The sequence below is a fragment of the Dendropsophus ebraccatus genome, chromosome 13 (genome assembly GCF_027789765.1).
Source record: "Dendropsophus ebraccatus isolate aDenEbr1 chromosome 13, aDenEbr1.pat, whole genome shotgun sequence".
Classification (NCBI taxonomy): Eukaryota; Metazoa; Chordata; class Amphibia; order Anura; family Hylidae; genus Dendropsophus; species Dendropsophus ebraccatus.
The window spans coordinates 32,455,063-32,599,241 of NC_091466.1; positions in this window are offsets into that span (position 1 = coordinate 32,455,063).

Below are 144,179 nucleotides of genomic sequence, written 5' to 3' on the forward strand. Positions count from 1 at the left end.
CAGAGGATCTGGAGGATCGGTCAGCTCTCCTGAACATGTCCTGGTTTAGGAAAAACTCATATTCCCCGAAAGCAATTGTGGAGCGTCTCTTCTGAAGCGCTCTGCATTGTGTCACTCCTTTTATTCCTGCTGGAAATGTATGAATAAATGGTCGACTATTTGCTACAAAAATACATACATTTATTTTAATAAAGTTATCTTACAAAGTAATGTAACTTTATTAAAGCAATGTATTAGTAAATTAAGGGGGGTATTTTGGCGTCTTCCAGAACAACCTTTAGTGGTTTGGCAACTAAAAACCTTAAAGAGGTTATCCAGGATTGGTAAAACATGACCGTATTCCTATAGAACAGCACCACTCCTGTCCTCAGTTTGTTTATGGAATGGCAGCCCAGATCCACTGAAGTCAATGGAACTGAGTTGTAATACCACACACAACCTGAGGACACGTATGTCGCTATTTGTGGAAGAATGTTTTTCCAATCCTAGATAATTCCTTTAAAGCGAATCTGTCATCCATTGAACACCTACAGAACTAAATGACAGTGTATACACTTTGTACTGCAATGTTAAAGGGGAAACTATTACTACTGGTGATATCTCTCACCAGGGGCGTAACTAAAGGCTGATGGGTCCTGGTGCAAAAATGTTAGCTTGGAGCCCCCCATCTCACCCGATCAGGCAAAGTCGATATCTACGGTATATCCAATTACTCTAATGTGCCACCATGTTCTACATGCACTGTCACTGCCTCCACCTCAATGTACTGCACTACTTCCCCTATAAATTAAGGGACTGTACTGTTTCATTGTCTAATCATTGTAGTTCCAATCTTTGACTCTCCAGCTGAAAAAACTACAATCTCTATCATAAACTGCCAGTTTGGAACAATGGGGGTTTTAGTGCTGCAACCTGAAGAGCCACATGCTGCAAAACTACAACTCCCATAATAAACTGTCAGCAGGCACGATGAGTTTGGAACTTCTGCAAACCTGGAGAAGTCACCTGATATCACCTGCAGAGTCCTATGTAACACCACAGATAACAGTGATATCTCTGAGTACAGATAATGTAGTAGCTGTCACCTCGGGGCACCCGTACTAAATGATGTTCTACAAAATAAGAAAAGTGTCATTACAGGGATTCACCAGGTGACGTCTTCTTTGATCTGAGGCGTCACTTTCCTTTTCCTCTCCATTCCGGCCCAGACCTCTCCTGGATGATTCCTTCCAGATACGTTTCATCTTTTCAGAACCTGCGAGACAAGCATTTAGGCTCCGCACATTTATAGCAACTTCCTTCCCTTTCTCTCTCCTGTAGGCTCCCAAGTAACTGCGCTGTTTGGTCTGCCCCTGTATGTAGGATCCCCTGCTGTGCCCCCTGTATGTAGGATTCCCTGCTGTGCCCCCATGAGCTAATAATGCCCCCAGAGGTGCCCCCATGAGCTAATAATAACCCAGAGATGCCCCCATGAGCTAATAATGCCCCCAGAGGTGCCCCCCATGAACTAATAATGCCCCCAGAGGTTCCCCTATATACTAATAATGCCCCAGAGGTGTCCCTATATACTAATAATGCCCCCAGAGGTGCCCCTAGCTACTATATATGCCCCCATATGGTGCCCCGATATACTATTAATACCCCCAGGGTGCCCCGATAACTAATAATGCCCCCAGAGACCCCCGATGACTAACCCCCCAGAGGTGCCCTTATGAGCTAATAAACGCCCCCAGAGGTCCCTTCATATACTAACATTGCCCCCAGAGGGTGCCCCCATATACTAATAATGCCCCCAGAGGTGCCCAAATATACTAATAATAATGCCCAGAGGTGCCCCCATATACTAATATGCCCCCAGAGGTGCCCCCATATACTAAAAATGCCCCCAGAGGTGCCCCCATGAACTAATAATTCCCCCAGAGGTGCCCCCTATGAACTAATAATGCCCCCCGAGGTGCCCCCTATGAACTATATAATGCCCCCAGAGGTGCCCCAAATACTAATAATCCCCAGAGGTGCCCCCATTAACTAAAAATGCCCCAGAGGTGCCCCATGAACTAATAATGCCCCCAGAGGGTGCCCCCTATGAACTAATACATGCCCCCCAGAGGTGCCACCATATACTAATAATGCCCCCAGAGGTGCCCCATATACTAATAATGCCCCCAGAGGTGCCCCCATATACTAATAATGCCCCCAGAGGTGCCCCCATGAACTTATGCCCCCAGAGATGCCCCATATACTAATAAATGCCCCCAGAGGTGCCCTCATGAACTAATAATGCCCCCAGAAGGTGGCCCCCATATACTAATAATGCACCCCAGAGGTGCCCCCATATCTGATAATGCCCCCAGAGGTGCCCCCATGAACTAATAATGCCCCTAGAAAGGTGCCCCCTATGAACTAATAAGCCCCAAGAGGTGCCCCCATATACTAATAATGCCCCCAGAGAGGCCCCCATGAACTAATAATGCCCCCAGAGGTGCCCCCATATACTAATAATGCCCCCAGAGGTGCCCCCATGAGTTAATATTTGCCCCCAGAGGTGCCCCCATGAGCTAATAATGCCCCCAGAGGTGCCCCCATGATGCTAATAATACCCCTAGAGATGCCCCCCATGAGCTAATAATTGCCCCCAGAGGTGCCCCCATGATCTAATAATGCCCCCAGAGGTTCCCCTATATACTAATAATGCCCCCAGAGTGCCCCTATATACTATAATGCCCCCAGAGGTGCCCCCATGAGCTATTTATCCCCCATAGGTGGCCCCGAGTATACTAATAATGCCCCAGAGGTGCCCCCATGAACTAATAATATGCCCCCAGAAGGTGCCCTTATGAGCTAATACGCCCCCAGAGGTCCCTTCATATACTAACAATTTGCCCCCAGAGGTGCCCCCATATACTAATAATGCACCAGAGGTGCCCCCATATACTAATAATGCCCCAGAGATGCCTCCATGAACTAAGAATGCCCCCAGAGGGTGTCCCCATGGAACTAATGCCCCAGAGGTGCCCCATATACTAATATGCCCCCAGATGTGCCCAAATATACTAATAATGGCCCCCAGAGGTGCCCCCATATACTAATAATGCCCCCAGAGGTGCCCCCATAGAACTAATAATTCCCCAGAGGTGCCCCTATGAACTAATAATGCCCCAGAGGTGCCCCCTATGAACTAATAAATGCCCCCAGAGGTGCCCCCAAATACTAATATGCCCCCAGAGGTGCCCCCATGAACTAATAATGCCCCAGGAGGTGCCCCCATGAACTAATAATGCCCCATAGGTGGCCCCCCTATGAACTAATATGGCCCCCAGAGGTGCCCACCTATACTAATAATGCCCCCAGAGGTGCCCCATATACTAATAATGCCCCCAGAGGGGGTGCCCCTATATACTAATAGATGCCCCAGAGAGGTGCCACCATGAGCTATTTTATCCCCCATAGTGCCCCGATATACTATAATGCCCCAGACAGGTGCCCCCATGAACTAATTAAATGCCCACAGAGGGGGCCCTTATGAGCTAATAACGCCCCCAGAGGTCGCCTTCAATATACTAACATTGGCCCCAGAGGTGCCCCCATATACTAATAATTGCCCCCAGAGAGGTGCCCCCATATATTCTAATAATGCCCCCAGAGAGCCTCCATGAACTAAATAATAGCCCCAGAGGTGTCCCCCATGAAGCTAATGCCCCCAGAGTGCCCCCATATACTAATAAATGCCCCCCAGGAGGGTGCCCAAAAAAAAATTATTACTAATAATTGCCCCAGAGGTGCCGCCCAATATACTAATAAGGCCCCCAGAGGCTGGCCCCCATATACTAAAATAACCCCCAGAGGTGCCCCCATGAACGAATAATTCCCCAGAGGTGCCCCCCTATGAACTAATTGCCCCAGAGGTGCCCCCTATGAACTAATAATGCCCCCAGAGGTGCCCCCAATACAAATAATATGCCCCCAGAGGTGCCCCCATGAACTAATAATGCCCCAGAGGTGCCACCATGAACTAATAATGCCCCCAGAGGTGCCCCTATGAACTAATAATGCCCCTAGGAGGTCCCCATATACTACATTGCCCCAGAGGTGCCCCCTATACAATAATGCCCCCAGAGGTGCCCCCATATACTAATAATGCCTCCAGAGGTGCCCCCATGAGCTAATAATGCCCCCAGAGGTGCCCCCATGAACTTATGCCCCCAGAGGTGCCCCATATCTAATAATGCCCCCCAGAGTGCCCCATGAACTAATAATGCCCCCGAGGTGCCCCACATATACTAATAATGCCCCCAGAGGTGCCCCCCATGAACTAATAATGCCCCAGAGGTGCCCCCATATACTAATAATGCCCCCAGAGGTGCCCCCATGAACTATAATGCCCCAGAGGTGCCCCCATGACTAATAATGCCCCAGAGGTGCCCCATATACTAATAATGCCCCCAGAGGTGCCCCCATGAACTAATAATGCCCCAGAGGTGCCCCCATATACTAATAATGCCCCCAGGTGCCCCATATAATATTGCCCCCAGAGGTGCCCCCTATGAACTAAATATGCCCCCAGAGGTGCCCCCATGAACTAATAATGCCCCAGAGGTGCCCCCATGACTAATAATGCCCCCCAGAGGTGCCCCCTATAACTATAATGCCCCCAGAGGTGCCCCCATATAACTAATAATGCCCCCAGAGGTGCCCCCATGAACTAATAATGCCCCAGAGGTGCCCCCATGAACTAATAATGCCCCCAGAGGTGCCCCCTATACTAATAATGCCCCCAGAGGTGCCCCCATGAACTAATAATGCCCCCAGAGGTGCCCCCTATGAACTAATAATGCCCCCAGAGGTGCCCCCCATATACTAATAATGCCCCCAGAGGTGCCCCCTATACTAATAATGCCCCCGAGGTGCCCCCATGAACTAATAATGCCCCCAGAGTGCCCCCATATGAACTAATAATGCCCCCAGAGGTGCCCCCATATCTATATGCCCCCAGAAAGCCCCCAAGAACTAATAATGCCCCCAGAGGTGCCCCATATACTAATAATGCCCCCAGAGGTGCCCCAAATATTCTAATAATGCCCCCAGAGGTGCCCCCATATACTAATAATGCCCCCAGAGGTGCCCCCATATACTAATAATGCCCCCAGAGGTGCCCCCATGAACTAATAATGCCCCCAGAGGTGCCCCCTATGAACTAATAATGCCCCCAGAGGTGCCCCCATATACTAATAATGCCCCCAGAGGTGCCCCCATGAACTAATAATAATGCCCCCAGAGGTGCCCCCTATGAACTATATGTCCCCAGAGATGCCCCATATACTAATAATGCCCCCAGAGGTGCCCTCATGACTAATAATGCCCCCAGAGGTGCCCCCATATACTGATAATGCCCCCAGAGGTGCCCCCATGAACTAATAATGCCCCCCAGAGGTGCCCCCTATAAACTAATAATGCCCCCAGAGGTGCCCCCATATACTAATAATGCCCCCAGAGGTGCCCCCATGAGTTAATAATGCCCCTAGAGGTCCCCCATATACTAATAATGCCCCCAGAGGTGCCCCCGTATACTAATAATGCCCCCAGAGGTGCCCCATGAACTAATATTGCCCCCGCGGTGGCCCCCTATGAACTAATAATGCCCCCAGAGGTGCCCCCATATACTAATAATGCCCCAGAGGTGCCCCCATAATACTAATTGCCCCCAGAGAAGCCCCCTATGGAACTAATAATGCCCCCAGAGGGTGCCCCCTATGAACTAATAATGCCCCCAGAGGTGCCCCCACATACTAATAATGCACCCAGAGAAGCCCCCATGAACTAATAATGCCCCCAGAGGTGCCCCATATACTAATAATGCCCCCAGAGGTGCCCAAATATTCTAATAATGCCCCCAGAGGTGCCCCCATATACTAATAATGCCCCAGAGGTGCCCCCATATAGTAATAATGCCCCCAGAGGTGCCCCATAAACTAATAATTCCCCCAGAGGTGCCCCCTATGAACTAATAATGCCCCCAAGAGGTGCCCCCTATGAACTAATAATGCCCCCAGAGGTTGCCCCCAAATACTAATAATTGCCCCCAGAGGTGCCCCCATGAACTAATAATGCCCCAGAGGTGCCCCAATGAACTAATAATTCCCCCAGAGGTGCCCCCTATGAACTAATAATGCCCCAGAGGTGCCCCAATATACTAATAATGCCCCCAGAGGTGCCCCATATACTATAATGCCCCCAGAGGTGCCCCCATATACTAATAATGCCTCCAGAGGTGCCTCCATGAAACTAATAATGCCCCCAGAGGGTGCCCCCATGAACTTATGTCCCCAGAGATGCCCCATATACTAATAATGCCCCCAGAGGTGCCCTCATGAACTAATAATGCCCCCAGAGGTGCCCCCCATATACTGATAATGCCCCCAGAGGTGCCCCCATGAACTAATAATGCCCCTAGAGGTGCCCCCTATGAACTAATAATGCCCCAAGAGGTGCCCCCATATACTAATTATGCCCCCCAGAGAAGCCCCCATGAACTAATAATGCCCCCCAGAGGTGCCCCCATATACTAATAATGCCCCCAGAGGTGCCCCCATGAGTTAATATTGCCCCTAGAGGTGCCCCCTATGAACTAATAATGCCCCCAGAGGTGCCCCCCATGAACTAATAATGCCCCCAGAGGTGCCCCCATGAACTAATAATGCCCCCAGAGGTGCCCCCATGAACTAATAATGCCCCCAGAGGTGCCCCCAAATACTAATAATGCCCCCAGAGGTGCCCCTAAAAAAACAAACATCATACTCACCTCTGTGGCTGCAGGCAGCAGCTCTTCCTCTTCTTCTGGCTCCATCTTGCGAGCCACAGGGACGGGACTTCCGGCAGGCGTGATGACGTCACATCATCACGCCTGCCGGAGAGGTCACGTCCCGGCGTCCCATAGGCTGCTGGTATGAAGTGCCGGCAGCCTATGGGAGGGAATACAGGAGTAGGACGCTGACAGGTCCTGCTCATGTATTCTGATCGCTTTAATGTTCCGCCCGCTCACTGTGCGGGCGGAACATCAAAGCGATCTGTGCATCCCGAGAAGCTGCGCGGCCGCAGCTTCTCGGAATGCTCAGAGACAAGTGGCAAGGGGGGCCTAGCGTAGGGGCCCTGTCGCCATGGTGACCGCTGAGACCCCCTATAGCTACGCCACTGTCTCTCACACAGGGCGCTGAGGATGAAGTTACGTTTCTTCCATTCATCCTCAGCACAATTTCTTTGATATTAGGAGTTAAATCCCTATGTTATAAGTTGTTTTTGGTGCACTGGGGGTGGGGCTACAGCTCCAACATGTACTGATCTGCACCCTGGCCGCTCCCCCCCCCCCCCCCTAATGAATATCAGCAGAGCGGGCTGGACAGTGCACCAAAACAACTTATTAGCATACGGATTAATCTCCTCATATCCCGGAAACGGTGCTGAGGATGAAAACAAGAATCCTTCTCATCCTCAGCGCTCCGTGCACTATAGGAACATATAGTTCCTCATAAGGTTTAATAAATCTCCCCCAATATCTTTATTTACCATCTTCGTATCTTTTTTTTTTTCAAAAAATTTTTTGCAGCACTACAGTCAAGGAGGGATTAAGTGCAGCAGAAATCTTGTGGGATTATTTGTCAAAGGGAAAATCTGTGCCATTTCCACACCAATAACCACAGTGGAAATCTAATGTGGGTCTATGTATGAGGTGATACCTGCGGCTCAGCCATCTCTGTCCCCACCTGATCCTCAGGGGCGTCACGCCCGCTCCTCATCTGCCGGACGTTCTCCAGTTGTTGAGCTTTTTGTCAGTCTCCTCTATCGCTTCATATTCTACCTGTATCCTTCTCCTGCTGCTCCAGGGGATGAGGCCTTCACAGCCTGGCCTGACAACCAGTCAACAAAGAGGGGAATTTAGTAGAAGAATGACCAAGAAGTTCCCCTATTTAGTGTCACGTGTGCGTCCAGCTACCCTCTTCTCAGCACGATCTATCATCCATTTTTATAGCCACGTTCGGACAATCCGTCCAACACTTGGCGTTTTTCTTGTAGCCACATCCCCTCACCAGAGCAATTACGATTTGCTCTTGTGATTTCCCCTAGTGGTTCAGCTTTAATTGTGTGCGGTGGATGGCATGATTGGGCGAACAATAGTATTGCCAGCTATGGGCTTGTGATACGTGTTGGTACTCACTGTCTGTTCGTGTATATTGCCAACTAAAGTTAAGTCTATAAAGGAAATGCTTTAGGTATTCCACTCCAATGTGAACCTCAAGTGTAAGGGGTTGGCATTAAGAGAATTACCAAAGGCAGGTATGGCGATGTAGGGGCCAGTTTTTCTTGTATAGGCAATGAACATGAACACTGGCTTTTCTCCTAGAAGAAGAAAAAACTAACTTAGAGGTAGCTAGTAAAAAATGTGCGGAACAAAAGGAGAGTGTGCTAAAATTTAGTAGTGACCCGGAATTTGCTAACAAGGAGGACCAACTGAAATCATCAGTTGAACACTACCAATACCATCTGAAGGAAAGGAGGCACGCTCAATTCTCCAGGGATCTCCAGGATTTCAGAGAGAACAGAGCCTATACAGTTTTGGAAAAACAAAAGAAGAGTAGGGAGCAGGAAACGGACCTGTCATCATCAGATACAGAGGCCTCTGACACTGACACCCAACCAAGGGAGGGAAACAGGAGAACAGGGAGGACTAGAGACGACCCTAATAGGTCACGTAGTAGACCGCCCGCATCTGGACAATATAACAACAACACATGTGGCGACAGCTCTTCTACATCGTATGCACCTTCCTCAGCCCAACCTTTTTTAGGGAAGAAACAGGGGAGGGGAAAGTATAGACCTCCATCCTGTCAACAACCACCACGAGGCACAAAACACATGGGACGGTAGAACAGACCCAGGTCTTAAACTTGTCCACCGTCCCCGTAACCGATGAACACATAAAAGTACTCTCATATGGCCTTTCTTTTGTACCCACCACTGACTATGACCCATTCATCTGGACGAAGGACATCAATCTGTTTACAAGAAAACTGAAATGGCACAAAACATACAGACAGAAGGACAGAAGGGACTGCCAGGAGCTTGGCATCTGTATAGAAGACCTACCTGCAGTTAGGGAGCTTACGGGACTACTTGAGACTAACACGAGATCTAGGGGAAGCGGCCCCTTCACAGACTGTAAGCCTAAAAGCACCAAGTTCCCACCGGTGGGAGGCATCTCTTGTATTGAGGTATTCCAGGACTTGGTAACTAGGGACCTTCAACAGCTGACACCAACACAGCACTTCCACAACCTCAGCTACAGCCAACGTTCGGCACTTAGAGACCTGCAAAAGAATCCCCAACTTGTAATCAAGTCTGCGGATAAAGGGGGGTAATATCGTGTTGCTGAACAGGAAGGACTATGTAGATATGTGTCTCAGACTTTTGAAGGACCAGAACACCTATGAAATCTTGACTGCTAACCCCACAAAAACCTATACTGATGAGTTAAAAGGGATCCTACGACAAGCCAGAGAGCTAGATCTAATTGATGAGAATGAATTTCTCTTTCTCCTCCCCAGGGCACCCATTACTCCTACATTTTACGCACTGTCAAAGATCCATAAGGGGACAACACCACTAAAGGGTAGACCAATAGTCTCCACTATTGGGAGTATCACGCATAATCTAGGAATATATGTGGATAAAGTCCTTAGAGAATTTGTTGTAGCCCTCCCATCATACACAAGGGACACAATGGATTTACTAAAAAATATTGAACACCTCATAGTTGAACCGAACACTTTACTTGGTAGCATTGATGTGGAGGCCCTTTACTCTTCTATTCCACATGATTGGACACTGAAAGGTCACTTCCTTTCTACAAGGGGCACACATATGCAACGGCATAATGAGTTTTTTCTTTGTCTAGTTAAATTCATCTTAACTAGAAACTTCTTTTTATTTGATGGCTGCTATTACCACCAACTCAGGGGCACCGCGATGGGGAGCCCTTGTGCCCCCACATACGCAAATTTGCTCCTGGGTTGGTGGGAGGCCAACGTTGTTTTTAGCGACGAGAGAGAGAGACGTTTGGAGCCATGCCAACCTATTGGTCACGTTTCATTGATGATATTTTCATCCTGTGGGAAGGGACCAGAGCAGAGTTCTCCCGTTTTATTGATCTACTGAATAATAAGAAGATAGAATTGAGATTCACTTATGAAATCGATGAGCTCTCCCTGACGTTCCTGGACGTTAAGATCACGAAAACCACACAGGGGTATCTTGAGACGACCATCTTTAGGAAAAAGACGGCTACGAATAGCCTTCTAGAGTGGGAAAGTTGTCACCCAGCACCCCTCAAGAGGGGAATCCCTAGGGGACAATACCTCCGTAATAGAAGAAATTGTTCGGCCGAGGATGATTTCCTTAAGCAAGCTAAAGACCTTAGGGACAGATTCAGGGAAAGGGGATACCCGGACTATACATTAAGGGATGCCTTCCATCTAGCCCAAAATAAACAGAGGGAGGAGCTACTGAACCCCAGGAAGAGAGAAGAATCCAAGGGGCTTATGCGTATTATAGAAACTTAGTGAATCTGGACCAATCAGGGAAATCTTTAGAAAACATTGGAACATCCTTAAAATGGATCCGGATTTGAGCGAAGTCATAGGAGATTATCCTTTAATCACCTACCGGAAGGGAGTTTAGGTGATAAGGTGACACAAAGCCATCTATCACCTGTTGAAAAACCCAAAACATGGTTATATACACAAAAGGGTGCAGGTACATACAGCTGTGGACACTGCAGGGCCTGTCCTACTGTGCTCAAAACTAAGACATTCAGAAGTAGCCAAACATCCAAGACCTACAAAATTAGCTCCTTTATTAACTGCAGCTCCAAAGCTGTGATCTATTTGGCTACTTGTTAGTGTGGGAAACAGTATGTGGGCAAAACTATAAGGGAGTGGAGAAAACGTATCTTAGAACATCTAGGGGATATAAGGAACAAACGGGATACTCCTCTAGCTATACACGCCAGCGAACACCATGGAGGTAACAATGATACGTTCAAATTCATAGCCATAGAAAGCCTCAATCCATCCCCTCGAGGGGGAGACATGGATAAAACATTACTCCAGAAGAAACAAGATGGATTTATACCCTGCAGACAATCACACCTCACGGTCTTAATGAGGCCCTTAACTTTGCCTGCTACATCTAGAATTGGCACTCCCACGAGCACCATGTCATCTCTCGGGCGTGCAGGGGGAGGGACGAGTCTCCAGCGCGTGCCTTTGGTACGTGTGACATCAGACGCGCCGGGCCGTGCAGCAGCTACAAGAGTTGGCGGCTGGCGGCACTCCCGGCACTCTGCCAAAGCAGATGTCAGGAGCACACCTCCAAGCTGCACGCATACTGTAAGTAACAGGTTACGGCCTTCCATTTTGTTTCTTGCAAACTTTTAGCTCTGTTCTAGATTTTGGCTCTAGTCTAATGATTTGCTCATAGGTTAAACGGTTACACATACCAACCTGTGTCTCGATAGACCCTAATAGGGGATTTAGTATGACAGTACACATATATTGAGTAACTTGAGGTTACATGACTGCATGCATTGATACTATCCCTCTATATCACACAGTGTCCACATGTGTAGAATTATCACGTGAGACATCATCCCGAGGGTCGCTTATATGGGGGCACAGTGAGTACAGTAGGCGGCAACATTAACAATTAATTGCTGTCACATTACCTATTGGCGTATTAAACATGCCTATGAATATTGTTTTTGTTATGTGACATGATCTATGTACCCTTACTTATACTGACCCTTTACCCTACGGCCCCTGATGACGTAACGTACGGTGGTACTGAAACGCGTTGGGAGAGATGGTTTAATGGGAAATATGGTCTAACAGTCTCCTGGCTCCAACTGGACATTATGGTTTTGGACCACTAAGAGCACGATACATATTGTTGTTCATTGGCATTTATGAATTGGTCGAGAGCTGTCAGAAATTTCTGTGAGTGTTTGAACTTTGGAATTGATATCTGTGGACATTGGACAGATGGTTCCTAGACACGACGAGACAGACTGACTTTTAGCTCTCTGATATGGCCTTATGTTGTTTGGAGAATCTTTCATTGTAAATATTGGTACTAGATGTACTTTTAATGCATACCTAATAAACTTGTAGCCATAGCACACACACACATAATCTGCTGCAGTCATAGCACACAAACACACAGTCTACACTACTTATGGCTTATGGCTTCTCCTCCTCCTTTTCATTACACTGCTGCTCATATACAATCATCCAACATCCAGAAAGAGAACAGCACAGATCTCCCCCCAAACAATGGACTCTTTAAGCTCAGAAACAAACTGCCAAATAGTGACCGACAACTTTTTCACCCTTATCTAATAGGGGCAGTGTCCTATTAGAATGTTGCTCATAAAATATATTGATGAGCAAAACTTATAAAGATTTTTTAAAAGCTGGAGTCAGAGTGGGTAAATTTTTCATGACTCCAACTCCACCCAAAACTAGCTCCGAGTTTACAGCCCTGGTATAAAGTAGGTCAGACAAACAGTGCAGACAAGGTGCCTGTAACTGCACACTCACCTTAGTTGGTTGTGCACTAAGCACAGCTCTATGCAGAGCTATTATATCCAGGGGAATCAGTACAGCTGGCCGGGATGCACTCTAGTCAGCGACTAGGTGTAACAAGGATGAATAGACCCTGGCTTGGATTACGCCAGATAGCGCAATACTTCCTTCGAAATGGCCCTGCAGACAGGGCTGTGGAGTCGGTTAGCCGCAGCTCCGACTCCAACTCCGACTCCTGAATCTTATCAGGACCGACTCCAACTCCGACTCCTGAATTTTATCAGGACCGACTCCGACTCCCGACTCCAACTCCTTCATAAATGGCCGGCCAGATACCAGGAGAGTTATTATCACACTGGCTCAGCAACTTCTCCCTAATGTCCTACATGATCATGGTGCAACTTCTGAGTGAATAAGGGAATACTGGGTATAAAGCAGCTTCTCCTGTGTGTGCAGTGGATGCAGCCAGTCTCCAGCCTCCATGTCCTGAACTACTCACAACTAGACTAGATGGAGCAAGTGGTCTTTTCCTGCTGACAGTCTTCTATGTTTCTAACTAAATATTCACCATACACAAAGAAACACTGCTAACAATGCCAGATACCTGTGATACAGAGGGGTCAGCCATAGTGATATAGAGGGGTCACACATAGCGATGTTGAGGGGCACTGTGGGGGCACGCATGAGCACACACACACAGCCTGCTACAGCCATAGCATACACACATAGCTTTCTGCAGCCATAGCACACACACACACTCATACACACAGCCTGCTGCAGCCATAGCGCACACACACACACACACACACACACACACACACACAGCTGCAGCCATGGAACACTGAAGAAAAACACACAATCTTCTCCAATAGAGAAAACACCACAGGACAGATGTTACTGCTACACTACTTATGTCTTCTCCTCCTCTATATTACACAGGATATCTCCATATTACACGGCTGCTCATATACAGTCATCAAGCATCCAGGAAGAGAACAGCACAGATCTCCCCCCACACAATGGCCTCTTCCAGCTCAGAAACAATAGCTCAGTGACCTATTAGAATGTTGCTCATAATATATATTGATGAGCAAAACTTATAAAATTTATATCAAAACTCAATTCTAAATTTTTGAAAGATTTTTTTAAAGCTGGAGTCGGAGTCGGAGTCGGTACATTTTTTTCCAACTCCAACTCCGACTCCGACTTCAGCCAAAACTAGCTCCGACTCTGACTCCACAACTCCGACTACACAGCCCTGGTAAAAAGTCTGTGTCTCACTGTATTGTCCAGGCTGCTCTACATCGGCTACTCACAGGTGCAGTCCCACTACTGATCAGCTTGGGGAATGTGACCTGAGCTGTTACCGACCTGGGCTGGTTCATCCCTTCTTAGACAACCTGGTAGCTCTGAGCTTTCCCAGAGTCACCATATTGACACTGATCTTAGTGCGGACACCCGATCAGCATAGCACAGGGAAGAGCAGAACTCCTGGAAACAAGTGATCCAACAGCCTGAGCCTCCCAGGTAGCTGGGATTACAGACACACGCCACTGGGCCCAGCAAGAGGAGCAGCTGCTGTGTAATATAGGAACCTGTGTGATGTAAGGAATACTGCCAGATAGAGCCACCTGCGATGCAATATAGGAACCTGTATGATGTAAGGAATACAGCCAGCTGGCGCCACCTGCTGTCTCTTTCGTATAATTACACCATGTTCAATATCAGTCCAAGAGATGATGATGGTAGTCCCCCTAGTTCTCCCCTGGGGCACCCCTGACTAAAGTGCCTGGCTGATGGTAGAGTGGTGTTCTGCAGGTGTGTGTTATGTCAGGTCACAGGGAGGAAGACAAAGAAAGCAGAGAGGGGTATAATATTATGGTAACTTTGTTTAACAGAAAATCATCCACATGCATGGAAGCACAGTTCTTCAACCAGGTACAGTTTCAAGGAAAACAAGGTAACAGCAGATGGCAAAGGGTTAATCCATGTGGGGACAGTGAGTGTCCTGAGTTAGTTCACCCCCCTGAGGTGACAGAGAGAAATCACATCGGTGGACTCCCAGTGGTAGACGTGGTATGAGCCCGACCAGAGGTCACTAAGCCACAGACGGCTGGGAGGTCCTTGAAAACTGTTACCCTCTGAGATGAGGTAAAGACCTGACACTAGATTAGTTTTTGAAGGCCACAGAAGAGGTGTCCCTCAGGGTAAGGTAGATACTATGGGTGTTACGTATGGTGACTAAGAGGAACTGGCACGGTCCTGAGCCCCCCAGGTTAGACAACTTACTCTGCACCAATGCCTGCTGCTCGCTCTCTTAATTCAACTCACTACTCCTTCTATCCTCTGTACACACTGCGCATCGCTTTACACAATCTTCCTGAATACAAAAGTAAAAAGATGGGAAGTACAGTGGTACCTTCATTTAAGAGTAACTTGCATTGAGAGCATTTTGCAGGAAGAGCTCACAGTTTTTCAAAATTGTGACTTGGTTAAGAGCGACTCTGTACCCACAATCTGCCCCCCACCCCCCCAAATCATGTGTACCTTCAGATAGCTGCTTTTAATCCAAGATCTGTCCCACAATCCATTTGGCAGGTGATGCACTTATTGTGCTACAAAACAAACTGGCAGCCCCGGGCCCTACGGGAGTATCTGTGTCCTAACTTTGCACCACCCCTTCGTCCCTCCTCCCCACCCTCTTCATCATTAGGAATGCCCGAGAACATTTTCTCCATGCTGAACATTTGCACAGGTGTCTTAATGATCCAGCCCATGTGCCGCCCTCTCACAGCTGATGAATAGGAGGCAATCTGCCTGGAGCATTCCTAATGATGAGGAGGGCGGGGAGGAGGGACAGATAGGGTGTGCCAGCCTAATGCATACACAATCTAGGCCACTCCTGTAGGGCAAAGGGCTGCCAGTTTAAAAGTAGTTTTTTAGCACAATAATTGCATCACCTGCCAAACAGACCGCAGGACAGATCTTTGACCTTTGACCTTCAGCTATTTGAAGGTACAAGCGGTTTGGGGGAACACAGAAAACATGTTTTACCATAGGGCAAATGGTGTAATCACAAAACCCCTCAAAATAAAAATAATTGCAAGTTTTTTTCCATTTCACTGCACAGATAATTTTTTTTTGTTTCGCAGCATATTTTATGGAAAACTAAGTCTGTCATTGCAAAGTACAATTAGTGTCACAAAAAAATAAGGGCTCATGTGGGTCTGTAGGTAAAAAAATGCAACGCTAGGAGGACACAAAGAGGACAAAATGATAGCGCAAAAAAGAAAATTGCCTCAGTCCTTAAAGGAGAATTCCGGGTAAAATCAATTTTAACCCCTTAACAACGCATGGCGGGTATACCCGTCATGTGGCCATTAAGGGGGAAGCAGAGAGCCCTACTTGAGACCTCTCTGCAGCCTGCGGTCCCCAGTTGCTATGTGCAGCTGGGGGCCGTGGGTATTAGCCGGTGTGGCCGATCACCACTGCTGGCTAATTAACTATTCAAATGCAGCTGTCAAAGCTAACAGCTGCATTTGAATAGTGCTTGGCCCCTATCCCTGGTGTCTAGTGTCGGGATCTCCCCCCCTATGATGTGATTGCAGAGGGGAGAACTCTCATACTGAGCAGGCCGGGACTCAGCGTCAGAATGACGCCGATCCCGTCTGGGCAATCTATGTATGTGGTCTGCAGCATGCCAGTATAATAGAACACTGATCTGATGGATCTATTATATACACAGCATTGATCTCAATGGGAGATCAGTGCTGTGTATATAGAAGTCCCCCAGGGGGTTTCTGATAAATGTATGTGAAAAAAAACAAAACCTTTTTATTAACCCTTAGAGGACCAGGCCAATTTAAATTTTTGCGTTTTCGTTTTTTCCTCCTTGTGCTTAAAAGGCCATAGCGGGGGGCGTGGCTTAGCCATGGAGCGGTAAGGTCGCACGCTGAGGGAGCTCCGGGCTACGCGGCGCACAGTCTGTTGTTTCTCACCCTGTTCCCGATCTACATCCCCCATGCCATACAAGAAAGACCGAGGCCCGGACACCCCGCACCCGCCGGTGACGAGATCTGCGTGTGGCACGTCCCGCATAGACCGCTTTTTGCAGCCGACGCGGCCGGACTTGCAAGCTGCTGAGGACGGCAAGATGGCGCCTGCCCACACACAGCCATGTCCAGCACGGGTGCCGCGTGGCAGCATGAGGGCGGCGGCGGCCTCCGGTTCATCTGAAGACTCCGGTGCTGCAGGTGAGGAGTTCCCCGAATGGCCCCCCGCTGATCCCCTCACTGACTTACCTACATATGGCACGCCACCATATGATGAATTCCGGCTGCTGCGGGAGCTCATACAGGCTCTCCCCACTAAACGGGACTTGGATGCAGTGGTGGCCCGGATTGAAGCCACCCAGCAGCAAGCCTTAGAGGCAGTGAGGGCGGATGTGGGCGATATAGCGGCCCGCACAACGGCCACTGAGGAGACGGCCGCCATCTTGGCCACTAGGTTGGATACCCTTGAGATACAGATGTCGCAGGCCAGAGCCCATACCCAACGGCTCACACTCCTCCTGGATGACCAGGAGAACCGCGGGCGGAGAAATAACGTCCGTATAAAGGGTCTCCCTGAGCTCCGACCCCATGATGACCTGCCACACAGGGTGACTGAGATTTTCAACCTGGCTACAGGCCGACCACTGGAATCTACTTACAAGGTGGACAGGATGCACCGGGTGGCTCGCTTCCAACAACGTGACACCGCGGCCCCCAGGGATGTTTTATGCCGACTTCACAACTTCTCTGACAAGGAGGCAATCATGGCTGCTGTGAGAAACTCAGGCTCGGTGCAATATGGTGGGTCCACGATCCGCCTCTTCCCTGACATATCAGCGCGCACGCTGTATATGAGGCGTCTACTGCAACCAGCCTTGTCTGCAATCAAGGATGCGGGGGCCACCTACCGTTGGGGACACCCGCTGCAAGTGATTGTCCGGCGCGGCACGGACACCTTCACCCTACGACGCCCAGATGACCTACCACAGCTGTTCGACTTCTTGGAAGCACCCCCCGTTGAGGTTCCTGATTGGCTGGCAGTGGACTTGCCGGACCCGGTTGCAGCATCGCGTCGACGGAGACAGCGGACCCCCCGGTCCCCGGGGCCCATTAGTGCACTTTCCCCCCCGCCATTCCCAGGGAGAGACATGTCACTTGGTCTCCCCACGGAGGCCTGATAGAGGCTGGCTGTCGCTGGTCCCTGGTCCCATGGCCCCACGGTCGATGACTTTAAGTTTTTTTCTGCCATGGTTCCCTTCTCATGCTCTGATCCCGGGACACCGGAGGGGGTGGGTGTTCACCGTATTCGGGCACCGCTGGCCCACTGCCCGCCTTAACAGTCCTCACGGGCTGTAGCAGTGTTCTGTAGCCCCTGACACTATCCGATGCGGACATACCCCACCTTGTCTGATGCCCCTCCTGATTACGATGTCCGGTAGTTCAGCCTCAAGGGGAACTCCTAGTTGGGGATTGTACCTTCACCTTCCATGTGTTTTCACTGTTGGAACAGAATGTTTAAGATTGTTGCCCTGGGGGCCCTGCTCGTCTAGTCCTCTCTTTTGGACGGGCGGGCAGGTCTCTCAGCGTTTTATGTTTGATGTGCCGCTGGCCCGGGGCCTCCCCCGCCCCTGGTTTTCTACGTTCCCATTCTTCTTCTTTCTCTCTGTCCTCTCCACCCCTTCGGAGTGACCATCTCCATTTAGCATTTGTGTGCTTCTCCCTTTCTTTGTGCGCCTTCCTTGGTGCGATCTACCACATTCTTCTCTCTCCACCCTCGTCTCTCTTCCTCCCGTCTTTCCCCCCCAACTTTTTCTTTACCCCTTCCCCCCCCCCCCTCCCCCCCCCCCCCCTTGGTCCCTCACCCTTTGGCCTCCCTCTCCTACCCACCCTTCCCCCTCCCCTCCCTTCTTTTTTCCATTCCCCTGCAGCGATGGCCACACGCCAGCAGACGTCCCTTAAGGTCGGATCACTTAATGTAAAAGGGCTCCATGACTGCGGCAAACGCTCCATTATGCTAAACCTGTTTAAAAAACAGGGGCTGCAGGTCGCGTTTATACAAGAAACTCATTTGATGACCTCTCACAAATTTTCTTTGTCTAACTCCTGGTTTCCCTTTGCTTACCACAGTTTTTCTCCAGTACAGAAGGCCAGGGGCACGGGCATCCTCATAGCCAGATCCCTACCGTGGGAACTGATGGACTCTCGCAGTGATGAGGAGGGCAGGTTCCTCCTGGTGAAGGGACGCATTGCTACGCAGGTATTTACCTTCGCCTCACTTTACCTCCCGAATTCGGGTCAGTCTCAGGCCCTGACCCAATACCTGGACATGATAGATGACTTTGCTGAGGGACTGCTGGTGGTCGGGGGAGACATTAACATTTCCCTTGACCCCACCCTAGACACGTCCAAGGGCTTCTCCCATGTGAACCGTGTCACATTGCGAAGGGTGGACGCCACACTCCACGACCACCAGTTGATTGACACTTGGAGACTATGTCATCCCCGCGATAGGGACTACTCCTTCTTCTCTCCTGTTCATGATATGTACTCCAGATTGGATTACTTCTTCATTAGACACAGGGACTTGCCCCTCTTGGAGGACGCGTACATTGACACCATAACCTTCTCCGATCATGCCATGATCTCCCTGCATATCTCCCTCCCTACACCGTACCCGACACAATGGCAATGGACACTTAACTCTTCATTGTTACAAGATACCGTAGTAGCTGCAGACCTCACAAGGTCATTGACGGAATACTTCAGTCTTAATTCCCCTGACGATACTTCGCCTATGACGGTTTGGGAAGCGCATAAATGTGTGGCCAGAGGGGTGCTGGTGAAACATGGTGCTAGACTAAAAAGAGAGAAGGCTGCCAAGACTCTGCGTCTTCTGACTCACCTGCGAGAGCTGGAGGGCACACATAAGACCTCCCCATCTGCCGATACTAAAAGTCAGCTGGTACAGGCCAGGGAAACTCTCCGCACACATCTCCTGGATAAGGCGAAGGCCCAGCTCTCCAAATGTAGGAGACATTTCTACGAATACGGGAATAAGTGTGGACGAACCCTAGCTCGTGCGCTGCGGTCCCAACGATCCCGGACGTATGTTCCTCATATCACCACCCCTGCACAGACTAGGGAACATCTCCCGGCGGGCATTGCAAAGACATTCCGAGACTTTTATGCCAACCTCTATACTTCAGACGCCACAAACCCACTCTCTCATAGCCCCTCTTTCAGGTCCCGTATCCAAGAGTACATCTCTGAGTCGGGACTCCCGCGTCTTGATGACGAGACGCTGGACTCCCTGGAAACCCCCATTTCAGATGTGGAACTTAAATTGGCCATTAAGGGGTCGCACACAGGTAAAGCACCAGGGCCGGACGGCTTTACCCTGCATTATTATAAACTGCTGGAATCCACGCTGGCGCCCCCCTTTCTCGCTGCCTTTAACTCACTTACGGCGGGTGTTGCCCCCCCTCCGGACCTCAACAGGGCTACGGTCGCGGTGATCCCGAAGGAGGGTAAAGATCACAGTCTCTGTTCTAACTACCGTCCCATTTCGCTCCTCAATGTGGATCTGAAGCTCTTTGCCAAAATACTTGCCACAAGGTTGGCGCCTCATTTAAATGGGGTCGTTCACCTGGACCAGACGGGTTTCATGCCGGGTCGAGAGGCCCGCGATAGTACCATGCGGGCAGTTGACCTGATCCACAGCGCTCAGTCATCCAATCTCCCTCTGATGTTGCTTTCGACTGATGCGGAGAAAGCGTTTGATCGGGTCAACTGGACGTTTATGGAAGAGACACTCCGTGCGCTGGGCCTAGGCCCGCAGTTCTTGTCTTGGGTGTTGGCTCTGTATGCAAGCCCTTCTGCCAGGGTCCGGGTGAACGGTATCCTTTCCGAGAGCTTCACGATCCACAACGGGACCAGACAGGGGTGCCTACTGTCCCCCCTAATATTCATACTTACCTTGGAGCCCTTCCTGCGGGTGGTGCGCGCCGGTGGGGATCTGGGTGGGGTCCGGGTGGGAGACACCACGCACAGGGTCGGCGCATATGCGGACGACCTTTTATTTTTTATTTCCACTCCCCTCGTGACGCTACCGGTCCTCATGAGGGAGTTGGAAACATACTCTTCCTTGTCCAACTTCAGGATTAATTTCTCGAAGTCAGTGGCCTTAAATATTTCCCTCCCGTCTGGTGTGGTGTCTTCCCTCCGGGCCTCCTTTCGGTTCCGCTGGGCCCCCAAATCGATAAAATATCTTGGCATTTACCTGTCTGCTTCCCTCACAGATCTGTTCTCCCTTAACCTTCCACCCATCTTAGCCACAATCCAGTCTTGTTGTGCGTCTTGGAGTAAGGGGACTTTTACGTGGTTTGGCAGATGTGCTATTTTCAAAATGTCCCTCCTGCCTAAGCTACTGTATGTCTTCCAGTGCCTGCCGATCAGGGTCCCTATGTCCTTTTTCAAAGCCGTCGCCTCCACCCAGATTAAGTTCATCTGGGGAGCCAAACCCCCGCGCTTGAAACGGTCACTTTTGTGCAGACCCAAGAATCGGGGGGGAGTCGCCCTGCCTGATCTGCATGCTTATTATTTAGCCTCCCAGCTCTCTAGGGTGATTGACTGGACACGACATGCTGCCATGAAGCAATGGGTGTCTGTTGAACAAGCTGCCTCTAGCATCCCTCTGTGCTGCATTCCTTGGCTCCCAAACTCACAGACGCGAGTGCTCCGCTCACATCCCTTGATTGGCCCAACTCTTCGGGTCTGTAACCACCCATTGGTGCGAGGGCGGCTGCTTCCCCAGTGCTCCCTCATGACGCCGATACTCGGCCACCCGGACTTTATACCAAGTTTCATGGACCCAGTGTTCCGGAGATGGATTTCTCACAAATTTTTCAGGGTTTTGCACTTTGTGACAGGATCCTCCTGGTTGTCTGCGGAAGCACTGGGGACGGTCCCGGACCTCCCTCCGTTAGGGGTATGGAGATGCTCCCAATTACGGCATTATCTCCTCTCTCTACCCCCAGCCGCCCAATTTGCTTCCTCCAAAACCTACTTTGAAGCTCTCTGCGATGGCCCTGATGCTATCCGTCACTCTCTGTCCCTAATCTATGCTGACTTGATGACTCCCCCTGACCAAGACCCACCGACTTTCCTTCTAAAGTGGGAGGAGGATCTACAGCTAGACCTGACCACGCAGCAACGGACTAACATCCTCCTCCTGGCCCACAAGACCTCGGTAAGCTCTCGCCTCCAGGAGGCAGGGTACAAAATCGTGTCCCGCTGGTACCAGGTGCCAGTGAAGTTGCATGCGATCTGGCCTGAGACTGACCCGATGTGCTGGCGTTGTGGGGGGGATCGAGGTACCTTCCTGCATATTTTCTGGTCGTGCCCTCTGCTGAAATCTTTCTGGGATGGTGTGCGAGGGATTGTCCGCCAGGTGACGGGCCTCTCTACGGGTCTCACCCCCGCACTGTTTCTCCTTCATCACTGTGAGATGTCCATCCGGAAGTATACGCGCTCCCTGCTGCGCTTTCTGGTCATGGCGGCCAGGGCCTGTATCCCTCTGTTCTGGAAACGCACTGTTCCCCCGCCGATCTCACTTTGGGTGAGAAAGGTGAATGAACTTATGAGAATGGAGGATCTCACCTCCTCTTTGCGCAATACTAATTCTCGCTTCACCAAGACGTGGTTCAGCTGGCTGGAATTTCAGAGCACGGCTGACTACGCCTCTTTGCTGTCGCAGGTGGCGGAGACTGATTTGCCCTCTTGAGTGGACCCCGAGAGGGTCTGGACTGGTGACTGGCGGTGGCCCTGGCTTCTTCCCCCCCCCCCCCACCCCACCCCTCCTCCCCCCTTCTCCCTCCCCTCCCTCTCTTTCCCGCTCCCTTCCTCCTCCCCTTCTCAGCTACCTTATGTGTCATTATCTTGCCTGTTTGTCCCCCCCCCCTAAACCCCTCCCCTTTGCCCCTCTACATTATATTACTTTGTTTGAGTGGGCTCCTGAGTGATCTCCCTTTTATCTTTTCTTTCTCTTCTTCTTTCTGCAGTATCTCTACTGTTTGTATGTTTATACTTTTTGATTGGAAAAGCGGCAAGGACGGTCGGGGCCTTTGCCCTCTTGGCACCTGTTTTACAATTCACATAGGCTTGTTTGTCTCCTATTGCACGACCTCCTTTTAGGGGTCCTACCTCTCCTTCCCATTTTTGTATTCTCTACTTTAATATCCTTCCTGGAGAGATATCGCTCTGTCTGCATTGTGTGATGTCGCGGGGTGCCGGGAGGGAGGAGGTTTCCTGTTTACTGTCTGTACCTGCAGAAAATTGTGGTTTTGTTCGATTTAAATAAAGAATTTATAAAAGGCCATAGCACTTTTTCACCTAGAAACCCACATGAGCCCTTATTTTTTGCGCCACTAATTGTACTTTGCAAACACAGGCTGAATTTTTTCATAAAGTACACTGCGAAACCAGAAATAAATTCAATGTGTGGTGAAATTGAGAAAAAAAACGCATTTCTTTTATTTGGGAGATTTTCGTTTTTACACCGTTGGTCCTGGGGTAAAACTGACTTGTTATATATGTTCCTCAAGTTGTTACGATTACAACAATAGGTAACATGTATAACTTTCATTGTATCTGATGGCCTGTAAAAAATTCAAACCATTGTATAACAAATATATGTTCCTTAAAATCGCTCCATTCCCATGCTTATAGCGCTTTTATCCTTTGGTCTATGAGGCTGAGGTGTGAGGTGTCATTTGTTGCGCCATGATGTGTTCTTTCTATTAGTACCTTGCTTGCCAATATGCGACTTTTTGATCGCTTTTTATTACAATTTTTCTGGATTTGATGCGACCAATAATGCAGAATTTTGCACTTTACCGTGCAAGATCAGGAATGTGATTAATTAATATTGGGCGATTACGCATGCGGTGATACAAAACATGTTTATTTATTTATTTATTTTTATTTATAACATGGGAAAAGGGGGGTGATTCACACTTTTATTAGGGGAGGGGGCTTTTTATTGACAACATCACTTTTTTTTTTCTTTTACACTTATACTAGAAGCCCCACTGGGGGACTTCTAGTAGAAAAGCACTGATCTCTCATTCAGATCTATGCTGCATAGATATGCTGCATAGATTGATGTGATAGGCACATTGATTGCTTCCGGCTGCTGCAGCCGAAGCAATCGAGTGCCAAGTCGGGATCAGCACTATTACGCCAGTGGATCGCTCCTCCGGCACAAAGCTGACAGCTGCATCCGATTACTTTATTAGCGGGCACGGCGATCGGACCGTCCCCGTTAATAGCCGCGGTCCAGGGTCGCCTAGGGGTTAATAAAAAATCCCCTCCCCTAATAAAAATTAAAATCACCCCCCTTTTCCTATTTTATAAATAAAAATGAATAAATATATTAAAAAAGAAACATATTTGTTATTGCCACGTGTGTAATCGCCCCATCCAATGACATCTCACACAGCCTCGCAGAACAAACAATAAAAGCGTTATAAGGCTGGGAATAGAGCAATTTTAAACACATTCTGTTTTTTTTTAAAGGTTTTAATTTTTTAAAAGCCATCAAATAAAAAACAAGTTATGCAAGTTACATATCGCTGTAATCGTACTGACTTGAGGGACATAGCTAATACGCCAGTTTTGCCATTGGGTGAATGGTGTAAACACAAAAACAGGAATTGTACCTTTTTTTTTAATTTCACTACACATATATTTTTTTTCTGGTATTGTAGCATATTTTATAGGAAAATTAAGTCTGTATTTGCAAAGGAAAATTAGTGTCGCAAAAAATAAGGGCTCATGTGGGTCTGTAGGGGAAAATATGCAAGCGCAGTGGCCTTTTAAACACGAGGAGGAAAAAACGAAAGCACAAAAATGAAAACTGGCTCCGATATCTGTTATTGCCCAACAAAAGTTATAAAAATTACTAATAGACATTTTTTATGGGAAATGCACCTATAGTACTTGGCGTTGTTGTTAGTTCTCTGTAAACTTGGTGACATCACATCACATAGACTGCCGGCTCCTGATAGTCCAGTCTGTCTCGCCGCTGCTGAAGTCCGTCTGCTAAAAAGGGATCACCGCCTCCATCCTCCCCCAGATCCCTGCACCTCCCTCCATGCCGGCAGCTCTTGGCACCTCTAGTGCAGGAGCTGGGGGCTCCCTGCTACCTCTGCCAGCTGGAGGAGGGTGAAGTTAGGTGCCCTAGGCCAGCAGAGGCGATTCCCACAGCAGGGACAGCAGGCAGAAGTTAGTAGGGAGCAGTGAGAGCCGTCGGCTTCCCATTATGTGTGATATTGTCTACTGAATTGGTGTATCTAAGCACATCAGGTCTGACACTGTCTACAGAACAGGTGTATCTAAGCCTATAATGTGTGATACTCTCTACAGAGTAGGTGTTTCCAGTGCCATATGAACAGCTGCTGCTGCCCTGGGCACTAAACTAAGACGCCCCACCACAGAATTGGTAGATAGGTAGGTAATAGCTCCAGGCATCACATATAACACCGCCATACCAGACCTGACCAATACCACCATACTGTGACTGGATAGCACCGACATACCAGTCTCCCTCACTCTACTCCGTAATCACGCCTGTGCTCACTTCCCCTCCACAACCAAAAAAAAAGAAAGACAACTGATTTAGTGGCAAGTTGGAAAGGGAGGTGGGAGACTGCAAGGTGCTGCCCTAGGCACCGGACCATGGGTGCTTAGTGGTAAATACGGCCCTGGGTGTACCTAAGCCTATCAAGTGTGATACTGTCTACTGAACTGGTTGATTTAAGCCTATCATGTGTGATACTGTCTACTGAGATGGTGTATCTAAGACTATCAGGTTTGATACTGTCTATAGAGCAGATGTATCTAAGCCTATCATGTATGGTACTGTGTACTGAACTGGTTTATCTAAGCCTATCGTGTGATACTGTCTACTGAACTGGTGTATCTAACATGATCATGTGTAATTCCTTCTGCTGAGCCTCTGTATCTAATACTGGCCTCACACAAGAGATATAATCCTGCCCTGACCTGTCAATCTTATACGTATGAGGGAAGCCAGGCGGCCTCTGGTGTGATACACTCAGATGAGTTGCTGTGTCTAACTCTCCTATGTAACACACAGCACTACACTATTGTATATTAGTGTGTGGTGTTGGGTTTGGGCACAGTTATTTGGTGTGCGATGATACCAGCAGCCCAGGGGGGTTAGTATATGTGATGTTGGGTATTGTGCACAGATGAGGTTAGGAGGGTTATTAGTGTGGTTGTGGTTTGCACATGTGGCTGTTATTACACTGATGTGTATGGGGAGAATGAGGCTGGAGCAGCTAATACCTGGGTAGACTTGTATATACTGTCTATACACCCTACAGCTATACGGTATTTATATTATTATTATTGTTGTTGTAATAATTTGTTTGTAAATAAAAGATCTACAGAAACACACCCCCAGCCCCCCATCATTGTGTATTTATGAAGAGGGGGTCAGTAATAAGAACAGTCTCAGTAAAATGGGATAAATTGGCAGAAAAAAAAATCTTTATATATCTTAATATAAAATTTCTAACAAAAATTCCTGATTTTAATATTTTTAATAACTTCACAAAATACATGAGAACAGCGGGTAACCAAATTCTATTGACTTATTTCTGCTCTGGTTATTTATATAGTAAGATACACAGATTTTGTAACATGATACGGAGACAGAACTTCTTTATTTTTTTGTAGAACAAATTATTTTTTTTCCTTTTCCAATAGAATATATATATATATATATATATATATATATATATATATATATATATATATGGTATCTATACACATTATCCACATATATGTTGGTTTTCTTCCCTCACTCACAAGACTATGGAACTCTGTTGATCTCTGACATCACAAAGGTAAGCTGATGACATGATGACATCACAAAGGAAAGGCTATGACATCACACAGACATTGTACACTTAGCTGCACAGGTAACATTCCGTCAGTTGCTAACTGCCACTCAGCAGAGATACATGGGAGGGATCGCTCTCACTTACTGCTATCAGCACTTGGATTGGATCATCGATATAGATTTGACTTACAACTTAAAATGAAGGCAAAAAACAAGAGGAATCATCTAGAAGGAGACACAGAAGAGAAGGAGAAGAATAATGGAGAGGACAAGAGGAGAGACAAGGACAGAGGAGATGGGGATGATGGTCAGGAGCAGCCAACTACAACCAAGAAGCCAAGAAAGAACCGCGTCTTAGCCTGCCTGCAAAGTGCCTGGGCCCGGATGACATGTAAGAAGAGGAAATCTTCCAGCCACCTCTCCGGTCACAGCATCGTCCTCCCTCTGATGGACGCCACAGGTAGGACCAACAACTGGAATTGTACATGCATCCTTAGGACTCCATAGAACACACACAGTGGGGCTGATTCATGGGAATAGCGCCCCCACACAGTAGTTACCCCCTCCAGTAGTGGCCTTAAGCTGCATGGTGTCCTGTGAACAACTCACCTTTGTTGTCCCCACCCCATTAGGTAATTTTAGTATTTGGGGCCTTGTTGACCAGTTTTACTCGGCTTCCTAGGGACGCGTGAGGCAGGCAGCCATCTTTTATATCCCAGGAATATAAACTGAAGCTGCAGTCCATGGGAGTTTATCATCTTTTATTGTGGGATGTGTGGATGTTTTTCGTGCCCCACGTTCACCAAACATGGTGGAAAGTGGAACTGTCTCAGTTGCCCCTAGCAACCAATCAGATTCCACTTTCCATTCCCAACAGACTCAGCTAGTACAATATACTGCAATACTATAATAATATATGTATATTAAAAGTAATGTATTGCAGTGTACATTCATTGTGGTTTTCTCGGTCACAAAAGGTCATTAAAGCGGCAGTACATGGCATATGGCCAGAAACTAGGGACTGAATTTCACACCCATTTGCAATGTTTTCCACTTTCCCTCTCTGTAACATCACTAACCCCATCACCCACTTGTAGATGTAGGAACCTCTGAACCACCTGTGTAGTGTTTGGACCCTCTGTGAGCCTTCTGTAGTATTAGGATTCCCTGTGCGCCATCTACAGTTTAGGACACCCTATGTTCCCCCCCTGTACTATGAGGAGCCATTGTGTCTCCTCTGTAACATAAGAACTTTCTGTAGCCCTATACCACTAATATATATCTCTGGGAGGTATAATAACCCCTCTGTACCCCCTTCATAGCACTGGGACCTGTTTTGCCCCCTCTGTGGTATTAGGATGTATCTGTATTATAACAATGCCTCTGTGTCCCCTCTTTAGTACTAGGGCCCCTCTTTGATAATTGGACCCACTATACCTTCTGTGTAGTAGTAAAGCTGTCTCTGCCCCCTCTGTAATAAGAGGATGCTTCGGAGCCCCCTCTGTACTATACAATCTCCTCTGTGCCCCCTTTGTAGTATTATGACATGCTGTGTCCCCTTAGTGGAAATAGGACCCCTCTTTTCCCCCTCTGTAGTATTATTACCTCCTATATGCCCTATATGACCTCTTTCTATTAATTCACACATCTATCCTTTTCCTTTGTAACAGAAAACAGAACATCAAATGAGAAGAAAGGTGAGGTGCCAGCATGCAGGAAGGATTGCCGAATACAGGAAGCCATACTGCAGGAGCACCAACTACTGTGTGACCAGTACCACAACCTGGATGACCTGAGGGCCTTATACTACGCTGCACAAGAAGCCACGTTAGAGGACTACCAACGATGGTGTGACCAAACCTACAACATGGATGACGTATGTGCCTTGCACTATGTGGGCCAAATAGCCATGGAAGAGGAATATCAGAAATTGTGTGACCGGATTCATAGCATGGAGGTCCTGTATGCCCAGCACTATATGGCACGATATAGAGAGAAGCAACAACAGGAGACCGAAGAGGAAGGACCGAAGAAGGACGACGACGGACCGAAGAAGGACAACGACGGACCGAAAAAGGGCGACGACGGACCGAAGAAAGACAACAAAGCCAATAAAAGTGCCAAGATCCTGTTCTTAGCCCAACTGCAAAAATGTTGGGAATGGATCTCTAAGTCAAAATGGAGAGGAACATGTAAACTCAATGAAGAACGTTCCTGTGAAATGCCAGGACCTAGTAACATCAGGAATCCGACATCCAAAGAAGACCCTGACAACTCTACAGAGACCTCACCTGTTACAGTCCCCCTAACATTGGACTGCTTCACCTTCTACCATTCACTGGGAGAAGGAACCTTCGGTAAAGTCCTCTTGGCAAAAGACATCATCCGCAGTGAATGTGTTGCCATTAAAGTGACAGAGAAGAGGCACGTCAGCTTCGGAGAACGCCATGTCCTCCAACTATCTCATGGAAGCCCATACTTGATGCATGGCTTGGCCGCCTTTCACACACCGAACTGTGCCTGTTATGTGATGGAACTGGCCACCGGAGGGGACCTGTTTGAATTTGTCAAAAAGCACTCGCCTCTTGATACCGACACAGTAAAGTTCATCACAGCCGAAGTGGTATGTGGCACAGAGTTCCTGCACAGAAGAAATATTATCCATCGGGACCTGAAGCCAGAAAATATACTTCTCACCAGAGAAGGCCACATAAAAATAACAGATTTCGGCTTTGCTGTGACAAATGTCTATAACCTGACCAGAACTGTGTGCGGAGGTACACCAGGATATGCAGCCCCAGAGATGATAAAACGCCAGCTACATGGGAGAGGAGTCGACTATTTCGCCATTGGCGTCATCCTCTACAATCTCTTGAACTTCAAGCGTCCATTTTATGGAAGAAGCCAGCACGAAACAGAAATCTCTGTCCTCTGTCATACTCCAGACTACCCAAAGTCCCTTACTGATGACGCAGTTAACATCTTAAAAAGCCTGCTGTGTAAAGACCAGTTTGAGCGGCTGGGAGTCAAAGAGGACATCAGGAGCCATCCATTCTTCTCGGATATCAATTGGGAGGACGTGGAAGCCAGGAGAATGTTTCCACCAGCAATCATGATGACATCGTCTGTTGACCTCAATGCTGAAGAACCTATGAAATTTGCTGAACCACCAGACGTCATCAAACCTGAAGATCAGCAAATCTTTAATAAGTTCAGCTTTGTGTGCCCGGAGTGGTCAAATCAATATCATCCTGCCATTACTGACAAAGAAGATGCTGATAATGATGACGACGACGATATCTACATGTAGATCATCACCTCTACTGATCTCTGCTCCAATCTAAATTTTAACTTAACTTAATCTTAACTTAACTTAAGCATCACAATTTAATCTTAACCAGACAAGACTTAAACCAACTAAATCAACTTAGACTTAACTAAAACCACCAGATTCTGGTGAAGCACAAGCTCCGTAAGACTTCGTAGAGCTTTGTGGGAGGGTGGGAGGGCTCCCTCTTTGTGCCTTCACCTTGACGTGGTGAGGGAGCTTGCGTGCCTTAGTGATCCATTGAGCTAAGCTGGCTGGAGTTAATGCTCCTGGTGGGGTCTCCCGTGCCAGAAAGGTCAAAGGGGAGAGGCCAGACTAAGTAAGGCACCCAGTAGAAAGGGCTGGAAATCTACTTCTTTTCTTTCTCATAAAAACGCAATAGATAGATATCAGAATATCCAGACAAGTGCAGCGCTTGAAGGTGAGCGACTCATGTCAGAAGGCGACTAAAGTGTTATCCAGACTTAGAAAAACATGGCCGCTTTCTTCCAGAAACAGCACCTCTCCTGCCCTCAGTTTGGCTGAGGTTTAGCAGCTCGGTTCTATTGAAGTGAATGGAGCTGAATTGTAGTACCACACACAACCTGAGGACAGGACTGGTGCTGTTTTTGCAAGAAAGTAGCTGTGTTTATTCTTATCCTGGATAACCCCTAAGTTAGAATAGGTATGGAACCTAGTGTACGGGACTCATCCAGACCTAGGAGCAGGGCTGGACCAGGGCCGCTTTAACCAGAGGGCACATGGTGCAAGTGCACTGGGCCCACTGGTTAAAGGGGCCCCCCCGAGCAGGCCGGCCGTTGCTATGTGCGACCAATGCGGTCGCACAGGGCTCCGGCCACCAGCCTGTCAGGTGGGAGCGCCATGGACGGGTAATCTACTTACCCCTCCATGGCGCCCCCTGCAGGGCCCCGGCGTTCGCCGCTGCCCCCGCCCGCTGCTGCTGCGGCGCTTCAGCGCTGCAGCAGCAGCGACACTGACAAAGAGAGCCATTGGCTCCCTCCCTGTCAGTCACTCTTGTGGCCGCACTTCCTGTGGTCACAAGAGGCCGCACTCTCCCTCTAGCGCCCGACGTCACTGAAGCGTCGGCGCGAGGGTAAGGGGAGTGCAGCCTCTTGTGACTGCAGGAAGTGCGGCCACAAGAGGGAAGAGAAGAGGAACGCGTGGACCTAGGTGAGTAACAGTGTTTGTTTTTTTCAATGTTATATGGGAGGGGGAGCACATATACTATTGGGGAGCACAGGGAGCTATAAACTATTGGGGAGCACAGGGGGCTATATACTATGGGGAGCACAGGGGGCTATATACTACTGGGGAGCACAGGGGGCTATATACTATGGGGGAGCACAGGGGGCTATATACTACTGGGGAGCACAGGGGAGCTATATACTATGGGGGAGCACAGGGGGCTTTATACTATGGGGGAGCACAGGGGGCTATATACTATGGGGGAGCACAGGGGAGCTATATACTATGGGGGAGCACAGGGGGCTATATACTATGGGGGAGCACAGGGGGCTATATACTACTGGGGAGCACAGGGGGCTATATACTACTGGGGAGCACAGGGAGCTATATACAATAGGGGAGCACAGTGGGCTATATACTATGGGGGAGCACAGGGGAGCTATATACTATGGGGGAGCACAGGGGGCTATATACTATGGGGGAGCACAGGGGAGCTATATACTATGGGGGAGCACAGGGTAGCTATATACTATGGGGGAGCACAGGAGGCTATATACTACTGGGGAGCACAGGGGAGCTATATACTATAAGGGAGCACAGGGGAGCTATATACTATGGAGGAGCACAGGGGAGCTATATACTATGGGGGAGCACAGGGGAGCTATATACTATGGGGGAGCACAGGGGAGCTATATACTATGGGGGAGCACAGGGGAGCTATATACTATGGGGGAGCACAGGGGAGCTATATACTATCGGGGAGCACAGGGGAGCTATATACTATTGGGGAACACAGGGGAGCTATATACTATGGGGGAGCTATATACTATGGGGGAGCACAGGGGAGCTATATACTATGGGGGAGCACAGGGGTGCTATATACTATGGGGGAGCACAGGGGGCTATATACTATTGGGGAGCACAGGGGGCTATATACTATGGGGGAGCACAGGGGGCTATATACTATGGGGGAGCACAGAGGAGCTATATACTATGGGGGAGCACAGGGAGCTATATACTATGGGGGAGCACAGGGGAGTTATATACTATGGGGGAGCACAGGGGGCTATATACTATGAGGGAGCACAGGGGAGCTATATACTATGGGGGAGCACAGGGGACTATATACTACTGGGGAGCACAGGGGTCTTTATACTATGGGGAGCACAGGAGGCTATATACTATGGGGAGCACAAGGGAACTATATACTATGGGGGAGCACAGGGGAGCTATATACTATGGGGGAGCACAGGGAACTATATACTACTGGGGAGCACAGGGGTCTATATACTATGGGGAGCATAGGGAAGCTATATACTATGGGGGAGCACAGGGGAGCTATATACTACTGGGGAGCACAGGGGAGCTATATACTATGGGGAGCACAGGGGGCTATATACTACTGGGGAGCACAGGGGGCTATATACTATGGGGGAGCACAGGGGCTATATACTATGGGGGAGTACAGGGGAGCTATATACTATTGGGGAGCACAGGGGGCTATATACTATTGGGGAGCACAGGGGAGCTATATACTATTGGGGAGCACAGGGAGCTATATACTATTGGGGAGCAAAGGGGTCTATATACTATTGGGGAGCACAGGGGTCTATATACTATGGGGGAGAGCACAGGGGGGCTATATACTATTGGGGAGAGCACAGGGGGCTATATACTATTGGGGAGAGCACAGGGGGCTATATACTATTGGGGGGGAGCACAGGGGGGCTATATACTATTGGGCGAGAGCACAGGGGGGCTATATACTATTGTGGGAGAGCACAGGGGGGCTATATACTATTGGGGGAGAGCACAGGGGGGCTATATACTACTGGGGAGAGTGCACAGGGGGGCTATATACTAATGGGGGAGCGCACAGGAGGGCTGTATATAACTGGAGGAGCACATGAGGGGCTATATACTACAGGGACACCTTAAAACTATGGAGGCACAGAGGGGTGTAACTATGTAGGGGTACAGAGGGGTGTAACTACTGTATAGGGGTACAAGGGACCTAACTACTGTATGTGTTGGAGCCTAAAATATTTGTCTGGCAGATTCTGGAGAGAAGATTCACAGCCAGGGGAAGACTTCAAGGTGGCCCAGGCTGGATGGAGAGAAAAAGAAAAGGTGACAGACTCTGATCGGAGAAGACGCCCCCGGTGAGTCACTGGATGTAACTGCACTCTGTTATAGGGTTGTAGTGTTAGGGGTCATGATGTGGCGGTATTATGTAATGGTATCATTGGTGATATCTTTCTGTTTTGTTTAGTGCAGTTTTTATGTAATATGTAATCACTGTATGGTGGAAATAGTGTTATAAGGTAACTACTGTATGTATTGGGGCTCTTGAAAGGGAAGGGGGGGGCCCACTCTTGAGGGCTGTGCACTGGGACCACCAATGTATTAAAACGGCCCTGGGCTGGACTGGGACTAAATAGCAGTGACATCCCAGCAGCCCTTATTCAATATAATCCCTGCCATATGACAGAAAATACACAATGTCACACAACATCTAGGATGGAGCCATCTATCACTACTCACATTCATTTGTAAATTACACTATGAACAATACAAGAAAAATAAAATAGCTAGGATTTACCTAATGACATGATCATGTGTGTACTACTACTATACAAGCACATATATGACCAATAATACCGCCATATAGTGCTCAGATACAATGTCTACATAGGATCTGTACAACACTACAACAATACAAACACACATATATCCAAAAATATTGCCATACAGTGGTCAGATACCAGCAGGGGCTGGCTGGCAAATTTTAGCTCGGGGGGCAAGCACACAGCACTGGCCCATAAGTAGCAGGCTGGCGGCCCATCCTTTAAGGACCACTCTGGCCCTTACCTATAACATCTTCGTCATTTGTGACCAAATATCCTACTGTGCCCTGTGAAGGGATCAGAAGTCACTTTCCTGTATAAGTCTATGGGGCGGCTCAGCGATGACACGGAACGTACCCATAGACAGATGCAAGGAAAGCTGGGTGACCTCCATCCTACTGAGTATAGGATGGTGAGAAAGCTGGGTGACCTCCATCCTACTGAGTATAGGATGGTGAGAAAGCTGGGTGACCTCCATCCTACTGACTATAAGATGCTGGGAAAGCTGGGTGACCTCCATCATACTGAGTATAAGATGGTGGAAAAGCTGGGTGACCTCCATTATACTGACTACAAATACAAGATGCTGGGAAAGCTGGGGTTTCTGTATTTTTTTTTTACAATAGTTTATATCACTGCTGTGGTCCTGTGGGTATAGGCATTCCTCTTTTTAGAACACCCCCCTCGTGTGTGCACCCCCCATTAGTAAAAATAATAATAAACAAAACAACAAACACACATACTTATATGTATCCTCTATGTACTCCTGTATATATGTATCCTCTATGTACTCCTGTATATGTCTCCTCCTGTATATATGTCCCCTCTATGTACTGATGTGTATGTCTACTCCTGTATATATGTATCCTCTATGTACTGCTGTGTATGTCTACTCCTGTATATATGTATCCTCTATGTACTGCTGTATATATGTATCCTCTATGTACTGCTGTGTAGGTCTCCTCCTGTGTGTGCGTATATACCTATATATATATATATATATATATATATATATATATATATATATATATATATTCACGAGGGAATATGCAATGCAGGAAAATTTGGATCAGTGTAACTATATATATATATATATATATATATATATATACACACACAGGAGGAGACCTACACAGCAGTACATAGAGGATGCATATATACAGGAGTACATAGAGGAGACATATATACAGCAGTACATAGAGGAGACATATATACAGCAGTACAGAGGAGACATATATACAGCAGTACATAGAGGATGCATATATACAGGAGTACATAGAGGATATATGATGTATCCTCTATGTACTCCTGTATATATGTATCATCTATATACTTCTGTATATATGTCTCCTCTATGTACTACTGTATATACTGTATGTATCATCTATATACTTCTGTATATATGTCTTCTCTATGTACTCCTGTATATATGCATACCCCCCAACTTTTGCTGGGGGGAAAGAGGGACATAGCCACGCCCATAACTGCGCTCTATGACCCCATAGCCACATCATCTATTACCATTATATAAGTAACAAATATTATCACCACTCCTTCACCACATAGTTACTTATACCACCATACCACTGGTGCCTCCATCTAGGTAGGGTGTAGTAGTGGAGGTATAGTGAATAAGGGGTGTAGTAGTACAGGTAAAGATGAGGGGTGAGGTAGTACAGGTATAGATATGGGGGGTATTAGTAATACAGATGAGGGGCATTAGTAGTAGTAGTACAGGTAAAGATGAGGGGTATGGTAGTACAGGTATAAATGAGGGGTGTATTAGTAGTACAGATGAGGGGGATTAGTAGTACAGGTACAGATGTGGGCTGTAGTAGTACAGGTAAAGATGAGGGGTGTAGTAGTAATACGGGTATAGCTGAGGGGTCACTGGGGGAAACTGGGGCAGCTGGGGGTGACTGGGAGAGCTGGGGGTGTACGGGGCAAACTGGGGGAGCTGGGGGTGACTGAGAGAGCTGGGGGTGTATGGGGCAAACTGGGGGAGCTGGGGTTGACTGGGAGAGCTGGGGGTGTATGGGGCAAACTGGGGGAGCTGGGGGTGACTGGGAGAGCTGGGGGTGTATGGGGCAAACTGGGGGAGCTGGGGGTGACTGGGAGAGCTGGGGGTGTATGGGGCAAACTGAGGGAGCTGGGGGTGACTGGGAGAGCTGGGGGTGTATGGGGCAAACTGGGGGTGACTGGGAGAGCTGGGGGTGTACGGGGCAAACTGGGGGAGCTGGGGGTGACTGGGAGAGCTGGGGGTGTATGGGGCAAACTGGGGTTGACTAAAGGGGGACTGGGGACAGTTGGAGTTTACTGAAGGGGGACTGGGGCAGACTGGGGATGACGGAGGGGAAATGGGAAAGACTGAGGGTGACTGAGGGGGACTGGGGCAGACTGGGGGTGATTGAGGGGCACTGAGGCAGACTGGGGGTGACTCTAGGGGGACTGGGGCAGCTGGAGGTGATTGGGGCAGGAGTGCACATAGCCCTCCTCCTCTTCCTCTCACCCTGGCACACAAGTTCCCCTCCCCGCCACACATGCAGGTCCCCAGTCTTTGAAGGAGGCCGCAGGGACTGTAGTGGTGATATCACCACTACAGTCCCTGCGGCCTGCTCCAGAGACCGGGGACCTGCACGTGTGGCCAGGAGGGGAGCAGGACGTGATATTTATAGCTCAGGCAGGTCAGTTGCGGCTCTGTTAGGCGGACTGCCCGACCGCCCTGCACCTCACCTCCGGCGCGACACTCCACGCACCGCCATAAGCCCGTCATGCACCTCACCTCCGCGCCGCCCGCTTGACCTGCACCTCTTGCCCGGCCGCCAACCCGACAATCCATGCTGCTCCGCCTGCAATGATTTTTTGTGAAAATTTAATTTAAGATTTTTACAAAAAGCTAATCGATTCTAACCTTCTGGGCGAATTAATTTGTTTACTCACTCAGCCCTAATTCCTCTGTATGTCTCCTCTTGTATATATGTATCCTCCATGTACCCCTGTATATATGTCTCCTCCTGTATATATGTATCCTCTATATACTCCTCTGTATGTCTCCTCCTGTATATATGTATCCTCCTGTGTAGGTCTCCTGTATATATGTATCCTCCTGTGTAGGTCTCCTGTATATATGTATCCTCCTGTGTAGGTCTCCTGTGTATATGTATCCTCTATGTCAGGGATAGGGAACCTTGGCTCTTCAGCTGTTGCAAAACTACAACTCCCATCATGCATGGACAGCCTATGGCTGCCCAGGTATGATGGTAGTAGTAGTTCTGCAACAGCTGGAGGGCCTTGGTTCCCTCCCCCTGCCCTATGGCCTGCTGTGTAGATGTCCTGCTGTGTAGGTACCTGGCTTCCTGCAGACACCATCTTCTCTGTCTTCAGGCTCTTCTAGCCCAGACACAGGAGAACCAGCTGGAAGGAGAGAGCGCACTCTGGGGGCCGGAGGAAGATACTGCGTACAGCAGTTTGCTTTTTACCATAAGCCTCATAGGCAGGGCCGTTTCTGCCATGAGGCGGAATGAGTATTCCGCCTCAGGTGGCAGATTCTGCGCCCCTGCAGGGGGCGGCAGACAGCAGCCCTGCGCCTGCAGCCGCTCACCTGTCCTGCCGCAGCCGTCCGGTCCCGCCGCCAACGCTTACCGCTGTCCCGCGCCGTCAGTCAGCAGCTGTCATCGCCCTCCAGCGAGTCGTGAGTGCCCGTGGTCAGCGGCGGCCGCGATGCCCCCGCTGACCCCAGGCACTCACGACTCTCTGGAGGGCGATGACAGCTGCTGACTGACGGCACTGGAGCGCGGAAAGGAGCAGCGGTGGGACGGGACGGCTGCGGCAGGACAGGTGAGCGGCTGCAGGGTCGGGAGACAGCGGTGAGCGGGCTGGGACGGCTGCTGCAGGACAGGTGAGTGGCTGCAGGGCCGGCCCGGGGGGGGGGGGGGAGGTGCGGGGCGTCCAGGCGCGGGTGATTCGGTTACGGCGGGGGGGGGGAGTTCGGGGGGTGCAGGCGCGGGTGATTCGGTTACGGCGGCGGGGGGGGGGGGGGGGGTTGGTGTTGTCAGGGGGCGGCCGCCTGAGGCAAACCCCAGAATCGGCCCTGCTCATAGGCTTATAGAAAGCATAATGGCCATAAAGGAGGCGGGGCTTACCGTCATGGGGGCGGGGCTTCAGCAGCCGCTTCCAGCACAGACTGGATCCACAGCACAGCCACAGGTAAATATGACTGATGAGGGCCGGGGCTGTAAGCAGGGGAGGCACTGAGGACTCCAGCCAGCTGTCAGCAGCAATGCGGCCCTGACAACTGGGGGAAGAGCAGCCCGGGGGGCATGTGCCCCCCTGCCCCCCGGCCCAGCCCGCCCCTGGATACCAGCTATAGGATCTGTACACTACCACTATACAAGCACTCATATAACCAATAATACCACCATACAGTGGTCAGATACCAGCTCTGTATAGGATCTGTACACTAACATTATAATAGCACTCATATAGTCAATAATAGTTAGTGTATGATATCAATGTGGTGATATATCTAAGCTCAACTAGTTTAAATTCTCCAGAGAAAATGTTTTCTTTCAAATCAACTAGTGTGACAAAGTTATATAGATTTGTAATTTACTTCTATTAAAATATTTCCAGTCTTCCAGTACTTATCAGCTCCTGAATGTCCTGCAACCTCTGTTCATGTCAGGAACTGTCCAAAGCAGTAACAAATCCACATAGAAAACCTCTCCTGCTCTCTAGGCTGGAAAGAATACACCACTTCCTGCAGGTCATACAGCAGAAAGACTTGAGATTTTTTTTAAATAGAAGTAAATTACAAATCTCTGGCACTTTCTTGCACCAGTTGATTTGAAAGATTTTTTTCTTTTTCGCTGGAGTTCCCTTTTAAGCCCTTGCCTCCGCAGCCTATTTTGGCCTTAAAATGTCACTGTCATTAAAAATTTTTTTTCAGAAATCAATAGTACAGGCGATTTTAAGGAACTTTGTAATTGGGTTTATTAGCTGAAAAATTAATTTTTATCATGAAAAAGCAGTTTGAAGCTCTCCTACGGAGAGAGGGAAATGAGACACTAGGACAGGACAACAACGAGTTAATTTACAACTACATGATCTATCTCCTCTGACAGTCAGCACTGACCTCTCTGACCTCTGAATACGCTGTCACCCAGCTCAGTGCCTGTAATCCTTTGTTCTCCCCTCTGGCTGCCGACTCATATCCCTCCTCCCCCTCCCCTCTCTATAGAACAGAAAGGTTGTCTCTGAGGCAACAAGTCACAATTTCCTGATACAGTAAAACCTTGGTTCCCGAACACCTCGGAGTTCAAACTATTCGGTCTTCGAACTAAATTTCCCCCTGAAGTTTTGCTCGGTATCCGAACAAAACCAGGGGGATAACTGTCAGCTGAACTGATGTTCAGCTGACAGTTAGGTGTTCGGGAACACTGAGAGGCAGGAGCGGGCGGCACTCCATGATCTACCTCTGAAGACTCTCCTTCACCCTTCAGAGGCGGAAGAAGGAAGCGCTCCGGGCCGGCGGGGGGATGTGGAGAGCAGGTCAGAGGGGACTGAGCAGTGCGAGGCAGGAGTGATCCCCGCAGTGAGAGGCAGGAGCGGGCGGCTATTTAATCCCATCATAATGAGGGGAATCCCCGCTTCTTTACAGGGTGTCCCCGTCAGCTGAGAGGAGTTTACATAGCCGCCCGCTCCTGCCTCTCACTGTTGCGGGGGATATGGAGTGTTTCTACGCTCTGTGGGCCGGATGCTCTGCACCTGACCCACAGAGTGTAAGAACCAATTATTCCGTTTAACATTGTTCCCTATGGGAACTGACAGCTCGGTTCTGGAACAGCCTTCCAGAACCGATTATGTTCGAGAACCGAGGTACCACTGTGTTTTGCAGTGAATGGAAAAGAGGAGGGAGGGGGGGACCTGGGGAAAGTCTTTTTAAATGCAGATAATGGCATATTTGCCTAATAAACCCAATTACAAAGTTTCTTAAAATCGCCTGGACTATTGATTTCTGCAAGTGACTCTTTAATGCCCAGGACCTATTTTTCAAATCTGACCTGTCTCTCTTTATGTAGTGATAACTCTGCGATGATTTTAATTATCACGGTTATTCTGAGATTGTTTTTTGTGACATATTCCTCTTTATGTTTGTGGTATATTTTGGTTGATACACTCAGTAGTTTTTTGTAAAAAAAAAAAAAAAAACACAAGATTTGCGCAAAAATTTTAACAATTTACATTTCTTTATATTCAAAACTCTATTTTCCTAAGAAAGATAGTCATATTACGTAAACTAATTATTACTCCAACATCTACAACATGTCTGCTTTATGGTGACGTCATTTGGTGAACGTCCTTTTACTTGTTAGGATGTTAGAGGGCGTCAAAATTTTGCAGTGATTTTTCAAATTTTCATGCTCTGATTTTATTAGGGACCAGTTCAGTTCTGAAGTGGATTTGTGGGGCCTGTATGTTAGTTACTTCCATAAATCCCTCCACTGTAAAAGCTGCACCCCTGAAAGTATTCACAGTAACATATCATAAGTTTACTAACCCTTCAGGTGTTTAGCAGAAATTTTAAAGGAGAAGTCCGGCCAAAATTATTTTTTGATATGTTATTACTTATGGAAATTTAGACAAATTTCTAATGTACATTAATTATAGGAAATGCACATATAGGGCTATTTCCCTTAATTTAGTAGATCATGGTGTGTTAGAATTCTCTCAGAAACAGTGACGTCACGACGAAGGATGTAATTCCTATACAGTGTCCAGCGGGGGGGGGGGGGGGGGGGGGAGGGGGGGCTCTATATGTAGAAGTCTATAGATGTCTATGTAAACTAATGTAATGTAATGTACAGTATGCTTTATTGAATGAATACATCTATGGACTACTATGGGGAACAAGTATCCTTGCTCCCCAAAGTATTCCATATATGTATTCAATCAGTACATTTAGATATCCATCACAGTAAGCCCACCGAACCGCCGCCCCCAGCCGCCGCCCGGTCGCCGACGCTGCACTTGAATATATAGACTGAACTACTACTCCCATCACCAGCTCATAGTATGAGCAGGTGATGGGAGTAGTAGCTGGGTCATGCCTGCTGCCGCTGATGCCGCCGGGAGCAAGGGGGAGCCGCTCATCACACAGGGGCCATCATGCCCCCTTCGCTCCCCCGTCCTCCTTCTTACACGATCCGAGGAAACTTCTCCTTATCCCGGCTGACTTCCCACCTGGCCGCAACTCTCCCCAGTGTCCGCACTGACCGTCCTCTCCCACACGTGCCGGTCGGGGACACCGGGAGCCAGTATGTGTGGGGGGAGAGCGTCAGCCAGGCAGGGTGAGATTAACAAAAAATTGTCATTTTGATTAGTTTTTTATCAATTTTTTTTTCGGCGTTAATCGGGCGGGATAATTAATGTAACAGGTTAATAGACGGGGTCATTACGGGCACGGCAATACCAAATATATGTATCTCATTTATAGGGGATCATTTATAAAGGGGGATGGGGAACGTGTATAACTATTTATTTTTAATTATTTATTTAATTTATGTATTTATATATGTATTTATTTATTTGTGTATGTATGTATTTGTGTGTGTGTACTTTCACTTTTTCAGGTACCTCTATAATACATTACAGCACATGATCAGTGCTGTAATGTATTATAGAGAATGAATGAGCTGTCAGAAGCTGACAGCTCATTCATTTGATCAGGTCCCTGCCTCAGTGCAGGGGCCTGATCACTGTCATCCATAGCAGCCCAGATGCAGGAAGCAGCGTCTGGCTTGCTATGGTAAGGGGGGGGGGGGGGGGGGGGGGGGGGGAGCGGATCTCTTTCCGGCTGCTCCATAGACACAGCGGTTGGCACGGTGTACAAATCATAGAACTGCGGTGCAAAGTATAATAGAGTATATACATCAGCTGGAACTCAAAAGTGTGCAATAGGGTTGATATTCCTGGAGGTGTCAGTAATATGGAAAACGATTTAGCTTTGCTAGGTAAGTGGTCCAAACATTGGAAATTGAAGTTCAACTTTTCCAAATGTAAAATAATGCACTTTGGGAGGAGGAATCCTCTATCCAAGTATCACATCGGCAGTACTGTGTAGGAAAAGACTTCAGAAGAGAAGGATTCAGGGGTAGTGATTTCTGACAGCCTTAAAATGAGTCACCAGTGCAACCAGGTGGTGGGGAAAGCAAATCACATGCTGGGGTGTATAGCTAGAGGTATAACCAGTAGAAGGAGGGAGACTGTGATCCCGCTATATAGAGCTCTGGTTAGGCCACATCTGGAATACTGTGCCCAGTTCTGGAGGCCTCACCTAAAAAAGGACATTGATAAAATAGAACGGGTCCAAAGAGGGCTACAAAAATGGTGGAGGGTGTGAGGCATAAACCATATCAGGAAAGACTTAATGATTTGAATCTGTATAGTCTGGAGGAAAGAAGAGAAAGGGAGGACATGATTGAAACATTTAAGTATGTTAAAGGATTAAATAAGGTTCAGGAGGGAAGTGTTTTTAGCAAGAACAAGAGGACACAGTGAGAGGTTATCTGGGGGAAAGATCAGAAGCAACGTGAAAAAATATTATTTTACTGAAAGAGTAGTAGATACCTGGAACAAACTTCCCGCAGAGGTGGTTGGTAAATCTACAATAACAGAATTTAAACACGCCTGGGATAAACATATATCTATCCTAAGATAATAAGAAAGAAAATACTAAAAGGGCAGACTAGATGGACCCAGTGGTCTTTTTCTGCCGACAATCTTCTATGTTTCTATACAGAAGACCCTTATATGACCTCTACTATGTATGTATCCGGGGCAGGTTACACATCCTGAACTGCTACCAGGGGCTATCCTCCCTTCTTTGATTGGACAAGTAATGACCACTAATAGGTCACATGAGTATGGACCGACCCCAAACCAGACATTGTGCATCACCAACATCCCCCCACTGGTGACAGGGACTCCCGCCCACACATAACTGTACCGCCTGCATGTAGTCACACAATCTCCTCCTAACCAAAATAATACCCAACCATCTACCCTAAATGGGTGTCTGACACCAGCAAAAAATATACAAGACCTAACCCCGGGGCGTAGCTAATGTCTCATGGGCCCTGGTGCAAGAAGTGAACTTGGGCCCCCACACCCCACACACACACACAGTGCCATGCGACTCCAAAACCGCAACCCGACCCCCTCTCCACACTCAGAAATGTGATAATTTAGTGATGGTGGCGTACGCAGGACTGCTTCTAGCTTTTTTGTTTCCTAAGGCAAAGACTGGAACTCCTTGTACCTCTAACTTACAGTCATAGGCTAGGTTCACACTATGTAACTGTGCGGCTGTATTTTTTATGCGGCTGTAAATGTGCGGATGAAACTACGGCCGTGGGAAAAAATAGACATGCGGCTCAAAACATACGGTCATTTACTTTGAAATCTGGTTCAACTAAAAATAACAAATAAAATGTTAAGAAAGTGATGCAAACACCTCTGGATGCATCTGGGAAAGCAGGGAACACAGTTTACATGAATTGCTATTACCGGGGTTTGCGATCCTCTGCAGTATGCCGATGCCGATGTCTCTCATGGTTAATATATTAAAATAATAAAACACATTTTCGTTGTAATAAAGTGCCTTTCGTTGTTCAATTAAATTTAAACGAATCCATCATTTTGCAATTAAATATACTGTTAAAATAAATAGATATATAAATAAATGTATATTTATCTATATATTTATTTTTTGACAGTATATTTAATTGCACAATGATGGATTCGTTAGAATTAAATTATTGACCAACAAAACTGAATTTATTTCAACGAAAATGTGTTTTATTAATTAAATATGAATTAGTACAGGAAGCTCCATAAGCCGTTAATTCATATGCCGGCAATAGAGCTTTCTGTACTAATCATCACTTTACTTTAATGAAAACATCAAATGTTTCTTCTAATTATGTTATCACAATAGCATTATTAGAAGAAACATTTAGAATTATACGTGCGCTCAGCTGATTGGGTGTTCGGCTGAGCGCACATATAATGAGCCGGTCCGCAGTACAGTGACTTCATTGTGCTGCGGACCAGCGAAGAGGACACATCGGGGTGAGTATAGAGCTCTCCCCACCCCCTCCCCAGCACTGCACCCTTCCCAGCAAGGAAGGGGGGGTCAGTTAACCCCTTCCTTGCTGGGATGGGTGCAGTCTGACATCAGTCTGGCCCCAAGGGGTTAAGGGGGATGCAATACATCCTCCCTTAACCCCTTGGGGGCCAGACTGTAAGCAGCGATCTGTAAAGATGCTGTATAATGTAAGGAGGACTACACCTCTCACAATGATGGGTGTTGTGCTCCTGTTTGTGTGTTTTTTGTGTGTTTCTCCCTTCTTGTTTTTCAGATATCGGTATCCTGTGGATTACGTTGGATTCCGTGGACTACGTCGATGACCAGCGTTTTTTTTATGTTTTTTTTTAATAAAATGGTCAATGAGGGGTGTGGGGGTGTTTTTATTTGAATTAAAAAAATTTTTAACTTGTGTCTTGTCTTTATTTCTTTACTTTATAGACCGTGCTGGAGCGGTGGCCATGTGGGCAGTCGCCTAGGGGCATCTTTCCAGGTGCCCCCGCACCATTACTTATTAAAGACGAGGATGGGGAGTATTGATCCTGCAGCTTCATTGAACTTGTCACATCTCATCCTAGAGGTGTACACTGAGAGATTTTTAAAGATTAACGATCGCAAACGAGATATATGTTTATCGTTAACCTGAAATTGTTCACCACATTACACAGAATGATAGTTAGTTACGATCGTCATTGCGATCGTTACTATGATCGTTTATTTCTTCTAATCCCAGAAAAACAATGAACAATGTACAATTACAGTGAATGAATAGTGAAAAAATGCGGAACTTGAGCGAACGAGCGCGGAATTACAGAGAACGATTAGCGAACAATTAACGATAATTTTAGGTTCAGATCTAAATCAACGATCAACGACATACGAATCATTTTTTGATCGTTGCCTGCAATTACACAAAACGATTATTGTTTAAATACAACGATTTAACGATTTTTTGCACGATAATCGTCCCGTGTAATAGGGCTAAGAGGCTGAGAGCGGCCACAGCTGATGATCCACATTCACCTGTAACAGAGACTTGTATGCTCCAAGCAGAAGAGATAACTTACATGTCATCATGGGAGGTGTGGACTAACAGTAAACACCACACTACCCCTGACCCCTGATCTCACATAGAGACATTTCCATCCCCCCCTCCCCCCCCCCCCCTTTTCTGCCAACGCCCTTTGTTGATTGCCTCATATATGGGTACAACTAATATACGGAGTACTAGCTACTTGACCTAACCCCCCCCCCCCCCCTGACTGTGTACAATACCTACCTTTACTTGCCTGGGGACGCTGCCCTGCCTTTCTATTTGATTGGTTGATCTGTTTGACCTGATGACAGGTCGTCTTGTTTACAAAGTTACAGTTACCTCTTCTATGTGATTACTGTTGGATCCTAACGGGACCACCTACAAGGAAGCCATTATCGCCCTGATCTGCAATACCGTATGGAATACAAGCAAAGGCGATACTCTACCCCCTTCAGGAGGGGTCGTTGACCCATGGACTCTGCTGGTCCCTGGTCCTTACTTACCGATTTATGATATGGTGGTTCCTACTCCTACCTATACCTTTGTACTCCTATATCTTTATTGTTTATGTACAAAATTTCCTGTATGAAAAAATTCTTTCAATAAAAATCTTTGAAACGTAACTTACATGTCATCTGTAGTGTCAAATGGGGCTAAACTGCAACACTAGGCTCAGCCTATGAACAAAGGTGTAATATACTCCAGAGCTGCACTCACTATTCTGCTGGTGGGGTCACTGTGTACATACATTACATTACTGATCCTGTACAGATCCTGAGCTACATCCTGTATTATATTCCAGAGCTGCACTCACTATTCTGCTGGTGAGGTCACTGTGTACATGCATTACTTATCCTGTACTGATCCTGAGTTACATCCTGTATTAGGCTATGTTCACACAAAGGATGTTTCCGTAAAAGTACGGCAGTTGTTGAAATTGGCAACAACGGCCGTACTTTGTACGGAAACATACGTTGTCTTTTCTTCTATGGGATCTCGGCCGGAGCATATACACATAGGGGGAGATTTATGAAAGGGTGTAAATATACACCTGTTGTAAACTGCACACAGCAACCAATCACAGCTCAGCTTTCAGCTCTGGTAAAATAGAAGAGGAGCTGTGATTGGCTGCTGTGGACGGTTTACAGGTGTATATTTACATCCTTTCATAAATCTCCCCCATAGTATACGATCCAGCTGGGATACCCTGCAGCGCTGCAAAGAACTGACATGTCAGTTTTCTGCGGCCACTATTCAGCCATATCAGTTCACTCAATGAAGCGAGCGGCCCCGGACGAAGTTTCATTGTGTGCTGTGGGGAGTTCTGATGCGGGTGCTCATGGATTCGCCCGCATCAGAACGCTGCGGCGCCAAAGATCCTTTTTTTTAGAGACCGGCCGGGTCAGGGAACCAGGGTGTGAACATGGCTTTATACTGCAGAGCTGCACTCACTATTCTGCTGGTGAGGTCACTGTGTACTTACATTACATTACTGACCCCTTATGCTGGCGTTGCCTTGCTGACACTGGCAATTTAATGCACATTTGGTGGTCATGCCCGAAAATCAAGCCTTTGTGGACACGGATCCATTCCATTCTTCTGAGTCTTATTAGTATCCCGCTCCTGTGGACCCCAGGTATGGCCCTTTTAGGGTTAGGCACCGAGGATTGGAATGCATCTGACCTTACTATTCTCATGCATATATTGTTAGCCACAAGGAATTGTATTGCTAAAAATTGGAAGAGTACTACTATTCCCAGTGTACATGAAATCATGAATGTAGTAGATTACAACTGCCAGATGGAATTGTCCATTGCGTCCAGATTGAACTCTGGTACAAAGGTTAGATCTCAGTGGGGAAAATGGCTTCACTTACCCCCTGATTTCCTACCTTCCTTCCCCAGAACCTCTCTTAATCCCTCCCCCCCACTCATCCCCCCCCCTAGTCTAGCCTAAGGTATATTATCTCGGGACTAGAAATAAAGTTGTGTGGCGACACCTTGGAGGTCCTGGGCTTTGACCCTGATAAGAAGGTTATATCTTTAAGATTAGATACCACAAGCGATTATTGTTAAAATATGATGTACTTTGTATGTTATTGGCCCCCAGTAGAGACGATTGTTTCTTGTTGGTTTGGATTACACTGGGCATATTGTTAATGTCACTGTTAATATGCAACATGTGGTTGCCTTGTCTAGTCATCCTTTGTTAAAAATAGAAAAATCTTTCAATAAAATTATAAATAAAATAAATAAATAAATAAATAAATTACATTACTGATCGTGTACTAATCTTGAGTTACATCCTATATAAAATACTCATCTTGAGTTGCATCCTGTATCATACCCCAGAGCTGCACTCCCTATTCTGCTGGTGGGGTCACTGTGTACATAAATTACATTACTGATCCTGTACTAATCCTGAGTTACATCCTGTATACAAAAATTATTCCTGCTGGCTATGGTGGAAAGGAGTCAGATCACACATGAGATGTATGGGGCCCTGCAGACCAGTCATACCCCAGTAGTCCCTGTCCACCCCAGTAGTGTCTGTAATAGAGAACTGAACATGGAGCAATAGAAGAAGGTGACTGGTCTTCTCCATTATGTGGACAGCCGGGTGTGTGCTCATCCCTTTCCTGGGGTATAGATGGCACCAGGATTCACTATGGGATAAAGCCTTTTAGGACCAGGGAGCGACCTGATATTTCCTGGCAGAAGGTATGCTGAGCCTTGTAGTACCTCCCGATGAGCCTGTAGTTATAAATCTCTGCTACTCTGCTTCTCTATAGGGATTCAGCACTTGGAGCTGTCCGGGGAGCTGGTGCTGAAATCAGGTCTTACTCACCTCTCAGGACTCTGCAGGATCACTGTCCTCCAGCCACCAAAACTATTGCTCTCTGTTCACATTTGTGCATTTTATTACATTAAAATTTAAAAATATTACCAAAAATGCAACAATTGATCACAGTTACATCCTGTATTATACTCCAGAGCTGCACTCACTATTCTGCTGGTGGGGTCACTGTGTACATAAATTACATTACTTATCCTGTACTGATTCTGAGTTACATCCTGTAATTCTTTTATTAGAAAAATAGAAAAATTAACAAACAGGGCATATCTGGCCATAACTTAAACATAACAGTAAATTACATAAATAACAAATAATAATGATAAACCATTATAATAGTATAAAGCAAAATGAAATCTTTAACCTTTTGCCACCAAGCCAGCCCAGCATTCCTACTTAACAAAAATAAATAAATAAATAAATAAATAAATAAAATAAAATAAATAAATAAAAATGTTTTCAATCCAGGCAAAATAAGCCATAAAACTTAAACTACAAAGCCATCCTCGGCTGTAATCATAACTAAGTAGAAGCCGCCCTGGCTAAAAAAAAAAAACTCCCAAACCTGGGTTATAGTAAATAAACAAAACAAACACAGACATACAACCACCTTTAGACCAACACACGACCACCTGATACTACAAACAATAACTATACACGAACTGAAAATGAAAGCCATCCAGGCGTAACCAAAAGATATAACATATAACATATATCAGTATAAGAATAAAATACTAACTAACTGGTTATTCCAGTACAAAACTCGGGCCCGGCTGCCCTGAAAAACTAAAAAGGTACCTAAACCAGTAACAGCAAAACAAAACACACAACAATTCTATCTATTACCCACGTGCCCCTCCACCTTCCCCTAGACCCCAGTGTGAGCTCAGTTCATGGAGTCAAAGTTCAGTCCATTTTTGGTGTCAGCTCCATTCAGCCCACACCTTCCCACAGACCCCGCCCCCCATATCCCCCCTCCCAACCTATTCTGTATCCCCTCATATATACAATATATACAATGACTATTATGTCCATAAAGCTCACATGGCTTATTCAGCCATAACCCTGCCTACACTTATCACAAAACATATATTAACATAAACATAGCACACCATAATAACATAACAGAACAATATTATACACAATTATAATAAGGCCCAAGTTCGGTAGCCTGTAAGCCCTTTATACCTACTGCTGACCAGAAAAACAAAACAAAAATCTAAAGTGGCATGCACCAGCCCTCCACCGGGATCGGAGGATGGCAGACCGGGTACCAGAAATTTATAAACTATCCCTTACTATCTTACCCTACTCTCCCCCTATCTCTAACCCTAAGTTTAAACTGACCCTACACGCTTTCCCTACTGCTGTCCCTACCTGCTCTCTCCCTAACCATAAGTATGGCACCTCACCCAGTGGGCTCAGTACCTAGGGCACAGCGAAAGAAAAACCTCTCCACAGGAGAGAAGCCCAACTGGTACCCAGCCTGCCATACTCCAAAGACCTGATCTTCCCAAGGTCACCAGTGATGTTCCTACAGACCTCCACCTCGGAGAGGACTCTACGCTGTGTAGATACTAGACACCGTGCGTTCCACGTGTGGTACCTAACCACTAAGCTGACTAGAAATAACGTGCAGCGATCTCGGCCACCCAGGTTCCTGAATGCCCCATAAGCCCACTCCGGATAGGTGAGACTGACTAACTGACTCCAACCTATGGAGGCGCCCACCCTGGTGTAAACCCCTATATTGAAGGGACATTGAAGCAGGAAATGATCCATACTCTCTAGCGTATTACCACACTCCTCACGGGGACACCCCCGATCATCGGAGCTCCTGCACTTCAAGTTGTCCCTCACATATAGCTTCCCCTGGAAACAGCGCCAGGCCAAATCCCAAAACTTCTGAGGGATCCGTTTCGAGTTTAAAAGACTAAGCCCAACCTCTAGATCCTGGCCTGGGCAGTCCCTGAGCGCCAGGGGCTTCTGGAAATGGGTCAACAGAACCCTTTGGTCAAGGAATTTCCTCGACTGAGTCCTGATCTCCCACATTCCCAGACCCCACCGACGTACCATCTTCAGAGTCGGGGTAGCGTAAGCCGGAAGATATCCATGGGGTGTACGAAGGTCCTTCACTCGCCCTCCTGTCTCCCATTCCTGGAAGAAAGGCCGAAACCATTCCCTGCAGGAGAGTACCCACGGAGGAGCCCTCTCTTTCCAGAGGTTTGCGATGTTAGCTTTCAAGAAGGTGTTCACTAAGAACACCACAGGGTTCACCATAGACAAACCCCCTAGTCTCCTCGTGCGGTACGTAACCTCTCTCTTGACCAGGTTCAGCCTATTCCCCCATAACAGCTGGAAGAACAGGCTGTAGATCCTAGTATAGGAAGCCTCTGGCAAGATACACACACTGCCCAGGTAGATGAACAAAGGGAGCAGGTACGATTTGATCAGGTGTACCCTTTCCCTTAAGGTTAAGGACCAACCCTTCCACTGGTCCACCTTCCGAGTGGCATCCTGGAGCCTACCATCCCAGTTTTTAGTGGGGTAATCACCCTGGCCGAATGTAATGCCTAGGATTTTTGCCGAGTCTTGGGGCTCTGGAAGGGTGTCCGGGAGATCAAACTCGGGATCTCCCCCTCCCAGCCAGAGACTTTCACACTTATCCGGGTTGATGCTGGACCCAGATGCCTCTGAGTAGCGGTCCACCTCCGACATCACCACATCGACCTCCTCTCTCGAGGACACAAAGATAGTGACATCATCAGCGTATGCTACCACTCTCAGGGTGGCTTCTGGCTCCTCCAGGCTCATCCCGACCCCTGCCAATGGTCCACAACCAACCCTCCTAAGGAAAGGGTCGATCGCGAACACATACAACAGTGGACTCAAAGGACAGCCCTGGCGAACACCAGACCCAACCTCAAAAGAGCGGCCAGACCAACCGTTCACCAGCGGGAAACTCTCTGCCCCTGCATACAAGATCTTAAGCCAATTGACAAAAGTATCTGGTAGGCCATATCTCAGAAGGACAGACCAGAGGTACTCGTGGTTCACCCGATCAAATGCCTTGGCCTGATCCAAGGACAGCAAGTACCCCTTCCAAAGACCCGCACTACTCCGCTCCACTGCCTCCCTGACACTAAGGACAGCACTTAAGGTGCTTCGGCCTGGAACAGAGCAGTGCTGAGCCTCCGAAAGGAGCCGGGGTGCAAACTTCACCAGCCGATTAAACAGTATCTTGGCCAGAATCTTCCTGTCCACATTGAGAAGAGCTATGGGCCTCCAATTCTCAATGCGGCTCGAATCTTTACCCTTTGACAGAAGAATCAGGGCTGACCTCCTCATTGACCTTGGCAGAGCGTCCGAGGAAAGACACTCATTGAAGACCTCGGTCAAGAGGGGAACCAAGAGGTCCCTGAAGGTCTTATACCACTCAGATGTTAAGCCATCTGGACCTGGCGACTTCTTGAGGGCAAGCCCTTCAATCGCCAGTCTAACTTCCTCTTCCCTGATCTCTTCTGCCAAAACATCAAGAGAGGGGTCTACCCCTGGCTCAGGAACGGTTTCAGCCAGGAAACCCGACATCACATCTCGATCTAGATCCTTCCTCCTCAAGAGGTGTGAGTAAAAGGATCTGACGACCTCCAGGATCCCTGATCTGGACCGGTTCAGAGATCCCGTACTATCAACCAGTCCAGTCACAATCTTACTACTCACTGACATCTTACAGTTTCTGTAGGGGTCGGGCGAGCGGTACCTCCCGAAATCCCTCTCAAAAACTAAAGATGCGTGCCTATCATACTGACACCTCATGAGCAAGGCTTTCACTCTGGAGATCTCCTCTCTACTACCTCCAGTCGAGACGAGATGCTCGAGTTTCTTCCTCAGGCCCTGATACACACGATACCTATTCAGGGATCTGAGGCTCGAGAGCTGGCGGAAGAACCTCGCAACCCGCTTCTTGAATATCTCCCACCACTCTGACTTACTGCTACATAGGCCCAGTAGAGGTACCTGACTCTGAAGAAAATCCTCAAAGGACTGTCTTACCTCTGCTTCTTCCAGGAGGGACGAATTCAGCCTCCAGTAGCCTCTACCCATCCGGGGGGTCTCTGAAACATTCAGGGAAAACAAAATTAGACAGTGGTCGGAGAACTCCACCTCAACCACGGACACTGCGGAAGAGACGGCTTCCTCCTTTAAATAAAACCTGTCTAATCTAGACCTGCAGCTACCTCGATGATAGGTGAAACCCGCGTGGCCCGAGGGTGTCCGGATGTGGGCATCCTCTAGGCGAGCTTCCCTAACTATACTAATCAGGGCCATGCTATCATAAGCCAGCTTGTCTTTGGCGCCTCTCCTGTCCTGAGACCTCGTGATAGTGTTGAAGTCTCCACCAAAGACCACCTGCCGACTCGTAAAAAGAAAGGGCTTAATCCTCATAAAAAGGCTTTTACGGTCCCACTTAGTCTGTGGGGCATAGATGTTAATGAGCCTGAGCTCTTGCCCCTTCATGAGGACATCCAAGATCAGGCACCTCCCCATTTCCAACTCGATAACCCGTCTGCATTCTACAGGAGCGGTAAAAAGGACCGCCACCCCACTATACGGCTCAGCCGCAAGAGACCAGTGTGAAGGCCCATGCCTCCACTCTCTCTTGGCTTTTATTAGAGAGGCTAGATCTGTCAACCTGGTCTCCTGCAAAAACAAAATGTCGGCGTTAATACGACCGAGAAAATCAAAGGCTGCAAATCTAGCCGTATCCGACTTAATGCTGGCACAGTTAATGGATGCCAGCGTCAATGGGGTGAGTGCCGCCATCATGGGTGATTGAGTTGGACGGCCTTAACCCCTACTTACTTGTTTTCTTTCCCTTTTTCTTTCCACCCCCTTCAACATCAGAGGAAGACCCCTTAGATGGTTCCTTAGACCGTTTTAGAGAGGTGGACATATCCATCTCTTGATCTTCACTTCCACCACCTGAGGCCACCTGACCCCCTGAGGAAAGTACCTCTGGGGGAGCAGGCTCGGCACCTCCTGGAGGTTCCTCTGCCCTAGACACCAGTCCCTCAACCTCCCCCTCTATAAATGGAGAGGTTCCTTCACTGAGGGACTGATATCTGTTAGATAGACCGATCAGAGGGGGGTCAGTCGGAGCTTCCTTTGACATCTGGCCTTTAATAATTTTTTGGGAAGACGAAGAAGTCGCCTTAGATTTTTTAGGCATCTTCTTAACATTCTTCCTTCTGCTGCGCTTAGGTTTTTCCTCTTGCCATCTCCCTCCATCCTCATCCAGACTTTCATACTGGGAAGAACCTGAGGAGATGGCTATAGCCTCGCTTTCCTCTTTGCGCAGTCTCCCCATCTCTTCATCTAGTTCAGCGCCCCCCAAAGCCTCAGCCTGACCATCTGAGCCAACGCCAGGAGCAGGACCCTGGACTACCCCGACCATCTTGGAACTTCCAAGGTCCTTGCTCCCTCTGCGCATTTTCTCTCGCCTAAGCTGAGTGGGGCTCTTAAGCTTTTCCTTGTCAGTTCTCTTCCTTGGCTCTGGTGCTCCCTCTCCTCTGCTGGTCCCCTCCCCCGCTGAGGCAACCTCAGGGCTCTCCCCAGCTCGGGTGGCTGCAGCATAAGAGAAAGAACGGGGACACCTACTAAATGGGTGACCAAGGTCACCACACAGGTGGCACCTAATCCGGCCACAGGATGCAGCAAGATGACCCTCCGCACCGCACAGTGCGCACATCAGCTTAGAGCAGTTTGCGCTAAAGTGGGTGGGATCACCGCACCTGTGGCACAGCTTCGGTTGCCCCTGGTAAAAGACCTGGATTCTGTCGCGACCAAGGAAAGCGGCTGATGGTATGTGCGCAACAGTATTGCCTGAACGTTTTAGACGGACTGAGAACGTCCAGGCCCCAGACCAGATGCCATGCTGATCTAAGTTCTTCCGGGGAACGTCCGTCACTTCCCCGTACCTGCCCAACCAAGTCATGATGTCATAACAAGAAAGTGATTCGTTACGTGTCAAGACGGTCACTTTCTTTACCATGCTCTGGCGAGATATCGCTTTAACAACGAAATCTCGCCATCCGGGCTCGTCCTTCACCAGCTCATAATTAGACCAGAAAAGTTCAAGCCCCTCTGGTCTTACAAAGCTGATGTCGAACTCAGAGGAGCCGTAGGGGTGGATCAAGGCAAAGATGTCACTGGCCTTGAACCTCATCTGGAAGAGAAGCTCCACCACCTTTCCTCTCTGTGGGCACGCATCACTGCCTCTCCATACCAGACGGGCCACGTTCCTACGGCCCACCTCCTGCCCGGGTGTTGGAAGCGACCAGACCACTTCCCCATTGTTCTCTCGGAAGGCTCCAAGTCCATGTCTTTCTATGTAGAAGGACAAGTCGACCTCCCTCCCCTCTACCTGGAGCGTTCTATCTCCTTTCCTAAGTGCCTCCAGAAGGCGTCGTTGCAAGTGACCCTCCCCAGGGGGTGGAAGTGAAGATCTCCCTGGACCTCCGGCTGCCGCAACATTAGCGTAACTCCTAACTGCAGCCGGAGGGGCAGCCGGACCCGGCCCTGACTGACTAGTAACCGCATTACCAGAATATACCCCAGCAATATCTGCCCTGAGAATTGCCACCTCTCCAGTGGCACCTGAAGGGTTAACTTCACCACTCCTAGCATTCAAACCACTCACATCCCCATTATGCACACCACTACTACTCCCATCAATAACACCACTCCCTCCCCCAGTCTGCACAACATTCATGCTACTACTACTACTCCCCCCATCCGTCACCTCCATACACTCAGTAGCTGGGCTGGCTTTATGGATCAGTGTGGCAGGTTTTAGCACTGTTTTTCGTGTCTCAGTCCCAACAGTTTCTTTAGCTGCGGATGCCATGACAGGTGACGCACATGGCCCCGCATCACTACAAACTCTCCCGCTGGAACCCATTATAGGCTCCAATGTTCTTGACCTGGGAGAGTTGCTTATTACGTTCCCACAAGATGCGCCTTCCCGCTGCGATCCCACAGAGCCCACAGCAGGAGACACGGCAACCGGAACCGCTGTCAGTCCAGGTAGATGTGACATACTGGAACTTTCCGCACCAGTCTCTGATGCCCGGGCACCCCCCACAAAGGAGCGTCCTGCAGCACCCAAGACTCCCGAGAGGTCCTGAACCTTCCTGTCCGCCCCTTCTTTACTATGGCCGCCCCCACTACTGACACAAGCAGGAGCGGCTTTCTCCGCCATTTTGCCATCTCTCTCTCCTCCTTGCTGGCCCCATTCCACATCAGAAATGGGGACTGGCAGTGTAGAGGAGTCACCAGCCGCCCGGACTGACTTCTCAGCCGCCCCGGACTGCTGGAATGGAGTGAACACAAGACTCACACTCTCTTGCTTTTTTGCGGCTTTTCTTTTTACCGGAACATCCTCACCGAGATCTTCTCCAAAGGTGAAGGCCTCCATCCTCAGGGGGGACTCCTGCCTGACTATGGCCTGTAGTAGTCCTCCATCTGACAGACCATCATCATCATCATCATCATCATCCTCATCAGTGTCTGGCAGAGCCACCTGCGCTGCCATAATGCTGTAGCTCTCCTGCATGCTTTGGGGGGTACTTTGGGTGACATCAGAGGGGTCCTCATTCATCACACAGTCCTCCTCCTTACACTCCACCAAGTCATCAGCTTTTACAGCCTCCTCAGCCTCCATTTCTTCCTCCTCTCCACTACTACTCTCCCCATCTCCTGCAGCATCACCCCCATCATCCGCTCTGCTGCTAGGGGATTTCATAGTGGCAAAGCGATCCTCATTGCGCAATTTCTCCCTGAACAGGTCGCTCCCTTCTAGGATGGCCGCCCTCCTCTCCTCTATCCCCTTTACCTGGGCACTCAGGGACTTGATCCTGGGAGAGAACTCGGGCTTCTTCCTCTTGGGAGCCGTATTCGCCTGGTATCTGAGAAAGCGCAGATCTTCTCTTGCTGCCTTCAGTTCTTTCCCAAGCTGTTCGTATTCCGCAAACTTAGCGGTGATGCGGGAGCAGTATGTGCTGGCAGACTCCTTGGGGCCTCGCTCACCCCACATCTCCACCGGCTGACTCCTGGACACTGCTGGAGTTTTCTTAGCTGCAGATTTCTTTCCTCCATCACTGGAAGCCATTGCCTGGGGGCCAGGGGCCACATTGCTGCGGACCCTTCCAGATCTCCTCAGTCCACAGGCTGGAGCGCTGGCCGGTAGCTTTTCCTCTCCACCCCCCGCCGGCCTGGTTCGGGAGATGGAGGCCTTGGATTCCCGGGGATCCATGCTGAAAGCCTCCCCCAGGAGCCTGCCACACTCCTGGGAAAGGCAGGTGGAAAATCAGCCTCTCTCTCTGGAGCTCAGGAGCACAGACGGACACACCTACACACACTGAGAGTGACCACACCCGCCTATCCTCCAGTCTACTCCAGAGCTGCACTCACTATTCTGCTGGTGGGGTCACTGTGTACATAAATTACATTACTTATCCTGTACTGATTCTGAGTTACATCCTGTATTATACTCCAGAGCAGGACTCACTATTCTGCTGGTGGGGTCACTGTGTACATAAATTACATTACTTATCCTGTACTGATTCTGAGTTACATCCTGTATTATACTCCAGAGCAGCACTCACTATTCTGCTGCTGGGGTCACTGTGTACATACAGGGCCGTATTTGCCACTAGGCACCCATGGTTCGGTGCCTAGGGCGGCGCTTTGCGGGAGGCGGCACCCGCAGGGAGCCAGATTTTTTATTAAAAAAATATTTAGAACCCCGCCGCCATAGGCCCAGGATCTATCACAGGCCGGAAGCTCACAGCTGCAGACCTGCGGTCCCGAAATTCTCAAGCAGGAGAGAAGTTCGGGTACCGTGAGGCTGTAGCTGTGAGCTTCTGGCCTGTGATAGAGGCTGTCTGTGCTCCCCCTGCCCCCATCTTCTTCCCCTGCCACCCCAGCTGCTCTCCTGCCAGCCATCTTCTCGCCCTGCCACCACAGCTGCCCCATCTTCTCCCTGTCACCCTAGCTGCCCCCATCGGCTCCCCCTGCCTGTCACCCCAGCTACTCCTCCTGCCCCCATCTACTCCCCCTGCCACCCTACCTGCTTCCCCTGCCCCCTATCTTCTCCCTCCGCTCCCCCTAGCTGCTCCCCCTGTCCCCCAGCTGATCCCTCTGCCCCACAGTTGCTCCCCTTCCTCCATCTTCTGCCACTGCCCCCCCATCTGTTCCCCCTGCCCCTTTCACCCCAGCTGCTCCTCCTGCCCCCATCTACTCCCCCTGCCACCTCAGCTGCTCCCCCTGCCACCCCAGCTGCTCCCTCTGCCCTTCAGCTGTTACCCCTGCCCCCAAGCTGCTCCCCCTTCCCCCCTTCTGCTCCCTCTGCGCCACAACTGTTGCCACTGCCCCCGCAGCTGCTCCCTTTGCCCCACAGCTGTTAACCCTGCTCCCCAGCTGTTCCCCCTGCCTCCCCAGATTCTCCCCCTGGTGACAGATGCGACCCCTATAGCTACGCCACTGGTTTGCAGTAGTGTACTGACAGCCCCGCGGTCACTACAGTACACTAGCGCAAACTTTTAAACTAGGACCCAACTACAAGTGCTGCAAGTACTACAACTCCCAGCATATCCCGAGGGCTGCAGACTGTAAGTAAATGCTGGGAGTTGTAGTGCCTGCAGCTGTCGTAGTTGGGTCCTAGGTGCATCATACACTGGATGCTTTGTGGCATATAAGAATACATAGATCTGTGGGGGCTCAGTGTAGAGGAGAGACCCCAGAACAGCACTAATAGGGGAAAGAACAAAAACATCTACCCCTACCCTATTAGTGATGTTCTGGGGTCACTTCCCTACACTGAGCCCCCACAGATCTATGTATTCTTATATGCCACAAAGCATCCAGTGTATAGGACTCAACTACAACTGTTGCAGGCACTACAACTCCCAGCATGTACTGACAGTCTGCAGCCCTCAGGATATGCTGGGAGTTGTAGTACAATAGTACAATCCTCTGATAACTGCCACTGTAGACAGATGTATTGCTGGACCTTCAGGGCTGATGGTTGTCACCCACAGATTGCAGCCACCAGGAGACTCTGCACACAGTGATTTATTAAAGTGTTGTTCTCTCAGAGACTACAACTCCCAGCATACCCTGAGAGCTGGTTTCTGCCAATCAGTGGCTAAAGTAGCACTCAGCTGCTGATTAGTCAACATCTTGACCTGAATACAAACTTCGGGGAAAATGCAGACCCGAATAACGGCCAAAGTCTCAAAGATTTTAACACTGAAAGGCAAAAATGCTATGCATCACATTGACGCCTAAACAAACCTATGTGTAAGGGCACCCTTAGAGTGTCAAGTAGCCTAGCCACAAAGATTCAGAATAGATAAAAAGGAAGAAGGAGAAGGAGAAAAAAAATTATTTGTCAAATGAAAATGAGGTGGAGTAAGAATAATATGGAATGCGAAGGATTGGTTAGGTCTCCTTACTCACAAACAAAAAGAATTTGCAGGATTCATGGAAGTCTAGAATTCACAAAAAAATTTCTGGAGTTTCTAAAACTATCAAATCAGGGATTCCGTAAGGAGAAAGGTTATACAGTAATGGATTTATTCATGGAGGGTAGTCTTAAAGTGTAAGTATTATTTTGGTCTGGCGCCAGCCCCTTGGGTTCTCAGCAGCCGGACCTTGACCGATCTGCACTTTCAATTGAAACATGCTGACGAAAGGATAAAAGACTCTTGAGGTTGCACAGAGTGACGGTATTATTAAAATCCGAACACTACAAGGGGGAGACGAATTATATACGTTACATTTCTTCTGGGCATGTGCCCAACTGAGAAAATATTGGGAAGAAATTGTGTCTATTCTGGTGGGAAAAAAGGTATTGCAGGGAGCTCCCCCCCTTAAGAGGGCAATATTAGGGAAAGAAATGGTCCAGGGGAGGAGAAGTACCCTGGGTGGGCCTGGGTGAACATTGTAAGGGTCCATTTACACAGAAGGCTAGAGAAAAAGAGAACAAAGACAGCGCTCCATGTGCAGGACCAGTTGCAATGGGATGGGCAGAATTCCAGTACCGGAGTAAAACCGGCTCCCCTCTCACCTGGCTAAGTTGTGCAAGATCGAGGCACAACTCTCCATGCGTATACTCAAGAAGGGAACCAGTGTGCAGCCTTCCTGCAAACCCACGCCAGGGCCGTAACAAGATGCAGACCTCCTCTCCAAATTCCAGCAGGATGAATAGGCACAGCTACTCCCAACAGATGATGTAAAAAAACTACTTTATTAAACTAATAAAAACATGTATAAAAGGCTCAGCATTACGCGTTTCTAGACCGGACTGGTCTCTTCTAGGGATGCACGATGCACCGAAATATCAATACTACTATCGATATTTCGGGCTAAAAAACAGTTCGGTACCAGGATTTCCTGGTATCGATACTTTATCAGGCAACTTAACATAAAGTATAACGCAGAGAACACGGCCGGCGGCTAGCTGAGCGCCGGCCGTGTTCTCTATGTGCCTCTCACTGCCCCTGCAGTCTCCTCCTCTGTTCTCTCTCCTTCCGCTCCCGGCGGCGCCAATTTTAAATAGCCGGCACTTTGCGATCGCTAGTGTCGGCTATGTAACTGTGTAGATGCCGCTGTCACACTGACAGCGGCACCTGACCCCTCCTAAGCCCGCTCCATATGCAGCAGGGGTCGGCTACTGTGTGTAGCAGACCCCCGCTGAAATGATTTATGCAGAGGAGCCGGAGCTGCACGGAGGTCTCCGCGGCTGGAGAGGGAGAGGAGGACAGAGAGGGAGAGAGGAGGAAGGAGGAGAAGGCTGGAGAGGGAAAGCGGGAGGTCCGAGAGAGAGGACCCATGTGAGGATCCAGCCGGCTGGCAGGTGGGGGAAGTGCAGGGGCTGTGAGGTGCCGACATCAGCATAAGTATGTGTATAGCAGAGCCGAGTGAGCAGTGTATAGCAGAGCCGAGTGAGCAGTGTATAGCAGAGCCGAGTGAGCAGTGTATAGCAAAGCCAAGTGAGCAGTGTATAGCAGAGCCGAGTGAGCAGTGTATAGCAGAGCCGAGTGAGCAGTGTATAACAGAGCCGACTAAGTAGTATATAGCAAAGCCGAGTGAGCAGTGTATAGCGGAGCCGAGTGAGCAGTGTATAGCGGAGCCAAGTGAGCAGTGTATAGCGGAGCCGAATGAGCAGTGTATAGCGGAGCCAAGTGAGCAGTGTATAGCGGAGCCGAGTGAGCAGTGTATAGCGGAGCCAGCTAAGTAGTGTATAGCGGAGCCGAGTGAGCAGTGTATAGCGGAGCCGAGTGAGCAGTGTATAGCGGAGCTGAGTGAGCAGTGTATAGCGGAGCCGAGTGAGCAGTGTATAGCGGACTTGTCTGAGTGATCGCTGTACTCTGTACACAGTTATGTAAAAAACGCAAACCTTTACTTTTAACGTAATAAAATTAAAAAAAGCTCCATAAATTGGTATCTCTGTAATAGTGCAGGCCTGAAGAGTATAGAAAACATTTCAGGTTTATTATATTCGCTGTCTAGGGAGTATTATATTTCTATTGTTGTGTTTTTTTAAAATATTTTAGTAAGTATCGAACTGGTATTGAGTATCGAAATAAAAATGTTAGTATCGGTATTGAACTCAAAATTCTGGTATTGTGACATCACTAGTCTCTTCATCAGATGCTTCTGATGAAGAGACCAGTCCGGTCTAGAAACGCGTAATGCTGAGCCTTTTATACATGTTTTTATTAGTTTAATAAAGTAGTTTTTTTACATCATCTGTTGGGAGTAGCTGCGCCTATTCATCCTGCTGGAATTTGGAGAGGAGGTCTGCATCCCATTTACACAAAAAGATTATCTGACAGATTATCTGACAAAGATTTGAAGCCAAAGCCAGAAACAGACTATAAACAGAGATCGAGTCATAAAGGAAAGCCTGAGATTTCTCCTCTTTTCAAATCCATTCCTGGCTTTGGCTTCAAATCTTTGGCAGATAATCTTTCTGTGTAAATGGTCGCTAAGGATGGTTTATAATTATCTGAAGGGGTCTAGGTGATTGTTGGAGCTGTGCTAGATGTTCACCTGGGTGGGACTGGGCAAATATTGGAGCTGAGCTGTATACTCATGTAAGTGAGCCCGGGCAAATATTGGAGCTGACCTATATAATCATGTAAGTGAGCCCGGGCAAATATTGGAGCTGAGCTGTATACTCATGTAAGTGAGCCCGGGCAAATATTGGAGCTGACCTATATAATCATGTAAGTAGGCCTAGGTTAACACTGAAACAGTAACTATAACTATCTATGATTGCCGAGATGAAAGTGGGAACTGTGCTATTTAGCCCTCTAGTTAGGCCTAGGCGATTGTTGGAGCTGTGCTCTGTGATCATCCGGGTGGGCCTATGGGAATATTAGAGTCAGGCCATACAACCATCTAGGTGGGCCTAGGTGAGCATTAGAACTGTGCTATACACAGGGCCGATTCAAGGGTTTCTGCCGCCTGAGGCAAACCTCAGGCGGCCGCCCCGAGTGATAGCCGGCATCCCCCGGACCACCACCCCCCCAACCCCCCACCCCCGCCGCCGCAGCAGCAGCCATCTACTCACCTGTCCCACACCGCAGCCGGCCCGCGATCTCTGCTGTCTCCACATCCCGTCAGGTCCCGCGATGTCACCCTGCATCTGTCACGGACCTCCAGGCTGTGGTGAGTGAGTGGGGTGATCGGGTCGCGCGGGGCGGTCCCGCGCGACCCAATCACCCCAGCGCGTCCCCCACCGACCCCGGGCACTCACCAAAGCCTGGAGGTCCGTGACGGCTGCAGGGTGACATCGCGGGACCTGACGGGATGTGGAGAGCGCGGGCGACGGGACAGGTGAGCGGCCGATGTCATTTTTGTTAAGTGATACTTAACAAAAATGACAGCAGGGGGGACATAATGCCGCCCCCTGCCGGACCGCAAATTCTGCCGCCTGAGGCGGAAGGCTCATTCCGCCTCATGGCAGAAGCGGGCCTGGCTATACACGTATATAAGTGGGCCCTGATGACAGGCAGAATTGTGTGGCACAATCTCTAAAGATTTTAAGGGGTTATCCTCCGAAAATCAACTAAGGTCATAAAGTTATACAGATTTGTAATTTACTTCTGTTAAAACATCTCGGGAAGCATTTATTAAGTCCGGCGTTTTTTACGCCGGACTTAAAAATGCACCCGCAGCTCCGGCGGTACGGGGATTTATGTAGAGGCGGACTGCCTGTAAATAAATCCTGTGCGCGCCGGTGCGCACCGCCGAAAACCTACGCCAGCTGAGGACTGGAGTAGGTTTTCGGCGTACATTTGGGCGGAACGGATGATAAATCCGCGCCCTCCGTTCCGCCCACTTCCCGCCTACTTTCCGCCCCCTTTCCGCCCCCTGGCGTACTCGGCGGAAAGTGCCGATTTGCGATTATTTTATTCGCAAATCGGCCATTTGCGTATAAAATAATACGCAAATCGGCACTTTCCGCAAAAAATCATCCGTTCGCCGGATGATACATGTGGCCCCTCAAGTCTTCCCATACTTATTATTTGCTGTATGTCCTGCAGGAATTGTTGTTTTATTTTGAGACTGGCACAATGCTCTCTGCTGTCCTCTTTGGCCAAGACAGGAACTCTCTCTCTCTCTCTCTCTCTCTCGGTTTTCTATGAATCCCCATAGAAAACCTCTCCTGCACTGGATAGTTCCTGTCTCGGCCAGAGATGTCAGCAGAGAGCACTGCCTCAGTCTGAAAATAAAACATTTCCTGCAGGACATATAGCAGCTAATAAGTATGAGAAGACTTGAGATTTTTTTATAGAGGTAAATTACAAATCTATATAACTTTCTGACACCAGTTGATATGAAAGAAAAAGATTTTTGCTGGACAACCCCTTTAAGAAAATACTGGAACTTCAGTGTAGAATCTAAGCGGGTCCTGCTGAATACTTGTATCGAATGCTTGGAGAGATCTTGGAGAAAAACTGAAATACAGCTACAGGCTATGTTCACACTGCGTATGAATCCGTCCGTAGAGCGAACCGCGAATATACGCACGTAGTTCTGAGGTTGATGCGTTCGCTTGAAAGTATACGATATACGCCCGCACAGCGCACACTACGTATGAACTTACGGCCGGATCGTATACGGCGCCGTGAAAAATGAATAAGACCATTGTTAGAGGACGGAAATGTTGAAACTTACGGCCGTGGATTTCCATGCGGTCCCGTACGAAGTACTTATTTCAGCCAAATTGAACTTGATTTTTCGATCCAAAAGGTTCTGTGTGTTTTATTGGGCTGGGCGAAGATCTCCAAGTAAATGACCTGCCTCAGATCGCTTGGAAACAAGCTAGGGAAGCATAACTGCACTGCGGGCGTATGTTCGCGGTGCGTACACATCCGGCGCATGCCGATTTTTTCCACGCCCGTAGTTTCAGCCGCACATATCAGCCGCGGCGTAAGAACTGCGGATGGATTCATACGCAGTGTGAACATAGCCACAGACTGTATAGTTTGAGATACACAATAATGAACCTCAGGGACACATTAGTTAAAGCTGATGTTGGACCAGGGACACAGACCATTCAAAGAGTTATTGGTACCCAAAGAAAAGGTTGCTTTCCATGTCTGACTTGTAGTATATGCAAACACATGAGGAAGGGAGATTGTTTTGTACACCCTCAAACACAACCTTCATACAGGATTAGGGATTATCTCACCTGTCTGACAGATTATGTGATTTATGTATTGATTTGGCCATGTCAGAAATTATATGTTGGAGAGACCACCATCAATTGTAGATCTAGGATTGCTAAACACAGGTCGACGATCCGTACTGGCCGACTAGATCTCCGAGTATCGAAACATTTTATCGAAATGGGACATCAAGTTGATGATTTGAGGTTCATGATACTGGAAAGAGTCCCAAAACAGAGGAGAGGTGGTGATAGGACATCGCGTCTCAAACACAGAGAATTTAGGTGGATTTATATGTTGGATTGTCTGGCTCCATCAGGACTTAATCTCGACTTTAGGATGTGATTACATTTCTGGCGGATTCTTGCTGGTTTTCGACTGGTATATTTATTCGCTGTGATTAACGATAATTAGTGGCGAAATGACAGTTTATATATTTTTTACATATATTGATGTTGAATAATAAGCTTTTCTCTCTTTTTCTTTCTACTTTGTAGATGAGATCGGCAGATCTTGAGTCTCTGTAAATCCACTTACAAGCCCCGGACGGATGTTTGGTGTTTTCCTGCTAATTTTCTATACAATTACATGTTTTTTATTTTTTATTTAATAAATTAAGGTGGATCAATTTTTGTCTTTTGTTTTTTCACTACGTTGTTTTTATATTTTTGTGGCATCACTTCGTTCCATTAACTGATGATTTATAGTTCACACTGAGGGGATATATGGTAGATCCACAAGGGTTCCTTGCTATGATTGGGTTACAGTTCCTCACCGTACAACTCCCTTGGTGATCTGATCAAGGTTGGTCGGGAACCAGGGTTGAGTAACACCTCTACCGCAGCAGTCCCATGACCATGTTGTGGGCTCCTGTGTACAGCGGTGTAGTTACGAGGGAGGGACTTTGCGGCGGTGAAGTGTTCAACATTGCCCTATGGGCAGTTTATGTTCACGGAACCAATGCCCCAGATTAAGCACAATGCGACTAGTTGGCTTTCCCCTCCAGAGTGTGATGAGTCCGTTTACGCAGCGCAATATGTCCTATGTACCATGAGTCCGTTCACACGGTGCGGTATGATATGCATATCATGAGTCCGTTTTCACGGCACAATACAAATGGGAACAACCTTTGAAGGAGGTTGTTTATTTATAGTGATGACCATCACTCTCCCACCATTATACAAAGTTTGAGAGTGAATATTACATTCTGGTTTTGGGCAATTTCTTGCCCTGATCAAAAAATGGTTTCCACCTGTGGTCCTGTGACACTGCGCATGCGCGGACAAGGTGACGTGATCCGCATCCTAAGGTACACGTTCCACGCATGCCCAGTATGCACTGACCGGCTTTACACGATGCAGGACGCCATCTCCATTTGGCGGCATGACTGGTAATCATGTTTTTAATCATGTTGACACTGTATAATTAACCTGCCTCACTGTAGATAATATATGCTCACATTATGACACTTGTATCACATTTATTTATTATGTTTGCCACCTTGCTGATGAGTTATAGATATCGTATCCCTTATGATGTTGTTTGATTGCTGTGAATATATTGATTATGTTTGTGATAAATTAATTACATAATTACACTGTATGCACTTCACTTGTGTATTTAAAGACTGCTTTTTGGAACTTATCACTTATGCTTGAGAAAGGCTGATGTACAGCCGAAACGTTGCATGGCTTTGTGAATAAAGCTACACTTTTTTCACAATTTTTGGATGCTGTCTCCATATGCTGTCTCCATAGGCAGAAGGAAAGAGATGCAGAGGGTCAGGTATTAAAGAAGGAAGAAGAGTACCCCCAAGTGATATGATTTACTCAATGAGACCCCCAAGGACTAAGATCCCACTGCAGCCATAGGCTCTGTCACGGCTCCTTCCCAGATCAGATCCTCAATAACAATGTAACTGACCTGTATGTCCCAGTTATTATGCTTCCTTCTCAAATATTAGTGTCCCCTGTAGCCATTAGTAATGCCCCTTCCCCAGTAATATGGAGCCCTGTAGCTGTTAGTAATGCCCTTATTCCCAGTAATATGGAGCCCTGTAGCCAGGTATAGTGCCCCCATTCCCAGTAATAGTGCCCCCTGTAGCCAGGTATAAAGCCCCCATTCCCAGTAATAGTGTCACCAGTAGTCAGCAATAATGACCCTGTAACAAGTAATAAAACTCTTTTGCAGCCAGTAACAATGCTGCATAATCCATAATGATGACCACATTCCCCTATAATAACATCCCCTTTTGCCAATAATAAAATAATAAGGCCCCTGTAGCTAGATATGCCGCCTGCAGCCAGATTCAGTGGTCCCTGTAGACAGATAGGACCCCTATAGCCAGTGGTAATGCCTCAGTAGCTAGAGACAATGCTCCCTACAGCCAGATACAACACCCCATATAACCAGATATGCCTCCTATGACCAGATGCAATGTCCCCTGTAGTCAGATACAGTATGTCCTTTAAAACCAGATACAATGCCCCCTGTAGCCAGCTATGCCCCATATAACCCAAAACAATGCCTTGCAAACAGAAAGAAAGTTACACTTACTTCTCACCAATTTAACACTGTGCCTCCTGCAGCCAGATACAATACCTCTATAACCAGATACAATGCCCTTATAACCAGATACAATACCTCTATAACCAGATACAATGCCCCTATAACCAGATACAATGCCCCTATAACCAGATACAATGCCCCTATAACCAGATACAATGCCCCTATAACCAGATATAATGTCCCTATAACCAGATAAAATACCCATATAACCAGATACAATGCTCCTATAACCAGATACAATGCCCTTATAATCAGATACAATGCCCCTATAACCAGATACAATGCCCCTATAACCAGATACAATGCCCCTATAATCAGATACAATACCCCTATAACCAGATACAATATATAACCCCCTATAATACAATGTCCCTAAAACCAGATACAATACCCCTATAACCAGATACAATGCTCCTATAACCAGATACAATACCCCTATAACCAGATACAATGCCCATATAACCAAATACAATACCCCTATAACCAGATACAATACCCCTATAACCAGATACAATACCCCTATAACCAGATACAATACCCCTATAACCAGATACAATGCCCCTATAACCAGTTAGAATGACCATTACCACTAGATATGCCCCCATAACAAAACACAATGTCTCCTTTAACCATATACATTATGGCCCCTTTACCCAGATACAGTGGCCCCTGAAGCCAGAAACAATGCCCTATGTAGCTAGAGAGGCTCTCTGTCGCCATATACAATAACAATAGTAGTTAGCTATGCCCCCTGTAACCAGATGCAATGCCCCATATTGTCACAGGCTGAAGTGTATTGAGTGTAGGAGACTGGACTTCTCCATACACATATTTGTTATAATGGCCGCCTATGGCAAACTGTGCACAATAGTCAAGATGAACATAAACACTAAACCCCAAAAGAGACCTGAACCCTACACAGGCAGAGCAGGCGGGAAAGAAGCGGCAGATATGTAATAATAATCACTTATTACCCTCATATAAAACTATGAATAAAATAGTAATTATATGGGAAAAACTATTCTTATAGGAAGGGACTGGAACCTTTTATTAAATGTATTTTTTTTTTTTTTTTTTTTAGCAACATTATCAAATATCAGTATAAATCATAATAAAATACTACAGCCGAGCGCATAGACCAAGATTTTATTCACCCTAATTCCTGCCAATGGCCGACTGTTCATTGTATGGTTAGTACAAGTGTTTGTATTAAGATGTTTAAATAAAGATTATTGAAAATCATGATGTCATTTGTTTACAAACTGGACCCTTCAGAGCTTTATTAGTAGTTGGACTGTAAGTATGCATATCCATTGGCTCCTGGTATGTTTTGTTCTTTTCTATTTTTAATCAGTTTTTAATCAGTAATCTTTTATTTTCTCACACACATAGGCGATTTGTGAGAGATTGACGACAGGAGAAGACTTATAGTCATGGAGGAAGAGCTGAAGATCATCTACAGCGAGGAGGACCAGTTCGTGGAGGATACGGACTTTCCCGTCGTCTACGAGGAACATGTGAGTGAGAATTCCCCATCCAGTATAGCAGGGTATAGCAGATAGGATACACTGTGGGATGTTTGTATAGAGATGGGGTTGTGTACATAGTGGGGTGTCCTGTCCAGGAGTATCTGTACCTGTAGATACTCCTCCCTGGTCACATGATCACATAGGTGCCCCCCCCCCCCCCATAGGAGACAGTGGTGATGGGAGGAGATGTGTAGAATGGGGAGCTATAAATACCTTACACCCTGTTACTTATTCCCCATGTTCAGCCATTTCCAACTGCCATTTTGCCATGTTCCATGCAGGGGGCGGGGCTTAGTTGGGCCATGATAACTGCTGGGTGGTGGCTGTGGTCTATGGCCGGGCTCATGCACTGTGTGTGTTATGTGATCTCCAGCACCTCTGCGGACATAGGAAGGAATATACTCCTATAAGGTAGAGAGGGAAATCACATAGCACACATACATGGGCCTGGCCTAAGACTTTATCCAGATGTGCAGTAATATGTGACAATGCTATCACTGGATCAGGATCTACTGTGTGATCTCTAAGGTCAAATAATAAAAAATAATTATAATGTATATGGTACAGTATGGGATTTGTAGTTCTGCAACCTGAAGCTCTCCTGGTTGCATAACTACAAGCCCCGTCCTCATGTTGTGGTGACAGTACAAGATGAGAGTTGTAGTTCTGCAATCTGGAGCTCTCCAAGTTGCATCACTACAACTCCCGTCATGTAATGTCACCAAGGCATAATGGGAGTTGTACACAGCTGCTCCTGTGTTATTTTGGTGGGCAACTTGCTATGTGTACTGGCGCACTGGAGTGTTGTTGTGTTTCCCTGCTGTTTCTCTAAATAAAGAATTTAATAGCTGGAGAGTCACAGAGGGGGTGGCGGGGAAGCCTGCAGTGATATCCCCCCCCCCCATTACACAGCCACTGAGATGCTGACATACAAGAGGGGTGCCGCTGGACATTGTCCCTCTACGGGCTCTACAGGCAGACAGGGAAGCCTGGAGTGTAATCCCCCATCATACAGCACCGCTGACATGTCGCTTAGGTTTGTCAAGGGGGAGGTGCCTTAAGGATGAACGGGGCCCACCGCTGCTCTTGCACAATGTCCTGGGGATGGCATATGGGATGGGAGGGCACAACGACTGCTGTACATTGTCCCGGCTATACGGGCAGATGGGGAAGCCTGTAGTGGAATCCACCCCCCACCACTCGCACGGCAGCATCTCCTCCGCATTGTAATGGGGGGGGGGGGGGAGATTCCACGACAGGCTTCCCCGTCTGCTTGTAGAGCCGGGACGTTGTCAAGCAGCACAGCTATGGACCCCCGCAGTGCACAGCAGCCCGGCCATCCTCCATAGCGGCCGAGCTGTGAGCGGTGAGGAACTGTGACGGTCACTCTCCGTGTGTGAGGCAGCATGGAGCTCCGGATTTGCCGCAAATGGAGGAGAGCACTGGAGGAGAGCGCGCTGTAACAAACCCGGCATGGTACAACTATTTATTGATATGTAATTACAAAAATGACCATGTCAGCAGGGTTCTGTGTATTGTCTGCTAGATACATTCTAAGAATAAATTTTATTTTTTGCATGATGACTGGAGTACTCCTTTAAATAAAAATAAATAAACATATATATATATATATATATATATATATATATATATATATACAGTGTCGGACTGGGGTACCTGGGGCCCACCAGAGGAAATGATCCTTTGCGCCCACCAATAAAGAACCAGTGAGACAGGACATGCTGACCCGACCCTTTCCTTGATTCATCAGTATCTGTGACAACTTCCTAATGAATAACATGTTTTCAGTCGAACTAGAACTCTCAGAATACCCTACACTAAATCTCTCAGGGTATAATGAGAGTTGTAGTTTCTGAGAGGATGACCCTTTAAAAATAATTGCAATGTAGAGGATCCTGAAGGTCCAGCGATAAATCTCTACAGCGCCAGTTGTTATCAGAGGATTGTCTATTCACTGTACTACAAATCCCAACATATTCTAAGAGCTGTAGACTGTCAGTTAATGTTTGGAGTTGTAGTGTCTCCAGCTGTTATAGTTGGAGGATCTTAGGTGTATTGTACACTGGATGCTGTATGGGAGATCAGAATGCATAGCCCCCTCTGTGCAGCATAACCCCCAATACATAGCCCCTCTGTGCAGCATCCCCCAATACATAGCCCCTCTGTGCAGCATCCCCCAATACATAGCCCCCCTCTGTGCAGCATCCCCCCAATACATAGCCCCTCTGTGCAGCATCCCCCAATACATAGCCCCCTCTGTGCAGCATCCCCCAAAATATAGCCCCTCTGTGTAGCATCCCCCAATACATAGCCCCTCTGTGCAGCATCCCCCAATACATAGCCCCTCTGTGCAGCATCCCCCAAAATATAGCCCCTCTCTGCAGCATCCCCCAATACATAGCCCCCTCTGTGCAGCATCCACCCCAATACATAGCCCCCCTCTGTGCAGCATCCCCCAATACATAGCCCCTCTCTGCAGCATCCTCCAATACATAGCCCCCTTCTGTGCAGCATCCCCCAATACATAGCCCCCTCTGTGCAACATCCCCCCACAATACATAGCCCCCTCTATGCAGCATCCCTCCCCACAATACATAGCCCCCTCTGTGCAGCATCCCCCAATACATAGCCCCTCTGTGCAGCATCCCCCCCAATACATAGCCCCCTCTGTGCAGCATCCCCCCAATACATAGCCCCTCAGTGCAGCGTCCCCCCACAATACATAGCCCCTCTGTGCAGCATCCCACAATACATAGCCTCTCTGTGCAGCATCCCCCAAATACATACCCCCTCTGTGCACCATCCCCCAATACATAGCCCCTCTGTGAAGCATCCCCCCCACAATACATAGCCCCCTCTGTGCAGCATCCCCCAATACATAGCCCCTCTGTGCAGCATCCCCCAAAATATAGCCCCCTCTGTGCAGCATCCCCCAATACATAGCCCCTCTGTGCAGCATCCCCCAATACATAGCCCCTCTGTGCAGCATCCCCCAATACATAGCCCCTCTGTGCAGCATCCCCCACAATACATAGCCTCCTCTGTGCAGCATCCCCCCAATACATAGCCCCTCTGTGCAGCATCCCCGCAATACATAGCCCCTCTGTGCAGCATCCCCCCCAATACACAGCCCCTCTGTGCAGCATCCCCCCCAATACACAGCCCCTCTGTGCAGCATCACCCCAATACATAGCCCCTCTATGCAGCATCCCCCCCACAATACATAGCCCCCTCTGTGCAGCATCCCTCAATACATAGCCCCCTCTGTGCAGCATCCCCCAATACATAGCCCCCTCTGTGCAGCATCCTCCAATACATAGCCCCTCTGTGCAGCATCCCCCAATACATAGTCCCTCTGTGCAGCATCCCCCAGTACATAGTCCCTCTGTGCAGAATCCCCCAATACATAGCCCCCTCTGTGCAGCATCCCCCCAATACATAGCCCCTCAGTGCAGCATCCCCCCACAATACATAGCCCCTCTGTGCAGCATCCCCCCAATACATAGCCCCTCAGTGCAGCATCCCCCCACAATACATAGCCCCTCTGTGCAGCACCCCCACAATACATAGACTCTCTGTGAAGCATCCCCCCAATACACAGCCTCTCTGTGCAGCATCCCCCCAATACATAACCCCTCTGTGCAGCATCCTCCAATACATAGCCCCTCTGTGCAGCATCCCCCCACAATACATAGCCCCTTTGTGCAGCATCCCCCCCACAATACATAGCCCCCTCTGTGCAGCATCCCCCAATACATAGCCCCTCTGTGCAGCATCCCCCAAAATATAGCCCCCTCTGTGCAGCATCCCCCAAAATATAGCCCTTCTGTGCAGCATCCCCCTAAACATAGCCCCTCTGTGCAGCATCCCCCAATACATAACCCCTCTGTGCAGCATCCCCCCACAATACATAGCCCCCCTCTATGCAGCATCCCTCCCCACAATACATAGCCCCTCTGTGCAGCATTCCCCCCAATACATAGCCCCCTCTGTGCAGCATCCCCCCAATACATAGCCCCTCAGTGCAGCGTCCCCCCACAATACTTAGCCCCTCTGTGCAGCATCCCACAATACATAGCCTCTCTGTGCAGCATCCCCCCATTGCATAGCCCCTCTGTGAAGCATCCCCCAATACATAGCCCCTCTGTGCAGTATCCCCCAATACATAACCCCTCTGTGCAGCATCCTCCAATACATAGCCCCTCTGTGCAGCATCCCCCCAATACATAGCCCCCTCTGTGCAGCATCCCCCAGTACATAGTCCCTCTGTGCAGCATCCCCCAATACATAGCCCCCTCTGTGCAGCACCCCCCGATACATAGCCCCCTCTGTGCGGCATCCCCCAATACATAGCCCCCTCTGTGCAGCATCCCCCAATACATAGCCCCTCTGTGCAGCATCCCCCAATACATAACCCCTCTGTGCAGCATCCCCCAATACATAGCCCCTCTGTGCGGCATCCTCCCCACAATACATAGCCCCCTCTGTGCAGCATCCCCTCCCCAATACATAGCCCCCTCTGTGCAGCATCCCCCCCAATACATAGCCCCTCTGTGAAGCATCCCCCAATACATAGCCCCTCTGTGCAGCATCCCCCAATACATAACCCCTCTGTGCAGCATCCCCCAATACATAGCCCCCTCTGTGCAGCATCCCCCAAAATATAGCCACACTGTGCAGCATCCCCCACAATACATAGCCCCTCTGTGCAGCATCCCCCAATACATAGCCCCTCTGTGCAGCATCCCCCAAAATATAGCCCCTCTGTGCAGCATCCCCAAAATACATAGCCCCCTCTGTGCAGCATCCTCCAATACATAGCCCCCTCTGTGCAGCATCCCCCAATGCATAGCCCCCTCTGTGCAGCATCCCCCAATACATAGCCCCCTCTGTGCAGCATCCACCCCAATACATAGCCCCCCTCTGTGCAGCATCCCCCAATACATAGCCCCCCTCTGTGCAGCATCCCCCAATACATAGCCCCTCTGTGCAGCATCCCCCAATACATAGCCCCTCTCTGCAGCATCCTCCAATACATAGCCCCCTCTGTGCAACATCCCCCCACAATACATAGCCCCCTCTATGCAGCATCCCTCCCCACAATACATAGCCCCTCTGTGCAGCATTCCCCCCAATACATAGCCCCCTCTGTGCAGCATCCCCCCAATACATAGCCCCTCAGTGCAGCGTCCCCCCACAATACTTAGCCCCTCTGTGCAGCATCCCACAATACATAGCCTCTCTGTGAAGCATCCCCCCAATACATAGCCCCTCTGTGCAGCATCCCCCCAATGCATAGCCCCTCTGTGAAGCATCCCCCAATACATAGCCCCTCTGTGCAGCATCCCCCAATACATAACCCCTCTGTGCAGCATCCTCCAATACATAGCCCCTCTGTGCAGCATCCCCCCACAAAACATAGCCCCCTCTATGCAGCAACCCTCCCCCCAATACATAGCCCCGTTGTGCAGCATCCCCCCAATACATAGCCCCCTCTGTGCAGCATCCCCCAATACATAGCCCCTTTGTGCAGCATCCCCCCAATGTATAGACCTTCTGTGCAGCATCCCCAATACATAGCCCCTCTGTGCAGCATCCCCCAATACATAGCCCCTCTGTGCAGCATCCCCCAAAATATAGCCAATCTGTGCAGCATCCCCAAAATACATAGCCCCCTCTGTGAAGCATCCCCCAATACATAGCCCCCTCTGTGCAGCATCCACCCCAATACATAGCCCCTCTGTGCAGCATCCCCAATACATAGCCCCCTCTGTGCAGCATCCACCCCAATACATAGCCCCTCTGTGCAGCATCCCCCAATACATAGCCCCTCTGTGCAGCATCCCCCAATACATAGCCCCTCTCTGCAGCATCCTCCAGTACATAGCCCCCTCTGTGCAACATCCCCCCACAATACATAGCCCCCTCTATGCAGCATCCCTCCCCACAATACATAGCCCCTCTGTGCAGCATCCCCCCAATACATAGCCCCCTCTGTGCAGCATCCCCCCAGTACATAGCCCCTCAGTGCAGCATCCCCCCACAATACATAGCCTCTCTGTGAAGCATCCCCCCAATACATAGCCTCTCTGTGCAGCATCCCCACAATACATAACCCCTCTGTGCAGCATCCTCCAATACATAGCCCCTCTGTGCAGCATCCCCCCACAATACATAGCCCCGTCTATGCAGCATCCCTCCCCACAATACATAGCCCTCTCTGTGCAGCATCCCCCAATACAAAGCCCCTCTGTGCAGCATCCCCCCAATACATAGCCCCTCTGTGCAGCATCCCCAATACATAGCCCCTCTGTGCGGCATCCTCCCCACAATACATAGCCCCCTCTGTGCAGCATCACCCAATACATAGCCCCTCTGTGCAACATCCCCCAATACATAGCCCCCTCTGTGCAGCATCCCCCAATACATAACCCCTCTGTGCAGCATCCTCCAATACATAGCCCCTCTGTGCAGCATCCCCCAAAATATAGCCCCTCTGTGCAGCATCCCCCAATACATAGCCCTTCTGTGCAGCATCCCCCCAATACATAGCCCCCTCTGTGCACCATCCCCCAATACATAGCCCCTCTGTGCAGCATCCCCAATACATAGCCCCTCTGTGCGGCATCCTCCCCACAATACATAGCCCCCTCTGTGCAGCATCACCCAATACATAGCCCCTCTGTGCAGCATCCCCCAAAATATAGCCCCCTCTGTGCAGCATCCCCCAATAGATAGCCCCTCTGTGCAGCATCCCCCAAAATATAGCCCTTCTGTGCAGCATCCCCCTAAACATAGCCCCTCTGTACAGCATCCCCCAATACATAACCCCTCTGTGCAGCATCCCCCAATACATAGCCCCTCTGTGCAGCATCCCCCAATACATAGCCTCTCTGTGCAGCATCCCCCCACAATACATAGCCTCCTCTGTGCAGAATCCCCCAATATATAGCCCCTCTGTGCAGCATCCCCCAATACATAGCCCCCCTCTGTGCAGCATTCCCCAATACATAGCCCCGTTGTGCAGCATCCCCCCAATACATAGCCCCTCTGTGCAGCATCCCCCCACAATACATAGCCCCTCTGTGCAGCATCCCCCAATACTTAGCCCCTCTGTGCAGCATCCCCCCACAATACATAGCCCCCTCTGTGCAGCATCCCCCAATACATAGCCCCTCTGTGCAGCATCCCCCCACAATACATAGCCCCTCTGTGCAGCATCCCCCAATACATAGCCTCTCTGTGCAGCATCCCCCCACAATACATAGCCTCCTCTGTGCAGCATCCCCCAATATATAGCCCCTCTGTGCAGCATCCCCCAATACATAGCCCCCTCTGTGCAGCATCCCCCAATACATAGCCCCTCTGTGCAGCATCCCCCAATACATAGCCCCTCTGTGCAACATTCCCCGTGTAGAATTAAAAACTAAATAATATAAACCTACTCACCTCTCACAGCGATCCCCAGCAGTCTCTCTCCCTCCTGGAGATCCGGTCCCATGCAGCGTCCTGGGCTTCTTCCCTTTTCAGGCCTCCTGGACGCACACCGGCAGTCCTGACGTCACCGGGAGGAGGAAGCTCTAGCAGACGTGCCTGCGCGCAGCACATCTGCTCCTATTAAAGAATGATTTAAAGGGGCAGGGCAGCCGCAAGTAGATCCGGTGGCCGCGGTCCCCCACAAACAGAATGTTGGGCAGGGCCCCCAGAGAGTAGTACAGTGCTGCTGCGTCTGAGGCTGGGGCCTAGTCAGGTGATGACAGCAGCACTGTATTACTGTCTGGGGCCCAGCTGTCAGACAGCCAGTGTGCAGGCGGAGGGGCCCAGTCCGACCCTGTATATATATATATTAGAATGCACTCTGATTTATTATTAGGTGTAACATACATTTACTGGCAAAAAGCTGCTATACTGTAGACCCCAAACTGTAAGGGCGCCGCCTGCCTCAATGTCAAGCGGCGTTGACATGTCAATTCTTGGAGCGGAGAGCGGAGGAGAGAGGAAGCATGTGAGCCCTCTCATAGAGTCTCTGTTTAACACTGAGGCTTCTGCCACGGATCTTTGCTGCCCCGGTCTTGCAGGCCAGATGTGGCTCTTTTGATGGCCGCGACTGCCCCTCCGCCTCACCTACTGCCTGCCCGGACGTGCTTCTCCAATCCAATCAGCACAGAGCGGGAGCGTGGGGCCGGTGCGACAGGCCGTGGCGCATGTGTTGATTGGATGCGTGCACCACGGCCCACCGCAGCGGCCCCAAGCTCCCGCTCTGAGCTGATTGGATTGGAGGAGCACGTCCGGGCACGTTGTCATAAGGAGGCCGCCCGCTGCTAGACACTTTTGGAACGGGCAGTGCTGCAGCTGCAGCTCCTCTCCCAGCGGCCCGCGGTCTCCTGTGATCTTCCAGTGTCGGCAGCATGGTAAAGAGACACTACCTGCGCCGGTTGTGTCAGGCAGCCTCTATCATGAATTATAGAGGCTGCAGGGGCAAGCGACCCAAGCAGCGTCTCTGTACTATGCTGCCTGCACCGGAAGATCACAGGAGACCGCGCGCTGCCGGGAGAGGAGCTGCTGGGAACGGGTGACAGGTGAGGTTTTGTTTTTGTTTTTTTTTTCTGGTGGGGAAGTGCGGTGGCCGGGCTGGTTTCAATAGTAGGGCACTGCACAGAGGGGAGGGTCTGGATTGGGTGACTATATGAGGCACTATTGGGGCGTATTGGCTACTATATGGGGGGTATTAGATACTATATGGGGCACCATTGGGGGTATTGGCTACTAAATGGGGCACTATTGGTGGGTACTGGATACTATATGGGCATTATGGGGGTATTGGCTACTATATGGGGGTATTGGCTACTATATGGGGCACTATTGGGGCGATTGGATACTATATGGGGAACTATGGGTGTATTGGCTACTATATGGGGCACTAATGGGGGTATTGGATACTATATGGGACACTTTTGGGGGTATTGGATACTATATGGGGCACTAGATACTATACCGGGCGCTATGGGTGGATGAGATACTATACCAGGCACTATAGGGGGATTAGATACTATACATGGCACTATGGGGGGGATTGGCTACTATATGGGGCACTGTGGGGGGATTGGCTACTATATGGGGCACTAATGGGGGTATGGGATACTATATGGGCACTATGGGGGTATTGGATACTATATGGGCCACTATTGGGGGGATTAGATACTATACCAGGCACTATGGGGGGATTAGATACTATACATGGCACTATGGGGGGATTGGCTACTATATGGGGCACTGTGGGGGGATTGGCTACTATATGGGGCACTGTGGGGGGATTGGCTACTATATGGGGCACTGTGGGGGGATTGGCTACTATATGGAGTACTGTGGGGGCATTAGCTACCATAAGGGGCACTATGTGTGTGTGTGTGGGGGGGGGGTCAAATGGCATAGTGTGTATGTGAGGGGTAGTGTGTGGAGGAGGTCAGGTGGGGTAGTGTGTTAGTGAACGGGGTCAGGTGGGGTAGTGTGAGTGGGGATGGTGGTCGGGTTAATTGCGGGTTAACAGCAGAGGGGGCATTATTACTATACGGAGGGTACAGCAGGAGGCCTTATTACTATATGGGGACACCACAGCAGGGGGCATTATTACTATATGGAGGGTACAGCAGGAGGCCTTATTACTATATGGGGACACAGCAGAGGGGGTATTATTACTATATTGGGACATAGCAGGAGGCATTATTACTATATGGAGGGTACAGCATGGGGCATTATTACTATATGGGCACACAGCAGGAGGCCTTATTACTATATGGGGACTCAGCAGGGGGCATTATTACTATCCGCTTATGACAGCACTCAGAGGGCCCATGCCCCGGATGTTTTAGGAATCCTACCAATGCCCCTGTACTAAAGTATATGACGATCTCACCACATGTATACTGCTTGTAGATCAATGGTGGTCTGCTCATCCCGAATGTGCAGGGTAGGAGGATAGAGATAGTAGGGAGCACCTATGTCCCTAATAGGCCCTTTGTCAGGTGCACCAAACTACCCCTGCTTGCTCAGGGACCTGTCGGGGTGTAAGCACCCTAATAAAAGCGACCACTGCCCGGTCCAATTCCTCTCCAATGCCCTATGGTCACCCTATCATTTACTGTACTCCAAACTGGTTCCATCCACCAGGAATAGTCGGGGTAGATTGTTACGGCAGCTTGTAGCCGGCGCCAAAACAAAGAAAGTTGTAAAAAAATACACACAAAAAATGGCCCAAAAAGAACATCACATGTTGGCACAGTCACATGCCCTGGGTGTAGCATATGGCTCCACCCACATTAGGGCATTTTTGCCCTGACAGGTCTCTGAGCGAGCAGGGGTAGTTTGGTGCACCTGACATGGGGCCCATTAGGTACAAAGCTGCTCCCTACTATCTCCATCCTCCTACCCTGCACATTCAGGATGAGCAGACCACCATTCATCTACAAGCAGTATACATATGGGGACTGGTCTATACCATGCAGCAATTAGACTAAGACCCAGGCTTCCCTTGTATTCTCTCTCTATCACCTCTCTGCCTGTGTCTTCAGCTCTGTACCTGGTATGGACCTGACAGATTCTCCTGAAAGCTGAGCTGTGACTGGTTGCTGTGGGCCGGCGACACCAGTTTCAGTGTTAAGCTATGCGCACACAATGTATTTTTTATGACAAGAACGGCCGTTCTTGTGATAAAAGATTGCACTGCATTGAACTCTATGCAAACAGCATCTTTTATTCACACGCTGTATCGAACAATGGCGGTTGTTAGCTACAGCTGCACAAACAATTGACTTTTTTGTCCATTATTTACGGCCGCTAGTGCAGGAACAACGGCCGATGTTCAGACTCTGGTCACCATTTTGATGGCCGCCATATTGGATCAAGGGCAAATGTAGCACATAAAAAAACTGAGTTTTCTCAGAAATGGATTGCCACAATCAGGTTTGCAATATCTCTCTTGTTCAGATATCTTCTTTTGCCGTTTGTAATTGAATTTTTCAATAAAGAAAAAAAAACAATTGGCCAAGACAAAGATGGCAAAGGTATAAGTAGAAGTATGAGTGTAAAAAACTAGAAATACCTTGCGTTGAAAAGATACTTCACACCTGTTCACAAACATAAGTGTGCTGGTTCACAAACAGACACCCAGCTAGAAAAGAGTGGGGTCCTCCTAGCCAGAGCTCCGATTCTGCAGATTATTGCTCCTTGTAATAAAGACAATGATCATCGACTGATTGGTTATTTTTGGTCCTGACCTACAAACATTGGCCGCCGACTGCGCATCACTACGTGTAATAATGATGCACGGCCGATGGCTGATGACTGTATAAAGAAAATAATAAAGTATATACATACCTCTGCCCGCTCCCCGATGCTTCTGCCCGCTCCCCCATATTTTCCTGGCTTCTGCCCGTTGTCCGCAGCTGCCAGTGGAACTTCACAGACCGTCTCTGAAGTTCCACCAGCGGCTAAGGACAGCGGGCAGAAGCAATGAAGATACTGGGGAGCAGTATGCAAGAGCAATGTGATCGGCTTAGTAATCCCGCTGTCTGCCCTCTCTATGGAAAAGGTAGAGACAGCCCCAGGACCACATGGAAAAACCTAGATGTTATCCATATGGTCCTCGGGCTGCCCCCCACCTTCTCCACAGAGCGGACTGACAGCGGGATTACAAATCTGACCATTTTACTTCATAGCCCACTAAATCAGCCCCCCGTCTGTTTTTGGAAGAAGTGACTGTGTGTCTAATCCTGGATGAGCAGTGTAATAGTGCCCCCACCTACACCCTATCCCATCCAAGCACATAGGTCAGATGGGCACAGAAGGAGGTCTCATGCTCAGCAATATACCAATGTCCTCTGCTTACTCTCTCTATTTCCTATTTCAGGCTGGACTGGATGACGGCGAGGGTGAGTTTTGTCTATAATATCTCTATGTATCTATGTATCTCTACAATGTATAAAGCAGTTCTCTAAACTAACGCTTTTCTATTTTTTTTCTTTAGATGAAGAATCGGATTTCGGGTGAGTAAATCTAAACTGAAGATGTAAAACTTGTGTGACCCTATAATTCCTCCCCTATAGACCCCGATCATCACTGATGTCTCTAATGTGTGTTAGGTTTTCACTATCTTCTCTATTCTATCACTAACAGGAGCGACATCTACGACATCGAGGAGGATTCGGACGATTGGGAGTAAGTATCTCATAGTCTCGTCTTAAACAACAAGCCTATAAAAATTACAGGTGTTAGGAGCTTTTTTTGTTGTTTTTTAAGGGGTAATTCAGCAAAAAAAATTCTTTTGAATCAACAGGTGCCAGAAAGTGCCAGAGATTTGTAATTTACTTCAATATAAAAAAATATCCAATACTTATCAGCTGCTGTATGTCCTGCATGAAGTGGTGTATTCTTTCCAGTCTGACACAGTTGCTCTATGCTGCCATCTAAGTCTGGGACAGGAACTGCACTGTAGCAAATCCCCATAGAAAACCTTTCCTGCTTTCCAGACTGGAAAGAATACCACTTCCTGCCGGACATTCAGCAGCTGATAAGTAATGGATGACTTGGGATTTTTTAATGGAAGTAAATTACAAATCTCTAAACTTCTGGCACTTTTCTGGCACCAGCTGGTTTGAAAGAAAAAACTTTTTGCTTAACAATCCTTTCTACTACCTTCTTATTGGTGAAGTTCTGCCAGAAAACTGATGTCTCCAACGTGTGTTTGGTTCTCACCATCTTCTCTATTCTATCACCAACAGCAGTGACGACATCGATGAACGTCTGGAGGATTTGGAGTAAGTATCTTCCAGTAACATATAGTATAGTAATATAATCAGTCACAGACATGTTTGCAGGGGATCACGTATTAAAAAACAAAACTTTGAAAAACAGCATTTGGAGCTTTCTGCATTTTGGAGTGCCAGAGATTTGTCATTTACTTAAAAATCTCAACTCTTCCAGTACTTATCAGCTGCTGCACATCCTGCAAGAAGTGGTGTATTCTTTCCAGTCTGACACAGTGCTCTCTGCTACCACCTCTGTCCATGTCATGAACTGTCCAGAGCAGCAGCAAATCCCCATAGAAAACCCCCTTCTACTCTCCAGACTGGAAAGAATACACCACATCATGCAGGACATGCAGCAGCTGATAAGTAATGGAAGACTTAAGATTTTTTCATAGATTACAAATCTCTGACATTTTCTGGCACCAGGTAATTTAAAAAAAAAAGAAAAAGAAAAATTCTTTTAATGTTACATTACTTGCATTGTTTTCTAGCAAACCTTGCAGAATTTTGTTTGAATAAAGTGTTTTTCTGGTGTCTGATTTTTGTGGTGTTTTCCCCATAGCAGATCATGTGATTCATTGGTTTCCCTTTGAGGCTGCATTTTCACATGCCAGTTTTTTTGGAAAGCTGCCATTGCAGTTTTTAAGCCAAAACCAGAAGTGGATTCAAAGTAATGGGTACAATAAAGGAAGCGCTTATATGTCTCCTACCTGCCGGATCCACTCCTGGCTTTGGCTCAATAATTACAGCGGCAGAATTCCAAAAAAACTGTCTTGTGTGAAACCAACCTCAATCACATGAACTGTAAAGTGGAAAAACAAAAACTTTTTTTTTCTTTACAACGAATGTCATTGCATATCAACAATCAAAAATAAATATACAAAAATATAAATGTCATCCATCCATTTGAAGTGAAGGAGGCGGGATCCGTATCAAGTCCGCTCAGATCCCGCCTCCTTCACTGAGTGGCTCCTGAGAAGTAACGTCTCGGGCCCGCATCAGACACACGGAAGCGGCTGGGAATCGGGCACCGGAGCGCCGCGATGCGGGACACGCCGCTAGAACCGGGGAGATGAGTGGACGGCTTTTTCCTCGGCCACCTCCTCCCCGGTCCCAGTAAAAAAGTGCCCCCCCACTGGAGTACCCCTTTAACAAAACACACAGCACACATGTAAAGAATAGACGCCATACCTAGAGCACACACCAAGGTCCCAAAGTGACGGAAACCACCAAGAAGACAAAATCACTGATTGTGGTGACTTTCACATCTCATCCCAAATCCCCAGTGCTAACAGCGCATTTATAGTCCCATCATCTGGTCTAATAAATCTGGGCCAGTGGATTTCCAATGTACATGTTTCTATAAAACCTCCCCCAATATGCAGCACTTGGAGGACAGACTAATATCCCCTTTATAATATGCAATTATTTTTTATTATTATGTAATAGGTGGAAGATGGCCGTGATGGACGCCCCGTGGATTTTCAGGTAATTACACTACATTAAAACAGCAGAAAAAATCAAATAAATCATTTTTACAATAGCTTTTGCCCCCGCTCGCACAAATCTCTGCCCGTTCCATAGACTCCGTTCTATGGCCGGTCAGATTCCGCCACCCACCCAAAGAATTGACTTGTCACTAGAACGGAGTCTATGGCACGGGTGGAGATGTGGTCCAGCGCGTGTGGCCTAATCCGAGGCGGGTTACTAGTAAGTAATTGAAGAGGAAAGTTTTCTGCTTGAAATTCCTCTATTCAGCTCTGGCAGAATAGGAGCAGAATTCAAACCCCATTGACTTCTATAGGATTCCCCTGGAGGAATCGGCCCAAAAAATTGACATGTCAATTCTTTGTCGGATCCGTGGCAGAAAATTCTGATGGAAAATTCTGCTGTGTGAATAACAGAGCAGAAATCCCATTGAACACAATGGAGTTGCTCTATTCATAATTTATGGGAAGAATTTCACGCGGAAATTTAGGGTGTGTTCACATTATGGAATCTGCACGAATAACCTGCCATGGATTCCACTGCTCGCATCTCCTCCTGTTCCATTGACTCCATTCTATGGTCGGGGGATTCTGCCATCCGCACAAAGAATTGACATGTCAATTCTTTGGGCAGATGTCGGAATCCGCCCGATTATAGAATGGAGTCTATGGGACAGGTGGAGAGGCACACGGGTGCGAGCAGGGGCGAGCGGCGGAATACACTGGGGATTATCCGTGCAGATTCTGAAGTGTGAACACACCCTAATATGAGAGCATCCTGCTTCAAATTCCTGGCCTATTCCTCAAGGGGAAAACTGGCAGTGATGACAAGGGGTTAGTAAATATCCTGATGGATTTCATGTTCTTATTGAGATGTCACAATAAATAACATTTTCTGATAGTTTCAAATGGGACCAAGTACCAATCCTCCTAACCAACCCTATGTTCTCTGTTACAGAGACGACAAGTACCCGCTCTACAGTTGGATCCCGAGCCTGGAGACCATCGTGTAAGTATGAAGAAGCAGCAGAGATATAATCATCCATCTACATGATATGACAATATGAGTCCATTTATATCTGTGTTCCCCACCAAATACTCACATATGTATATTCACATATCTCCAAACACTATGGGGCAGATTTAACACACAAGCTGGTTTCTATATACAGTGAGACTGACGAAGAGGAGGAAGAGGACGAGGCTGCGGACATCCCCTGGTGAGGGCTCAAACCTTATAGTATTGGGAATACATGCTTATTTTTTAACCATCCTGTATAGAGAGAGGAGCGTGGGGAGGACAGGATAGGGGGCGCTCTAGTTAGACATAGAATCCTATTTTCTATTTATTTTTACTGCATCTTCCCCTATAGACTCCGATCATCGTGAGGATGTCTCTAAATATCATTATTGTCTCTTATTAATGACGTTCTGCCAGAAAACTGATGTCTCTAATGTGTGTCTGGTTTTCACTATCTTCTCTATTCTATCACTTACAGGAGCGAGGACGACACCGAGGAGGACACAGAGGATTGGGAGTAAGTATCTTATAGTCTCGTCTTAAACAACAAGCCTATGAAAATTACAGTGTTAGGAGTTTTTTTAAAGGGGTAATTCAGCAAAAAAAAATCTTTCAAATTAGCTGTAGCCAGAAAGTGCCAAAGATTTGTAATTCACATTTATTAGAAAAAAATTCCAGTACTTCTCAGCATAGAATCACCATAGAAAACCTCTCCTGCTTTCCACAATAGAAAGAATACCCCTTCCTGTAGGACATACAGCAGCTGAGAAGTAATGGAGGACTTGAGATTCTTTAATGGAAGTAAATTACAGATCTCTGGCACTTTCTGGCACCAGCTGTTTTGAAAGAAAAACTTTTTTTGCTGAACTATCCCTTTAATTTTACATTAGTTGTATTTTTTCTAGCAAAATTTGTAGCATTTGGTTAAATGTAAAACTAAAAATGTAAAACTTGTGTGACCCTATAATTCCTCCCCTATAGACCCCGATCATCACTGATGTCTCTAATGTGTGTTAGGTTTTCACTATCTTCTCTATCCTATCACTAACAGGAGCGACATCGACGACATCGCGGAGGATTCGGACGATTGGGAGTAAGTATCTCATAGTCTCGTCTTAAACAACAAGCCTATGAAAATTAGTGTAAGGAGATTTTTTATTTTAAATTTTTTAAAGGGGTAATTCAGCCAAAAAATTCTTTCAAATCAACTGTTGCCAGAAAGTGCCAGAGATTTGTAATTTACTTCTATTAAAAAAAAAATCTCCAATACTTATCAGCTGCTGTATGTCCTGCCGGAAGTGGTGTATTCTTTACAGTCTAACACAGTTGCTCCCTGCTCCCACCTCTGTCTGGGACAGGAACTGTCCAGAGCAGTAGCAAATCTTCTTAGAAAACCTTTCCTGCTGTTCAGACTGGAAAGAATACCACTTCCTGCAGGACATTCAGCAGCTGAGAAGTAATGGAGGACTTGGGATTTTTTAATGGAAGTAAATTACAAATCTCTTGCACTTTTCTGGCACCAGCTGGTTTGAAAGAAAAAAAAATGTTTTCTGAACTATCCTTTTCTTATTGGCCAGAAAACTGATGTCTCTAATGTGTGTTTGGTTCTCACTATCTTCCCTATTCTATCACCAACAGCAGCGACGACATCGATGAACGTCTGGAGCATTTGGAGTAAGTATCTCACAGTAACATATAGTATAGTAATATAATCAGTCACAGAAAAGTTTGCAGGGGGATCTGGTATTAAAAACAAACCTATGAAAAAAAGCATTTGGAGCTTTCTTTTTTTTTAAAGGAATAATTCAGCAAAAAAATAAATAAATAAATCTTTCAAATCAACAGGTGCTACAGAGTGCCAGAGATTTGTAATTTACTTACAAATCTCAATTCTTCCGGTACTTATCAGCTGCTTTATGTTCTGCAGGAAGTGGTGTATTCTTTCCAGTCTGACACAGTGCCCTCTGCTGCCACCTCTGTCCATGTCATGAACTGTCCAGAGCAGCAGCAAATCCCCATAGAAAACCTCTCCTGCTCTCCAGACTAGTAAGCAAACACCACATCATGCAGGACATACAGCAGCTGATAAGTAATGGCAGACTTGAGATTTTTTCATAGATTACAAATCTCTGGCATTTTCAGTCACCAGGTTGATTTGAAATATTTTTCTCTTTTTTTAATGTTACATTACTTGTATTGTTTTCTAGCAAACCTTGCCGCATTTTGTTTAAATAAAGTGTTTTTCTTGTGTCTGATTTTTGTGGTTTTTCCCCATAGCAGAGCATGTGATTCATTGGTTTCCCTTTGAGGCTGCATTTACACATGCCAGTTTTTTTGTAAAGCTGCCATTGCAGTTTTTGAGCCAAAACCAGAAGTGGATTCAAAGTAATGGGTACAATAAAGGAAGCGCTTATATGTCTCCTACCTGCCGGATCCACTCCTGGCTTTGGCTCAATAATTACAGCGGCAGATTTCCAAAAAAACTGTCTTGTGTGAAACCAACCTCAATCACATGAACTGTAAAGTGAAAAACAAAAAACGTAACAAAACACACAACACATATGTAAAGAAAAGACGCCATACCTAGAGCACACACCAAGGTCCCAAAGTGACGGAAAACACCAAGTAGACAAAAGCATTGATGGCGGTGACTTTCACATCTCATCCGGCTCCAGCATTTTTCTGCTAATAAGGAAAGGGAGGTTTTTGATAAGAATTCCAATAAATATAAAGCAGAGACAGTTGAATTGAATTATTCTATAGTTACCCACTCTTGACACTTCCTTAATACTTCTCAACACTTTCTCCCACCTATCTTCATCTATCCTCCCGATTACTCCCTCCCATTTATCCTTACTTTTAGTCCCTATATGTTGTTCCATTATAAGGTGCGAGTATATTGTTGTGATCTCTTTCTTTTTAATTGATCCACTCCTTAATTTTGTAACTAATGAGCTGGGGCTACATCCTTGCAACTTACTATTATTCTGACTTGCAACTAACGCTTTTCTGCATCTAACATAAGAGAACCAGTGTCTTTCCTCTATCTTGTATTCTGCTTTTAGACTGTCCCAACTCTTTATGATGTTTCCGTCCATTATATCTCTGTTCTCACCCCCACCCCATCCAATACTTTTACTACTCCCAATTTCCTAACTTCTCCTAACTCATCATATAACCATAATGGGGCAAATTCCATTACTCCCTGATTATTTAGAGATTTTTTTACCCACTCCTATGTTCTAACTAAGGTCTTTACCATGACCACATTACTCCAAGCTTTCTTCCCCAGAACTCCTGTCTCCAGGATTTGAAAAATATCCCAAGTTCCATTACTAATGCTATTGCCCCATCCTGCTTCCATCTGGCCAACCAATATATTTGAGAAGCATAATAGTATTTTTCCACGTCTGGGACCCCCAATCCACCTCTTGTCATTGGGATACATAAGTTCTCCAGTTTTGTTCTTACTCTTTTCCATCCCCATATTAATGCATTTAACATCACCTTTATTCTTTTAAAATATTTTCTCTCTATCAGTGTGGGCGTAGCACTAAATACATACAAGAGTTTAGGTAGCTGCTCTTCCTTATTACACTGAGCGGAATCTGCCGGATCAGGACCGTTCAGTGGATCATTGCTCCGTGTAATAAAGAGTGATCGTGTCTTTTGGTCCTGACATTAAATCATCAGTCACCGACTGCATATCTCTACATGTAATAGTGATGTGCGGCTGATGGCTGATGGCTGTGTAAAGAAAATAATAAAGTATATACATACCTGCCACACTCTCCGGTGCTTCTGCCTGCTCCTCGGTATCATCCCGGCAGCAGCAGCCAGGAAGATACCGGGACTGGGTAGAAGCATTGTGGAGCGTGGCAGGTATGTATATACTTTATTATTTTACACTAAAGACAAGGGCTACACGGACATCGCTAACAACAAATATATATACAGTCCATGCTGCACGATTATTGAGCTGGGTAATAGGCTCAGTAAATGAGCGTCGATCTAGCAGATTGGTGCTCATTTACATTGTCAATCAGGCCGTGTAACATGGCGATTTGTCTGAACTAAGGGTGCGTTTACACAGAAAGATTTATCTGACATATTTTAGAAGCCAAGGCCAGGAATGGATTTGAAAAGGGGATAGATCCCAGTCTTTCCTTTATGACCTGATCCCTGTTTATAGTCTGTTCCTGGTTTTGGATTCAAAGATCTGTCAGATAAATCTGTCTGTGTAAACGCACCATAATGCTGCGTTTACACATAACGATTATCGTGCAAATTTCATAATCGTACGTGTAAACGCAGTGAACGATCAAACAACGAGCGAGAAATCGTTAATTTTGATCTTTGAACAAGTTCTCAAATCATCGACGGTCGTTCGCAAAAATTTCGCTGATCGCTTCGTGTAAACGGTCATCGCGAAAGTCCACCCACCCGCAGCCGGCCCCCGCTTCTCCGAAGCCCGGCCACGCATCCTACAGCCCGCTGCGCCTGCTCGATCGCCACCCCCGCCGCCCCGTTCGCCCCTGGGCAGGCGGGCTTTGAGCCGGCTTAAGCGATCTTAAAACGATCGCAAAACGAATTTTCGTACGATATATCGTACCGTCTAAATGCTGATCGTTATGAAAAAAAAACCTGCTACTCCGACATTGTTAATCGTACGATCAGGCGAATTACTGTTCCGTGTAAACGTATCATAAGTCTCCTCTATCATCCTGACTGACGGCCAAGCCAAAACAATCAGTCTCGCTGATAGGGGAAAGGCTAAGGGGGGGCTTGGAGCTAGGGAAGCAGTGGCACCTTACAGGTTAAGCCACACCTTAAAGACACTTACAGGTACACAGGAGGGATCTGATGCCTAGCAACATCCCCTTGGGTATTTAAAAAAAATGTCCTTTGATTTAATATAAAAAAGTAAGAAAACTTTTTTTTAAGGTGAACTCACATATTGTACTTTATACAGAGTTTTTTTTGCATAGATTTTTGCAAAATTGTCACAAAAATATTCCAACCCAAATCCCCAGTGCTAACAGCGCATTTATAGTCAGATCATCTAATAAATCTGGGCCAGTGGATTTCCAATGTACATGTTTCTATAAAACTTCCCCCAACATGCAGCACTTGGAGGACAGACTAATATCCCCTTTATAATATGCAATTATTATTTTTATTATTATGTAATAGGTGGAAGATGGCCGTAATGGACGCCCCGTGGATATTCAGGTAATTACACTACACGAAAATAGCAAAAAAATCTAATAAATTATTTTTACAATAGTTTTCGCCCCCGCTCGCACACATTTCTGCCCTTGCCATAGACTCCATTTTATGGTCGGACGGATTCCGCCGTCCACCCAAAGAATTGACTTGTCAATTCTTCGGGTGGATGGCGGAATATAACCGACCATAGAACAGAGTCTATGGCATGGGTGGAGACGCGTTCCAGCGCAAGTGGCCTAATCCGAGGCGGGTTACCAGCGAGGAATTGAAGAGGAAAGTTTTCTGCTTGAAATTCATCTATTCAGCTCTGGCAGAATAGGAGCAGAATTCAAGCGGAATTCAAGCAGAATTCAAACCCCATGACTTCTATAGGATTCCCCTGCTGGAATCGGCCCAAAAAATTGACAAGTCAATTCTTTGTCGGAAGGCGGATGCGCGGCAGAAAATTCTGCTGTGTGAACAACAGAGCAGAAATACCATTGAACACAATGGAATTGCTCTATTTAAATTTTATGGGAAGAATTTCAAGCGGAAATTTAGGGTGTGCTCACATTATGGAATCCGCACGGATAACCTGCCACGGATTCCACTGCCCGCATCTCCTCCTGTTCCATTGACTCCATTCTATGGTCGGGGGGATTCCGCCATCCGCCCAAAGAATTGGCATGTCAATTCTTTGGGCAGATGTCGGAATCTGCCCGACCATAGAATGGGTCAGGTGGAGAGGCACACATGTGCGAGCAGGGGCGAGCGGCGGAATCCACTGGAGATTATCCGTGCAGATTCTGAAGAGTGAACACACCCTAAGAGCGGATCCCGCTTTAAATTCCTCGCCTATTCCTCAATGTGCACATCCCCTTAAGGGGAAAACTGGCAGTGATGACAAGGGGTTAATAAATATCCTGATGGATTTCATGTTCTTATTGAGATGTCACAATAAATAACATTTTCTGAAAATCATCCTAACCAACCCTATGTTCTCTATTACAGAGACGACAAGTACCCGCTTCACGGTTGGATCCCGAGCCTGGAGACCATCGTGTAAGTATGAAGAAGCAGCGGAGATATAATCATCCATCTCCATGATATAGATTGATTATATGAGTCCATTTATATCTATGTTCCGCGCCAAAAACTCATATTTATATTTCCATATCCCCAAAAACTATGGGGCAGATTTATATATGTGCAGCCCTGAGCACATTGAGAAAGGGGCACAAAAAGCTGTGGCCTCCATCTGCTACTAATTTATCCTGGTTTATGCCGAAAAACAGGGAAAAATCAGGGCAGAAACCTACACCTGCTGCGGAGCACTTGTAGATTTCTACACCTGCTGCGGAGCACTTGTAGATTTCTACACCTGCTGCGGAGCACTTGTAGATTTCTATACCTGCTGCGGAGCACTTGTAGATTTCTATATCTGCTGCGGAGCACTTGTAGATCTCTGCAGCTGCCTTGTGGTAGGTACAGGTTCTGCAGGATTTACTCCAGTCTTAATAAATGTCTATATATATTTATACACACAAGCTGGTTTATGTTCTATATACAGTGAGACTGACGAAGAGGAGGAGGCGGACGAGGCTGCGGACTTTTCCAGGTGAGGGCTCAAAGCTTATTGCATTGTGAATAGATGTTTATTTTTTTTACCATCCTGTATAGAGAGAGGAGCGTCAGGAAGACAGGATGTGTATATGTGTGTGTGTATATATATATATATATATATATATATATATATATATATATATATATATATATATATATATATATATATATAATACATACAAGCTGGTGTATGTTCACAGTGAAATCGACGACGACGAGGAAGATGGCGCGGCTGCGGACATCCCCAGGTAAGGGCTCAAAGCTTATAGAATTGTGAATACCAGTTTTTTTTTTTTTTATATACTGTATAGAGAGAGGAGCGACAGGAAGACAGAATGTGTGTGTGTATATATATATATATATATATATATATATATATATATATATATACAAGCTGGTGTATGTTCTCTACACAGTGAAATCGACGTCGACGAGGAAGAGGACGTGGCTGACGACATCCCCAGGTGAGGACTCAAAGCTTATAGTATTGTGAATACACATTTATTTTTTTCCCATCCTGTATAGAGAGAAGAGCAGTGGGAGGGCAGGATAGGGGGCGCTCTAGTTAGACATAGAATCATATTTTTCTATTTATTTTAACAGCATTTATTCACATTACAAACTGCTGACACTGGGACTTAGTTGTTAAGGTCCCCATACACTTTATACTTTAGCTGGCTGTACCTGCAATATACAGTACTATATGGTCATTGTATAGAGCAGTGTACAGCTCACTACATTACTATTGCAATCACCTTCTTTACAATAAAATATTTAATGTGTAATATAACAATATATTTATATATGAGATGGTTTACGTTCTATACACAGAGAAGAAGAGGAGGACGAGGAGGACAAAGGGACGGCCGTGGAGATCCCCAGGTAATGAAACAAAACCTATAACATTGTGAAGCAAGGAATTGTTATTTACCATGCTGTATATAGAGAGAGGACGGGGGGCGCTCTATTTGGAGGTGGGATCTAATTTCTATTGTGGGTAATGGTGAATAGTATATTACTGCAGGTGTGAATAGGGCTGGTAAAAGAGCATTGTTTCTATATAATGTGCTCAGAAATTCTGGTTTCCTTACACTAACCATTGATTTCCCTCCATTTCTTGGTCGTTTCTCCTCGGCAGAAGCAGCAGCAGGAGGAGATCCATCTTATCCAGGTAAATATATGGGATGATACACTTACATGATAACACAACTCTATCGCTGCACTGTATATCCTCATGTCATCACTATATATTATATTATCAGTCACATATAATAACCACGAAAGGCCTCATGTACATAATACAGACATACAAGTGACATGGTGCCGCCTGTATCTCACCCACTAGGATAGCACTGAGTCCCCTCTCTCCAGTGTAATGTCTATTCCCCATCACTGCTGACGGGTCTGATCTCAGGAAAGTCATGCTGGTTTTTCTCCTTCCCTTATAGACTGCGGGCGCTGTTCTGCTGCTGCTGCGCCACCAAGGAGGAGTAAAGGTGAGTACCCAAAATCCCATCACACCTCAGATCACTTTTATTCTGACTGTATATTCATATGGAGCCTATATATGTAACCTGTCATTATTAACACATTGCTTGTTATATATCCTATCTAGGTAACACAGCGCCGCCAGAGTGAGGAGAAGACACCCGACCATCTGGAGATGTCTGGAGGAGGAGGCGTCCGCAACATCAAGTGGTAAATGGGACGCCCATAACATCCGGAGGATACATTTACCACACATGGGGGAGGAGGAGCCCCCTTTTACCATCAGAGATAGGAGGAGTAGACACTCACAACACCTAGAGGGGTCTGGAGGAGGTGCCCTTAAAGGGGTTATCTAGGTAACTAAAAAGGCATTTCCTTCCTCGCCGATGTCTCACGTCTGGTTTGGTCTCCTCTCGCACCATCATCTTCTTACCTGGCAAAACGGAGGCGGCCTGAGACAGTGGGGCAGGTACTTTGTTGTGATTGTCGCATGCGGGTGAAACCAGTGGCGGCCAATGTACAAACAATGTTGCCACTGTCATCACAACATTGCCCGTACATTGACCACTGCTGGCAGCAAGTTTCACCCACATGTGGTGATCACACCATAATACCTGATCTACTGTCTCAGACCTTTGCCAGGTCAGAAGATGTTGGAATGAGATGAGTCCGAACTGGAAGTGAGATGCTGGTAATGGTGGAAATATCTTTTTAGCTCCCCAGATAACCCCTTTTTAACATCTAGAGGCAAATTAGGGGCCAGTTACATCTGAAGGATTTATTTGCCTCACAAGGGGGAAGGAGGAGCCCCCTTTTACCACCAAAAATAGGAGGACTAGACTCTAAGAACACCTAGAGGGTCTGGAGGAGGCGCCCTTAAAGGAGTTATCTAGGCAACTAAAAAGGCATTTCCTTCCTCGCCGGTGTCTCACTTCTGGTTTGGTCTACTCTCGCACCATCATCTTCTTATCTGGCAAAACGGAGGCGGCCTGAGACAGTGGGGCAGGTACTTTGTTGTGATTGGTGCATGCAGGTGAAACCAGTGGCGGCCAATGTACAAACAATGTTGCCGCTGTCATCACAACATTGCGCGTACATTGACCACTGCTGGCGGCGAGTTTCACCCACATGTGTTGATCACACCATAGTACCTGATCTACTGTCTCAGACCTTTGCCAGGTCAGAAGATGTTGGGATGAGATGAGTCCCAACTGGAAGTGAGATGCTGGTAATGGTGGAAATATCTTTTCAGCTCCCCAGATAACCCCTTTTAATATCAAGTGGTAAATGGGGCGCCCATAACATCCGGAGGATATATTTACCACACATGGGGAAGGAGGAGGCTACTTTTACCATCAGAGATAGGAGGAGTAGACACTCACAACACCTAGAGGGGTCTGGAGGAGGTGCCCTTAAAGGGGTTATCTAAGTAACTAAAAAGGCATTTCCTTCCTCGCCGGCTTCTCACTTCTGGTTTGGTCTCCTCTCACACCATCATCTTCTTACCTAGCAAAACGGAGGCGGCCTGAGACAGTGGGGCAGGTACTTTGTTGCGATTGTTGCATGTGGGTGAAACCAGTGGCGGTCAATATACAAACAATGTTGCCGATGTCATCACAACATTGCACGTACATTGACCACTGCTGGCGGTGAGTTTCACCCACATTTGGCGATCACACCATAGTACCTGATCTACTGTCTCAGACCTTTGCCAGGTCAGAAAATGTTGGAATGAGGTCAGTCCGAACTGGAAGTGAGATGCTGGTAATGGTGGAAATATCTTTTCAGCTCCCCAGATAACCCCTTTTAACATCTAGAGGCAAATTAGGGGCCCGTAACATCAGGTGGGTTTATTTGCCTCACATGGGGGAAGGAGGAGCCCCCTTTACCATCAAAAATAGGAGGACTAGACTCTAAGAACACCTAGAGGGGTCTGGAGGAGGCACCCTTAGATAAGTTAGCTAGGGAGCTAGAAGGCATTATCTTTCCTTTTGTCTCTCCTCCGGTTTGGTGTCTTCTCATTCTACACTATCTGACTTGGCATAAAGGCGGCGGGCTGAGACAGTGGGGCAGGTACTGGGTTGCGATTGTCACATGTGGGTGAAACCAGTGGTAGCCAATGTACACATGATATTCCATCATTATGCATATATTGGCCACTACCGGTGGGACTGGTTTCACCCACATGTGGTTATCACACCATAGTACCTGATCTCCCACCTCAGCCGCCACCTATACCAGGTCAGAAGTTGTTGGGATGAGATGTCACCAAACTGGAAGTGAGATGCCGGTGAGAGAGGAAAGGAAATGCCTGTTCAGCTCCCCAGATAACTACTGTAACACCTAGAGGCAAATGAGGCGCCATTAACATCATTGGGGTTCATTTGCCTCAAATGGGGAAAAGGAGGAGGCCCCCTATAACATCAGAAAAAGGGGGAGAAGACTCCTTTAAACATCTGTAGGAGTCTGGAGGAGGTGTCTGTAGCATCCGTAGGCAAATTAACATCCATCAGAACTTGACTGGGCATCCTCCAATGTCCGGCTGGCATCAGAAACCACCACCTCCTGATGACCCTCTACACCCCAGGAGCAGCCGGTGAGTATTTCCCATCTGGCACCTGGAGAGTTCAGGAATAATAGCTGCTTGTTGTAGCCCTGGGGCCATTGACACCAGTGATCTTACCACAGCGCTATTATCCCTGAACTCTCTGCTACAGGCCTGGTAAGTATCGCACCTCACAGACACATGACGACTACACACACACACATATATACACATAAACATGCACTACACATAGATAGCGGCTGTGATCCTGGGACTTGCTCTGATCGCCACATTTGGGGTCGGGAAGGAATTTTTCCCCTTGAGGACAATTGACTCTTCCCTCTTAGGGGTTTTTGCCTTCCTCAGGATCATCTCAGCCTCACAGCCCCCACAGTCATACATGTCAAATTACTCTCCCTATAACTTGAAATAAAATATCTTTTTTTGCCCCGTTACATCTTTGTGTCTGTGTCTTTACTTCCAGGTAGTGTCCGGATCATTCCGCACATGGTGATACCAAGTCTGGCTGTTTTTAGTTACATTTTCATTTGAAAAATGGGAAAAAGGGGGTTAAATTTTCATCAAGTGGGCAGTTTTCTTATATTTTTTTATTTAACATTTTTTAAAGGTTTCCTATTATTTGGACAAACTTCTGATATGTCATAGTGACACGCTAGAAGATTGTGTGGGTGGGGAAAAGGTGCTGAGACCCTTACTGATTGCTGGAATGAAGGGGCAGAAGTGCAGTAGGTTAATCCCCCCTCATAAGTAGATGCCCCCGGTAGTTAGGCAATTTCCCCATTAGGTGTAGGTGTGTGTGTGTGTGGGGGGGGGGTGTTACCTCCTATTGCAGTACACAACGCATGTCACGGCACTCTTGCTTTACTTTATGACAGTCTTCGATACCTGCTTAAACATGTGAACTACACTATGGTCATAAGAAGGAAAATAACAGTGGACCATGGAAACACCAAGTCACATGATCAGGCACAGGTGACAAGTATCCATTACCGCTACACAAAGAACAATACAGCCAATAATACCGCCATACAGTGGTCAGAATCATTTGTACACAAGTTATCACACTGCCGACTATATGAGAGAGTAAAGCACTGATCAGAGGATCTGGAGGATCGGTCAGCTCTCCTGACATGTCTGGTTTAGGAAAAACTCATATTCCCGAAAGCAATTGTGGAGCGTCTCTTCTGAGCGCTCTGCATTGTGTCACTCCTTTTATTCCTGCTGGAAATGTATGAATAAATGGTCGACTATTTGCTACCAAAATACATACATTTATTTTAATAAAGTTATCTTACAAAGTAATGTAACTTTATTAAAGCAATGTATTAGTAAATTAAGGGGGGTATTTTTGCGTCTCCAGAACAACCTTTATTTGTTTGGCAAAACCAGACTAAAAACCTTAAAGAGGTTATCCAGGATTAGTAAAACATGACCGTATTCCTATAGAAACAGCACCACTCCTGTCCTCAGTTTGTTTATGGAATTGCAGCTTAGATCCACTGAAGTCAATGGAACTGAGTTGTAATACCACACACAACCTGAGGACACGTATGTCGCTATTTGTGGAAGAATGTTTTTCTAATCCTAGATAATTCCTTTAAAGCGAATCTGTCATCCATTGAACACCTACAGAACTAATGACAGTGTTATACACTTTGTACTGCAATGTTAAAGGGAAACTATTACTACTGGTGATATCTCTCACCAGGGGCGTAGCTAAAGGCTGATGGGTCCTGGTGCAAAATGTTAGCTTGGGGACCCCCATCTCACCCGATCAGGCAAAGTCATATCTAACGTTATATCCAATTACTCTAATGTGCCACCATGTTCTAATGCACTGTCACTGCCTCCACCTCATGTACTGCACTACTTCCCCCTATAATTAATGGACTGTACTGTTTCATTGTCTTATCATTGTATTCCGATCTTTGACTCTCCAGCTGAAAAACTACAACTCTCATCATAAACTGCCAGTTGGAAACAATGGGGGTTTTAGTGCTGCAACCTGAAGAGCCACATGCTGCAAAACTACAACTCCCATAATAAACTGTCAGCAGGGCACGATGAAGTTTGAACTTCTGCAACCTGGAGAAGTCACCTGATATCACCTGCAGTCCTATGTAACACCACAGATAACAGTGATATCTCTGAGTACAGATAATGTAGTAGCTGTCACCTCGGGGCACCCGTACTAAATGATGTTCTACAAAATAAGAAAAGTGTCAAATAGGGACTCACAGGTGACGTCTTCTTTGATCTGAGGCGTCACTTTCCCTTTTCCTCTCCATCCGGCCCAGACCTCCATGATGATTCCTTCCAGATACGTTTCATCTTTTCAGAACCTGCGAGACAAGCAATTTAGGCTCCGCACATTTATAGCAACTTCCTTCCCTTTCTCCCTCCTGTAGGCTCCCAAAGTAACTGCGCTGTTTGGGATGCCCCCTGTATGTAGGATCCCCTGCTGTGCCCCCTGTATGTAGGATTCCCTGCTGTGCCCCCATGAGCTAATAATGCCCCCAGAGGTGCCCCCATGAGCTAATAATGCCCCCAGAGATGCCCCCATGAGCTAATAATGCCCCCAGAGGTGCCCCCCATGAACTAATAATGCCCCCAGAGGTGCCCCTATATACTAATAATGCCCCTAGAGGTGCCCCTATATACTAATAATGCCCCCAGAGGTGCCTCCATGAACTAATAATGCCCCCAGAGGTGCCTTATGAGCTAATAATGCCCCCAGAGGTCCCTTTATATACTAACATTGCCCCGAGAGGTGCCCCCATATACTAATAATGCCCCAAGAGGTGCCCCTATATACTAATAATGCCCCCAGAGGTGCCTCCATGAACTAATAATGCCCCCAGAGGTGCCCTTATGAGCTAATAATGCCCCCAGAGGTCCCTTCATATACTAACATTGCCCCCAGAGGTGCCCCCATATACTAATAATGCCCCCAGAGGTGCCCCTATATACTAATAATGCCCCCATAGGTGCCCTCATATACTAATAATGCCCCCAGAGGTGCCCCCAGGAACTAATAATTCCCCCAGAGGTGCCCCCTATGAACTAATAATGCCCCTAGAGGTGCCCCCTATGAACTAATAATGCCCCCAGAGGTGCCCCCTATGAACTAATAATGCCCCAGAGGTGCCCCCAAATACTAATAATGCCCCCAGAGGTGCCCCCATGAACTAATAATGCTCCTAGAGGTGCCCCCATGAACTAATAATGCCCCCAGAGGTGCCCCCTATGAACTAATAATGCCCCCAGAGGTGCCCCCATATACTTATAATGCCCCCAGAGGTGCCCCCATATACCAATAATGCCCCCAGAGGTGCCCCCATATACTAATAATGCCTCCAGAGGTGCCTCCATGAACTAATAATGCCCCCAGAGGTGCCCCCATGAACTTATGCCCCCAGAGATGCCCCAAATACTAATAATGCCCCCAGAGGTGCCTTCATGAACTAATAATGCCCACAGAGGTGCCCCCATATACTAATAATGCCCCCAGAGGTGCCACCATGAACTAATAATGCACCAAGAGGTGCCCCCCTATGAACTAATAATGCCCCCAGAGGTGCCCCCATATACTGATAATGCCCCCAGAGGTGCTCCCTATGAACTAATAATGCCCCCAGAGGTGCCCCCATATACTAATAATGCCCCCAGAGGTCCCCCATATACTAATAATGCCTCCAGAGGTGCCTCCATGAACTAATAATGCCCCCAGAGGTGCCCCCATGAACTTATGCCCCCAGAGATGCCCCATATACTAATAATGCCCCCAGAGGTGCCCTCATGAACTAATAATGCCCACAGAGGTGTCCCCATATACTAATAATGCCCCCAGAGGTGCCCCCATGAACTAATAATGCCCCAAGAGGTGCCCCCTATGAACTAATAATGCCCCAAGAGGTGCCCCCCTATGAACTAATAATGCCCCCAGAGGTGCCCCCATATACTGATAATGCCCCCAGAGGTGCCCCCTATGAACTAATAATGCCCCCAGAGGTGCCCCCATATACTAATAATGCCCCCAGAGAAGCCCCCATGAACTAATAATGCCCCCAGAGGTGCCCCCATATACTAATAATGCCCCCAGAGGTGCCCCCATGAGTTAATATTGCCCCAGAGGTGCCCCCATATACTAATAATGCCCCCAGAGGTGCCCCCCATGAACTAATAATGCCCCCAGAGGTGCCCCCATGAACTAATAATGCCCCCAGAGGTGCCCCCTATAAACTAATAATGCCCCCAGAGGTGCCCCCATATACTAATAATGCCCCCAGAGGTGCCCCCATGAGTTAATAATGCCCCCAGAGGTGCCCCCATATACTAATAATGCCCCCAGAGGTGCCCCCATATACTAATAATGCCCCAAGAGGTGCCCCCTATGAACTAATAATGCCCCCAAAGGTGCCCCCATGAACTAATAATGCCCCCAGAGGTGCCCCCTATGAACTAATAATGCCCCCAGAGGTGTCCCCATATACTAATAATGCCCCCAGAGATGCCCCCATGAACTAAAAATGCCCCCAGAGGTGCCCCCTATGAACTAATAATGCCCCCATAGGTGCCCCCATATACTAATAATGCACCCAGAGAAGCCCCCATGAACTAATAATGCCCACAGAGGTGCCTCCATATACTAATAATGCCCCCAGAGAAGCCCCCATGAACTAATAATGCCCCCAGAGGTGCCCCCATATACTAATAATGCCCCCAGAGGTGCCCCCTATAAACTAATAATGCCCCCAGAGGTGCCCCCATATACTAATAATGCCCCCAGAGGTGCCCCCATGAACTAATAATGCCCCCAGAGGTGCCCCCTATGAACTAATAATGCCCCCAGAGGTGTCCCCATATACTAATAATGCCCCCAGAGATGCCCCCATGAACTAATAATGCCCCCAGAGGTGCCCCCTATTAACTAATAATGCCCCCAGAGGTGTCCCCATATACTAATAATGCCCCCAGAGATGCCCCCATGAACTAAAAATGCCCCCAGAGGTGCCCCCATATACTAATAATGCACCCAGAGAAGCCCCCATGAACTAATAATGCCCCCAGAGGTGCCTCCATATACTAATAATGCCCCCAGAGGTGCCCCCATGAGTTAATAATGCCCCTAGAGGTGCCCCCATATACTAATAAGGCCCCCAGAGGTGCCCCCCATGAACTAATAATGCCCCCAGAGGTGCCCCCATGAACTAATAATGCCCCCAGAGGTGCCCCCATATACTAATAATGCCCCCAGAGGTGCCCCTAAAAAAACAAACATCATACTCACCTGTGTGGCTGCAGGCAGCAGCTCTTCCTCCTCTTCTGGCTCCATCTTGCGAGCCACAGGCACGGGACTTCCGGCAGGCGTGATGACGTCACATCATCACGCCTGCCGGAGAGGTCACGTCCCGGCGTCCCATAGGCTGCTGGTATGAAGTGCCGGCAGCCTATGGGAGGGAATACAGGAGTAGGACGCTGACAGGTCCTGCTCATGTATTCTGATCGCTTTAATGTTCCGCCCGCTCACTGTGCGGGCGGAACATCAAAGCGATCTGTGCATCCCGAGAAGCTGCGCGGCCGCAGCTTGTCGGAATGCTCAGAGACAAGTGGCAAGGGGGGCCGCGCGGGCCCCCCCTAGCGTAGGGGCCCTGTCGCCATGGCGATCGCTGCGACCCCTATAGCTACGCCACTGTCTCTCACACAGGGCGCTGAGGATGAAGTTACGTTTCTTCCATTCATCCTCAGCACAATTTCTGTGATATTAGGAGTTAAATCCCTATGTTATAAGTTGTTTTTGTGCACTGGGGGTGGGGCTACAGCTCCAACATGTACTGATCTGCCCCCTGGCCGCTCCCCCCCCCCTCCCCCTAATGAATATCAGCAGAGCGGGCTGGACAGTGCACCAAAACAACTTGTTAGCATACGGATTAATCTCCTCATATCCCGGAAACGGTGCTGAGGATGAAAGCAAGAATCCTTCTCATCCTCAGCGCTCCGTGCACTATAGGAACATATAGTTCCTCATAAGGTTTAATAAATCTCCCCCAATATCTTTATTTACCATCTTCGTATCTTTCTTTTTTTCTAAAAAATTTTTTGCAGCACTACAGTCAAGGAGGGATTAAGTGCAGCAGAAATCTTGTGGGATTATTTGTCAAAGGGAAAATCTGTGCCATTTCCACACCAATAACCACAGTGGAAATCTAATGTGGGTCTATGTATGAGGTGATACCTGCGGCTCAGCCATCTCTGTCCCCACCTGATCCTCAGGGGCGTCACGCCCGCTCCTCATCTGCCGGACGTTCTCCAGTTGTTGAGCTTTTTGTCAGTCTCCTCTATCGCTTCATATTCTACCTGTATCCTTCTCCTGCTGCTCCAGGGGATGAGGCCTTCACAGCCTGGCCTGACAACCAGTCAACAAAGAGGGGAATTTAGTAGAAGAATGACCAAGAAGTTCCCCTATTTAGTGTCACGTGTGCATCCAGCTACCCTCTTCTCAGCACGATCTATCATCCATTTTTATAGCCACGTTCGGACAATCCGTCCAACACTTGGCGTTTTTCTTGTAGCCACATCCCCTCACCAGAGCAATTACGTTTTGCTCTTGTGAGTTCCCCTAGTGGTTCAGCTTTAATTGTGTGCGGTGGATGGCATGATTGGGCGAACAATAGTATTGCCAGCTATGGGCTTGTGATACGTGTTGGTACTCACTGTCTGTTCGTGTATATTGCCAACTAAAGTTAAGTCTATAAAGGAAATGCTTTAGGTATTCCACTCCAATGTGAACCTCAAGTGTAAGGGGTTGGCATTAAGAGAATTACCAAAGGCAGGTATGGCGATGTAGGGGCCAGTTTTTCTTGTATAGGCAATGAACATGAACACTGGCTTTTCTCCTAGAAGAAGAAAAAACTAACTTAGAGGTAGCTAGTAAAAAATTAGCGGAACAAAAGGAGATTGTGCTAAAATTTAGTAGTGACCCGGAATTTGCTAACAAGGAGGACCAACTGAAATCATCAGTTGAACACTACCAATACCATCTGAAGGAAAGGAAGCACGCTCAATTCTCCAGGGATCTCCAGGATTTCAGAGAGAACAGAGCCTATACAGTTTTGGAAAAGCAAAAGAAGAGTAGGGAGCAGGAAACGGACCTGTCATCATCAGATACAGAGGCCTCTGACACTGACACCCAACCAAGGGAGGGAAACAGGAGAACAGGGAGGACTAGAGACGACCCTAATAGGTCACGTAGTAGACCGCCCGCATCTGGACAATATAACAACACCACATGTGGCGACAGCTCTTCTACATCGTATGCACCTTCCTCAGCCCAACTTTTTTTAGGGAAGAAACGGGGGAGGGGAAAGTATGGACCTCCATCCCGTCAACAACCTCCACGAGGCACAAAACACATGGGACGGTAGAACAGACCCAGGTCTTAAACTTGTCCACCGTCCCCGTAACCGATGAACACATAAAAGTACTCTCATATGGCCTTTCTTTTGTACCCACCACTGACTATGACCCATTCATCTGGACGAAGGACATCAATCTGTTTACAAGAAAACTGAAATGGCACAAAACATACAGACAGAAGGACAGAAGGGACTGCCAGGAGCTTGGCATCTGTATAGAAGACCTACCTGCAGTTAGGGAGCTTACGGGACTACTTGAGACTAACAAGAGATCTAGGGGAAGCGGCCCCTTCACAAACTGTAAGCCTAAAAGCACCAAGATAGAAAATATGCAAGCGCAGTGGCCTTTTAAACACGAGGAGGAAAAAACGAAAGCACAAAAATGAAAACTGGCTCCGATATCTGTTATTGCCCAACAAAAGTTATAAAAATTACTAATAGACATTTTTTATGGGAAATGCACCTATAGTACTTGGCGTTGTTGTTAGTTCTCTGTAAACTTGGTGACATCACATCACATAGACTGCCGGCTCCTGATAGTCCAGTCTGTCTCGCCGCTGCTGAAGTCCGTCTGCTAAAAAGGGATCACCGCCTCCATCCTCCCCCAGACCCCTGCACCTCCCTCCATGCCGGCAGCTCTTGGCACCTCTAGTCCGGTAGCTGGGGGCTCCCTGCTACCTCTGCCAGCTGGAGAAGGGTGAAGTTAGGTGCCCTAGGCCAGCAGAGGCGATTCCCACAGCAGGGACAGCAGGCAGAAGTTAGTAGGGAGCAGTGAGAGCCGTCCGCTTCCCATTATGTGTGATACTGTCTACTGAGCTGGTGTATCTAAGCCCATCAGGTCTGATACTGTCTACAGAACAGGTGTATCTAACCCTATAATGTGTGATACTCTATACAGAGTAGGTGTTTCCAGGGCCATATGAACAGCTGCTGCTGCCCTGGGCACTAAACTAAGACGCCCCACCACAGAATTGGTAGATAGGTAGGTAATAGCTCCAGGCATCACATATAACACCGCCATACCAGACCTGACCAATACCACCATACTGTGACTGGATAGCACCGCCATACCAGTCTCCCTCACTCTACTCCGTAATCACGCCTGTGCTCACTCCCCCTCCACAACCAAAAAAAAAAAGAAAGACAACTGATTTAGTGGCAAGTTGGAAAGGGAGGTGGGAGACTGCAAGGTGCTGCCCTAGGCACCGGACCATGGGTGCTTAGTGGTAAATACGGCCCTGGGTGTACCTAAGCCTATCAAGTGTGATACTGTCTACTGAACTGGTTGATTTAAGCCTATCATGTGTGATACTGTCTACTGAGATGGTGTATCTAAGACTATCAGGGTTGATACTGTCTATAGAGCAGATGTATCTAAGCCTATCATGTATGGTACTGTGTACTGAACTGGTTTATCTAAGCCTATCGTGTGATACTGTCTACTGAACTGGTGTATCTAACACGATCATGTGTAATTCCTTCTGCTGAGCCTCTGTATCTAATACTGGCCTTACACAAGAGATATAATCCTGCCCTGACCTGTCAATCTTATACGTATGAGGGAAGCCAGGCGGCCTCTGGTGTGATACACTCAGATGAGTTGTTGTATCTAACTCTCCTATGTAACACACAGCACTACACTATTGTATATTAGTGTGTGGTGTTGGGTTTGGGCACAGTTATTTGGTGTGAGATGATACCAGCAGCCCAGGGGGGTTAGTATATGTGATGTTGGGTATTGTGCACAGATGAGGTTAGGAGGGTTATTAGTGTGGTTGTGGTTTGCACATGTGGCTGTTATTACACTGATGTGTATGGGGAGAATGAGGCTGGAGCAGCTAATACCTGGGTGGACTTGAATATGCTGTCTATAAACCCTACAGCTATACGGTGTTTATATTATTATTATTGTTGTTGTTATTATTATTATTGTTGTAATAATTTGTTTGTAAATAAAAGATTTACAGAAACACACCCACAGCCCCCCATCATTGTGTATTTATGAAGAGGGGGTCAGTAATAAGAACAGTCTCAGTAAAATGGGATAAATTGGCAGAAAAAAAAAAATCTTTATATATCTTAATATAAAATTTCTAACAAAAATTCCTGATTTTAATATTTTTAATAACTTCACAAAATACATGAGAACAGCGGGTAACCAAATTCTATTGACCTATTTCTGCTCTGGTTATTTATATAGTAAGATACACAGATTTTGTAACATGATACCGAGACAGAACTTTTTTGTAGAACAAATTATTTTTTTTTCCTTTTCCAATAGAATATATATATATATATATATATATATATATATATATATATATATATGGTATCTATACACATTATCCACATATATGTTGGTTTTCTTCCCTCACTCACAAGACTATGGAACTCTGTTGATCTCTGACATCACAAAGGTAAGCTGATGACATGATGACATCACAAAGGAAAGGCTATGACATCACACAGACATTGTACACTTAGCTGCACAGGTAACATTCCGTCAGTTGCTAACTGCCACTCAGCAGAGATACATGGGAGGGATCGCTCTCGCTTACTGCTATTAGCACTTGGATTGGATCATCGATATAGATTTGACTTACAACTTAAAATGAAGGCAAAAAACAAGAGGAATCATCTAGAAGGAGACACAGAAGAGAAGGAGAAGAATAATGGAGAGGAGGAGAGGAGAGACAAGGACAGAGGAGATGAGGATGATGGCCAGGAGCAGCCAACTACAACCAAGAAGCCAAGAAAGAACCGCGTCTTAGCCTGCCTGCAAAGTGCCTGGGCCCGGATGACATGTAAGAAGAGGAAATCTTCCAGCCACCTCTCCGGTCACAGCATCGTCCTCCCTCTGATGGACGCCACAGGTAGGACCAACAACTGGAATTGTACATGCATCCTTAGGACTCCATAGAACACACACAGTGGGGCTGATTCATGGGAATAGCGCCCCCACACAGTAGTTACCCCCTCCAGTAGTGGCCTTAAGCTGCATGGTGTCCTGTGAACAACTCACCTTTGTTGTCCCCACCCCATTAGGTAATTTTAGTATTTGGGGCCTTGTTGACCAGTTTTACTAGTCTTCCTAGGGACGCGTGAGGCAGGCAGCCATCTTTTATATCCCAGGAATATAAACTGAAGCTGCAGTCCATGGGAGTTTTTCATCTTTTATTGTGGGATGTGTGGATTTTTTCGTGCCCCACGTTCACCAAACATGGTGTAAAGTGGAACTGTCTCAGTTGCCCCTAGCAACCAATCAGATTCCACTTTCCATTCCCAACAGACTCAGCTTGTACAATATACTGCAATACTATAATAATATAAGTATATTAAAAGTAATGTTTTGCAGTGTACATTCATTGTGGTTTTCTCGGTCACAAAAGGTCATTAAAGTGGCAGTACATGGCATATGGCCAGAAACTAGGGACTGAATTTCACACCCATTTGCAATGTTTTCCACTTTCCCTCTCTGTAACATCACTAACCCCATCACCCACTTGTAGATGTAGGAACCTCTGAACCACCTGTGTAGTGTTTGGACCCTCTGTGAGCCTTCTGTAGTATTAGGATTCCCTGTGCGCCATCTACAGTTTAGGACACCCTATGTTCCCCCCCTGTACTATGAGGAGCCATTGTGTCTCCTCTGTAACATAAGAACTTTCTGTAACCCTATACCACTAATATATATCTCTGGGAGGTATAATAACCCCTCTGTACCCCCTTCATAGCACTGGGACCTGTTTTGCCCCCTCTGTGGTATTAGGATGTATCTGTATTATAACAATGCCTCTGTGTCTCCTCTTTAGTACTAGGGCCCCTCTTTGATAATTGGACCCACTATACCTTCTGTGTAGTAGTAAAGCTGTCTCTGCCCCCTCTGTAATAAGAGGATGCTTCGGAGCCCCCTCTATACTATACAATCTCCTCTGTGCCCCCTTTGTAGTATTATGACATGCTGTGTCCCCTTAGTGGAAATAGGACCCCTCTTTTCCCCCTCTGTAGTATTATTACCTCCTATATGCCCTATATGACCTCTTTCTATTAATTCACACATCTATCCTTTTCCTTTGTAACAGAAAACAGAACATCAAATGAGAAGGAAGGAGAGTTGCCAGCATGCAGGAAGGATTGCCGAATACAGGAAGCCATACTGCAGGAGCACCAACTACTGTGTGACCAGTACCACAACCTGGATGACCTGAGGGCCTTATACTACGCTGCACAAGAAGCCACGTTAGAGGACTACCAACGATGGTGTGACCAAACCTACAACATGGATGACGTATGTGCCTTGCACTATGTGGGCCAAATAGCCATGGAAGAAGAATATCAGAAATTGTGTGACCGGATTCATAGCTTGGAGGTCCTGTATGCCCAGCACTATATGGCACGATATAGAGAGAAGCAACAACAGGAGACCGAAGAGGAAGGACCAAAGAAGGACGACGACGGACCGAAGAAGGACAACGACGGACCAAAAAAGGGCGACGACGGACCGAAGAAGGACAACAAAGCCAATAAAAGTGCCAAGATCCTGTTCTTAGCCCAACTGCAAAAATGTTGGGAATGGATCTCTAAGTCAAAATGGAGAGGAACATGTAAACTCAATGAAGAACGTTCCTGTGAAATGCCAGGACCTAGTAACATCAGGAATCCGACATCCAAAGAAGACCCTGACAACTCTACAGAGACCTCACCTGTTACAGTCCCCCTAACATTGGACTGCTTCACCTTCTACCATTCACTGGGAGAAGGAACCTTCGGTAAAGTCCTCTTGGCAAAAGACATCATCCGCAGTGAATGTGTTGCCATTAAAGTGACAGAGAAGAGGCACGTCAGCTTCGGAGAACGCCATGTCCTCCAACTATCTCATGGAAGCCCATACTTGATGCATGGCTTGGCCGCCTTTCACACACCGAACTTTGCCTGTTATGTGATGGAACTGGCCACCGGAGGGGACCTGTTTGAATTTGTCAAAAAGCACTCGCCTCTTGATACCGACACAGTAAAGTTCATCACAGCCGAAGTGGTATGTGGCACAGAGTTCCTGCACAGAAGAAATATTATCCATCGGGACCTGAAGCCAGAAAATATACTTCTCACCAGAGAAGGCCACATAAAAATAACAGATTTCGGCTTTGCTGTGACAAATGTCTATAACCTGACCAGAACTGTGTGCGGAGGTACACCAGGATATGCAGCCCCAGAGATGATAAAACGCCAGCTACATGGGAGAGGAGTCGACTATTTCGCCATTGGCGTCATCCTCTACAATCTCTTGAACTTCAAGCGTCCATTTTATGGAAGAAGCCAGCACCAAACAGAAATCTCTGTCCTCTGTCATACTCCAGACTACCCAAAGTCCCTTACTGATGACGCAGTTAACATCTTAAATAGCCTGCTGTGTAAAGACCAGTTTGAGCGGCTGGGAGTCAAAGAGGACATCAGGAGCCATCCATTCTTCTCGGATATCAATTGGGAGGACGTGGAAGCCGGGAGAATGTTTCCACCAGCAATCATGATGACATCGTCTGTTGACCTCAATGCTGAAGAACCTATGAAATTTGCTGAACCACCAGACGTCATCAAACCTGAAGATCAGCAGATCTTTAATAAGTTCAGCTTTGTGTGCCCGGAGTGGTCAAATCAATATCATCCTGTCATTACTGACAAAGAAGGTGCTGATAATGATGACGACGACGATATCTACATGTAGATCATCACCTCTACTGATCTCTGCTCCAATCTAAATTTTAATTTAACTTAATCTTAACTTAACTTAAGCATCAGAATTTAATCTTAACCAGACAAGACTTAAACCAACTAAATCAACTTAGACTTAACTAAAACCACCAGATTCTGGTGAAGCACAAGCTCCGTAAGACTTCGTAGAGCTTTGTGGGAGGGTGGGAGGGCTCCCTCTTTGTGCCTTCACCTTGACGTGGTGAGGGAGCTTGCGTGCCTTAGTGATCCATTGAGCTAAGCTGGCTGGAGTTAATGCTCCTGGTGGGGTCTCCCGTGCCAGAAAGGTCAAAGGGGAGAGGCCAGACTAAGTAAGGCACCCAGTAGAAAGGGCTGGAAATCTACTTCTTTTCTCTCTCATAAAAACGCAATAGATAGATATCAGAATATCCAGACAAGTGCAGCGCTTGAAGGTGAGCGACTCATGTCAGAAGGCGACTAAAGTGTTATCCAGACTTAGAAAAACATGGCCGCTTTCTTCCAGAAACAGCACCTCTCCTGCCCTCAGTTTGGCTCAGGTTTAGCAACTCGGTTCTATTGAAGTGAATGGAGCTGTATTGTAGTACCACACACAACCTGAGGACAGGACTGGTGCTGTTTTTGCAAGAAAGTAGCTGTGTTTATTCTTATCCTGGATAACCCCTAAGTTAGAATAGGTATGGAACCTAGTGTACGGGACTCATCCAGACCTAGGAGCAGGGCTGGACTGGGACTAAATAGCAGTGACATCCCAGCAGCCCTTATTCAATATAATCCCTGCTATATGACAGAAAATACACAATGTCACACAACACCTAGGATGGAGCCATCTATCACTACTCACATTCATTTGTAAATTACACTAAGAACAATACAAGAAAAATAAAATAGCTAGGATTTACCTAATGACATGATCATGTGTGTACTACTACTGTACAAGCACATATATGACCAATAATACCGCCATATAGTGGTCAGATACAATGTCTACATAGGATCTGTACAACACTACAACAATACAAACACACATATATCCAAAAATATTGCCATACAGTGGTCAGATACCAGCTATAGGATCTGTACACTACCACTATACAAGCACTCATATAACCAATAATACCGCCATACAGTGGTCAGATACCAGCTCTGTATAGGATCTGTACACTAACATTATAATAGCACTCATATAGTCAATAAAAGTTAGTGTATGATATCAATGTGGTGATATATCTAAGCTCAACTAGTTTAAATTCTTCAGAGAAAATGTTTTCTTTCAAATCAACTAGTGTGACAAAGTTATATAGATTTGTAATTTACTTCTATTAAAATATTTCCAGGCTTCCAGTACTTATCAGCTCCTGAATGTCCTGCAGGAAGTGGTATATTCTTTCCAGTCTGTGCTGCCACCTCTGTTCATGTCAGGAACTGTCCAAAGCAGTAACAAATCCACATAGAAAACCTCTCCTGCTCTCTAGGCTGGAAAGAATACACCACTTCATGCAGGACATACAGCAGATGATAAGTACTGAAAGACTTGAGATTTTTTTTAAATAGAAGTAAATTACAAATCTCTGGCACTTTCTTGCACCAGTTGTTTTGAAAGATTTTTTTCTTTTTCGCTGGAGTTCCCTTTTAAGCCCTTGCCTCCGCAGACTATTTTGGCCTTAAAATGTCACTGTCATTAAAATTTTTTTTGCAGAAATCAATAGTACAGGCGATTTTAAGGAACTTTGTAATTGGGTTTATTAGCCGAAAAATAAATTTTTATCATGAAAAAGCAGTTTGAAGCTCTCCTACGGAGAGAGGGAAATGAGACACTAAGACAGGACAACAACGAGTTAATTTACAACTACATGATCTATCTCCTCTGACAGTCAGCACCGACCTCTCTGACCTCTTAATACGCTGTCACCCAGCTCAGTGCCTGTAATCCTTTGTTCTCCCCTCTGGCTGCCGACTCATATCCCTCCTCCCCCTCCCCTCTCTATAGAACAGAAAGGTTGTCTCTGAGGCAACAAGTCACAATTTCCTGATACAGTAAAACCTTGGTTCCCGAACACCTCAGAGTTCAAACTATTCGGTCTTCGAATTAAATTTCCCCCTGAAGTTTTGCTCGGTATCCGAACAAAACCAGGGGGATAACTGTCAGCTGAACTGATGTTCAGCTGACAGTTAGGTGTTCGGGAACACTGAGAGGCAGGAGCGGGCGGCACTCCATGATCTACCTCTGAAGACTCTCCTTCACCCTTCAGAGGCGGAAGAAGGAAGCGCTCCGGGCCGGCGGGGGGATGTGGAGAGCAGGTCAGAGGGGACTGAGCAGTGCGAGGCAGGAGTGATCCCCGCAGTGAGAGGCAGGAGCGGGCGGCTATTTAATCCCATCATAATGAGGGGAATCCCCGCTTCTTTACAGGGTGTCCCCGTCAGCTGAGAGGAGTTTACATAGCCGCCCGCTCCTGCCTCTCACTGTTGCGGGGGATATGGAGTGTTTCTACGCTCTGTGGGCCGGATGCTCTGCACCTGACCCATAGAGTGTAAGAACCAATTATTCCGTTTAACATTGTTCCCTATGGGAACTGACAGCTCGGTTCTGGAACAGCCTTCCAGAACCGATTATGTTCGAGAACCGAGGTACCACTGTGTTTTGCAGTGAATGGAAAAGAGGAGGGAGGGGGGGACCTGGGGAAAGTCTTTTTAAATGCAGATAATGGCATATTTGCCTAATAAACCCAATTACAAAGTTTCTTAAAATCGCCTGGACTATTGATTTCTGCAAGTGACTCTTTAATACCCAGGACCTATTTTTCAAATCTGACCCGTCTCTCTTTATGTAGTGATAACTCTGCGATGATTTTAATTATCACGGTTATTCTGAGATAGTTTTTTGTGACATATTCCTCTTTATGTTTGTGGTATATTTTGGTTGATACACTCAGTAGTTTTTGGTAAAAAAATTTAACAATTTACATTTCTTTATATTCAAAACTCTATTTTCCTAAGAAAGATAGTCATATTACGTAAACTAATTATTACTCCAACATCTACAACATGTCTGCTTTATGGTGACGTCATTTGGTGAACGTCCTTTTACTTGTTAGGATGTTAGAGGGCGTCAAAATTTTGCAGTGATTTTTCAAATTTTCATGCTCTGATTTTATTAGGGACCAGTTCAGTTCTGAAGTGGATTTGTAGGGCCTGTATGTTAGTTACTTCCATAAATCCCTCCACTGTAAAAGCTGCACCCCTGAAAGTATTCACAGTAACATATCATAAGTTTACTAACCCTTCAGGTGTTTAGCAGAAATTTTAAAGGAGAAGTCCGGCCAAAATTATTTTTTGATATGTTATTACTTATGGAAATTTAGACAAATTTCTAATGTACATTAATTAAAGGAAATGCACATATAGGGCTATTTCCCTTAATTTAGTAGATCATGGAGTGTTAGAATTCTCTCAGAAACAGTGACGTCACGACGAAGGATGTAATTCCTATACAGTGTCCAGCGGGGGGGGGGGGGGGGGCTCTATATGTAGAAGTCTATAGATGTCTATGTAAACTAATGTAATGTAATGTACAGTATGCTTTATTGAATGAATACATCTATGGACTACTATGGGGAACAAGTGTCCTCGCTCCCCAAAGTATTCCATATATGTATTCAATCAGTACATTTGGATATCCATCACAGTAAGCCCACCGAACCGCCGCCCCCAGCCGCCGCCCGGTCGCCGACGCTGCACTTGAATATATAGACTGAACTACTACTCCCATCACCAGCTCATAGTATGAGCAGGTGATGGGAGTAGTAGCTGGGTCATGCCTGCTGCCGCTGATGCCGCCGGGAGCAAGGGGGAGCCGCTCATCACACAGGGGCCATCATGCCCCCTTCGCTCCCCCGTCCTCCTTCTTACACGATCCGAGGAAACTTCTCCTTATCCCGGCTGACTTCCCACCTGGCCGCAACTCTCCCCAGTGTCCGCACTGACCGTCCTCTCCCACACGTGCCGGTCGGGGACACCGGGAGCCGGTATGTGTGGGGGGAGAGCGTCAGCCAGGCAGGGTGAGATTAACAAAAAATTGTCATTTTGATTAGTTTTTTATCAATTTTTTTTCGGCGTTAATCGGGCGGGATAATTAATGTAACAGGTTAATAGACGGGGTCATTACGGGCACGGCAATACCAAATATATGTATCTCATTTATAGGGGATCATTTATAAAGGGGGATGGGGAACGTGTATAACTATTTATTTTTAATTATTTATTTAATTTATGTATTTATATATGTATTTATTTATTTGTGTATGTATGTATTTGTGTGTGTGTACTTTCACTTTTTCAGGTACCTCTATAATACATTACAGCACATGATCAGTGCTGTAATGTATTATAGAGAATGAATGAGCTGTCAGAAGCTGACAGCTCATTCATTTGATCAGGTCCCTGCCTCAGTGCAGGGGCCTGATCACTGTCATCCATAGCAGCCCAGATGCAGGAAGCAGCGTCTGGCTTGCTATGGTAAAGGGGGGGGGGCGGAGGGAGCGGATCTCTTTCCGGCTGCTCCATAGACACAGCGGTTGGCACGGTGTACAAATCATAGAACTGCGGTGCAAAGTATAATAGAGTATATACATCAGCTGGAACTCAAAAGTGTGCAATAGGGTTGATATTCCTGGAGGTGTCAGTAATATGGAAAACGATTTAGCTTTGCTAGGTAAGTGGTCCAAACATTGGAAATTGAAGTTCAACTTTTCCAAATGTAAAATAATGCACTTTGGGAGGAGGAATCCTCTATCCGAGTATCACATCGGCAGTACTGTGTAGGAAAAGACTTCAGAAGAGAAGGATTCAGGGGTAGTGATTTCTGACAGCCTTAAAATGAGTCACCAGTGCAACCAGGTGGTGGGGAAAGCAAATCACATGCTGGGGTGTATAGCTAGAGGTATAACCAGTAGAAGGAGGGAGACTGTGATCCCGCTGTATAGAGCTCTGGTGAGGCCACATCTGGAATACTGTGCCCAGTTCTGGAGGCCTCACCTAAAAAAGGACATTGATAAAATAGAACGGGTCCAAAGAGGGGCTACAAAAATGGTGGAGGGTCTGAGGCATAAACCATATCAGGAAAGACTTAATGATTTGAATCTGTATAGTCTGGAGGAAAGAAGAGAAAGGGAGGACATGATTGAAACATTTAAGTATGTTAAATGACTAAATAAGGTTCAGGAGGGAAGTGTTTTTAGCAAGAACAAGAGGACACAGTGAGAGGTTATCTGGGGGAAAGATCAGAAGCAACGTGAGAAAATATTATTTTACTGAAAGAGTAGTAGATACCTGGAACAAACTTCCAGCAGAGGTGGTTGGTAAATCTACAATAACAGAATTTAAACACGCCTGGGATAAACATATATCTATCCTAAGATAATAAGAAAGAAAATACTAAAAGGGCAGACTAGATGGACCCAGTGGTCTTTTTCTGCCGACAATCTTCTATGTTTCTATACAGAAGACCCTTATATGACCTCTACTATGTATGTATCCGGGGCAGGTTACACATCCTGAACTGCTACCAGGGGCTATCCTCCCTTCTTTGATTGGACAAGTAATGACCACTAATAGGTCACATGAGTACGGACCGACCCCAAACCAGACATTGTGCATCACCAACATCCCCCCACTGGTGACAGGGACTCCCGCCCACACATAACTGTACCGCCTGCATGTAGTCACACAATCTCCTCCTAACCAAAATAATACCCAACCATCTACCCTAAATGGGTGTCTGACACCAGCAAAAAATATACAAGACCTAACCCCGGGGCGTAGCTAATGTCTCATGGGCCCTGGTGCAAGAAGTGAACTTGGGCCCCCACACCCCACACACACACACAGTGCCATGCGACTCCAAAACCGCAACCCGACCCCCTCCCCACACTCAGAAATGTGATAATTTAGTGATGGTGGCGTACGCAGGACTGCTTCTAGCTTTTTTGTTTCCTAAGGCAAAGACTGGAACTCCTTGTACCTCTAACTTACAGTCATAGGCTAGGTTCACACTATGTAACTGTGCGGCTGTATTTTTTATGCGGCTGTAAATGTGCGGATGAAACTACGGCCGTGGGAAAAAATAGACATGCGGCTCAAAACATACGGTCATTTACTTTGAAATCTGGTTCAACTAAAAATAACAAATAAAATCTTAAGAAAGTGATGCAAACACCTCTGGATGCATCTGGGAAAGCAGGGAAACAGTTTACATGAATTGCTATTACCGGGGTTTGCGATCCTCTGCAGTATGCCGATGTCTCTCATGGTTAATATATTAAAATAATAAAACACATTTTCGTTGTAATAAAGTGCCTTTCGTTGTTCAATTAAATTTAAACTAATCCATCATTTTGCAATTAAATATACTGTTAAAATAAATAGATATATAAATAAATGTATATTTATATATATATTTATTTTTTGACAGTATATTTAATTGCACAATGATGGATTCGTTAGAATTAAATTATTGACCAACGAAACTGAATTTATTTCAACGAAAATGTGTTTTATTAATTAAATATGAATTAGTACAGGAAGCTCCATAAGCCGTTAATTCATATGCCGGCAATAGAGCTTTCTGTACTAATCATCACTTTACTTTAATGAAAACATCAAATGTTTCTTCTAATTATGTTATCACAATAGCATTATTAGAAGAAACATTTAGAATTATATGTGCGCTCAGCTGATTGGCTGATCGGCTGAGCGCACATATAATGAGCCGGTCCGCAGTACAGTGACTTCATTGTGCTGCGGACCAGCGAAGAGGACACATCGGGGTGAGTATAGAGCTCTCCCCACCCCCTCCACAGCACTGCACCCCTCCCAGCAAGGAAGGGGGGTCACTTAACCCCTTCCTTGCTGGGATGGGTGCAGTCTGACATCAGTCTGGCCCCCAAGGGGTTAAGGGGGATGCAATACATCCTCCCTTAACCCCTTGGGGGCCAGACTGTAAGCAGCGATCTGTAAAGATGCTGTATAATGTAAGGAGGACTACACCTCTCACAATGATGGGTGTTGTGCTCCTGTTTGTGTGTTTTTTGTGTGTTTCTCCCTTTTTGTTTTTCAGATATCGGTATCCTGTGGATTACGTCGGATTCCGTGGACTACGTCGATGACCAGCGTTTTTTTAATGTTTTTTTTTAATAAAATGGTCAATGAGGGGTGTGGGGGGGTTTTTATTTGAATAAAAAATTTTTTTAACTTGTGTCTTGTTTTTATTTCTTTACTTTATAGACTTAGTAGTGGAAGCCGTCTAATAGACGGAATCCATTACTAAGTTGGGGCCTAGTGTTAGCCGGTATAAAATGGCTAACACTAACCCCCTATTATTACCCCAGTACCCAATGCCACCAGGGGTACTGGGAAGAGCCGGGTGCCAGTGGTCCCGGAGCGTCAAAATTGGCGCTCCTGGACCGGGCGGCAGCAGGCTGGTAAGATTTAGGCTGGGGAGGGCCTAAACCAATGGCTCTTCCCACCCTGGTGTTACCAGGCTGCTGTCGTTTGGTTTTTAACCCGGCTGGTTATAAAAATAGGGGGGACCCTATGCGTTTTTTTTTAATTATTTATTTATTTAAAAAAAACACGCATAGGGTCCCCCCTATTTTTATAACCAGCCGGGTTAAAAACTAAACGACAGCAGCCTGGTAACACCAGGATGGGAAGAGCCATTGGTTTAGGCCCTCCCCAGCCTAAATCTTACCAGCCTGCTGCCGCCCGGTCCAGGAGCGCCAATTTTGACGCTCCGGGACCACTGGCACCCGGCTCTTCCCAGTACCCCTGGTGGCATTGGGTACTGGGGTAATAATAGGGGGTTAGTGTTAGCCATTTTATACCGGCTAACACTAGGCCCCAACTTAGTAATGGATTCCGTCTATTAGACGGCTTCCACTACTAAGTCTATAAAGTAAAGAAATAAAGACAAGACACAAGTTTAAATTTTTTTTAATTCAAATAAAAACACCCCCACACCCCTCATTGACCATTTTATTAAAAAAAAACATTAAAAAAACGCTGGTCATCGACGTAGTCCACGGAATCTGACGTAATCCACAGGATACCGATATCTGAAAAACAAGAAGGGAGAAACACACAAAAAACACACAAACAGGAGCACAACACCCATCATTGTGAGCGGTGTTGTGCTCCTTACAGTATGCAGCATCTTTACAGATCGCTGCTTACAGTCTGGCCCCCAAGGGGTTAAGGGAGGATGTATTGCATACCCCTTAACCCCTTGGGGGCCAGACTGATGTCAGACTGCACCCATCCCAGCAAGGAAGGGGTTAACTGACCCCCCCTTCCTTGCTGGGAAGGGTGCAGTGCTGGGGAGGGGGTGGGGAGAGCTCTATACTCACCCCGATGTGTCCTCTTCGCTGGTCCGCAGCATAATGAAGTCACTGTACTGCGGACCGGCTCATTATATGTGCGCTCAGCCGATCAGCCAATCAGCTGAGCGCACATATAATTCTAAATGTTTCTTCTAATAATGCTATTGTGATAACATAATTAGAAGAAACATTTGATGTTTTCATTAAAGTAAAGTGATGATTAGTACAGAAAGCTCTATTGCCGGCATATGAATTAACGGCTTATGGAGCTTCCTGTACTAATTAATATTTAATTAATAAAACACATTTTCGTTGAAATAAATTCAGTTTCGTTGGTCAATAATTTAATTCTAACAAATCCATCATTGTGCAATTAAATATACTGTCAAAAAATAAATATATATATAAATATACATTTATTTATATATCTATTTATTTTAACAGTATATTTAATTGCAAAATGATGGATTCGTTAGAATTAAATTATTGACCAACGAAAGGGACTTTATTACAAAGAGAATGTGTTTTATTAATTTAATATATTAACTATTAGAGGCATCGGCATTCGGCATCATTGCCGGCTATTTTTGAAGTACTCCGTACGGACCGCCTGTCAATCCTCGGCCGCATGTCCAGCCGCAAACAATGGTCTTGTTCATTTTTACGGGTCCGTTTACGATCGGGCCGTAGATTCAGACATAGTGTGCACTGTGCAGCCGTATATCCTATACTTTCCAGCGTACGCATGAACCACCAAAAATACCGCTGCACAATTACAGCCGCAAATACAGCCGCACAGTTACATAGTCTGAACCTGGCCATAGAGTTTAACGATTTTAGTGCTCAAGTTATATGTAAAAAACAAACAAACAAAAAAATCAGCAGTGCATCATCCTAGTGCATCATCCTAGTTCTACATTTGTACCACAAGAGGGCAGAATATCACATAAAAAAATCTGTTCCCTATAAGCCTAAATACTGGAGGCTGGAGCAGGTGGATGTTATTCTATGATTACCTATATATCTGCCAGAATCTATCTATCTATCTATCTATCTATCTATCTATCTATCTATCTATCTATCTATCTCTCTCTCTATCTCTCTATCTATCGGTGTGTTTACACAGACAGAGTTATCTGACAGATTTTTGAAGCCAAAACCAGGAACAGACTATCAACAGGGAACAGGTCACAAAGGAGAGACTGAGATTTCTCCTCTTTTCAAATCCAAAACCTGTCAGATTTATCTGCCTGTGTAAACGCACCATATCTCCCAGTAATACATAGGATTAGTGTCTGATCTGGGACAGCAGGATGTGAGAGAGTATTACTACAGCCAGGGCTGGCTCCAGGTTTTTGTGGGCTCTTGGGCGACCAAGCCTCAGCGGGCCCCTCATTTACACACTATGCACAATAACGTGAGACACCACTAACATATACAAACATACATTATTGACCTAGATACTGATCGACTGACTGACACACTCGGACACTGACACACAGCAGTTACAGCTCAGTCTTCTCCCTCTTCCTCTCTGTCGGGCTGCTCTCCACACTGAGAGGTTGAGGACCTTAAGGTCATGTGATCAGGTCCTTCACCCTTTTCTCTCTCTGTGCAGGTCCTGCTCCGTCTCCTGTGTCTTCTGATGTTCAGTGCACACCCTGGACTGCAGTGAGCGGGCTGAACATCAGAAAACCGGGCCCCTCTCCCTCTCTGGGCCCCTAGAGATGCTTTGGGCCCCGGCACTTGCCCAGGTAAGCCCTGTGCTGACGCTGGCCCTGACTACAGCTCCTTCATGCTTTGTCGCCCAGCTTTCCCAGACTTCTACAATGACTATACAATCCCTGGGCTGCAGGGTTCTGGGAAAGCTGGGTGCCCTCATTCATATCCTGTATATTTTCACCTTCTTTTTTGGGTTATTTTCAGCCTGGAAACAAGGTGAGATGTAAATGTGCTGAATCGTTTTCTCCAAGGAGACACTGCACAGATTTTATTTTACACAATTAGATATAGAAGATAAAACCGGATCCTTTATTTCCCGGTGAGCCCGTGCTGGAGCGGTGGCCATGTGGGCAGTCGCCTAAGGGCATCTTTCCAGGCGCCCCCGCACCATTACTTATTAAAGACGAGGATGGGAAGTATTGATCCTGCAGCTACATTGAACTTGTCACATCTCATCCTAGAGGTGTACACTGAGCGATTTTTAAAGATTAACAATTAACGATCGCAAACGAGATATATGTTTATCGTTAACCTGAAATTTTTCACCACACGTTATTGCGATCGTTACTATGATCGTTTATTCCTTCTGATCCCAGAAAAACAATGAACAATGTACAATTACAGTGAATGATTAGTGAAAAAATGCGGAACTTGAGCGAACGAACGTGGAATTACAGCGAACGATTAGCGAACAATTAACGATAATTTTAGGTTTAGATCTAAATCAACGATTAACGACATACAAATGATTTTTCGATCGTTGCCTGCAATTACACAGAACGATTATTGTTTAAATTCGAACGATTTAACGATTTTTCGCACGATAATCGTCCCGTGTAATAGGGCTAAGAGGCTGAGAGCGGCCACAGCTGATGACCCACATTCACCTGTAACAGAGACTTGTATGCTCCAAGCAGAAGAGATAACTTACATGTCATCTGTAGTGTCAAATGGGGCTTAACTGCAACACTAGGCTCAGCCTATGAACAAAGGTGTAATATACTCCAGAGCTGCACTCACTATTCTGCTGGTGGGGTCACTGTGTACATACATTACATTACTGATCCTGTACAGATCCTGAGCTACATCCTGTATTATATTCCAGAGCTGCACTCACTATTCTGCTGGTGAGGTCACTGTGTACATGCATTACTTATCCTGTACTGATCCTGAGTTACGTCCTGTATTAGGCTATGTTCACACAAAGGATGTTTCCGTAAAAGTACGGCAGTTGTTGAAATCGGCAACAACGGCCGTACTTTGTACGGAAACATACGTTGCCTTTTCTTCTATGGGATCTCGGCTGGAGCATATACACATAGGGGGAGATTTATGAAAGGGTGTAAATATACACCTGGTGTAAACTGCCCACAGCAACCAATCACAGCTCAGCTTTCAGCACTGGTAAAATAGAAGAGGAGCTGTGATTGGCTGCTGTGGACGGTTTACACCAGGTGTATATTTACATCCTTTCATAAATCTCCCCCATAGTATACGATTCAGCTGGGATACCCTGCAGCGCTGCAAAGAACTGACATGTCAGTTTTCTGCGGCCACTATTCAGCCATATCAGTTCACTAAATGAAGCGAGCGGCCCCGGCCGAAGTTTCATTGTGTGCTGTGGGGAGTTCTGATGCGGGCGCACATGGATGCGCCTGCATCAGAACGCTGCGGCGCCAAAGATCTTTTTTTTAGAGACTGACCGGGTCAGGGAACGGCTAGTCTGTTCCAGGGTGTGAACATGGCTTTATACTGCAGAGCTGCACTCACTATTCTGCTGGCGAGGTCACTGTGTACTTACATTAAATTACTTATCCTGTACTGATCCCGAGTTATATCCTGTAATTCTTTTATTAGAAAAATATAAAAATTAACAAACAAGGCATATCTCGCCATAACTTAAACATATCAGTAAATTACATAATTAAATGACATTAAATAACCATTATTACAGTATAAAAGCAAAACAAAATCACCATTAAATTTTTGCCACCAAGCCAGCCCAGCATTAATAGTAACTATTCATACATTAAAAAAAAAAAAGTCAATCCAGACAATTTAAGCCATAAAACGTAAACTACAAAGCCATCCTCGGCTGTAATCTTAAATAAAGAGAAGCCGCCCTGGCTAGAGAAGGAACAAAACCAAAACTCCCAAACCTGGGTTAAAAGTAAATAAACAAAACTATACATATATACACACACATACTGTATATACACACACACACAAAAAAAAAAAAAAAAAAAAAAAAAAAAAAAAAAAAAACAAGCCATCCAGGCGTAACCAAATAAAGCATATAACATATAGTCATATAACCACAGATATTGTAAAAACATAAATCAATAAGGGGGGGGGGGGGACAAAAAAAAAAAAAAAAAAAAAAAAAAACTAACTAACTAACTGGTTACTCCAGCACAACACATAAGCCCGGCTGCCCTGTAAAATTAACACAGAACCTATACAACACTAATAACAGCAAAACAGAACACACAACTCTTATCTATTACCCACGTGCCCCACCACCTACCCTTAGACCCCAGTGTGAGCTCAGTTCATGGAGTCAAAGTTCAGTCCATTTTTAACATCAGCTCCATTCAGTTCTCAGCTGCCCACTGCCCACAGACCCCCCCCCATACCCCCCTCCCAACCTATTCTGTATCCCCTCATATATACAATATATACAATGACTATAATGTCAATAAAGTTCATATGACTTATTCAGCCATACCCTGCCAACACTTATCACATAACATATATAAACATAAACATAGCACACCATAATAACATAACAATACACAATTATAATAAGGCCCAAGTTCGGTAGCCTGTAAGCCCTTTATACCTACTGCTGACCAGAAAAACAAAACAAAAATCTAAAGTGGCATGCACCAACCCTCCACCGGGATCGAAGGATCGCAGACCGGGTACAAGAAATTTATAAACTATCCCTTACTATCTTACCCTGCTCTCCCCCTACCTCTAACCCTAAGTTTAAACTGACCCTACAAGCTTTCCCTACCGCTGTCCCTACCTAATCTCTCCCTAACCATAATTATTGTCCCTCACCCAGTGGGCTCAGTACCTAGGGCACAGCGAAAGAAAAACCTCTCCACAGGAGAGAAGCCCTACTGGTACCCAGCCTGCCATACTCCAAAGACCTGATCTTCCCGAGGTCACCAGTGATGTTCCTACAGACCTCCACCTCGGAGAGGACTCTACGCTGTGTAGATACTAGACACCGTGCGTTCCACGTGTGGTACCTAACTACTATGCTGACTAAAAATAACGTGCAGCGATCTCGGCCACCCAGGTTCCTGAATACTCCATAAGCCCACTCCGGATAGGTGAGGCTGACTAACTGACTCCAACCTATGGAGGCGCCCACCCTGGTGTAAACCCCTATATTGAAGGGACAATGAAGCAGGAAATGATCCATGCTTTCCAGCGTATTACCACACTCCTCACGGGGACACCCCCGATCATCGGAGCTCCTGCACTTCAAGTTGTCCCTCACATATAGCTTCCCCTGGAAGCAGCGCCAGGCCAAATCCCAAAACTTCTGAGGGATCCGTTTCGAATTTAAAAGACTAAGCCCAACCTCTAGATCCCGACCTGGGCAATCCCTGAGCGCCAAGGGCTTCTGGAAATGGGTCAACAGAACCCTTTGGTCAAGGAATTTCCTCGACTGAGTCCTGATTTCCCACATTCCCAGACCCCATCGGCGTATCATCTTCAGAGTCGGGGTAGCGTAAGCCGGAAGATACCCATGGGGTGTACGAAGGTCCTTCACTCGCCCTCCTGTCTCCCATTCCTGGAAGAAAGGCCGAAACCATTCCCTGCAGGAGAGTACCCACGGAGGAGCCCTCTCTTTCCAGAGGTTTGCGATGTTAGCTTTCAAGAAGGTGTTCACTAAGAACACCACAGGGTTCACCATAGACAAACCCCCAAGTCTCCTCGTACGGTACGTAACCTCTCTCTTGACCAGGTTCAGCCTATTCCCCCATAACAGCTGGAAGAACAGGCTGTAGATCCTAGTATAGGAAGCCTCTGGCAAGATACATACACTGCCCAGGTAGATGAACAAAGGGAGCAGGTACGATTTGATCAGGTGTACCCTTTCCCTGAGGGTCAAAGACCAACCCTTCCACTGGTCCACCTTCTGAGCGGCATTCTGGAGCCTACTATCCCAGTTTTTAGTGGGGTAATCACCCTGACCGAATGTAATGCCTAGGATTTTTGCAGAGTCTTGGGGCCCTGGAAGGGTGTCCGGGAGATCAAACTCGGGATCTCCCCCTCCCAGCCAGAGACTTTCACACTTATCCGGGTTGATGCTGGACCCAGATGCCTCTGAGTAGCGGTCCACCTCCGACATCACCACATCGACCTCCTCTCTCGAGGATACGAAGATAGTGACATCATCAGCGTACGCTACCACTCTCAGGGTGGCTTCTGGCTCCTCCAGGCTCATCCCGACCCCTGCCAATGGTCCACAACCAACCCTCCTAATGAAAGGGTCGATCGCGAACACATACAACAGTGGGCTCAAAGGACAGCCCTGGCGAACACCAGACCCAACCTCAAAAGAGCGGCCAGACCAACCGTTCACCAGCGGGAAACTCTCTGCCCCTGCATACAAGGTCTTAAGCCAATTGACAAAAGTATCTGGTAGGCCATATCTCAGAAGGACAGACCAGAGGTACTTGTGGTTCACCCGATCAAATGCCTTGGCCTGATCCAGGGACAGCAAGTACCCCTTCCAAAGACCCGCACTACTCCGCTCCACTGCCTCCCTGACACTAAGGACAGCACTTAAGGTGCTTCGGCCTGGAACAGAGCAGTGCTGAGCCCCCGAAAGGAGCCGGGGTGCAAACTTCACCAGCCGATTAAACAGTATCTTGGCCAGAATCTTCCTGTCCGTATTGAGAAGAGCTATGGGCCTCCAATTCTCAATACGGCTCGAATCTTTACCCTTTGACAGAAGAATCAGGGCTGACCTCCTCATTGACCTCGGCAGAGTGCCCGAGGAAAGACACTCATTGAAGACCTCGGTCAAGAGGGGAACCAAGAGGTCCCTGAAGGTCTTATACCACTCAGATGTTAAGCCATCTGGACCTGGCGACTTCTTCAGGGCAAGCCCTTCAATCGCCAGTCTAACTTCCTCTTCCCTGATCTCTTCTGCCAAAACATCAAGAGAGGGGTCTACCCCTGGCTCAGGAATGGCTTCAGCCAGGAAACCCGACATCACATCCCGATCTAGATCCTTCCTCCCCAAGAGGTGTGAGTAAAAGGATCTGACGACCTCCAGGATCCCTGATCTGGACCGGTTCAGAGATCCCGTACTATCAACCAGTCCAGTCACGATCTTACTACTCACTGACATCTTACAGTTTCTGTAGGGGTCGGGCGAGCGGTACCTCCCGAAATCCCTCTCAAAAACTAAAGATGCGTGCCTATCATACTGACACCTCATGAGCAAGGCTTTCACTCTGGAGATCTCCTCTCTACTACCTCCAGTCGAGACGAGATGCTCGAGTTTCCTCCTCAGGCCCTGATACACACGATACCTATTCAGGGACCTGAGGCTTGAGAGCTGGCGGAAGAACCTCGCAACCCGCTTCTTGAATATCTCCCACCACTCTGACTTACTACTACATAGGCCCAGTAGAGGTACCTGACTCTGAAGAAAATCCTCAAAGGATTGTCTTACCTCTGCTTCTTCCAGGAGGGACGAATTCAGCCTCCAGTAGCCTCTACCCATCCGGGGGGTCTCTGAAACATTCAGGGAAAACAAAATTAAACAGTGATCGGAGAACTCCACCTCAACCACGGACACTGCGGAAGAGACGGCTTCCTCCTTTAAATAAAACCTGTCTAATCTAGACCTGCAGCTACCTCGATGATAGGTGAAACCCGCGTGGCCTGAGGGGGTCCGGATGTGGGCATCCTCTAGGCGAGCTTCCCTAACTATACTAATCAGGGCCATGCTATCATAAGCCAGCTTGTCTTTGGCGCCTCTCCTGTCCTGAGACCTCGTGATAGTATTGAAGTCTCCACCAAAGACCACCTGCCGACTCGTAAAAAGAAAGGGCTTAATCCTCATAAAAAGGCTTTTACGGTCCCACTTAGTCTGTGGGGCATAGATGTTAATGAGCCTGAGCTCTTGCCCCTTCATGAGGACATCCAAGATCAGGCACCTCCCCATTTCCAACTCAATAACCCGTCTGCATTCTACAGGAGCGGTAAAAAGGACCGCCACCCCACTATACGGCTCAGCCGCAAGAGACCAGTGTGAAGGTCCATGCCTCCACTCTCGCTTAGCTTTTACTAGCAAGGCTTGATCTGTCAACCTGGTCTCCTGCAAAAACAAAATGTCGGCGTTAATATGACCGAGAAAATCAAAGGCTGCAAATCTAGCCGTATCAGACTTAATGCTGGCACAGTTAATGGATGCCAGCGTCAATGGGGTGAGTGCCGCCATCATGGGTGATCGAGTTGGACGGCCTAACTCACCTATTTCTTTCCCTTCTTCCCTCCCCCTTCTAAATCAGAGGAAGACCCCTTAGCTTCTTCTTTAGACCTCTTTAGTGTAGCAGTCATATCCATACTCTGATCCTCATCTCCAGACCCAGGGGCCACCTGCCCCCTCAAAGAACCAGCCTCAACAGGGGCAGGCTCAACGTCTCCTGGAGGCTCTACCGCTTCCCCTCCCTCCTCTGAAGAAGAAAAGGAGGGGGAACCATCAAGGGACTGATACCTATTAGAGAGAACAATCAGAGGGGGGTTGGCCGGGGTTTCCTTTGACATTTGGCCTGTAACACCGGGTTTAGAGGGTAAAGTTGCCTTAGGCCTCTTCCCACTCTTCCCTTTGCTGCCCTTTTTCTCTTTTGGCCACTTCCTCCCACCTTCATCCAGACTCTCATACTGGGAAGAACTAGAGGAAATGGCATCCTGACCTTCCTCTCGGTGAAGTCTCCTGATCTCCTCATTTAACTCAGTGTCCTCCAGAGCCTCAGCCTGACCATCTGAGCCAGCGCCAGCAGCAGGACCCTGAACTACTACTGCCACCTGGGAACTTCCAGGGTCCCTGCTACTTCTGCGCCTTTCCTCTCGCTTTAGTTGAGAGGGGCTCTTATGCTTTTTCTTCACTGGCCCTGATGCCCCTTCCCCTTTGCTGGTCCCCTCCCCCGTGGCAACCTCATGGCTCTCCCCAGCCTGGGCGGCTACAGCATTGGAGAAGGAACGTGGACACCGGCTAAATGGGTGACCTAAGTCACCACACAGGTTACACCTAATCCGGCCACAGGAGGCAGCCAGATGACCCTCCTCACCACACAGTGCACACACCAGCTTGGTACAGTTTGCACTAAAGTGTGTGGGATCGCCGCACCTGTGGCACAGCTTCGGTTGCCCCTGGTAGAAAACCTGGATCCTATCACGGCCAAGAAAGGCAGCTGATGGTATGTGGGCGACCGTGTTCCCTGAACGTTTGAGACGAACGGAAAACGTCCAGGCCCCAGACCAAATGCCATGCTCATCACAGTTTTTTCGGGGGACGTCCGTCACCTCCCCGTACCTGCTCAGCCAGGTCATTATGTCATAACAAGAAAGTGACTCGTTACGTGTGAGAACGGTCACTTTCTTCACAGCACTTTGGCGAGATATCGCCTTTACGGCAAAATCTCGCCATCCGGGCGCATCTTTCGCCAACTCGTAGTTAGACCAGAACACCTCCAGCCCCTCTGGTCTAACAAAGCTGATGTCAAATTCGGAGGTGCCGTAGGGGTGAATCAGGGCAAAGATGTCACTCGCCCTGAAGCCCATCTGGAAGAGAAGCTCCACCACCTTCCCTCTCTGTGGGCACGCATCACTGCCTCTCCATACCAGACGGGCCACATTCCTACGGCCAGTCTCCTGCCCGGGTGTTTGGAGGGACCAGACCACCCCTCCATTATGCTCTCGGAAGGCCCCTAAACCATGTCTCTCTATGTAGAAAGACAGGTCGACCTCCCTTCCCTCTACTTGGAGTGTTCTCTCTCCTCTCCGCAATGCCTCCAGGAGGCGCCGTTGCAAGTGACCTTCCCCATTTGGGCCTGGAGGTGAGGATCTCCCCGATGCCCCAGCTGCCACACTTGCATAACTCCTAGTAGCAGCTGGGGGGGCAGCCGGACCAGTCCCTGCCTCACTAGCAACATTCCCCACAGTATTCCCAACATTACTGCCATTAACCATGATACCATCAGCATTTACAGAAATACAGGGACTACCACTCTCATCCTGCAAACCATCATTCTGATCATGCACAACACCACCCCTCCCAACTTGCATACTAATACTACCACCACCATGCACACCACTACTACCACCTCCATGCACACCACTACTACCGCCTTCATGCACACCACTACCACTCTCATCAGCCATCACCACTTCCATAGCTTCTGCAGTATTAGCTGGGCTAGGCTTGTACACCAGGGTGGCTGGTTTTAAAATGTCTTTAGCAGATTTTGATGTATTTACAGTCTTATTGTTTTTACTCTTAGAGGCGGACACAACAACAGACGCAACTTCTAGTGCCACCTCTTCTCTTATGCCACCTGCAGGATCAGCAGGGGCACAGGCATCCACACCGGACATGTGTCCTGACACAGCAGAGCCCGCTGCCCTGCCACTGCTCGGCCGCCCAAGCCCTTCACCAGCCTCCAGTGCCCGGACCTGCCCCACAGAGGAGCGTCCCCCAACACTGGAGCTTCTCGAATCGCCCTGCACCTTCATGTTCGGCCCCTTACTTACTTTACTATCACCACTGCCACTACAGATACCAGCGGAAGCGGTGCCCGCCACCATCTTGCCATCTATCTCTCCTCTTTGCTGGCCCCGCTCCACATCAGAAACGGGGACTGGCAGGTTAGAGGAGCCAGCAGACTGGACTGACTTCTCAGCCGACCCAGACTGCTGGAAAGGAGAAAATACAAAGCTTACTTGCTCCTCTTTACTTTTCTTCCTCTTATTCTTCTTTTTCTTCCTTCCAGAGGAGTCTTCCCCCAGCTCCTCTCCAAAGGAGAAATTCTCCAGTCTTGTTGGGGACTCCTGCTGGATAATGGCTTTCAGCAGGCCTCCATCCATCTCCTCCTCAGACTCAGCAGACTCAGGTAGGGCCACCTGAGCAGCCTGGATGTAGTCACTCGTCTGGGTCTCTGGAACGCTGCTCTCATGCACAGTATCTTTCCTGGGTGCAGTCTCCTGGCTTTGGGACCTCTCTGTATCTCCCGCCTCAGCCATCTCCTCACCCGCACTCCTGGAAGACATCACTGGGGGATCCTGGGAAGCGCTTTGGGAAACGTAATGCGACATTTCTGCCACTTCTCCCGCTTCAGCTTCTTCCTCTCCCTCACTCTCTTCATCACTTGCCTCATAGTCCAGATTAGCGCTCTTTCTTCTCATCTGCTCAAACCTTTCCTCATTGAGCATTTTCTCTTGGAAAGGCCCAGCACCTTCCAGAAGGATCTGCCGCTCACCCTCCAGCCTCTGGATCTCAGCTCTCAGGGCCTGTATACGCTGGGAGAGCACAGGCTTGCTCCTCTTGCTGGCTGCACCTGCATTGCTTCTCAGGAACCTGTGCTCCACCCGCAGCTCTCTCAGCTGTTTCCCCAGGTGCTGGTATTCCTGGAGCTTGGCCACAATCCTGGAGGTGAAGGTGTCCATAGACTCCTTGGGGCCTGAAACCCCCCACTCCACAACACTTGCTTGGGCCCTAGATGGATTAGGGCCACATGGCTCATCTTTCTTCCTCCCTCCTTTACATTGTGAAGCCTTTTGGCTTCTGACTGGTGCCGACGGAGCCAGACCCACATTGCTGGGAGTGCGGCTAGATCTTCTTACCGAAGTCACCTCAGGAGCACTGGCTGGTAATAGATGATTCTCCCCACTCTCCGCCAGCCTGGACCGGAGAGTGGGAGTCCGGGACTCCATAGTGGGGGCCCCCTCCCAGGAACCTGCCACCTTCCTGGGAAAGGCAGATGGAATTCACCCTCTCTGCTCTGCTCTGGTTCTCAGGAGCTCACACAGGTATGTCTGCTCACCACGCCCTCCAGAGCTGCACTCACTATTCTGCTGATGGGGTCACTGTGTACATAACACACAAAAACATAGAAAAATGCAACAGCTCACCGCAATGGCAAGATACAGACCCACTACAAACATGGAAATAGTTAAAAGCAGCCCCCCCCCCCAACTGCCAAAAAAACTTCCACAAAAATAATGAGGCTCTTGGTTACCACTTGAAAATGGTGTAAACTACCCCACCACGTTACGGTGGCCTCATACCGGGGCAGTTCTATGCTGTGTACATACATTACATAACTGATCCTATACTCATCTTGAGTTGCATCCTGTATCATACCCCAGAGCTGCACTCTCTATTCTGCTGGTGGGGTCACTGTGTACATAAATGACATTACTGATCCTGTACTAATCCTGAGTTACATCCTGTAAACAAAAATTATTCCTGCTGGCTATGGTGGAAAGGAGTCAGATCACACATGAGATGTATGAGGCCCTGCAGACCAGTCATACCCCAGTAGTCCCTGTCCCCCCCAGTAGTGTCTGTAATGGAGAACTGAACATGGAGCAATAGAAGAAGGTGACTGGTCTGATGGGTCAGGTTCTCCATTATGTGGACGCCCGGGTGTGTGCTCATCCCTTTCCTGGGGTATAGATGGCACCAGGATTCACTATGGGAAGAGGATAAATCCTTTTAGGACCAGGGAGCGACCTGATATTTCCTGGCAGAAGGTATGCTGAGCCTTGTAGTACCTCCTGATGAGCCTGTAGTTATAAATCTCTGCTACTCTGCTTCTCTATAGGGATTCAGCACTTGGAGCTGTCCGGAGAGCTGGTGCTGAAATCAGGTCTTACTCACATCTCAGGACTCTGCAGGATCACTATCCTCCAGCCACTAAAACTATTGCTCTCTGTTCACATTTGTGCATTTTATTACATTAAAATTTAAAAATATTACCAAAAATGCAACAATTGATCACAGTTACATCCTGTATTATACTGCAGAGCTGCACTCACTATTGTCTCATATGACTGTATCTATGTGAATAGACCCCAACCGTAAGATTGTAGGTTTGTGAGCTCACTGTATACAAATGTATGATCACTATTATTATCAGTCATGATGTGTCTTCAGTTAGTGCCCCCTAGTGGTGGCCGCAGATGATAATAATTTTATTGTTGCAGAAAATTTAGAGCTGTAAGCCAAATAAAGGAAGATATGAGAAGTTAGAGTCAGGACCACTCTTTATATGAATAGTAGGAGACTGCTCTGGATGTCTCATCTTCATTACCATTAAGAAATAAGTCAGGGGGGGATGATCCTGTCCCAGTGTAGAGGGCTGCAATGACATGAACCTGTCCTAGTAGGGACCGCATTGTGTTCCCTTAGACACCTTCTCTAATATCAGAAGACTCGTCCTTGAATGTTGTTGCTCAGACAAGGTCACAGCATAGCTTTCTATGACATGTAATACTTGAAATGTTTCCCAAGCTGTGTTATGTCTCCTGCTTTATGCTATGTGACTTAGTGATTCTGCAAGGCATGGAAGATATTGGCTGGTGGCCCACCGGCCCTCGGCGTGCGTTCCCCTTCGACAGACGAAAATGTGCCCTGATTGATTTTAATTCGTTAATAACATTTCTGGGTCTGTTACATCCGAGGTTGTGTGGAAGCCGCTCATTATTTATACATGAGTAATGAGATGTCCCAGCAGGGCCGGCCTTAGGGTAGATGGCGCCCTGTACGAAACAGTCTTCTGGCGCCCCCCCCCCCCAGGACACCATAATAAAAATAAATATATATATATATATATATATATATATATATATATATATATATATATATATATTACACACACACACACACACAGGGACGGAGCTGCTGCTGTCCCTGTGGCTGTGCTGTTTCTGCAACAAAGTAGCTGTCCTTTCCAATTTTAGACAACCCTATTAAAGGAGTTATCCAGGATTAAAAAAAACATGGCTACTATCTTTCATAAACTGCTCCTTCCCAGTCCTCAGGTTGTGTGTGGTATTACAACCCAGTTCCATTGGTGTGAATAGAGACAAACTGTAATACCACATACAACTTAAAAATAATAATACATTAACATATGACAATACTCAATACTAGACTCACAGGGGGCGTTTTCTCTGTATGAATGGCAGGTGATGTTTTTGCAGGCCCTTTTTCTTTTCTTCTTGTTTAGACCATCATGGAGACTTTTCCTGGTGACACCTCGACTCCGCAGAATCTGCCAGAGAAACATATTAGGCTCCTCTCTAATGCAGCACCATCCTCATCGCCATACAAATCCTCATCTGTATCACTTCACACAGTAACAGAGACCACTCTGTGCCCCCATATAAGCAGTGTGTCCAATACATGCCCCCAAATAGTAGTCGGCCCCCTCTGTGCCTCCATATAAGCAGTATGCCCAATACATGCCCCCAAATAGTAGTCAGGCTGAGCTGTGCCCCCATATAAGCAGTATGCCCAATACATGCCTCCAAATAGTAGTCAGGCCCTCTCTGTGCCCCCATATAAGCAGCATGCTGAATACATGCCTCCAAATAGTAGTCAGGCTGAGCTGTGCCCCCATATAAGCAGTATGCCCAATACATGCCTCCAAATAGTAGTCAGGCAGCTCTGTGCCCCCATATAAGCAGTATGCCCAATACATGCCTCCAAATAGTAGTCAGGCCCCCTCTGTGCCCCCATATAAGCAGTATGCCCAATACATGCCTCCAAATAGTAGTCAGGCAGCCCTGTGCCCCCATATAAGCAATATGCCCAATAAATGCCTCCAAATAGTAGTCAGGCTGCACTGTGCCCTCATATAAGCAGTATGCCAAATACATGCCACCAAACAGTAGTCAGGCCCCCTCTGTGCCCCCATATAATGCACAAGCGCACTTATTTGTCACTTGAGCACCAGAATGTCAGAGCAAGAGCGATCTCCTGAGATAGATCATAGAGAGAGGGAATTGGCAGTATCGGAGAAGGAAAGAAGGGCAGGGAAAAGATGGAAATAAGAGGAAATTTGGGGAAAGATGTAAAATGGCGGTTAGCCATTACAAACAATAGGAGAGAGATGAGAGGAGGGGGATGAGGAGGGTGGGCAGGGAGCTGTACAGAGAGGAGATGGGGTTAGCTGTAGATAGGTAGGTGTAGGTAGCTGTAGGTAGATAGTTATAGGTAGGTAGCTGTAGGTAGTTATAGGTAGCTGTAGGTAGTTATAGGTAGCTGTAAGAAGATAGCTGTAGGTAGCTGTAGGAAGGTAGTTATAGGTACCTGTAGGTAGGTAGCTGTAGGTAGTTGTGGGTATCTGCAGGTAGGTAGATCGGTAGCTGTAGGTAGATAGTTATAGATAGTGAGCTGTAGGTAGTTGTGGGTATCTGCAGGTAGGTAGTTGTAGGTAGTTAGTTATAGGTAGTTGTTGGTAGGTAGTTGTAGGTAGTTAGTTATAGGTAGTTGTACGTAGGTAGTTAGTTATAGGTAGTTGTGGGTAGCTGTAGTTAGTTATAGGTAACTGTAGGTAGGTACTTGTGGGTAGCTGTAGGTAGGTAGTTGCCACCCCCTCCCCTCCCCTCCCCTCCCCATGTAGGCACTAACAAACACACATACAAAAAAAAACAGACACTTTAACTCACCTGGCTCCCCGCCGCGTGTCTCCTCTCCTCAGCTCGGCAGGCGTCGCTCCAGTGACGTCACTCGTCCGTCGGGACGCACGAGACGCTGGCGATCAGCCATAGAGGCGCCCGGGCAGAGAGGCAGCTCTGTATACTTATCTTTGGTGTAGAAAGGAACGGTACGCTGTATGTCTGCAGGAGCGGCGTTAGAAACCACTGTATGAGCAGGGTGCCGGGCGGCCAGCAGGGGGAGCGATCGGGGCCGTCAGACATACACAACATGCATTATGTGACAGTGTCGTGCTGTGTATGTCTGTCCGCCCCGATCGCTCCCCCAGCTGGCCGCCCGGCACCCTGCTCATACAGTGGTTTCTAACGGCGCTCCTGCAGACATACAGCGTTCCTTTCTACACCAGATAAGTATGCAGAGCTGCCTCTCTCTGCCCGGGCTCCTCTATGGCTGATCGCCCTGCACCCTCCTCCTATAGTGTGCCTGCGCTCCTGCAGACAGAGACAGCACACATTTCTATAGCTAGATGTGCAGCTGTCACTGTCTGCCAGAGCGCCCCCCTGCTGGCCGGGAGTTATGCGCCCTGTGCAACCGCACAGGTCGCACACCCCAAAGGCCGGCCCTGTGTCCCAGCATGGTCCTACACTACAGTAGTATTACTCCAGATGTGCTATACAGCTATAAGGCTGCATAGAACTTCTTTTATCCCTATTTAGCATTGCACAGATTAAATATAGATAATATAGAGAAAATAATTGGAGAAACTGAGTTACATCCTGTATTATACTGCAGAGCTGCACTCACTATTCTGCTGGTGGGGTCACTATGTACATACATTACTTATCCTGTACTGATCCTGAGTTACATCCTGTATTATACTCCAGAGCTGCACTCACTATTCTGCTGGTGGGGTCACTGTGTACATACATTACATTACTGATCCTGTACTGATCCTGAGTTACATCCTGTATTATACTGCAGAGCTGCACTCACTATTCTGCTAATGGGGGTCGCTGTGTATATACATTACATTACTTATCCTGTACTGATTCTGAGTTACATCCTGTATTATACTCCAGAGCAGCACTCACTATTCTGCTGCTGGGGTCACTGTGTACATACAGGGCCGTATTTGCCACTAGGCACCCATGGTTCGGTGCCTAGGGCGGCGCTTTGCGGGAGGCGGCACCCGCAGGGAAGCAAATGTTTTTTTATTAAAAAAATATTTAGAACCCCTGCCGCCATAGGCCCAGGATCTATCACAGGCCGGAAGCTCACAGCTGCAGCCCTGCGGTCCCGAAATTCTCAAGCAGGAGAGAAGTTCGGGTACCGTGAGGCTGTAGCTGTGAGCTTCTGGCCTGTAATAGAGGCTGTCTGTGCTCCCCCTGCCCCCATCTTCTCCCCCTGCCACCCCAGCTGCTCCCCTGCCCCCCATCTTCTCCCCCTGCCACTCCATCTTCTCCTCTGCCACCCCAGCTGCCCCCATCTTCTCCCTGTCACCCCAGCTGCCCCAATCTGCTCCCCCTGCCTGTCACCCAAGCTGCTCCTTCTGCCCCCATCTACTACCACTGCCACTCCAGTTGCTGCCCCTGTCACCCCAGCTGCTCCTCCTGTCCCATCTACTCCCCCTGCCACCCTAGCTGCTCCCCCTGCCCCAAATCTTCTCCCTCTGCCACCCCAGCTGCTCCCCCTTACCCCAGCTGATCCCTCTGCCCCACAGTTGCTCCCCCTTCCCCCATCTTCTGCCACTGCCCCCCAGCTGTTCCCCCTGCCCCTTTCATCCCAGCTGCTCCTCCTGCCCCCATCTACTCCCCGTGCCACCTCAGCTGCTCCCCCTGCCCCCCAGCTGCTCCCTCTGCCCCACAGCTGTTAACCCTGCTCCCCAGCTGCTCCCCCTGCCTCCCCAGATTCTCCCCCTGGTGACCGATGAGACCCCTATAGCTACACCACTGGATTGCAGTAGTGTACTGACACAGCCCCGCGGTCACTACAGTACACTAGCGCAAACTTTTAAACTAGGACCCAACTACAAGAGCTGCAAGTACTACAACTCCCAGCATATATCCTGAGGGCTGCAGACTGTAAGTAAATGCTGGGAGTTGTAGTGCCTGTAGCTGTTGTAGTTGGGTCCTAGGTGCATCATACACTGGATGCTTTGTGGCATATAAGAATACATAGATCTGTGGGGGCTCAGTGTAGAGGAGAGACCCCAGAACAGCACTAATAGGGGAAAGAACAAAAACATCTACCCCTACCCTATTAGTGATGTTCTGGGGTCACTTCCCTACACTGAGCCCCCACAGATCTATGTATTCTTATATGCCACAAAGCATCCAGTGTATAGGACCCAACTACAACTGTTGCAGGCACTACAACTCCCAGCATGTACTGACAGTCTGCAGCCCTCAGGATATGCTGGGAGTTGTAGTACAGTAGTACAATCCTCTGATAACTACCGCTGTAGACAGATGTATTGCTGGACCTTCAGGGCTGATGCTTGTCACCCACAGATTGCAGCCACTAGGAGACTCTGCACACACTGATTTATTAAAGTGTTGTTCTCTCAGAGACTACAACTCCCAGCATATCCTGAGAGCTGGTTTCAGCCAATCAGTGGGTAAAGTAGCACTTAGCTGCTGATAAGTCAACATCTTGACCTGAATACAAACTTCGGGGAAAAATGCAGACCCGAATAACGGCCAAAGTCTCAAAGACTTTCACACTGAAAGGCAAAAATGCTATGCGTCACATTGACGTCCAAAAAAACCTATGTGTAAGGGCACCCTTAGAGTGTCAAGTAGCCTAGCCACAAAGATTCAGAATAGATAAAAACTTTTTCTAAGGAAGAAGGAGAAAAAAATTATTTGTCAAATTAAAATGAGGTGGAGTAAGAATAATATGGAATGCGAAGGATTGGTTAGGTCTCCTTACTCACAAACAAAAAGAATTTGCAGGATTCATGGAAGTTTAGAAATTTTCCAGAGTTTCTAAAACTATCAAATCAGGGATTCCGTAAGGAGAAAGGTTATACAGTAATGGATTTATTCACGGAGGGTAGTCTTAAAGTGTAACTATCATTTTGGTCTGGCGCCAGCCCCTTGGGTTCTCAGCAGCCGGACCCTGACCGATCTGCACTTATTTTCAATTGAAACATGCTGACAAAAGGATAAAAGACTCTTTGAGGTTGCACAGAGTGACGGTATTATTAAAATCCAAACACTACAAGGGGAAGCAGATTATATATGTTACATTTCTTCTGGGCATGTGCCCAACTGAGAAAATATTGGGAAGAAATTGTGTCTATTCTGGTGGGAAAAAAGGTATTGCAGGGAGCTCCCCCCCTTAAGAGGGCAATATTAGGGAAAGAAATGGTCCAGGGGAGGAGAAGTACCCTGGGTGGGCTTGGGTGAACATTGCAGGGGTCCATTTACACAGAAAGATTATCTGACAGATTATCTGACAAAGATTTGAAGCCAAAGCCAGAAACAGACTATAAACAGAGATCAGGTCATAAAGGAAAGCCTGAGATTTCTCCTTTTTTCAAATCCATTCCTGTCTTTGGCTTCAAATCTTTAGCAGATAATCTGGCAGATAATCTTTCTGTGTAAATGGGTGCTAAGGGTGGTTTATAATTATCTGAAGGGGTCTAGGTGATTGTTGGAGCTGTGCTATATGTTCACCTGGGTGGGACTGGGCAAATATTGGAGCTGACTTATATAATCATGTAAGTAGGCCTAGGTTAACACTGAAACAGTAACTATAACTATCTATGATTGCCGAGATGAAAGTGGGAACTGTGCTATTTAGCCCTCTAGTTCGGCCTAGGTGATTGTTGGAGCTGTGCTCTGTGATCATCTGGGTGGGCCTATGGAAATATTAGAGTCAGGCCATACAACCATCTAGGTGGGCCTAGGTGAGCAATAGAACTGTGCTATACACGTATATAAGTGGGCCTGTTTACAGGCAGAATTGTGTGGCACAATCTCTAAAGGTTTAAAGGGGTTATCCTGCGAAAATCAACTGATGTCATAAAGTTATACAGATTTGTAATTTACTTCTTTTAAAAAATCTCAAGTCTTTCTATACTTATTAGTTGCTGTATGTCCTGCAGGAATTGTTGTTTTATTTTCAGGCTGACACAATGCTCTCTGCTGTCCTCTCTGGCCAAGACAGGAACTCTCTCTCTCGGTTTTCTATGAATCCCCATAGAAAACCTCTCCTGCACTGGACAGTTCCTGTCTCGGCCAGAGATGTCAGCAGAGAGCACTGCCTCAGTCTGAAAATAAAACATTTCCTGCAGGACATACAGCAGCTAATGAGTTAAGTATCAGCTAAGTATCAGCTAAGTATGAGAAGACTTGAGATTTTTTGATAGAGGTAAATTACAAATCTATATAACTTTCTGACACCAGTTGATATGAAAGAAAAAGATTTTTGCTGGACAACCCCTTTAAGAAAATACTAGAACTTCAGTATAGAATCATCTAAGCGAGTCCTGCTGAATACTTATATCGAATGCTTGAGATCTTGGAGAAAAACTGAAATACAGCTACAGACTGTATAGTTTGAGATGACGCTAACACTTAAGGAGAATCCTTAAAATAGGAATAGACAAAAGGAAAAAGGAATTTAGGCAGAAGGAAAGAGATGCAGAGGGTCAGGTATTAGAGAAGGAAGAAGAGTACCCCCAAGTGATATGATTTACTCAATGAGACCCCAAGGACTAAGATCCCACTGCAGCCATAGGCTCTGTCAGCAGCTCCTTTCCAGATCAGATCCCTCAATAACAATGTGACTGACCTGTATGTCCCAGTTATTATGCTTCCTTCTCAAATATTAGTGTCCCCTGTAGCCATTAGTAAGGCCCCTCCCCCAGTAACAGTGCCCCCTGTAGCCATTAGTAATGCCCCTCCCCCAGTAACAGTGCCCCCTGTAGCCATTAGTAATGCCCCTTCCCCAGTAATATGGAGCCCTGTAGCCATTAGTAATGCCCCTTCCCCAGTAATATGGAGCCCTGTAGCCATTAGTAATGCCCCTTCCCCATTAATATGGAGCCCTGTAGCCATTAGTAATGCCCCTATAACCAGATACAATACCCCTATAACCAGATACAATACCCCTATAACCAGATACAATGCCCCTATAACCAGATACAATACCCCTATAACCAGATACAATGCCCCTATAACCAGATACAATGCCCCTATAACCAGATACAATGCCCCTATAACCAGATACAATACCCCTATAACCAGATACAATGCCCCTATAACCAGATACAATACCCCTATAACCAGATACAATGCCCCTATAACCAGATACAATGCCCCTATAACCAGATACAATGCCCCTATAACCAGATACAATGCCCCTATAACCAGATACAATGCCCCTATAACTAGATACAATACCTCTATAACCAGATACAATACCTCTATAACCAGATACAATACCCATATAACCAGATACAATACCCCTATAACCAGATACAATGCCCCTATAACCAGATACAATACCCCTATAACCAGATACAATACCCCTATAACCAGATACAATACCCCTATAACCAGATACAATGCCCCTATAACCAGATACAATATCCCTTGTTACTAGATATACTACCTGGATCAAATTCCATGTCTGCTATAGCCAGATACAATGTGCCCCAGTTGGAATGACCCTTACCACTAGATACGCCCCCCATAACAAAACACAATGGGGGACATTTATTAAGTCCAGCGTTTTTTACGCCGGACTTATAAATGTCCCCGCATCTCCGGCGCTACGGAGATTTATGTAGAGGTGGACCGCCTCTACATAAATCCCGTGCGCGTTGGTGCACACAGCCGAAAACTTACGCCACCTGAAAGGTGAAGTAGGTTTTCGGCGTATCTTTTAGTGTTAAAAATGATAAACCGCGCCCCCAGTTCTGCCCCCTCCACACCCCCCTCCCCGCCCCCCCGGCGTACCCAGTGGAAAGGGGCGATTTGCAAATATTTTATTCGCAAGTGGCCGTTTTGCAAATAAAATATTCGCAAATCGCCCATTTCCGCCGAAAAATACGCATTTTTGTAATGATACATGTCGCCCAATGTCTCCTTTAACCATATACATTATGGCCCCTATACCCAGATACAGTGGCCCCTAAAGCCAGAAACAATGCCCTATGTAGCTAGAGAGGCTCTCTGTCGCCATATACAATAACAATAGTAGTTAGCTATGCGCCCTGTAACCAGATGCAATGCCCCATATTGTCACAGGCTGAAGTGTATTGAGTGTAGGAGACTGGACTTCTCCATACACATATTTGTTATAATGGCCGCCTATGGCAAACTGTGCACAATAGTCAAGATGAACATAAACACTAAACCCCAAAAGAGACCTGAACCCTACACAGGCAGAGCAGGTGGAAAAGTAGCGGCAGATATGTAATAATAATCACTTATTACCCTTATATAAAACTATGAATAAAATAGTAATTATATGGGAAAAACTATTCTTATAGGAAGGGAATGCAACCTTTTATCAAATGTATTTTTTTTTATTTATTGAGCAACATTATCAAATATCAGTATAAATCATAAGAAAATACTACAGCCGAGCGCATAGACCAAGATTTTATTCGCCCTAATTCCTGCCAATGGCCGACTGTTCATTGTATGGTTAGTACAAGTGTTTGTATTAAAATGTTTAAATAAAGATTATTGAAAATCATGATGTCATTTGTTTACAAACTGGACCCTTCAGAGCTTTATTAGTAGTTGGACTGTAAGTATGCATATCCATTGGCTCCTGGTATTTTTTGTTATTTTCTATTTTTAATCAGTTTTCTCCATGTAATCTTTTATTTTCTCACACACATAGGCGATTTGTGAGAGATTGACGACAGGAGAAGACTTATAGTCATGGAGGAAGAGCTGAACATCATCTACAGCGAGGAGGACCAGTTCGTGGAGGATACGGACTTTCCCGTCGTCTACGAGGAACATGTGAGTGAGAATTCCCCATCCAGTATAGCAGGGTATAGCAGATAGGATACACTGTGGGATGTTTGTATAGAGATGGGGTTGTGTACATAGTGGGGTGTCCTGTCCAGGAGTATCTGTACCTGTAGATACTCCTCCCTGGTCACATGATCACATAGGTGCCCCCCCCCCATAGGAGACAGTGGTGATGGGAGGAGATGTGTAGAATGGGGAGCTATAAATACCTTACACCCTGTTACTTATTCCCCATGTTCAGCCATTTCCAACTGCCATTTTGCCATGTTCCATGCAGGGGGCGGGGCTTAGTTGGGCCATGATAACTGCTGGGTGGTGGCTGTGGTCTATGGCCGGGCTCATGCACTGTGTGTGTTATGTGATCTCCAGCACCTCTGCGGACATAGGAAGGAATATACTCCTATAAGGTAGAGAGGGAAATCACATAGCACACATAAGCCATGGGCCTGGCCTAAGACTTTATCCAGATGTGCAGTAATATGTGACAATGCTATCACTGGATCAGGATCTACTGTGTGATCTCTAAGGTCAAATAATAAAAAATAATTATAATATATATGGTACAGTATGGGATTTGTAGTTCTGCAACCTGAAGCTCTCCTGGTTGCATAACTACAAGCCCCATCCTCATGTTGTGGTGATGGTACAAGATGGGAGTTGTAATTATGCAACCAGGAATGCTCTAGGTTGTAGAACTACAACTCCCATGATCATGGTGTGGGGACAACACTTTATGGGAGTTGTAGTTTTCCAACTTGGAGTTCTCCTGGTTGCATAACTACAAGCCCCATCCTCATTGTGGTGACAGTACAAGATGAGAGTTGTAGTTCTGCAATCTGGAGCTCTCCAAGTTGCATCACTACAACTCCCGTCATGTAATGTCACCAAGGCATAATGGGAGTTGTACACAGCTGCTCCTGTGTTATTTTGGTGCGCAACTTGCTATGTGTACTGGCGCACTGGAGTGTTGTTGTGTTTCCCTGCTGTTTCTCTAAATAAAGAATTTAACAGCTGGAGAGTCACAGAGGGGGTGGCAGGGAAGCCTGACGTGATATCCCCCCCCCCCCATTACACAGCCACTGAGATGCTGACATACAAGAGGGGTGCCGCTGGACATTGTCCCTCTACAAGCTCTACGGGCAGACAGGGATGCCTGGAGTGTAATCCCCCATCATACAGCACCGCTGACATGTCGCTCGGGTTTGTCAAGGGGGAGGTGCCCTATGGATGAACGGGGCCACCGCTGCTCTTGCACAATGTTCTGAGGATGGCCTATGGAAGGGAAGGCACAACGACTGCTGTACATTGTCCCGGCTATACGGGCAGATGGGGAAGCCTGTAGTGGAATCCTCCCCCCACCACTCGCACGGCAGGGGGGGGGGGGAGGATTCCATGACAGGCTTCCCCATCTGCTTGTAGAGCCGGGACGTTGTCAAGCAGCACAGCTATGGACCCCCGCAGTGCACAGCAGCCCGGCCATCCTCCATAGCGGCCGAGCTGTGAGCGGTGAGGAACTGTGCCGGTCACTCTCCGTGTGTGAGACAGCATGGAGCTCCGGATTTGCCGCAAATGGAGGAGAGCACTGGAGGAGAGCGCGCTGTAACAAACCCGGCATGGTACAACTATTTATTGATATGTAATTACAAAAATGACCATGTCAGCAGGGTTCTGTGTATTGTCTGCTAGATACGTTCTAAGAATAAATTTTATTTTTTGCATGATGACTGGAGTACTCCTTTAAATAAAAATAAATAAACATATATATATATATACAGTGTCGGACTGGGGTACCTGGGGCCCACCAGAGGAAATGATCCTTGGGGCCCACCAATAAAAATCCAGTGAGACAGGACATGCTGACCCGACCCTTTCCTTGATTCATCAGTATCTGTGACAACTTCCTAATGAATAACATGTTTTCAGTCGAACTAGAACTCTCAGAATACCCTACACTAAATCTCTCAGGGTATAATGAGAGTTGTAGTTTCTGAGAGGATGACCCTTTAAAAATAATTGCTATGTAGAGGATCCTGAAGGTCCAGCGATAAATCTCTACAGCGCCAGTTGTTATCATAGGATTGTCTATTCACTCTACTACAAATCCCAACATATTCTAAGAGCTGTAGACTGTCAGTAAATGTTGGGAGTTGTAGTGTCTCCAGCTGTTATAGTTGGAGGATCTTAGGTGTATTGTACACTGGATGCTGTATGGGAGATCAGAATGCATAGCCCCCTCTGTGCAGCATCCCCCAATACATAGCCCCTCTGCGCAGCATCCCCCAATACATAGCCCCTCTGTGTAGCATCCCCCAATACATGGCCCCCTCTGTGCAGCATCCCCCAATACATAGCCCCCTCTTTGCAGCATCCTCCAATACATAGCCCCTCTGCGCAGCATCCCCCAATACATAACCCCTCTGTGCAGCGTCCCCCAATACATAGCCCCCTCTGTGCAGCATCCCCCTAAACATAACCCCTCTGCGCAGCATCCCCCAATACATAGCCCCTCTGTGCAGCATCCCCCAATACATAACCCCTCTGTGCAGCGTCCCCCAATACATAGCCCCCCTCTGTGCAGCATCCTCCAATACATAGCCCCTCTGTGCAGCATCCCCCAATACATAGCCCCCTCTGTGCAGCATCCCCCAAAATAGAGCCCCTCTGTGCAGCATCCCCCAATACATAGCCCCTCTGTGCAGCATCCCCCAATACATAGCCCCCTCTGTGCAGCATTCCCCCACAATACATAACCCCTCTGTGCAGCATCCCCCAATACATAGCCCCCTCTGTGCAGCATCCACACCAATACATAGCCCCTCTGTGCAGCATCCTCCAATACATAGCCCCTCTGTGCAGCATCCTCCAATACATAGCAACCTCTGTGCAGCACCCCCCCAATACATAGCCCGCTCTGTGCAGAATCCTCCAATACATAGCCCCTCTGTGCAGCATCCCCCAATACATAGCCCCTCTGTGCAGCATCCCCCAGTACATAGCCCCTCTGTGCAGCATCCCCCAATACATAGCCCCTCTCTGTGCAGCATCCCCCAATACATAACCCCCTCTGTGCAGCATCCCCCAATACATAGTCCCTCTGTGCAGCATCCCCACAATACATAGCCCCTCTGTGCAGCATCCCCCAATACATAGCCCCTCTGTGCAGCAGCCCCCAAAATATAGCCCCTCTGTGCAGCATCCCCCAATACTTAGCCCCTCTGTGCAGCATCCCCCAATACATAGCCCCTCTGTGCAGCACCCCCCCCCCACAATACATAGCCCCCTCTGTGTAGCATCCCCCCACAATACATAACCCCCTCTGTGCAGCACCCCCCCCCCACAATACATAGCCCCTCTGTGCAGCATCCCCCACAATACATAGCCCCTCTGTGCAGCATCACCCAATACATAGCCCCCTCTGTGCAGCATCCCCCAATACATAGCCCCCTCTGTGCAGCATCCCCCAATACATAGCCCCCCTCTGTGCAGCATCCCCCAAAATATAGCCCCTCTGTGCAGCATCCCCCAATACATAGCCCCTCTGTGCAGCATCCCCCCCAATACATAGCCCCTCTGTGCAGCATCCCCCCAATACATAGCCCCTCTGTGAAGCATCCCCCAATACATAGCCCCTCTGTGCAGCATCCCCCAATACATAGCCCCTCTGTGCAGCATCCCCCAAAATATAGCCCCTCTGTGCAGCATCCCCCAATACATAGCCCCTCTGTGCAGCATCCCCCAAAATATAGCCCCTCTGTGCAGCATCCCCCAATACATAGCCCCTCTGTGCAGCATCCCCCAATACATAGCCCCTCTGTGCAGCATCCCCCAAAATATAGCCCCTCTGTGCAGCATCCCCCAATACATAGCCCCTCTGTGCAGCATCCCCCCAATACATAGCCCTTCTGTGCAGCATCCCCCAATACATAGCCCCTCTGTGCAGCATCCCCCAATACATAGCCCCATCTGTGCAGCATTCCCCAATACATAGCCCCTCTGTGCAGCATCCCCCAATGCATAGCCCCTCTGTGCAGCATCCCCCAATACATAGCCCCTCTGTGCAGCATCCCCCCAATACATAGCCCCTCTGTGCAGCATCCCCCCACAATACATAGCCCCTCTGTGCGGCATCCCCCCAATACATAGCCCCCTCTGTGCAGCATCCCCCAATACATAACCCCTCTGTGCAGCATCCCCAATGCATAGCCCCCCTCTGTGCAGCCCCCCTTTGTGCAGCATCCCCCCACAATACATAGCCCCTCTGTGCGGCATCCCCCACAAGACATAGCCCCCTCTGTGCAGCATCCCCCAATACATAGCCCCCCTCTGTGCAGCATCCCCCAATACATAGCCCCTCTGTGCAGCATCCCCAATACATAGCCCCCTCTGTGCAGCATTCCCCATGTAGAATTAAAAACAAAATAATAAAAACCTACTCACCTCTCACAGCGATCCCCAGCAGTCTCTCTCCCTCCTGGAGCTCCGGTCCCATGCAGCGTATTGGGCTTCTTCCCTCTTCAGGCCTCCTGGCCTCCGCTCCTTGTTCCTCCGCGCCGGTGTGTGTCCAGGAAGTGACGTCACCGGGAGGAGAACGCTCTAGCAGACGTGCCTGCGCGCGGCACGTCTGCTCCTATTGGAGGGTAATTTAAAGGGGCAGAGCGGCCTCAAGTGGATCCGGCGGCCGCGGTCCCCCACAAACAGAATGTTGGGCAGGGCCCCCAGAGAGTAATACAGTGCTGCTGCGTCTGAGGCTGGGGCCGAGGCTGGGGCCTAGTCAGGTGATGACAGCAGCACTGTATTACTGTCTGGGGCCCAGCTGTCAGACAGCCAGTGTGCAGGCGGAGGGACCCAGTCCGGCACTGTATATATACATATATATATATATATATATATATATATATATATATATATATATATATATATTAGAATGCACTCTGATTTATTATTAGGTGTAACATACATTTACTGGCAAAAAGCTGCTATACTGTAGACCCCAAACTGTAAGGGCGCCGCCTGCCTCAATGTCAAGCGGCGTTGACATGTCAATTCTTGGAGCGGAGAGCGGAGGAGAGAGGAAGCGTGTGAGCCCTCTCATAGAGTCTCTGTTTAACACTGAGGCTTCTGCCACGGATCTTTGCTGCCCCGGTCTTGCAGGCCAGATGTGGCTCTTTTGATGGCCGCGACTGCCCCTCCGCCTCACCTACTGCCTGCCCGGACGTGCTCCTCCAATCCAATCAGCACAGAGCGGGAGCGTGGGGCCGGTGCGACAGGCCGTGGTGCATGTGTTGATTGGATGCGTGCACCACGGCCCACCGCAGCGGCCCCAAGCTCCCGCTCTGAGCTGATTCGATTGGAGGAGCACGTCCGGGCATGTTGTCATAAGGAGGCCGCCCGCTGCTAAACACTTTTGGAACGGGCAGTGCTGCAGCTGCAGCTCCTCTCCCAGCGGCCCGCGGTCTCCTGTGATCTTCCAGTGCCGGCAGCATGGTAAAGAGACACTACCTGCGCCGGATGTGTCAGGCAGCCTCTATCATGAATTATAGAGGCTGCAGGGGCAAGCGACCCAAGCAGCGTCTCTGTACTATGCTTCCTGCACCGGAAGATCACAGGAGACCGCGCGCTGCCGGGAGAGGAGCTGCTGGGAACGGGTGACAGGTGAGGTTTTGTTTTTGTTTTTTTTCTGGTGGGGAAGTGCGCTGGCCGGGCTGGTGTCAATAGTAGGGCACTGCACAGAGGGGAGGGTCTGGATTGGGTGACTATATGAGGCACTATTGGGGCGTATTGGCTACTATATGGGGGGTATTAGATACTATATGGGGCACCATTGGGGGGTATTGGCTACTAAATGGGGCACTATTGGTGGGTACTGGATACTATATGGGCATTATGGGGGTATTGGCTACTATATGGGGCACTATTGGGGAGATTGGATACTATATGGGGAACTATGGGGGTATTGGCTACTATATGGGGCACTATTGGGGGGTATTGGATACTATATGGGGAACTATTTGGGGTATTGGATACTATATGGGGCACTAGATACTATACCGGGCGCTATGGGTGGATTAGATACTATACCAGGCACTATGAGGTATTGGCTACTATATGGGGCACTGTGGGGGATTGGCTACTATATGAGGCACTGTGGGGGGATTGGCTACTATATGGGGCACTAATGGGGGTATTGGATACTATATAGGCACTAAGGGGGTATTGGATACTATATGGGCCACTATTGGGGGGATTAGACACTATACCAGGCACTATGGGGGGATTGGCTACTATATGGGGCACTGTGGGGGGATTGGCTACTATATGGGGCACTGTGGGGGGATTGGCTACTATATGGGGCACTGTGGGGGGATTGGCTACTATATGAGGTACTGTGG